The 126,416-nt window shown below is 39.5% G+C and overlaps 3 protein-coding genes across 7 annotated transcripts; 1 reads left to right on the forward strand and 2 right to left on the reverse strand.

Annotated features, from left to right (window-relative positions):
* Nucleotides 1–20,026: 20,026 nt before the first annotated feature.
* LOC311301897 (uncharacterized protein) lies at nt 20,027–49,877 on the reverse strand. The gene is made up of 3 exons (XM_084427299.1): nt 49,594–49,877; nt 25,508–27,443; nt 20,027–22,051 (listed from the first exon to the last, which is right to left on the reverse strand). Exons 2-3 carry the CDS (start codon nt 27,436–27,438, stop codon nt 21,961–21,963), a joined length of 2,022 nt encoding a protein of 673 aa, XP_084283425.1. The 5' UTR covers nt 27,439–27,443; nt 49,594–49,877; the 3' UTR covers nt 20,027–21,960.
* Nucleotides 49,878–57,363: 7,486 nt separating this feature from the next.
* LOC311301940 (uncharacterized protein) lies at nt 57,364–81,343 on the forward strand. 5 transcript variants are annotated; one of them, XM_084427370.1, is made up of 4 exons: nt 57,364–57,437; nt 65,574–65,623; nt 67,786–68,025; nt 79,485–81,343. In XM_084427370.1, exons 3-4 carry the CDS (start codon nt 67,968–67,970, stop codon nt 80,984–80,986), a joined length of 1,560 nt encoding a protein of 519 aa, XP_084283496.1. In that variant the 5' UTR covers nt 57,364–57,437; nt 65,574–65,623; nt 67,786–67,967; the 3' UTR covers nt 80,987–81,343. The 5 variants fall into 5 exon arrangements, with proteins under 5 accessions (XP_084283496.1, XP_084283493.1, XP_084283494.1 ...); XM_084427367.1 differs by lacking the exon at nt 65,574–65,623 and having other exon boundaries at nt 57,387–57,437; nt 79,215–81,343; XM_084427368.1 differs by lacking the exons at nt 57,364–57,437; nt 65,574–65,623 and adding an exon at nt 67,486–67,644 and having other exon boundaries at nt 79,215–81,343.
* Nucleotides 81,344–110,713: 29,370 nt separating this feature from the next.
* On the reverse strand, nt 110,714–124,244 carry LOC311301869 (uncharacterized protein). The gene is made up of 3 exons (XM_084427241.1): nt 123,821–124,244; nt 111,556–113,713; nt 110,714–111,470 (listed from the first exon to the last, which is right to left on the reverse strand). The coding sequence occupies exons 1-3, from the start codon at nt 123,876–123,878 to the stop codon at nt 111,428–111,430; spliced, it is 2,259 nt and encodes a 752-aa protein (XP_084283367.1). The 5' UTR covers nt 123,879–124,244; the 3' UTR covers nt 110,714–111,427.
* Nucleotides 124,245–126,416: the final 2,172 nt, after the last annotated feature.

Below are 126,416 nucleotides of genomic sequence, written 5' to 3' on the forward strand. Positions count from 1 at the left end.
ATAGGTAAGGTTAGCCTTTAACCTTGGATTTTTTTGTAGACAAGCCATTGAAAAAATTTGATTAAAATTGGCTGACATTAAAGCAGACCAATTAAATACATTAAGTGTGTTAATATCAAAGAATGTCATCATTAATTATTTAATGCCGGAGTAATTATTTTACTTTATATAATTTATGTAGACTACTTAAATCAGTTCTTATGAAACGTAAGTATTAAAATGAATCAATATTAATTTAACTGTGATATGAAGATGTTGCCAGCCATTTACAACTCATACAATTGCCTAATAATCAAATTTACTATGCCTTCATGTATTAACCAGTCTATGTGCGATGCAGGCATTATCCTGGTACGAGGCTGAGGAGGTGTTCCTCCGTGGCCCTTCTTATCACCCTAGGTATGCTTGTAATTTGCATTTGCAAAAATATATATATATATATATATATATATATATTATTTATTATTACACAATATTTTTAACAATGGCATTCATCTTTTATTTTAGTGAAGTCGAGGAATTTGACAGAGCGATTGCAAAAAGAATGAAAAAAGCAACATTCGCCTACCAGAAAGTAATTATTTTACCTTATGCATTTACATTACATTTATTCATTTAGCAGACGCACTTATCCAAAGCGACTTATAAATGAGGAGTTTTTTTTAATGCAACTGAAGACGAAAAGTAAAGTCACTAACACAATTCTTTCTTTGCTTTGTCCTGTTTACAGCAAGATGATGTTTAGGTGATTGTTAAATAAAGTACAGAATTGTTTATTATTGGTGTTTTGTCTATTCTTATTTGGGTTTTGCTTTGCATTCAAAATATAAAAAAAAAAACAGGTTTTGTAATGTTAGCATGGTATAATGTTAATTAGACCATTATAGGTTGAACTGAAAGAAAAATTGGAATTTGAATAAAAAAAAAAAACATTGTAGCAATATAATATCACATGATATTTTTCAGAAGATAGTTCAATCTGTAATTGTATCCCTTCTATCAGTAATTTTCTTTCAATTACACCCATGCTCAAAAAATAACTACTGGGTAATTTGTTAGTCAGAGAACAGAATGAGTTTTTTTGACACATGCATTAAGCAGGGAACGCAAATATTTATTTGGATAACTTTGAATAAAACGAGACCGTAATATTGCATCCTATTGTTTTCAATGGCATTTGGATATGGGTGTTATACGATCTTCTGAACAGCAGGAGGCGCTGTCTCGAAAAACGAGGGGTCTGAGAATGCAGGACTCTGGGTGCGGGACTGTAGCTGCAGGCTCCGAGTCTGCAGGTGGCGTCCAACGCAGGAGCGTACGGGACACCCCCGCAGCCAATCAGGGCCACGCAGATTCAGCTTCACTAGCCTTCCATTATTATTATTTTAGAACTGAAGTGACTCCAGTTACTCCAGTTGATTATGGGGTTAGAATTTTTGCATTATTCCAGATAAATAGATTAATACTCACAAATAAATGTAAAGAGATTAACAAAAATGTATCAAATTCACAAATAAATAGATTAAGATCTGCAAATAAATGTAAGGAGATTCACAAAAAAATATCAAATTCACAAAAATGAGATTTGCAAATAAAAAAATATTTACAAATGTTTTATTATTGTATAAACACAACTCTGGCTGGCATTTATTTGTGAACCGCGTTCTGCGCATTTGTGAATCCCCTCACGCATTTGTGGATTTTGAAAGGCTATATATACAGGCTGTCGGTTGTTAATTTATCATAGTTAGATCTCATGATAGACAGGTTATGTCATTTTTCAGGATTATTATCAATACTTATTTTAATTTCAGCTTTTTTTATTTGATCCTCTAGTTTTTGTAATTCCTTATTATGTTGTTTATATAACTAGTAATGTCTCCTCTTACGTACACTTCCCATCTAATACTTGCCGTAGTTTCATTCGTATTTAGTTTCCACAAATTTAATAAACACTGGGTCTTGTAACAAATAAGTTTGCAACCTCCATCTAGAACAATGCTGAAATCTACCCAAATGTATCTCCATAGATACTTACTGACAGAAAGTTATAAGGCTTACCTATAGGCCTACTTTTAAATTTGCTTACATTATATTTTCATAGTTAAGTTATAGTATAGCAGTGGTCTCCAACCTGGTGCCAACATTATTACACAGAGCTGCACGATCCACTGAGAAGCAGTTCAATTCAGCGCAGAATTCTCTATCTCTATTATAAACCCACAGATGACTATGTGATTTAAGCTTGTTAAAAGCCAGATGAAACAACGCTGATATTCTCAACATATTGACGCAAAAAAACAGTCGAAACATTGTTCCAAGAACAAACCAGTCAGAAGACATTTCACTCCACAAACTTTTTGGCAGAAATGTGCCTGTATATATTCATATTAAAAATGCTGTTATATTAATATAGTCATGTATAAATGTAATGCAGTAATGTTTTTGTTTAGAAGTTATGGCAGTTTATTTATTTATTTTTTGCATTTATATTTATACTAAATGTTTGGGCTACTGTTTTCGATAACACATACAATAGGTTTATAGAAAATCAACAAAACAAATAAAAAAAATTTTTTTTACAAACGCTTGTAAGTCTGAACCAGAATATCAAGATATTTTATTATTTCGCATAATAATGGTGAAAAGTAAAAAAGTACCACCATGTTATATGTATAATAAATAATTGAGTATGACAAACAAAAATCCCTTCTAGATTATTTTATCCCTGGAGGTAGCCCTCGCACACAAAAAGGTTGGAGACCCCTGGTATATAGTAACTATATGTTTTATAATTACAAGTTTGTGTAATTTGGGGTTTCTGTAGCCAGTGACACTTCATCATTTGTGTTTTATGGCATTGTAAGTTTTTTTATTGAGTTTTTTAATGAGGCTGAGGCTTCATTAACAAACACAACCCCAATTATCATCATTGTTAATGATGATACGCCGCACTCCCGCAAATTAAATATGAGTGTAAAGTAAAATATATAAATGATTAAAGTAGCGTACATAATTTGTAGTAGTGAGGGAGATTCAGTTTGGCAGCAATAAAAACGTTTTAAGCAGTCTAAACTTGTGGATGTTGTCGTTTGGGGCAGGGCGGAGCCTAATCTCACGCACACTTGTTTAGAGACAATTCCTTCCCGTTGCTCCGTGTTCGAATTCGAAAGCTTCAAGTTCAAAATAGACAGCATGGACGAGGAGCAGAGCACCTCTAGTGCTTCAGATATAGGCCTAAGCGCTTCAGACAAAAACTGCGACCCACTTCTCACTGGATAATTTTGTGGTATTCTGTGTGGCTTTATTTATTTCTTCCTTGCTAGCACAAAACTCTTCATAGAGTTGGTCCATACTCACTGTCTCTGTCATTTTGAGGGCAACCAGCACCTGCTCCAGGTCAGTAAAGGAGAGCTCCTCATGCAGGCCCACTGGCTTCAGCTTCATCATCACATTTTCTGATGAGAAATCAAACCATTTGTCAATGTATGCAATGACAGAGTCATAGAACTTCAGAAAGTCATTTTTCTGCTTTGATCTCTGTGCTGACAATTGTTTGTCCATCAGCTGCTTGGGTCTGGTATCCAAAAAAACTGTCTTCTTTCCGCTGAAGCATCTTCAATTTGAGTTTTCCCACCTCGTAAACATCTGTGATGCAGAGCTTTGTTTCCTCCAGCTTTCTAACGACGAGTGTGTCAAACCCAAGGGACATGAAGCAGGGGAGCGCGGGGCACAACGTAACGCGGGGTTAGTTGTAATACGCTTGTTTTAAATACTTCCGCACATGCTTGGATGACGAAACTTTGTGTATTTACTAGTTGCCATATCAACACTATATATATAAAAAAAAAAAATCCGCCAAAATTATTTATTTTTTTGAAGATATCCATAGACATTTATTAAACCATAGCAAAAGTAAATTTCTTACTTAAGTTAATTTTTCATCTCTATTTTTTGTGTTTATTTAAAATAAGACAAATCTGATATTATTGTAATCTCCAAGATGTTATTTAACAGTTGAGATAGTTATTTAATGCCTCGCTAACTAGCAGAAGACACTAGCTGGGTTTAAATCCCAGTTGTGCAGGCGGGGGCATGTTGTAACACTGCGTTACAATGTGCCCCTATTAGAAATATGCTATTATATTCTATACTTGTATTAATTTTATTGAGAAAACGTGAGAAAAAGGTGAATAAAGACTGAGAGTCAATGTTCAGAAATGACTAATTATTTATTTGTTTTGAACTATGTTGTATATCTGCGTTTTCATGCGTTCGTAATCAAAACTCAAAAATTAGTTTATATTTAATTATTACAAATTGCCATTATTTTATATGAAAAAGTTTTTTAATTGTATTTTATTTAGAAAATATTTTAGTTTGTTTTGTATTTTTTTTTTATTAGATCAGATAACATTTTAAGCTGCCATATGTTATGTTACAATGTGCCCCTCACATGTTACAATGTACCCCACCTATGGGGCATGTTGTCACATTTCACTTCCATTCTTTCGGGGTATATCAAGAAAAAAGTATATACTGTATTAATAAAACAAAAACACATAATTGTAGTAGACATGTGGGAAATTAATGTGGGGGAAAAAAAATACTCTGAACCATAAGTAGATTTACACAAACTGAGAAAGTCAAAAAGCGTTACTTTGTGCCCCGCGCTCCCCTATGAGGTGAGAGATCAACAGCTGGATGAAGAGACAACCATCACGTGCAAACATGACGCAGAATTTCTGTGTGTGATTGGATGATGACAGGTGTCGGTGATCATTCTCAAGTGTCGTGATCAGCACTGCTGCTGTTGTATCAGCCAGTGGTTAGATCAGCGTATAGTCAAAAAACGGGACAAGGGACGTCCCGGCTAATTCGGGACAGTTGGCAACCCTAGTATAAAGACAGTAGAGCTGCACGATTAATCTTTAAAGGATCTCGATCTCGATTCAAACACCCACGCGATCTTATTCCTAAATGACAAAAACTTCACATCCGAACATTCAAATCTGTTTGCGCTGTCGTTGAGAGAGCAGTTGTCAATACAAATGAAACGTCTTTACTTTTCAACCACACAGTATCGATATTTCTGTATTACAAATATTCAAATGATCACAGAAGTACTGAAATAAAAGTTTATAGGCTGAGAATAAACACTGATGTCTACGATAGCACCCAAAACAGAGTAAATCACCTTTTGAAAGTCGCTGCCTTCAAATAACGAGTGTATCGATGACATCTCTGATGCTTCAAAACATTCATAAAGACGATGTTAAAGCTGCAGTCTGTAACTACGCAGACTACTTTACACCGGTCGGGTCGGCACCGCTGCGGAGTAGGCCAGTGCCTGCGTGACTCACCCGATAAACCAGTAAACAGAGAGAAGTAGCTCAAGACGCATGCAGTTCTGTTCATTAACCGCTAGAGCGCCGATTCATCCAGTAATGAAACAAGTGAAGTCTTTATCAATCAATCATTCAAACCGACTTTAAAAATATTATATTTCGCCTGTCTGGATCTTACATGTGTGTTCAAGCATATTCTACCCTTTTTGAGAGGGTATTCTCCACTGCTGGAGATACAATAAGGTATAAGAGAGGTCCCAAATTATCCTAGAGAATGCAGAAATGTTTATTTTTCTTCAGAAAAATTAATTATTTTTGCAAAAAATTGCTAAAATGTTGAATTTGTTGACATTACCAGTCTGTTAAACTCATTTGACAAGTATAAGAAATATATAAACACAAAGAGAATTGTGCATTTTCCCCTTACTACTATTTTTATTAGTTGTTTTAATCATTTTTATTGAACGAAAAACGAAACCGGAATCATTTGGCGGAACCGGAATCAGAGCCGGAACCAGAACATTTCTTACGATTCCCAACCCTAGTGCCAACTAATGAGTCTACTTATAAGCAAAAAATGTTAATCTTAAAGTCAATCCTACAGAGGATTCAGTTTGTTACTTTTTAACAAAGTAAAAAAACAAAAGCAATGTTGAACAAAAGCAATAATATAACAGATAACAATAAGCCAATTTGCATTGCATGGATGTTTTGTATTCATTTCACTCTCCTGCCTTAACACACACACAAAGAAAAACAACAACAATTCAAACAACCATTTGATAAGAAAATATTTCACAATCAGAAAGAGAAAAAAAAAGAAGAGTATGTGTGTATATATATTGTATATACAGTGCAATGCATAAGTGAATACACCCATGCTAAAGTTGACTAAAAAGAGGAATAAAAAATCATATTTTGGAAATTGAACTTAATGCCTTAATTTAAAAAATTAGGAAAAATTCAACCTTTAAGGACACCAATTTTCTTTGTGAATGAATAATGTATCGTAAATAAATAAATGTTCTTCCTTAAAATACAGGGTGCATAAGTCTGGACACCCCTATGTTAAATTCCCATAGAGGCAGGCAGATTTTAATTTTCAAGTATTTAAAAAAAAAAAATGTAGGATACTATGCATCCTGATAAAGTTCCCTTGGCCTTTGGAATTAAAATAGCCCCACATCATCACATAGCCTTCACCATACCTAGAGATTGGCATGGTTTTATTTCAGTTAGCCTAAAAGCTAGTTTGATTTGCATTGAGAGATGATCTTATGGAAAGTACCCCATGCCAATCTCTAGGTATGGTGAAGGCTATGTGATGATGTGAGGCTATTTTAATTCCAAAGGCCAAGGGAACTTTATCAGGATGCATAGTATCCTACATTTTTTTTTTTTAAATACTTAAAAATAAAAATCTGCCTGCCTCTATGGGAATTTAACATAGGGGTGTACTCACTTATGCACCCTGTATTTTAAGGAAGAACATTTATTTATTTACAATACATTATTCATTCACAAAGAAAATTGGTGTCCTTAAAGGTTGGATTTTTCCTAATTTTTTAAATTAAGGCATTAAGTTCAATTTCCAAAATATGATTTTTTATTCCTCTTTTTAGTCAACTTTAGCATGGGTGTATTAACTTATGCATTGCACTGTATATACAATATATATACAGTATATATATATAGTAGTTCTGGGCAACGATTACAATTTTTACAATACCATCGGAGAACTTCACGCCTACTCTTTTATGAATGCTGATGTTTCGAACTTTCTACTCCTTTCACGTAATGTTTTCTCCTACTATATAGTAGATAAGTAGGCATATTCGAACGCACTATTAGTATACACACGTCCGAATCTCGCGAGAATCAGTGCGTCACCCAGCTAATTCTCGCCTACTCTTTTAAGATTCGTACGTACTTTTTCGCTCGCCTACTGTTTTTCCCGACTATATAGTAGGGAAGTATGCGGTTTCGATTGCAGCCTGAGACTCAAATGTGAAAAGGAAGGATAGAGTTCCTTACGCAGAAGCAGTTAAAAGAGTGGAGGAAACAAAGAGGATTAATGAAGGAAGTGTTAGAGGGGAAATTGAAACAGAGAATGTATGGACACAGAGACAGAGAGGAGGAGAAAAAGGAGTGGGGAGAAAAGAGGGGCTTGGTTATCTTTATTGCAGCGGTAATTAATGCAGCAGCTGAGGTTAAATCTAAAACTGAAATGATTCAAATGATTACAAAGGCAGCAATTCAGCATTTGGGCATGCTAGACTTAAAATGGGAAGAAATAAGGGAATGTCTTGCTGTACACTCAAGTCAGGAAGTAGGTAAAGGATGATCTTATTTATTATGTTCATTTTACAACGGAATGCAATGAGTCTTGTTGTGAACTTATTCCTTCATCGAAGCAAAAACCAGGAGACGGATCTTATAAGCAGAAGAGATTTATTCTTCCAAGTAGTCTGTAGTTCATCATCATCAAGACTAACTCAATACAGTTGCCTTGCAAATTTATAGACATTTAGGGGGAGGGATTTACATTGAGGTTGAACAAAGCATGCAAATTAGGTATACAGGTTAAGGAACCTGCCCCAGACCCCAGCTTGTTACCAATCCTAATTCAATCAGCATAACAGTCTATTGCATTGCAAATTGCATAGACGAATCATTCGTGTGCTAATCCCATCAGTCTGAGTGATACTGGGACTCAAAGAGCCATTAAAGACAATAAGGAGAAAGTCAATCAACCTAACTATTCAACGTCTGGGCTCCAAAAGGTGAGAATCTCAGTGATCTGATTCATTTAAAACACAATAGAGAAAACAGGTCTGGCAGGAAAGGAGACTCTTGATACCATTATCCTAAACTAACCTTAACATGCTAACATAAATATACTCAACTTTTACTGTTGCAAACTAAATTAAACATTTAATAAATTTGTAATCCCACAGTCTGTTGGCAAATGGTCAAGATTTTAAACAGTTTATAGATAGGAGTGTAAAGCCAGATATAATGTGTATTCAGGAAACATGGTTAAAACCTAGATTTGATTTTGTTTTAACTAATTATATTGTCATCAGACGAGACAGAGAGCAAGGAAGGTTCAAGGTTCAAGTTCAAGGTCTTTTATTGTCATTCTGTACATGTTGCCTCATAAGAACGAAATACGTACTCAGGACTAGCAGCGTAAAAAAAGATAATTAACATACAGTACTGTATACATAGAATAATTAAAACATAGTTTAATAGACTAAAAAATTTAGTGGTGAGGAAGTGGTGGGGGTTGTGCTACCTTTATAAGGAATGGTGTACCTTGTAGGGTACAGGGAAGGAACAAGAATATGTGGTAGTGGAAGTATGGGCAGATGAAAGAAAAATAGTAATAATAAATTATTATAACCCTTGTAAACAGTTAGAATTAAAGAAACTAGAGGAAATAGAAGGTGAGGATAGAGATAATAAATATTGTATGGTGTGGAGATTTTAATGCTCACAATACACTGTGGGTTGGCGAAAAGACAGACAACAATGGACAGGTGATTGAGGAGGTAATGAATGATAGGAACTTAGTTTCTTTGAATGATGGTTGAAGGATTAGGTGATTTTCACATATTTAGTTTTTTTGACTGTAAAATTCTAAAACAATGTGCTATCTTCATGTGCAAGATGTCATCTTTTCAGAAAAAAAAAATTGGCTTTCAACTAGTTATTGGCCATTACTGTGTGTGGTGTGTGTTTGCTGGTATGTATCGGCGACGACACAGCCGAGTTAAAAGGGTTAATAATAACATCAAATGCATTAATACAATGATAATTCACTACATTCAAATGCTGATATTTGTTTTGTTATATCAATTACTGTATGTAAATGGAAGAATCAGTATTAGTTTGCTGCAGCAGGTGCACAACAAATGTTCATACGACATGAAAATACTGTATTACGACATTTCATCCTGCTGGTGGGAGGGGCCCCGTCTCGTGCTTTGCGGCTCATGTGCATCAACGGTAGATTAATTTTTCTTACTAAGTATACTGTTCACAACGACAAAACATCTATAAACATCAATATAATCACACACACACAAAAAAACAAGGATTACACGCCGCTTCTGTGTATTCCAGCTGCTCTCTTTCTGCCGGTTGTGTAAAGCTGTGCTGAGATAGAGACCGAAATCATTTCAGTTTGTTTTGTAAAAACTGTGTTGTTTAAAGTTCATAGTGATTGTTCTGACTTCATGAAGCCTCATGGTGTGAATGAACTTCAAACTGACTAGAACAAACTCTTTGAAATGTATATATGATACTGGATATTAAACCTTTAACAATGCAGACAGACAGCAATCTCATTCAATGTCAGTCATGTGTGCAGTGAAATATCATTTATTAGTGTAGTGAGATAAGGAAGTGTCAACGTTTCCGTTTCCGTACGTAATCTACATTCTTAAAAGCGCTATATAAATGAAGATAACTTGACTCGACTTGATTTATGGTCATAAATATTAATATTAATAATGAGTTTTTGGTCACATCCTTCCTATATTACGGGGAACCAGCCAAGGAATTTCACCTTGGCAATAAAGAACAATCATGGAAGATTGTTGAAAGAATTAGAATTATATAAATTATAGGAAGTTCATCATCTGATCAATCTGAAGGATCTAGTGAGATTCTGGCGAGCTTGTAGAGCCTCTGATTATCAACACAAGAATGACACAGTTTGCAATAAAGATGAATTTATTAACAAAGAGACATACAAGAGTAAAATATCACACTCACTAAATACTACAAAGGAAAATGACTAAACTACTAAGAAAATGTAATCAATAATCAAACAGATACTACAAACAATTACACAAATGGATGTGCACAACTAATGTTAGGTAGATGAGCAATGGATTGGATGAAGAAATTTAAGTCAATTGTGGTCTTTCTAGATCATGGGTTCCCAAAGTGCGGCCCGCAGAAACATTTTTGGCGGCCCACGATAACATCTGTAAAACTGTTAGAACTGTAGGCTACATTGCTTTGAAAAAATTCATCTCCATTTAGTGGTGTTTAGCGGCATCTATAGGCATAAGCGGTAATTACAGGTGTGGTCCGACCGATTGCAAGTGACAAGTGACTTAATGACAAGCTTATTATAGCCGCGTTTCCATTACCTTTCAAATTTTTCACGGCGCGAACACTTGCATTTTCCTATCAACAGTGGAAACAACTTAAAATACTCAATAATTTCTGGTCATACAGAAAATAATAATACATTATTCGCAACTACTTTTATTTGTGCAAAAAATGTTGTGCTTTTGTAAAATAAAACAAAACAATCAGTAGCCTACGCACTTTCATGATCTCCATGAACTGGAGCGCGAGAACTGAAACAAAATATAGCCTAAAGCTTGAAATGTCCACTTTTAAACAAACAAACTCGAATCGAAAGCTAATACCTTCTGATGTTATCTGTATGAAAGGTGCATTTCTCTCTAAAAGCGCATCTGCTTAACAGCAGAGATGGAGATACGTTTTTAGCCGACACTTAGAAAACAATAGTTTATTAATAAACAATTAAAATGCCTCGCTGTTTTTTCAGACACATTTATTATCATTATTCTATAACTCACCTTTCTGTGGGCTGTGGTTCCAGAGACACAGGCTATATTCAGGACTGGGAAAAATATCAATTCCAGGTTCTAATTTGGCCTTAGAAAACCAGTAAAATCGACATGTTTTCCATATTAATTTGTGAATATTTTAAATGTTTAATAAAGGGGCAAAAAGTCATAAACAAAAATCTGAAAATTCGTCGATATTTACTTTTTTGCGCAGCAGTTGGTGTAGCCAGTTCAAATTAAAATTTTGGTGTTCAACTTTGCGTTTTAAAAAGACAACAACGTTCATTTTTCGTTTTTCAATTACGGGTTAAAAAGATAGATAAAAATAGCGCAAAACATTTGCGCAAATCTGTAATAATGGAAACGCGACTGACAGGCAATTATAGATATGAATGATGATGATGACTTGTTTGGTAAGCTTCTATTTTAAAAGTTTCTCTCTCTCTCTCTCTCTCTCTCTCTCTCTCTGTGGTGCTTTGGTAGCTGGAATTGCCCCTGAATAAGGCCTATGCTGATAAGAAGCAAGGCACACTGAGGCTGTTTGTTCTAAATAAGTTTGTTCTTGAAATGGACTGCACACAGGACTGTTATATCCCAAATTTGTCTGTTGAGGGTAGAGAACCCCAGGGATTTTGTTTGCATCGCAATTTTTCTCAAGATTTGCCAGGTTTAGCCTCAGTTATATAATAATAGCCTCAATAAATGTAATCTGTAGAGATGCAACCTGGTCATTAAAATTATTTCAAATGGGATTTTCTTTTCAGTATTTTTTTTTCTTTTTCTCCCCCGCCCCTCAGTTCAAAGTTGGGTTCCTAAATTGGCCCTCACCTATCAAAACTTTGAGAACCCCTGTTCTAGATGCTGGTATGAAATAGTAAATAAGCATTTACTATGAATACAGATAATGTGTCTTATGTATCTATCTGTATATGCAGACCCTAGATACAGTCTCTACTGTTTGAGCTACAGGATAGCTTGTTGCCATATTAGATCGTTTTTTTTTTTTTTGTAGAGCGTTGGCGCTTGCAACGCCAAGGTCATGGGTTTGATTTCCCATGTATGTAAATGTAAATGTGTGCCTTGAAATCCAATGTATGGATAAAAGCGTCTGCCAAATGTGTAAATGTAAATGTAGGCACAACCTAATGCCCAGGCCTTTGGGAAGAGGTTTGGTTAGCTTATATTTATTTTCCACGTGGTCGGGTGATCAGTCCAGCAATGGGCTCCGTCTTCCACTGGTTTCTTTCCATTCGCAGTGGGGGTAAACTGGATCCCTTTCCACCAGTTGCAGAGCCGCACTGAGTGCTGGAGGTTCGCTGCTGGTCCTTGTGTAAACTGGAGAACTGTAGGTCAGGCGGTGGTTGATCCGCAGGATCCTTTACAGGCTAGAGGTTACAAAGGCAAGAGTCGTGCAGCTCAGGTGTTGAATGCTGGAGTCCTCAACAGAAGCAGTTGAGCTGCTCTAAGGTCCATGTGGGTGAAGGTTTACTTGCAAGAGAATAACCTTGGTTGTGCTGTTGTTCCTTCCCTCTTTAGGTCAGAAACTCTACTACTGTAGTGGTGTGATTGGGTCGTTGCATTCCAAGTGTTCCAATCCCAAAATACACAGTTAAATGAACGAGTGTTTTTAGAACCTTGGAAATTTTCTTTCCAAACCTTTCTCAAAGTTCTTGGGGCAGCATTCCGAACTTGTAGAGTCCAAACTTGATGTAAATTGGTTGAGGTATCATCCAGATGTCCAGTACCGTGGGTGAGATTACATTGGCTGTTATTCCAGGTGCAGTTTCCACTGTGAGCGCACAGTTCCCTAGATGAATAAGGAGATATGTAGGACATGTTCCTTACAGTTTCCTGTCCCTTTTTGTGGTTCTAAACCAATGTGTAAAAAGATTTGTCTTTTTCTCAGGGTTCTTTGTTCCTACCGTGTTCTAGCCAGTTTGGGGGCCCTGGGCAGTCCATGGTCGTTCATATCTCAAGAATGGAGTTGAGCTGAAAACCCATGAACAATGGGCAACCGGTGATTAGATTAGCGATCAATGGCAGTCCTGATTACCATTGTCCTTTAGTTGTCTTTGAGAGTCCTATCACATCCTTCTGTCTTCTTAATCACAGTAAGACAAAGAGACTCCTGTTGTGAAGTATGGACCTCTGGTGCCATCGTGTCTGCTGTTCACTACATTAGGCATTTAAAAGCTCTATTGACAAAGTTAAAACATGGAAAGCTCAAAAAGCAAACAATATTTCATGGCTTTCAGAACTAAAATTCATCCTGATTCAAGCAGAATGAGCATAAAATAAAATGATTGACAAAATGAGTAATGAGTTTAATCGATCATTACTTGAAGCAAATGCAAAAATTAAGTAAAAGTGAAAGCGAATGAGACAGATCTCTCTCTTTACTGACTTCTAAGAGCCAAATCATCTCAAGAGAACAAAAGTGTCCAGTTTCAGAGCTACTGGACATACAATTTTATGTTGTATTTGCATGGAAGAGTAGAAGTGGAAGATAAACTAGAAGTTCTGATGAAAAACAATCAAGAATGAGTTAAAAATTAATATCAGATTAATTTCTCTCTCAAAAGTGTTATGTCCTTTTCTGGTGGTCTTTCAGTTCATCATCTCTAGTTACGGTCTTCCAGCACTGAAACACACACTGCCGTGTCTTTTCTGCTGTAATATTACGAATGAATCTTCTTCTTTGTGTGGATTGTCATTGTCAAGTCAAACTGAAAGAAATATAAATTAATTATGAAAAAAAAAAAGAAAAGGAAAAAACTATAGTAGTCTCTCAGCCAATCGGGGCGAAGGGCGGAAAACCGGAAAAAGAGTGTGTGTATGAGACGAGTCGGAGACGAGCTCTGCCGAAAACTGAACAGCTGGACACGGAGAAAGTGCACAAAGATTGAATACATCATCAAATCCCGAAGTGGCAGCCGGTGAGAACTTTAATAATTTGTTTGTTTAAGTGATTGGGAGAATATGACGCTAGTGTAGCGCCAGATGCCGAATTAGTTTGTGACGCAGCATATATCTATCTGTCTGTGCTCGGCACGGAAAGATTCCGTGACCTACTTTCTGTAACTGCCCAGTGCGTGACTATTTTAAGCTAAATTTAGTTCTGTGTAGCAAATATTAATGTTATTAAGTTACTGGTGTATTGATTTGTTTACCTTCGTTTGTATTTTGATTTAATCGCGGGAGAGATCGAGCGACGATAAAATATTATTTCTGAAGTTCACGTGTGATTAAGCAGATCGTTAAAATAACGTGATCTGATTTCATATACACATTGTGATAAAGTGTTAATGTTAATTTTCTGAATTGTGTATGTTGCAGGTTATACTTAAAAGTGTATTAAGCATGTTAATAATATTATTTGAGAATTATTTGAGAGATACAGACTTAAATGACAACAATGGATGTTTAATAAGCTTTTATTTGCAATTCATTTACATATTTTGTATTTTTATTTCTGTTAAAGGTTTTTCACCTTTCTTCTGTCTACCTATTTGAACATTCATCATAATTGATGCAATAAAAAGAAGAGTGGAATCCAGTTAAGGCCTTCGTTGATGATGTGTCTGTTCCTTTCAAGCGGGGAAATTGTGCACAAAATGCCAGAGCTTGACAGTGAAAAACCGGGAAACCAGTAGGAACTGGAAACCTGTGAAACCCAAAGAGACATCATTAGAAGAATTATACATTCCTTCCCAACCACAAGATAATTCAAAATGGCCGAGCAGGCGATCGGGAAGTCACTCGAGCAGCTCAAAGCAGAAAGAACAGTGGAGAAAAGAGGATTCACACGACTAGTCAACACCATAGCCAGAGCCTATAAAGAGATGACAAAAGAGGATCTTCAGAGCAGTTTAAATAAACTCACGATGCAAGCAGAGAAAGTCATGGAAGCAAATGACGATCTTGAATCAGGCATCATCGCAGAATTAGAGGAGGAGCTGGACACAGACGAGTCAGCTGTGCTAACAGGACAGCAAAGAGCCGACCTTGAAAAAACTGCGAGCGAATGTGAGTTAAAACTAAAGGAGGTTAAAGGTCTTCTTCAAGAAACTCTCTGGGCTAAGTATGGAGATGTTGAACTGTCCACAGCACTGCAGGTTGCCGAAGCTGAGAGTGAACGTGTCGCAGCAGTAGTTCCAGATGGCAATCACGAAGCATACGACTTCATGCTCAGTCACCTTCAAAATTTAGCAAAGACTGCAAAAGACCTGTACAGCCATTGGCAGCGGTGTATCCCACCAGGTGATCAGAATAACTTCCGCCAAGGCCTGAGGAGTCTCGAACTCAACGTTACCAGATTAGTTTCGAGAAAAGCTGATTTCATTCGGGCGAGGCGAGAGGAGGAAAAAGAGAGGACAACACCTCCACCAATGATCTCCAACTACCCCGTGGCTACAATTAAGTTAAAGCCCACAGCCCTCCCAAAGTTCACTGGTAACAAACGTGACTTTCATAGGTGGAAGAGAGACTGGGAAGCACTTCAGAAGCAGGGTGAGCCTACCGGTTCCAAGGAAGTTAAGAAGATTCAGGTATTAGACAGTCTCGATGAGAGGATTGTAAGAGATCTCCGCCTAACCGCTTATAACACAGCAGATGACATTTTCCGCGTCTTGGAAAACCGCTATGGAAATGTGACAGCAATTGCAATTGAAATAGTGGAAGACTTGCAAAAAATGCCTGCTATCAGAAGTCACCAGCCACGGAAAATAGTTGATTTAATTCAGGCAGTAGAAAAGGCACTTGGAGATTTGAGTGACCTTGGAAATACTGGCGCTATTAAAAATCCGCTAGTGACAAAGTCAATTGAAGGAAAACTTCCTGAGTCTCTCAAGAAGGAATGGCTTATCCACATCTCTGACCAGCAGAGCTCTGTCACACCAGACAACCGGTTTGACAATCTGTTAGCATTCCTCAAAAAGCAAGAGAGCATTTACGAGCAGCTTGAACAACTAAGGGATGAGGAACCAAACAAAAGGGAGTTAAGAACTGAGCCAAGATGGGCAAGAACAAAATCCACAAAATCAAGCAACGACCAATCAGGGTGTGTAGTCTGTGGTGACGTTAAGCACAAAAGGAAGCTCTACTTCTGCAAACAGTTCCGGTCATTAAAGCTGGCAGACAGGAAGGCTGCAGTAAGGAAACTGGGAGCTTGTAATAGGTGCCTCGAAGTCCACGAGGACCATTCATTCTGCAAACCCAGCTATCTATGCAAAAACCAAGACTGCGAAGAAGAGAGTGTTCCTGAGCATCACTTTTATTTATGCCCAAATGCTGAAAGAAAGGAAAGAGGCGCTAATGAGAGAAAGAGCAAGCTTTGTTCCGACAGAGACAAGAGCAGGAAGAGCTATACTAAAGATCAGGAGGACTTCCTCTGTAGACTTCCACCAGACTTAGCACAGCAATGCCGAAGTGTGTTCTCAAACACTGCAGCAAGAGCATTCAACGTCACAAAAGAACAGATAAGTTTGCAGGCAGAAGATGGGTTGCTGGAACTTCCCGTAATCATGATGCTTCTCAATGTGACAGCTAATGCTGGACAGAGAATTGGGACATTAATTGACTTAGCATCAGACACAAATTACATAACACACAGTGCTGCAAACCGTCTAAACCTAAGCGGTGAAAGAATTACTCTTGTCATCCATGGAGTCGGAGGGATGAAAGTTCGCGTAAAAACCAAACGATATCTGCTAAAAATCAGAGTAAAAACTCCTCAGGGCACTTTCAAGTCACATCAGTTGGCCTGCTATGGACTAGAAAGCATTGCTGAAATTCACAAAACAGTGCCACCTGAACGACTGCAGAATTTATTTCCAGACGTTCCTCTCATCGAACTTGCGAGGCCTAAAGTGGTCGAACTGCTTATAAGCCATCGAGAGGGGCAACTAGCCCCGCAGAGGGTCCGAGTGGTCGGAGACCTTGTGCTGTGGGACGGCCCGCTAGGAAAGACGGTTGGAGGAACGCACCCCGAGCTCTTCGAAGAGGTAGCTGTATCGGCCCACAAATCCAAAACGCACTTTGCGAGGTCGATGAGAATGGCAGCTGTGAAATATGAGGAAATAACGGAGTACTATCCACCAAACCAGCCATTAGCTAGGTTTCATGAATCAAGCACTCTGACCAGCAGCCGAGACTTTCTGGAGTGGTGGAAGTGGGATTCCATTGGTGCGGCGTGTGAGCCTAAATGTGGTGGTTGCCGCTGTGGAAATTGCCAACCAGGTGGGAAAGAGATGACTCTTGCTGAGGAGAGGGAACTCGGAATAGTAAGAGAGGGCCTCACTTACGTCACGGAGGACGACCACAGCAAAGAGCCGCATTGGCACACAAAATATCCTTGGTTGGAGGACCCAGCTTCCTTGCCAAACAACAGGGGTGCGGTTGAGGCTACGTTCTTGAGGATGGAGAAACAACTAGCCAAAGAACCTGAATGGAAGGTTGCCTATAGCGCTCAAGTGAAGGACATGCTTGATAGAGGGGCTGCAGTCAAGTTATCCGAAGAAACGATAGCTAACTGGAGTGGGCCTGTGTGGTACGTAAGCCATCTTATTGCTCCTAACCCTCACTCAGTCACGACGCCAGTGAGGCTTGTTTGGAACAGCAGCCAAAAATTCAGAGGTGTCAGTATGAACGATTTGTTAGTGAAGGGCCCAGACTTTCTTAATCAGATACGTGCTGTCCTGCTGAGATTCAGGAGTGGAGTGTACGCCGCATTAGGAGACATCAAGAAGATGTATAATTCCGTTTGGTTGGAGGACCGTGAAATGCATATGCACAGGTTCCTTTGGCGAGACTTTGAAGATGAGGAACTGGAGGAATACGCGGTCACAAGAGTCAACATTGGCGACAAACCAGCAGGCTGCATCGCACAGCTGGCAATGCGTGAGACTGCCAATTTACCATCCTTTGCTCACCTTGAGGAAGAACGGAGAGTGCTCCATCAAGACAGCTATGTTGACGACATTCTTACGTCCCATAATGATCTTCATCAACTGAGGTCCATTGTAGCAAATGTGGAACGGATCTTAACAGCGGGAGGATTTTTTCTCAAGCCATGGGTCTTCTCAGGTCAAAGTGGGAGCAGCGAGTCAGAGAATGAGCCCCTGGGAACCAAAGATAAGATCATGGTTTTACCAAACCAAATGCACAATGATGACAACAAAGCACTTGGTTTGGGATATGATGTGAAAGAAGACAAGCTCCGTGTCATGACATCCATCAATTTCTCTAAGAGAAAGAAGAAAATGAGACTTGGTCAGAATCTCTTGCAAGAGCAAGTCAGAGTCCAAACACCAAATCCACTGACACGAAGGGAGTTGTTGAGTCAGGTGTCGGGGGTGTATGATCCTGTAGGTCTAGTGACTCCAGCCAAGCAGAAAGGAGCGATTCTAGTCCGCAGAGCTTTTCAAGAGGCAAAGGCTGGAAGAGTTCCAGTCAGTGAAACTTGGGATTCCTCCCTCTCGGATGGTCTCAGAGAAGATGCGGTTAAACTCTTTGAGGAGTACGTCCAGCTTGGCCAGATTAAATTCACTAGAGCTATAACCCCCCAAAATTTCAGTGATGAACCCTGGGCGATAACCTTTTCAGATGGAAGCGAGAATGCTTATGGTGCGGTAATGTACCTCAGGTGGAACTCTGATAACGGCTCAATCACCAGGCTAGTGGAGTCCAAAGCCAAACTAACTCCATTAGACCACAAAGGAGATGCTGTCAAAGCGGAGATGTGCGGAGCAGTGTTTGCCTCCCGGCTGCGGAAGTACTTTGAGCAGCATAGCCGAATTCGAGTTGGGAAATGGTTTCACTTGGTTGATAGCCAAACAGTTCTTGGTGCTATACAGCGAGAAAGCTATGGTTATAAGACATTTTTCGCTAATAGAATTGGAGAGATCCAAGGAATTACCAAGCCGCAAGAATGGTGGTGGATACCAGGTCCACAAAACATAGCCGATGTAATCACTAGGGGGGCTAATCCTCAAGATCTTGATGAAAATTCGGAGTGGCAAAATGGGCCAAAGTTCCTGAGCTTACCAGTAGATGAATGGCCAATCAAGTCAGCTAAGGATCTAGCATCTGACGCCCGAGAAAGCATCAGTAAGCTTCAAAAGAAGGCGTTTGCAGCTGCACTGACGAGATCTAAAGCAAAACAGCAGGAACCAGCTGAAGTATCAAGACAAAATGAAGATGTCATCCAAGTTCAAATTGAACCCAAGAGACCACCTGCAGGATCAGCTGTCCAAAACTTAATTGATATGAAGCAGTTCAGTGATCTAACCAGATTAGTTAAGACAGTAGCGTGGGTTTGGAGAGCAGTAAAAAAGTTCCTTGGCAGGAATCGAACCCTAAACAACCCAAAGTGGGAGGCGGTCTCTTCAGCAGGAACCATATCGGTGAGAGAAAGAGTAGATGCCCTGCGAGACATTTTCCTTTCTATGCAAGAAGGCATGACCTTTCCAAACACCACCAGAGACAGACTGGTGGTCTATAAAGATCCAGACTCTGGGCTATTGGTTTGTGGTGGGAGAGTGCAGGCCTTTAAAGAAGATCAACTTAGCATTCCGATCCTTCCCTATAATGCCTGGGTGTCTACACTGCTAGCCCGAGAATCTCACAGAGAAAGCCACGGAGGATTGGCCGAAACTTTACTTAGGATGAGGAAGAAGGCTTGGGTCATCAGGGGTAGAAGAATAGCCCAAAAGGTTGTCGACAGCTGTGTTCAGTGTAGGAGGACCAAAGCAAAGAAATGTCGGCAAGTGATGGGTGATTTACCACCAGAGAGATCGCAGCCTGCAGCTCCCTTCGAGTTCACAGCAGTAGATCTCTTCGGGCCCTACTCTGTGAAGGATGACGTTAAGAAAAGAACTTTGATGAAGGTCTGGGGAATTGTCTTTTGCTGTATGTCGAGCAGAGCAATCCACACAGAACTGGCTAACACCCAATCTACCGAAAGTTTCTTAATGGCCTTTCAAAGATTCACTGCAGTTAGGGGCTATCCTAAGAAGATCTATTCAGATCCAGGCACCAATTTCATTGGAGCAAGACCGATTTTGCAGGAGTTGTACAAATTCCTGGAGGGCATCGACAAGGCTGCTCTAGAGGAAATAGCAGCACAAAATGGGACAGAGTGGATGTGGAAAATCCATCCAGCCGATTCTCCACACAGGAATGGAGCTGCGGAGGCTGCAGTGCGCATTGTCAAGAGGGCGCTCCAAAGCTGTGGAGGCGAGTCTACCCTGACTTACAGTGAATTCCAAACAGCCCTTCAAATGGCAGCTAATCTCGCTAACGAACGGCCTATCGATGCTAGAGCGCAAACCCAGGAAGACTGCATCCAGTATGTTACTCCGAATGCACTACTGCTGGGGAGAGCATCTCAAAGTGGTGATGTCAAAACATTCGACTTTTCCAGTTACCCATTCAAACGCCTCCAAGCAATGCAGTCAGTGGTGGATAAGTTCTGGAGACACTGGAGTCAACTTGCGGGTCCTAATTTATTCTTGAGGACCAAGTGGCATACCATGCATAGGAACGTTGCAATTGGGGACATTGTTTGGATAGCGGATCAGAATGCACTCAGAGGGCAGTTTAAACTTGGCAGAGTAATTCGTGTCAATCAAGACAGCAAGGGTGTTGTAAGGGATGTCAATGTCCGAACCTTCCCAAGTTACCCTGTTCCTGTGGCAAAGCCCTTAAAAGCTAAAGCAAAAGACTATCCAGTGTCTAAAGGGCGCAAGGTGAAGATCCCAAGTACTGTTCTTCACAGAGACGTCAGACGACTAGTGGTTCTCCTTCCAATTGAGGAGCAAATGAGCAAGTAATTTAGGTGACATTGTAACTGCTCTACAGTTAATAGTGTCAGGCAGTTTGCCTTCAAAGCATTGCGATTTCTTCTTGTATCCAAGGAAAATCGAGTGGGAGGTGTCAAGTCAAACTGAAAGAAATATAAATTAATTATGAAAAAAAAAAAGAAAAGGAAAAAACTATAGTAGTCTCTCAGCCAATCGGGGCGAAGGGCGGAAAACCGGAAAAAGAGTGTGTGTATGAGACGAGTCGGAGACGAGCTCTGCCGAAAACTGAACAGCTGGACACGGAGAAAGTGCACAAAGATTGAATACATCATCAAATCCCGAAGTGGCAGCCGGTGAGAACTTTAATAATTTGTTTGTTTAAGTGATTGGGAGAATATGACGCTAGTGTAGCGCCAGATGCCGAATTAGTTTGTGACGCAGCATATATCTATCTGTCTGTGCTCGGCACGGAAAGATTCCGTGACCTACTTTCTGTAACTGCCCAGTGCGTGACTATTTTAAGCTAAATTTAGTTCTGTGTAGCAAATATTAATGTTATTAAGTTACTGGTGTATTGATTTGTTTACCTTCGTTTGTATTTTGATTTAATCGCGGGAGAGATCGAGCGACGATAAAATATTATTTCTGAAGTTCACGTGTGATTAAGCAGATCGTTAAAATAACGTGATCTGATTTCATATACACATTGTGATAAAGTGTTAATGTTAATTTTCTGAATTGTGTATGTTGCAGGTTATACTTAAAAGTGTATTAAGCATGTTAATAATATTATTTGAGAATTATTTGAGAGATACAGACTTAAATGACAACAATGGATGTTTAATAAGCTTTTATTTGCAATTCATTTACATATTTTGTATTTTTATTTCTGTTAAAGGTTTTTCACCTTTCTTCTGTCTACCTATTTGAACATTCATCATAATTGATGCAATAAAAAGAAGAGTGGAATCCAGTTAAGGCCTTCGTTGATGATGTGTCTGTTCCTTTCAAGCGGGGAAATTGTGCACAAAATGCCAGAGCTTGACAGTCATGTTGGTATTTCTTCAGGACTAATGCCCAATGAAACAGTTTACCGCACTGATCACAGTTAAATGGTCTTTCTTCAGAATGAGAAGATGTGATTTCAGAGCGTAAGCCTGAGCCGCTTCTTCCCAGTGTGAACTCTCACGTGAATCTTCAGACTTGATTTACATGTGAAGCGTTTTTTACACTGAGGGCAGGAGATTTATTGGCTTCCGTTTTCCTTTCTTGTTCACGTCCATCACGTCTAAAAGAAACATTAAATCATGTGAGATTTCAAATGAGAGACAACATGAAATGAAAAGTGAAGCTCAAAGTCAAGATCACTGAGTATAATAGTCATTTTAATTCCATCAAATCTGGTCATCAACTGCTGAGCACGATTATGATCTATTTTAATGTCATGAAGATTTGTGTTATAAATCACTAGTTTAGTCATGAAACTCTAGATGACGCAGGCTTGACATATGATCTGTAAGAAATCACATAGTTTCCTACACGACACAAGCTGATTGGCCTCTAAGCTTATTTGTTTGATGTTTGCTGTGAAAGGGCCGCCTGTCAACAAATTCTCATATTTTTGAATAGTGTTGGACTGAAAGAAAAGCAAATTCACGCCTGTATAATAGAGAGCGTAAAAGCATCTGCCAGGGGCATACATGTAAATGTCTCACATGGCAAAAGTTACTTTCAGTGGACTATTTTACACAATTATATTGCTAATCATGACTCAAGTAATTCAAAGTGTTCATGAAATGCTAATGTTTTATTTAAAGTAATTCCAATCTTTAATGCTGGTTTCACTAGTGCCACCAAATGCTCTCAATTGTGTGTCTGCAGCAGCTCTGGGCATTTGACAAAGTTTATATCTTACTGGTTTGCACATTTATTTGAAGGGCAAAGAAACTAGTTGAAATATTCTTCAACCTAAACACCAAACTTTTTGTTCTTCAGTATAATGTTGTTTCTTTTTTTAAAAATAGTATTAAACCCCCTGAGGTCGACAATCGCGCCGGCGCGATAGACTCGCTTTTTTTATCAGTTCAAACGAGATTACTTTTGCTCTGTTGACTTTGATATTACAAACAAGTTTCATACATCAATCGATTCTGTTCATTTTTGAGTATACTCACAATAAAAACAAAGTGTTGTGCTTTTTGCCAAATAAAGAAAAATAAACATGATGTGAGTTCTGCTTTCTCTCCGTCAGTGTAGTCCATTCTGAAACGCGTCCGAAAATGAACAATAACTCAGAGAATACTCAGTCAAACAGACATACAGACACACAGGCATGGAGCTTGAATTATCTTCTTTTAAATGAAGTAATTTATATAAAAAACAAATATTCTCAGTTCATGTAATCTGTAAGAAAAGAGCGAGATGTCAGTCGTTCTCATCTAATTATTTTTAATGTGACAAGTTTAATCATATCATTGTAGCCTACTTGTTTACACCATCTCGCAGCGCTGTGAGGAATAATAATAATGGAAAATCTACCTCCGAAGTGCGGGTATTTCGAGGAGCAAGGATCCGACTGAGCGGAGGAATGCTGTAGTAAGTTTTTTTCCTTCTCAAGTGAATCGCGTTTCTGTGAATGAATGAACGGCAGCCGCAGAGATGCGCGCTGTTTACCACAGCTCGCAAAAAGACCGTTTAAATTTAAATCGCTTTCTGTGTGTGAATGAATGATGATGTTTTCGCAAACTGTATTGCTATACTGAGATGAGTAAAAATCTACTGAAATATGTTGAAATAAAATGTAGGCTATTTGTATAAGCAACGTATTAAACTGCAAATTAACATTTATATGCCCTAATATTTCATAAAAACAACATTACAGTCAGGCGAAATATGAAAGACAACATTTTGTTGACTAGATTTGGGTACAGTTTTTGGCCCAGGGCCCAGAAAACCCCTCAGACCCCAGAGGGTTAATGATCAAAACAAACAAACCAACCAGGGCTGAAACAACTAATTGTACGTACATCGTACAACTGATCTTACATTACACTGAACACAATTATAAACGCAACACTTTTGTTTTTGCCACCCATTTTTCATGAGCTGAACTCAAAGATCTTTTTCTATACACAAACGGCATATTTCTCAAATATTGTTCACAAATCTGTGTTAGTGAGCACTTCTCCTTTGCTGAGATAATCCATCCACCTCACGGGTGTGACATATCAAGATGCTGATTAGACGGCATGATTATTGCACAGGTGTGCCTTAGGCTGGCCAAAATAAAAGGCCACTCTAAAATGTGCAGTTTTATCACACAGCACAATGCCACGGATGTCGCAAGTTTTGTGGGAGCATGCAATTGCCATGCTGACTGCAGGAATGTCCACCAGAGCTGTTGACCGTGAATTGAATATTCATTTCTCTACCATAAGCCATCTCCAAAGGCGTTTCAGAGAATTTGGTAGTACATCCAACCGGCCTCACAACCGCAGACCATGTGTAACATTGTTTTCACTGTACAGGGCAGATGGCAGATAGCGTGTATGGCGTCGTGTGGGTGAGCAGTTTGCTGATGTCAATGTTGTGGATCGAGTGGCCCATGGTGGCGATGGGGTTATGGTATGGGCAGGGGTATGTTATGGACAAGTGCACAGGTGCATTTTATTGATGCACAGAGATACCGTGATGAGATCCTGAGGCCCATTGTTGTGCCATTCATCCACGACCATCACCTCAAGTTGCAGCATGATAATGCACAGCCCCATTCTGCAAAGATCTGCACACAATTCCTGGAAGCTGACAACATCCCAGTTCTTGCATGGCCAGCATACTCACCAGACACGTCACCCATTGAGCATGTTTGGGATGCTCTGGATCGGCGTATATGACAGCATGTTCCAGGTCCTGCCAATATCCAGCAACTTCACACAGCCATTGAAGAGGAGGCGGACCAACATTCTACAGGCCACTATCAACAACCTGATCAACTCTATGCGAAGGAGATGTGTTGCACTTTGAGAGGCAAATGGTGCTTACACCAGATACTGACTGGTTTTCGGACCCCCCGGACTAAAACTGCACATTTTAGAGTGGCCTTTTAAAACGTAAGTCTTAGATCTTTTTTGATAGATCTTTCAGCTCATGAAAAATGGGGGCAAAAACAAAAAGTGTTGCATTTATAATTTTGTTCAGTGTAAATCTCATGCCTGGTGTTCTCATAACGATAACACAATCTCAGACCTGATGTGAGATTTAAACATAGCCACTGCTCACGTCCATATTGATAAATAAATGCCAATTTAAACCGTGAGCCCAATTTTCTGTAGTACGCTTGTTTTGTAAATGAGGGTCACTGTGTGAAAACATCTACCAAACGTTTCAATTTATAGTAGTAAATAAAATTTCTATGGACTAAATGCACATGAAAAATAAAGTCTAACCCTTAAAGTACCACTAAGGAACTTTTCCCCTGCGGTCGCCCTACAGGTTGGAAGCGGAATTGTCTCATTAGAACCTCAGAAACGTGACCCGATCTGGCAATCTTACATAGCGTGATTATAGCAGAAAAAGGACAACAAAGCGGAGGCATAAGTGCCTTTCACCCTGTTACGACTTGATGAACCACTGAAACGATTTTGGAAACCTTTAATGGTGAAGCTGCTGCAGGAAAAGCACACAAGCCAAACTAACTTCAAGATTCCAGGTTTTGTTTCTCAGCACATAAAGATAAACTACTCACCGTGATCTCACACTGTGTTGATGTGGTTTCTCCACTGCATGGATCTTCATGTGTCGCTTCAGGTGAGTTTTAATAGAGAAACTCTTTCCGCACTGATCACACGTGTGCAAATTCTCTCTGCTGTGGATCCTCTCGTGTTTTTTCAGATTTGATGACAGACTAAATCTCTTAGCACAGTGTGAACACTTGTAAGGTTTTTCTCCAGTGTGGATCCTCTCATGTGATCTCAGATGTTCTGACCGACTGAATCTCTTGTCACAGTGTGAACACTTGTGAGGTTTTTCTCCAGTGTGGATCATCTCATGTGTTTTCAAAGATGATGACACACTAAATCTCTTGTCACAGTGTGAACACTTGTAAGGTTTTTCTCCAGTGTGGTTCATCTCATGTGTTTTCAGATTTGCTGACCGACTGAATCTCTTGTCACAGTGTGAACACTTGTAAGGTTTTTCTCCAGTGTGGATCATCTCATGTGTTTTCAGAGATGATGACTGACTGAATCTCTTGTCACAGTGTGAACACTTGTAAGGTGTTTCTCCAGTGTGGATCATCTCATGTGTTTTCAGAGATGATGACACACTGAATCTCTTGTCACAGTGTGAACACTTGTAAGGTTTTTCTCCAGTGTGGTTCATCTCATGTGTTTTCAGATTTGCTGACCGACTGAATCTCTTGTCACAGTGTGAACACTTGTAAGGTTTTTCTCCAGTGTGGTTCATCTCATGTGTTTTCAGATCTGCTGACCGACTGAATCTCTTGTCACAGTGTGAACACATGTAAGGTTTTTCTCCAGTGTGAATCCTCTCATGTGTTTTCAGATCTGCTGACCGACTGAATCTCTTGTCACAGTGTGAACACTTGTAAGGTTTTTCTCCAGTGTGGATCCTCTCATGTGTTTTCAGATCTGCTGACTGACTGAATCTCTTGTCACAGTGTGAACACTTGTAAGGTTTTTCTCCAGTGTGAATTCTCTGGTGCAGTTTTAAATTGCTCGCTGTAGTAAAAGTCTTCTCACACTCAAAGCACATGTACTCTCTCACACCAGTGTGTGTTTTCTCATGTGTATGTAAAGATTGCAGCAGTGAAAAACTCTTTCCACACACAGAACATGAATACGGCTTCTCCTTCGTATGAACTCTCAGGTGTCCCTTCAGGGCTGATGCATGACGAAAAGTGTTGCCGCATTGATCACATGAGAACGTCTTCTCTCCAGTGTGGATCCTCATGTGAACATTAAGATTATGTTTTCGTGGGAAACTCTTTCCGCATTGATCACATGTGAATGGCTTTTCTCCTGTGTGGATTTTTATGTGTTCTTTAAGGTGTGAAGATCGAATGAAACTCTTCCCGCATTGATCACATGTGAACGGCTTCACTCCGGTGTGGATCATCATGTGAACATTAAGGTGTGATGATTGACTAAAACTATTCCCACATTGATTGCATACATGTGACTTCTCTCCTGTATGAACTCTCATGTGAATCTTAAGATATGTTTTGTCTGAGAATCTCTTTTCACACTGTTCACACATGAACGGCTTCTCTCCGGTGTGGATCCTCATGTGAATCTCAAGACGTTTTTTGGTTGTGAAACTCTTCCCACACTGAGCGCAGGTGAAAGATTTCTTGGCTCGTCTTTTCTTTAAACATTTATTTTTAGTCTTTGAGCGACTATAAGGTTTTTCTCCAGGTTTGACATGATGTTCCTCCTTCATTTCACTCAGTTCTTCACTCTCCTCCTCCACTTCACTCAGTTCTTCACTCTCCTCCTCCACTTCACTCAGTTCTTCACTCTCCTCCTCCACTTCACTCACTTCTTCACTCTCCTCCGCCACTTCACTCACTTCTTCACTCTCCTCCGCCACTTCACTCAGTTCTTCTTTCTCCTCCTCCACTTCACTCAGTTCTTCACTCTCCTCGATCTCTTCCATCGGGTCTAATATCAAAGAGAAAAAAATATTTCATTTTCAGTACATCAAAACAATTCCAAGAGATATATATGAGTATATAAGTGAAAGGACATAACAGTGAACCATGATGTACCAAAGTAAACAACTTCTATAAATATTTAAATCATTTTTATGCATTTTTATAAATTATACGTCCCTGAAAATTTACATGAATGAGGTACATTGATCTTCAATTATTATTTTTAAAACATTATATACAAATACCATATTTCAGTAGTGAGATATATTAAATATATTTGATCAACGACAATTATCTAATGTAATATTAATACATTAAAAAAATATACAACAGTGTAATCATTTTGACACCAACATTTAGATTGATATTTAATTCATTAAACTAAAAACGTAATTATTATGGGCCGGTTACAATAAACGTTTCCTTCCACTGACGTCCATTCATACGCATGTGAATGTGGGACACCGGAAACACAAGATCAAGTGAATTTCGCTGTGAGAAAAAAAAAAAAAATTTTGCTGTAAAGTGCAGTAGATTGTATATTTTTGGAATAATTATTTTTTGTCATATATGTTTTTAATAAAAGACACCGCAGAGTGTGACCTCATTTCACGACCGTTGCAGTGTGTGCAACATGCTCAAAGTGTAGACTGACCGCGGCTTTAACTGGTTTTAAACTAACAGTTCTCTTACGAGAGGTTCTCTCGTACTGCGTAATAGCTTACGCTAGGGGAAAACTCCTTTTCCACGAGATATTGAAGCCAATAAATTATCCTTAATTTTGTATTAATGTAAAACGCGTTGCAGCAGCATACAGACATGGGCGAGACGGCTCGCGCGCCCATTGGCTGCCCTGCGGCAACTGCAGCAGCCTATCGAGAGAGCCCTCTCATGACGTCAGACCAATGGTGGGCCCTTGGGCTATAAATATTGGCTCGAAAGGCTGGTTTAGCTGATTTTTCATCTCTTCAAGTGAAGCTCACGCATCGCTGGATCCCGAGAGCTTCACTGCCGCGCCGTCTGATAAGCCTTCTGCGGGACGAGCCTTTGCACCTGAAGCCGCTTCAGTCACCGTTCCTGCTAACGCTCTCCAGCGTTATATCCTTTTCTCTGCTACTGTGTTTTGTGTGTGTGTGTGTGTGTGTGTGTATGTTCGCCACCGCGACACACTCTCATTGCACTAAAAGAGCCGGGCGTCTTTTTCAAGACGCCCCTTTTCCTGGTGAGGATCACGCAGCTCTCGCGCTAATGCCTATGGTGACTCTGAGGACTCGCCTGGCATCCTTTCTCCGAGACTGCACCTCCGCCCGCCGCGGTACTGCGCCATAAAAAGCGCCGTGCTTTGTACAACCCGCTCGCCTGCACCCAAACACCGTTTCTATGGTTCGCGTGCGTCGCTGGCGAAAGGAGAAAAGAGTGTTTTTAGTCCCGCTGAGGCCAGACCAACCTCCATTTCTCACACATTTCTCATTCCCCTCTGAAGTTCAGGCGACTGGAAATGTCAATATTGCAGTAAACGAGCCTGTTGTAATACACGCACGTCTGCAAACAAACGCTGGCACAAGACATGTTGACGCTCTCTTATATGCTCGCGCTAACTGAGAGTTTATGTGTTCCCCCCTGTGGCTCAGTGGCGGAATCTTAGGCTTTCGCATGAGAGACCCGTGTTCGAATCCCGGGTCTGCCAGCAGATAAAATTATGCCGTCAATGCTTTCGTTCTGTCAGTTCCCTTAAAAGGCGACTGCAGATGTGCATTTTGCAGCCAACGAGCGCGTTGTACAACCCGCTCGCATGCACCCAAACACCGTTTCTATGGCAACTCAAAGTCTTCCTAGCCAGTCTAGGAAAACGATGGTGTTCAAGCCCCGCTGCGGCCGGACTTTCACCAATACTTCTCGCTTGTTCAGTTCCGGTTAATGCGACTGTTCCAGTGTATTTTGCAGTAAACAAGTCGGTAACACAGCCCGCTTGCCTGCACACAAACGCTGTTGTCATGGCGACCCAGATAAATCCAACAAAGAGTGTATTTTCTGGTATTTCGGCCACGCCCGATGTTATGAGTGTAGTAAAAATGCCCACTGCCCAGTGCTCATTCCTACACACAAGCACACACGGCCCGCACAAATAAAATCGACTCACGTCGATTGTGCAATAGATGTAGTGAACGTGCCCACGACCCAGTGCCCACAAACACTACATGCTACATGTCTCCCGGTGTCTGTAAAAACGAAACCAACGCACATACCGTCTGCTCATGCAGACGGCGTTTTCAGCGTGATGAATGGGCCCACTGTCCCAAGCCCTCATTCGCTCACAGACATGATAAACCCTGCAAGGTTCACCCCGCTCGCTCTCTCTCCGGGGCTCCCCGCTCGCCACTAGGTTGCGACCAGAGCCCAGATATCATTCTACCCCTAGCTACCCACGCGAATGCTTGGGCAAAGCTTCCCGGGATATCAGAATGAGTGCTGAACATTATAAAGAGAGGCTACTCGCTACAATTCGTTCGACGCCCGCCACGTCACGCGGCGCGAATCGAAACTACGGTGAAAAAAGTAGCACATCTACTTCGAGCCGAAATAGCGAAACTACTGAACAAAGGGGCTATAGAACCCGTTTCACAGGCTCAGAGCGAAGGGGGCATGTACAGCAGGTATTTCCTGGTACCCAAAAAAGACGGGGGTCTCAGACCCATTTTAGATCTAAGACAGTTGAACAAAGCACTTCTGAAACGACGGTTCAGAATGCTCGCAACCAAGAAAATCCTCTCGCAAATTCGCCAAGCGGACTGGTTTATGTCAATAGATCTGAAAGACGCTTATTTCCAAATACAAATAGCGTCACGTCACAGGCAATTTTTTAAATTCGTCTCAGTCAATTGGGCGAAGAGTTCACTGTCTCCCAGTCAGACGATATCTTTTCTGGGTAGAAAACTGGACTTGTTGTTGCCACAGCTGTTGCCACAGCGCAGACTGAGTATTCAGCGCATGACGAAAATTGTTCGCCATGGCGCTTTAGTCCCGCTCAAAAAGTTTCAAAAGATGCTGGGTCTCATGGCATCAGCATCTCCAGTGCTTCAGATGATGCTATTCTAGCCCCTCTTCCCGGATTCTCTGTGAGTCCCTCATGATTATGCACTATATGAGCCCCGGGCACCTGCCCTGGGGACGTTAGTGTTGAATCTCAGCACGCACGGCGTTTTACACTGTGTTCCCCTAGAGTAAGCTGTTACGCAGTATGAGAGAACCTCTCGTAAGTTCTCTAGTGAGGGAACGAGAACTGCGTAACTTGCCGTGCATGCATCACGCTCTGGTTCGCTTCGGCGATGAAAAACCAGCTAAACCAGCCTTTCGAGCCTATATTTATAGCCCAAGGGCCCACCAATTCGGCGGGACATGACGCAGTGGGCGCGAAGCGCCCTCATTGGTCTGACATCATGAGAGGGCTCTCTCGATAGGCTGCTGCAGTTGCCGCAGGGCAGCCAATGGGCGCGCGAGCCGTCTCGCCCATGTCTGTATGCTGCTGCAACGCGTTTTACATTAATACAAAATTAAGGATAATTTTTTGGCTTCAATATCTCGTGGAAAAGGAGTTTTCCCCCAGCGTAAGCTATTATGCAGTACTCGTTCCCTCTCTAGAGAGAACCGAGGTTACGTTAGTAACTGAGTACGTTTTTTTTGTTGTTTTTTTTTTGTGGTTTTAGGCATTACAGGGATTTTCAAAACACATAAATAGGAAAGAACAAATGGAGGAACACATCACAAGTCTAACATGCAAGCAAAACATGAAACCTCCATCTAAATCCCTTATTTGTTTTCCTTGGAAGTCTGTTCATATGCATATAAAAAAAAAAAAAAAATAATAATAATAATAATGAATTAGTAATAGAATAGCAGCCACCCCAAAATTACCTCTACTCCTTCCAAGCTAGTGAAGCTACATTTTGAATTCCCAAGGACAGCATGTGTTCCGCATCTACACCCAAGTATTTTAGAAAGGGGCCCCAGGTCCTGTAGAATTTAAAGGGTTTGCCTCTTAGTGCAGTGGAAAAGGCTTCATTAGGAATAAAGCCCTTAACAATATTTATCCACTGAACCACTGATGGGGTTATTTCAGTTATCCATTGAAACAAAATACTTTTGCGGGCACAAAATAATAATATTTGCAAGAGATGATCACCCTTAAAACCATGAGGGAGTTCCTCTGTAAGTCCCAGTAAACAGATCTTAGGCCCTAATTGTAAACAGATCTTAGGCCCTAATTATAAAGAACAGGAAAAGATTTTACCCACTTTTAAACAAACCCCCGCCCAGAAATACTGAACCTAAAAACAGCCCCAGAAGCAGTGCATAAGTGTTCCCTCTGCGATCTTGCATTTATTGCATAGGCTGGATAAATTGGGGTTCATTTTGTGTCTGCGAACCGAAGTGATATGTAATCTGTGCAGTATTTTAAACTGCATTTCCCAGGATGCATTGTCTGCCAAGTAATGTGTTACACATACCATTCCCCCGTCCGCTTTGTTTATTTCTACCCCAAGATCAGTTTCCCATAGTCTCCTGACTTTATCTGAATTATCTTTGTTCGAACTTGAGAGAATATTATAAAAACGGCTAAGTATTGATCGAGAAGATGAGTTTATTAAGCTGTTCTTCTATTGTAGACAGACCAAGGCCGCCTGGATGGTCCTTTAGCTTTTTTGATACAAAGCTATGTATTTGGTTATATGTAAAGAAGTGCTTCCTATCAATATTATACTTTAAAACAATCTGATCAAAGGTCATCAACTTATTGTTTTCCACTACATCACCTATAACACAAATCCCTTGATTTTTCCAGAGTGCTAGCCCATCACTCAACCCAGGTGGGAAATCTGGATTATTGTGTATAGGTGTGTATGGCGAGAGGTGTGTAGCATATCCCTCTGTTTTGCGAGCCATCCGCCATACTTTAATCATGTTATTAAGAATTATGTTGCCTTTGATTAGAATAGACAACTTTGTAGATGACATGTATAATAAATTGCGAAGAGGGATATAACCAATACATGCTGCTTCTGCACTGACCAAGGACCATATATATTTCGAGTGCTATGTCCACTCCTGCGAGTACTTCCGAAGTGATACGCTTAGCTAGCGCGTCACATTTCGCCAACATTTAGTGATACGTCCACCATTTCAGGTGTATGCGCGGGAGTCGGTATTTTCAATTGTTTTTGTCTTCTGAGCGTATAATTTAGATTCAATCTTTTCTCTGACATACCTTGCGTCAGCAACGCCCAGAATTCCACCAAGTGAGGAAGGCTTATAAGGCTGAAAAGCTTACAATTAAAGGGCCTTCACAGCAGCTCGGCAGAAACACAACTACTCCACCATCTTGCGTCAGGTGACTCAACTAACAGTTTTTATTAGCATTATCTGTGTCCAACATTCTTCACTCAACCCTGTTAACTTCTGGACTGATTTTCCTCTAAACAATTTATTAATTGTGACACCCAGGAAGTGACATCATCTGGGCCAGTGTTGCCAGATTGGGCCGTTTTGGACAAACATTCAAGGGGGTAATCCAGCACCCGAAAAGTGTACCTTCAATGCGGGCATCCATTGCTAACCAAGCCTTCACCTGCTGTTAGCATTCCATCGCCATTCATTTTGGCGTCACTTTGACAGCGAATAACTTTACATCTGAGGCGTTTAAAGACTCCATTTGTCCATTGTTTATTTCTAAAGAAACATGACCATGTATAAAAGGCTCCATTACCTTGTATCTTACATTATGGCCCTGTAGAAGCAGTTTTTGTAAAAGTAGGCTAACGATTGCATCATAACCACGCGACTCTCTGTCGCACAGTAGAGAAATTACTGTATAGACAGGAGGAGAAGCTTGCAGGCAATCGGATGGGACGTGGAGGCAAGAATGACAAAATAATTAATCAGAATACTTGCTCTTAGCTCATGGACAGCTCCTACTCAGCTCCACTCTGTCTCTGCAAGATCCGGAAGGGAATGATTCAGATTTCTCTCGGCACAGCTAATAGAAGACAGACAGGTTTGCTCACGTCACATCTACGTCATCAAGCTTAGTTTGAGGCTGCGCAGTACACTCAACCATCAGGAAGTGAGTGCTTCTAATTTAGGGATGGGGCGATTACCGGTTTCACTATAAACCACGATAAAATGTACTGACGGTTAGTAATATCGTTTAAAATTTAATTATCATTAAAACCGTGTTTGATTATCAAGTTAACTTTGACCTCAATACCAAAACTACGTATTGAGTATTGAACTGGGTTGTTTTAAGTTGAACTATTATAGAACTCACTTGAAATAAACGTGAAGCTTCCGCAAAGAAAAGTTCGCAGCAAGTGGCTTTGAGCCAAAGATGAACGAACAAGTTCAAACAAGACTATAAAGAGTGACATTTAATGGATAATAATGTATATTCATTATACACTTATTACACCGAATTTTTTTTTTTACCACATAATTACGGGGACATTGAATTGAGATTAATGTTTTAAATCTTAACTTACCTGTTTATAAATCCATGTACAGCGTACAAAACAATCGTCCAGACAAGATGATCACAACAATATTATCAAACTTTTAAACAATAAATCAACTCTGATTTAATTTTCAATACAATTGAAAATGGAAATGCTAGACGGCAAGTTGTATTTGAATGAAACGAGAGAGCGCGTCCGTTGTGATACATGGATGTGCACAGTGTTATAATGCGTTGCTATTGACGACGGTCATTATAAGGACGGAAATGCCACAGAATAGAATCTTTCTTTAAAAAGTGCATAGAGCTGCTTGTTGTATTTGTTGATTTTCAAATATAAAACTTGTGGAAATGTTTTCAGTGTGATCAACTCTTTTTGAACACTTTCATCTCGTTTTAACAAAACCGTGATAATATTGATAATCACGATAATTTTGGTCACTATAATCGTGATATAAAATTTTCATACCGTCCCATCCCTATTCTAATTGACTTCACTTTTCTCCGTTGAAGTCTATGGGGTTGATGTGTCCATTTCTGTTACCGTCCATGCAAAAATTGGGCGGGTGGACAAAATTTGGGCTGGATTTGGGAAATCGACTGTCGAGGCCCATGTGTCGACTTTTTGTCGGATTGTCAGCCTTTTTTTTCTTTTTTTTTTAAAGAGCAGCAGCAATGCGGAGGGTGGAAAATATTCTACATCAGGGTCCGAAATTAACACCCGCCAAGCGCCAAATGCGGGTAGATTTTCTGTTTGGCGAGTAAATCTCAAAAGGCTATCCGCCACACTGGCGGGTGAATGTTCATAACAATATGAAATTTTAAGCGCGCACGCACGAGCAGAGAGAGAGAGCGAGTCCCGGCCGCGCGCGCGTGCACTCACCATTCAGAGTGGTCAAGCTTCCCCGTACTTTTTGACAAGCGTCCTTGACAGGGCGGCCAGAGCTTCTTTGCAGCTCAAGTCGGCGGCGGTGTGTACGTACCTACAGTTAACGCTCTTTCTGTTGACGGCGCTGAGGAAAAAGCTCCCGCCACTGTAAGAAGCTGTCGCCGCCCATTTGTGTCCTCCTGCGCACCCATCAAAGCCGTGCAGAACGTCTTCAGCACTCGCGGATCGTGCATATTTCCGCTGCTGCTTCTGTTTACACACCATGGTCGTTCTTTTCTCGAGAAAAGGAGTTTTCTCATAGCGTTTGCAACGCAATACTCGTTCCCTTATCTCTCAGGGAACCGAGGTTAAAGTAACCGAGGAAATGTAATAAATTAAAAGCCAAAAAAAAAAAAAAAAAAAAAATGCAATTTGGAAATCCCACAAGCCCCGCCCCCTCGACATGTCGACACTATTTTTTTTGTCGAGTGGAGCATGTGTCGAATGTCGGTCGTTCTGTCGAGAAAAAGTCCCATCCCTAGTTTGGGCTCAGTTCGGCAGTTTTCAAACATCTAAATGTCATAGTCTAATTGTTTAATAAACAAAACTCTAGCGTGCATGTATTCCATAAAATCAGTAAACACGACACTGTACTGGACTCAATGAAATCACATTAAATTATCCAGCAAGTTAAACTTTATTTAAAAAAAAAATGTTTTACTGTATTAATGGCGTGAAACTGAATATTCTGTTAAATGTATGTATTGTTTATTATAATTCACACAAAATGTTTTATTTTCAAATGCTTGATATACCTGCCTGAAAAATGTGTGATTTCCCCTTTAATTGATGTGATGTCATGATCCATCTTTCCTGTTTTGTCTCCTCTTCTTCCCTTTTTGCAAGGTTAATGCACTGGAGAGGTAAGGTTAGCCTATTTTGGGCTCCTGATAATCTTTTTTAATCTTAATTTTAATTGTTGCTTCTATGTCTATATTTTCACTCTAATTTATGTATATAATATTATTTTACCTATCTGTGTGGTTATTTTTGTCATTTCATCCCGTTTAAGGTATATTTTGCATCTGGGCCTAAATGTGGAAATGAGAGCACATGTGATTAAATGTACATCACATTTGTTTTATAGAGAGATCGTTAAGGGCGATTCACTCAGAGGCTGCTTTTATTTGTTTTAAATAACAGATCAAATCCAGTGAAACTGCCGCCTGTTGTCCCGTGTCTGTCTCCACAACGCTACACAGCGCAGACAAGTTTTCTAACTGGTGTTGCTGACCGCGCATCACGCAGGGAATCATATACACATGTAAACACAATTGCTTTAACAAGAAATAACATTATCAAGAACAATATCACGTGCAAACATAAAAAAGCATGCTGTACCAAACAACATCAAACATCAATTATCAATATACAAAAATACATTTGACTCAGTGATAATGCAAAACCAGAAAACTCATAAAGAATGGCCCCATCAACAACTCCAAACTAAGATGTCCTCGAATTAATAAGCCAACAACATGTGCAACCTCATGGTGTCTCTGACTCACAGGCTGATTCAGTCTGAATATAATGACATCACTGTCACACTCTCCAATCTTCCTGCTATACCCTAAAACTGGCAGAATCACATTCACAAAGTAGTATATAGGGAGTCTTAGCCTCAGACGGGACCGTTGGCCATTAGTCTGAATGTCTTAGCACACGAAACTAATATACATATATATATATATATTAGACATTTAGTAGTGACATTAATCTAACTTTATTGTATCCTTCTCTTTAGGTTGAGCCAGATAGTTTTTATTTAGAGGACGAAATAACAAGATAAACATTTTTTCCAGATCAATCTGGACATTTTCAGACCACCCTGATGAGAGACAGAGGATAATTTGCTGTGTCAGTGTAACACCCGCGTTGATTGACAGGCACTGACAATATACTAATATTTATCTATAGGCCAGTAGGTTCGGCTTGGAAGGCATAAATTAAACAGCTTAAATTTGTGAGTAAATAAATCTGTATTGGAAATAAATTGATTCTTTGTAAAGAATAAAATGAAAGTAAAAAAAAATGAAATTTAACAATATGCACAGTGTCAGTTGATTAATAGATTGTAGTGACAAAGAAACTCAATCAAAATGCAATACATGAATTATGCATACTAATCTGGGTGCACCCGATAACTATAGAATTCAGTTAGACTGCAATCGTATAACAAGTTCGCAATTTTAACTTTTGACAACCTCAGTTAACTCAAATAGGAAAAAAATAAAAAAATAAAATACCTCCTTGAAATTCAAGAATTTTTGATTCAATAGATTCTGTTCAACAACTCTGTTCAGCACATTCAATTTGGTAAATAAAACTCAAAAGGTTTGGTTCAATACATTCAATCCAAAACACTTCAGTGCAAAGATTCAGTTCAGACAAATTCAGTTCGATTCAGTAATCTCAGTTCAGTTCGATTCAGTTCAAGTGACTCGGTTCAAATTAGTTCAGTTCAATAGATTCACCGGGAAAATGATTTGATTCCACAGTTCTGCAAAACTCCGTGTGGAACAAAAAAAAAAACAATAAGGAAAAACAAGAAAATACCCCCGTCTCCGCAAAGATATTCCTTAGAGCGGTCTCTCGAATGAAAATTAAAGAAAATGTGGCTCCGTTTGGGTGAACTAGCAGGTAATTGGAATTTTCCTACCCGATTCCTGGGTTAGATTCAACTGTTCGTTTCAGTCAGCGTTGACTCGCCATCTTACATCGTCCTCTAACTCAGTGATTCCCAACCCCCGGTCCCCGGACCGGTGCCGGTCCGTGGACTCGTTAGTACCGGGCCTTGAAATATTCCCAGAATAATGTTTCTTTTTTTTCTTTTTTCTTTTTTTTAATAATAATAATAATTGTCTTTTTTAAATGCTTTTTAAGTGCTATGACGTCATGTTATTTAATCCAAAAACTAAACAATAAATAGATTAAAATGTGTTTATTTGAGCGCCTTGCGATTGCTTAGCAACGCGTCATATCTGAACGGACTGCAAAAAAGCGAGCTGCACCTGAAGTGACAGGGAAGTGGAGAGATGAGCGGGCCGCGATATTTTTTTTTTTTCAATGGCTAATTTCATTGCGGACCGTTCTGGTAAAAGAAAAGGCGATGACCAACTTGAAAAAAGAAAAAAAGTCAAGCTTCATATATACGATACCTCGTACCTGTACATTGGATTTACGACAACAGGCGATTCCGTGGCGCCAAATCCGTTGTGTTATTTGTGGTGAAAAACTGTAAGCTGGTTTTCGTTTCATATTTGTGAAGCAGACCTTTTTAAATTTCGTTTTATTGTATCCTGGAATTTGTGTGCATTGTTTTGGATGCATATGTTTTTTTATGGATGCTCAGGAAGAACAGCTTGTCTTGTGCACAGCTATGTAGTAATATCAATAAGCAGTTCATGCTCACATTAAAATAGTTTTGTTCTCATTGGTCTGATCTGGTATTTTTTGTTAAAGGTTAAAGCTTGATCTCTAATTTTATACTTTTAAAAATGATTGGCTGAAATCACTAAGTTATGTGTTTGCTATTGTATTCTGAAACTGTCTGACTGTTGAAACTGGCTCTTATTTTCATACAATTAGCCTTTGTTGTCACCTGTTGGTGAGTGAAAACACTAAGTTGCTGTTGAAGTGATTGTCTTTAGTGGTTCTGGAGAGATTTGACAGGTGAAATGGACTGGTATTTTCATACAATTTGCCATTACTGCCACCTGCTAGTGAGTGAGTGCTGTGTGAGTTGCTTATGAAGTAGACCTAGCCTAATTGTATGGCAGAAAAGGGAAACATTTTGTGAACCGGTCTGAAAGTTTAAAAAGATTGGTATATTCATACAAGTAGCCTTTGTTGCCACCTAGTTCATTATATGCAAATAAATGATAGGCTATTACTGTTTTACACAGTGATATGTTCCAAACGATGCATCTTAAAATTGACAACTGGTCCCTGGAATTTTTTTTATGAATATGCTGGTCCCTGGCACAAAAAAGGTTGGGAACCCCTGCTCTAACTGACTTACAGCATGGAAAAAAAACCTGAACAAACTTCAAAGAAATAAATGCATATATGTATTTTTACTCCTCTTTTCAGCTCGTGCTCAAGTTATGCTGCTGCTTATCTCAGTCAAATATTTTCTCAGAAAAAAAAAATGGTTTCCCCCATACAGCAACTAACGTGGTGGGGCGGGACTTCAATCTATACTTAATGTGATTGGATGATTACTGCAATGTCAATCATCACACTAACATACATTTTACTTTGATTTTATAATTTCTTACACTTTTATTATCAGTCTTATTTCTGGTTAGTTTATTATTTTTATTATTATTATTTGTCTTTAATTTATTCCTTTTCATAATACATTTTAATTATACAGGGTTACATTAGGGACAAGCAAAGAACAAGTTTTGACACCAGTTGCAGGCCCCTGTCGCCCAAAAGGGAGCCCTGCCTTTACACACCCATCTAATACATTTCAAAACCCTCTCCGAAGGGCCAAATCAGCAAGAAAACAATTTTTAAAAAAAAAATAATATATACCGATAGTATATATTTACCGATAGTAATTTTCAAACATTACAGAGGCACTTGTTTGGGAAAGACCTACATCGACGGATGCAGGCATTTTGAAAGTCCTATATTGACGAATATAGGCAGGTGCGTAGTGGCCACGCGGGGAAAGAATTAACACAGTGAATATAGTGCGTGGTGACCACGCGAGGGAAAGAATTTAAATACGCAAATATAAATACTGTTGAGTAAAATTAGTGCAAAAATGGGTAATGTTAATGATAAAGAGTTGGAGACAGTGGATTTCTCAAAAGGGAATTATTGTTCCATGACCAAGAAAAATGGAACGGCGTGGCATCATAGGATACCATAGTTAATTAAATTGTCCGGATTTAATGTGTGTTTAATGTCTGAGTGTAAGCCACCTGCAAAAGACAAAGGAAAATTGGACAAAAACAAGTCCAAAAAGAAAGGAAAAAGAGAATTATGACCTTGATGGTTGAATTATAGATGTATGGTTAAATGAGGCAATTACCAGACAAAGAAGACAGATAAATGCAGCATTAGCACCATTAGAGAGTGCGAATAGTAAGAAAATATGCTTGCTGTTTCTCGCAATGAAGAAAGTTCGCTTGCTGACACTGAACGAACGTATAAAGCATTTGCAAAATTACCAATGATTGACATTAGTGTCGAGGGAAAGAAAATTAAGTTCTAAATTGACAGTGGAGTGACGAACTCAGTAATTAAAAATGAACAATTGCCTGATTTAACTGTATTATCTGGAAAATGGGCAACCTCCAGAAGTGCCAGAGGGCATCTGGTAAAGGAACCATATACAGCAGATTTGTCTTGTCAGATTGGTGATCGCTCATTTTCTCATGCTTTTCTGGTGACTACTACCTGTCCTTGTAATCTTCTGGGAAGAGATTTGATGTGTAAACTGAAGCTGAATTTGTATTGTGATGACAGTGGCCTCACTGCTGATATGAGCATGGTGCGAATGCCAACTGAAACAATATATGTTTTTGAATGGAGCACTCCTCAGTGTGGTCTGCAAAACAAAGACACAAATAGGATGCCTCCTGACCATGATTTCATGGAAGAAAGTGATTTGCATTGCACATGTCATGTTAGCAGGGAGCCAGATGAAATTTTTGCTGAAAAATGGTCTGAATTAGAGAGTGAGGAACTGAAAACCTCAGAGTTAGTTTGGTCAGATAAATGGTGTGCTGTGAAGGTTGAATTGACTGATAGCCAAGCATCACTGTATGATGTGGAGGGGGCCGTCCCTCACATCTCTTTAGCTAAACCACAGACTGCAGAGTGGAGAGGCATTGGGCTTTTTGTGAAACAATGTGACTCACTAAAAGATTGGTGGCCAACCACTGACAAAAATGTGTGGCAATCTGAGAGCACAGGGTTTTACAAACAGACACTAAGAAAAGATATTAAGGGAATCAGAACTGTTAAAGTGATGAATAAATAGTACTATATGAATTGCACGGGTTTAAATATTATACTTTCTATATGAAGGCGTCTAGAATTTGTATCCTGTTATCCCTGGGAGACAGTGTGGAAAAATGGTTTTGATCTATGAGATTCTAAGAGTCAATGGTTTACTGTATGTTTAACTAAGATAATTTTTGTGCATTGTGCATATGAGAATGAGATTGGGTGACCAACTTTAAATATAAATTGTGATTTGAACAAGCACATAACAGACATCTTAGTCATTTTATTTTGGTTTCTTGTAAAAAGAAAGAAGACAAAGAATTATTTTGTTTACATTATACTCTGTATTATAATTAGAGGAGTTTTCCTGCTTTTTCCTGTGTCTTTGCAAAGAAGAAGTGCTTGCTTTTGATTTTTGCGGTTCTCTAAATGTTCAAGATTTCAGACAGCTGCCTTGAAAAGTGGGATGACTGCAGAAAAATAAAAGAGGAAGTGGGGCCTGCAGCCGCCCTCCTGAAAGAGGAAGTTGACACTTCTGAGAGGGGTCACATGGGGAGACTGAGACAGTGCAAAGGTGACAATTCACTTGAGACTTTTCCTAAAGACAATTTTGCTATGCATTATGAAGTTTTGTGGCAGGATGGATCAAAAGCCAGACCGAGGAGAGTGCCATCACAGCCTGACGATCCAATGTATCAGCCTGAAGTTCAACTGAATGACAATCCACACAGAAAGACACGATCACTACAGAGACCGTTTCAAATTTAGTTATTATTAACTTGATTGTTTTTGATTATCCACTGGTTTCAGCAATTCTTCATATTCTTCTTTGTTTAAACTAACTCTTTGAATCTGCTTTCAATAGATACCAGTCAGTAACAGCCCTTCTGTAGGAAGTTCAATAGCGGAAGTTAACATTCAGTTAAAACTGAGGCTGGATATGGCAGGGAGAGTTATGTAAAAGCATTAATAGGTTATTGACATTGCAGAATTCTTTGGAAAAGAAAATACAATATAGGCCACAAGGCGTCTAAAGAGAAATTATGACTAGAAAAGCAAAAATATTGATCACTCCATTTCATTTAAAGGTAATTTTCTAGATTCAATAGAAACAATGTTTTCTAATTCTAAACTTTTGAAATCACATGCTGTCATCACCAGGGGTACGAGATAGAAATGTTTTTTTTTTCCTTTTTGTCCATGAATCAAAGATTGTGTGAAGATTTCTAAATCTTCTTTTAAATAGCTTATGAGCAACAACAAAAAGTTGGAAAATTGAAATTGTGCGATGAATGACAAATTGCATTTGAGAAGTTAAAACTGACTCTCTCAACTGCAACTGTAGGTCTATACAATTATTATAATAAAAGTGTTTAATCTATTTGATTTTTGAAAAGTTAGGTTAACGTCCACTGTGTAAACTCAATCACATGGCGACTGCATCGGACAATTTATATCCTAACGTTCAGACACTGTCTCAAGGGGAATGTCACAGTGTGTCTACGTTCAGTAGTTTCTGTCATCATCGAAGTTGTTACCGTTCAGATTTGGTGGTATTCCACTCCTAATAAATATATGTTCCCCATTCAGTTCATAAACTGCTAAGGCAGACAAGAATGAATGAATGAAGGAATGAATGAATCTCTGGCCAGAGAGGGGTGTGTGAAAATGAGTGTGTGAAAGATTGTGTTCTGAGAAACACAGAGATAAATAAATTGTCAATCAAAACAGCTGTATCTAAAAAATTATAAAGTGGGCCCACCGGTTTAAATGACCCCACAGGTTAAAATATGACACACATGGTAAAATATGCCCAGAGGTTAAAATATACCCAGTAAAATAGCGACCATGGATGATTTTGGCTAACTATCCTGGGCTGAATTATTGTTGTGGCAGAAATAAACAATGCCACACACAAATGCGCAGCGTATAACTTTGGGAAGGCAGAGAGCAAGCAAGCTTGCACTGTCCACCCCATACTTAACTTTTTCCTTTTACAGGATGTCATGATGGATCTCATCGAACAGAACTGAATCTGTTCCAAATGTATAAAATATTGTCATGTTACTGTTTAACATGAAATTTTACAGGTCTCATCAAAAAAGGACGACCGGCCAGACAAGCAGATGAGTCTGGCGACATGATACATGTTGTAATTAACAAAAATACTTAAGGTCTCCATTCACAGGTTGTTCTTATGGTTCACTCCACAAACAAGGTCCAGTGGACTGCGGTTGTGTTCTGAGGAAAAATCTTGCAACTATCAGCAAGGTTGCAATGTGTGACACCTCCGTCCAAGCTTCTCACCTTAAATTACACCAACCAGCCTGAGCCAAACGCCAACCCCACACACCAACGCCAACGACAACACACAGCGTCAAGTGGGGGATCAAGGGCGTGCTAGTAACGTACCTCCCTTGCCATCGAGGGAAAGCCCATTGCAACGGTTCGCAAAGAATCACCCTGGTGAAGATGGAACTGATGTTGTTGTTTTTGGCCCTTTTGGCTTTTCACCACTTATCTCTACTTATTTGGGCCCACTATCTAGAAATGTTCACCCATGTGCAAAAAATCTGGGTGTATTTTTCGATTCTGAACTAAATTTTACAAAACAAGTGAGCGCTGTGGTTAAAAGTAGCTTCTACTACTTAAGATTAATAGCGAAAATGAAACCTATGCTCTCATCGAGGGATTTGGAGACGCTCATCCATGCTTTTATACTATCTAGATTGGACTATTGTAATGTGATATATTTGGGACTCTCTCAGTCATTGCTGAACCGATTGCAGCTGGTTCAAAATGCCGCTGCCAGACTATTGACCAATACGAGAAAGAGTGATAGAATTACCCCAATTCTAACATCCCTTCAATGGCTACCTATCAGATTCCGGATCGATTTCAAGACTTTAATATTCATTTTTAAAATTTTAAATGATCTCGCACCCTCCTATCTATCTGATCTTATTATTTTGCACCAGCCAGTAAAGAATCTGAGATCGGCGGATAAATTATTGCTCCGGGTACCGCGGTCCCGACTCAAGCGGAAAGGTGATCGAGCCTTTTCGATAGCCGGTCCTAGGTTATGGAATTCCTTACCTCTTGCCATCCGCTCCATCCCCACGTTGAATTCTTTTAAAACGGCTTTAAAGAAGCACTTTTATAGCTTGGCATTTAATTCCGACCCAGGAGAGACCTAAATATATTAATTTTATGTTGTTGTGTTTTGTATTCTCTTTGTTTGGTTTTATTGATGGAATTGTACAGCACTTTGGGCTGCACTTGAGGCAGTAGAAATGTGCTATATAAAAAATAAACTAAACTAAACTAAACTAAACTAAACGTCCATGGAGCAATGAGATGATCAACACAACTGGGAGGAATATGTGGACCAACTAATGGTTTAGTCTTAGCAAAATAATTAATTATGTGTGATGTATATTGATGTTTTATTTGGTTCAATCAAACTATACTGTAGGACTGAGTATTTAGATCTCATGATTTGAACAATTACTGATTCATTTGAAAATATTTCAGGTACTCGTAAATTAAGAAGAGGAAAATCTCCTAATTCTATAGAGTATAGGGACTCTAAATACATTACTGTAAAAATAATAAATAATCTAGGGACTATTCTTGAAGAAACGTGAGGGTTTTAGAACCCTAATTCAGATATTATAGATGCTAAAAAAATATAAAAATTAATAGTGGTAATAGTTGTTCTCTGATAAGAGAGAATGGATGATAAGTTACTTTGCTGGACTAGGTCCGAATAGATAATTGGGTAAACTTATATGGCGATGAATGAATGACTAAATTAAATATTTTTTAGGTGTTTCCATTTGTTAAAATAGCAAAAGAAAAACTTTCAAAAGGAGATTGATTTTGGGAAACAGATTTGAATTTCTGAATTATTATTAGTTAAATAAGTTACCAGTGTGATTATTGAAATGTTCCTTTCATGTATTGTCTAATGTCTGTATTTGATATCTGAGAGGTGACTGCGGGTCTAGTCTATCTAGGAATACAGTAACAATGCTTGCTTATTTAGCCCGGCTTCCAGAAATGAAATCTGGACTCGTTTTGTTATGAAAAGTCTTCAACGCATTAAAACAAATTATGTAGGGTGCACAAAGTTAGAACCTAGACCAAGAACAATGTAACCCAAACATGTTAAATTTAAACTAAAAATGAATCTAAACAGTTAAGACATTTCAGTGAAATAGAATATTTGCTCATAAAGCAAAATTCTAAAAAGCTTTTTTAATTCTGAAGTTATAGATTTAATGATCTGGATCAATGGATTCATTATGAACTATTCGCATTGCCAACAAATAGAGGCAGAACATGTTATGTCCATCAGTTAATTCTGGAAAAATAGGACTGCAGGAAGATATGTAATTAAAGATTAAATGACAAGAGCTGGTTTGAGCTGAGTTAATTTTAAAATTAATGACATTGTTTGAAACAAGATAATACAATTATTGATATTTGTGTTAAGGATAAAAATGAAAATTATAGAACTTTTTTGGTTATATTTTATTACACAGATCCTTAAATAGATCTGACTAAGTAAAACAATCGCCTACTTGAATTAAAAGCTAGCAAAATAAGGTTAAGAAAAATGATTAATCAGCAGTATCAGCCTGTTAAAGGCCTAATAGATCAATGTGATTAGAAATTTAGCAAAGGATAATGAAACTTGATTCAAAGTTAAAAGGCAATGTACTATGGTATGTTTAGTTTTTTACTGAAAATAGAATTAGATTGCTTGAAGATAGAATGTTGGGAAGAAGATGGAGAAGATGGTATGTGTATGTGGTAACATTGGAAACAGGTGGTATTTTAATTACAACTTAGGATGCTAATTAAAGGAATATTTGACAGGTATTATAAAGTAGAAGATGGAACATGGTATGATTAGAGATATTAGGTGGTATTAAAGTCACTGACTTATAATTGTTATAGGAAAGGCCAAACTAGGCAACTATGATGATGGATGATTTTCAAATGAAAGAGTGTTTCATTTATTTCTGTTTTATTTCTTAAAAATGTATTTCTGTTTATTTTGTTTTCAAGATATGAAAAAGGGGTGGAATGTAATGGAAATTTTTATTCTAGCCAGCTTATACCATACATGGTGTTGAAGAAACTGCAAGTTGCATATCATCTTCTTCCTTACTGCTGAAGAATGAGGTCAAAATGTAATTTGCAGAAAGGACAGTTTGTTCTTTCTAAAAACAGATAAGCTCGCTTGCACTAAGAGCAAAGGTGTTGCATTGGAAAATCTATATTCAATAGTTTTTAATGACATATGTGTGTAAGTGTGTGCGTATAGCAGCGGGGTGTTAGAATGAGTGTGATAAGTTTTCTGTATATAAGCTGGGCAAAAAGGAGAAGTCAGCGTGCTTCTCATATCAGACTCTGACTGATGTGTGAACAGCCTTTCTTGCAAGAAATAAAGATCTTTATAACTTTTGACATTTCCATCTGTCTTCCAATTACTATTTAAAGTTGAGAAAGAATTTCCACGACAAGGGCTTCATGGTTGCATAGCAACGACAGACGCCACGGGAGCGCAAACGCTTGTAGAAAGGAGAACGCGGCGCGGCCGTGCTTTCGACATGTTTTTAGATGCGATATGTGAACAGTCCCTAATTCATAATAAACTGAGAATCTATTTGGTTTAAAATCGTTTTTGTTTTGTTTAAAATGGAGGAAAAGCCATTTTCTTAGGAAAGCCATTTGCTCTACAAGAGATTAAGTTAAGTGCACTAAAATTTAGGCCTAAGCATTAAATGACTAGGTTGTAAATAGTTGGTTACTTTTAAAATTAAGTATTGTACAGTTTGCACTTGTGTAATTATTTTATTTATGCTTAAATATTTATTTTTGGTATTTGAATTATGCTTAAATATTTATTTTCAGTATTTTCAGCACTGACATTTTTTTTTTACTTGTTCTACCTCACGTTTTTAATATTTGTCAAATATTGTTTTTTTAAGTTAAATAAATGTTCCTTTTTTAAATTGAGACTTGTAACATTTGTTATCATCATTGTGTCATTTTTATGATGTAAATTGAGTGAGCAAAAGCAGTATCGGCTCCAAATATCGGCCCAAGAAAATCGGCAGCCCGTATCGGTCATCGGCTAAGGCTGATGAAAAAAAAATCGGTATCGGCACTAAAAAATCCATATCCATATCGTCCTAATACTACACACACACACACACACAATTTACATATGTTAAAGGGGTCATATAATGCCATTTTTGTACAAGCTAATATGATTCTTTAGGGTCTAAATTAAAAGTTTGTTATATACTTTAATAAAAAATTCTCATTAGTATTGTAAGAAAACACATTTTACCTGATCAAAAACAGCTCTGTTTTCAGCACGCCGTTTCAGTGCATGTGTCTTTAAATGATAATGAGCTTTGCTCACCCCGCCCCTCTTTTCTGTGCGTACACCGTTTGTAACACAATAACACAATAACCATAACGCGTTGTTCATTATAAACGTGGGATTATGAATTATATTGAGAACGTCGTAAATAGAAAACATGCTGTAATGTACCCTGAGTGTAAACAGCCACATTCATCGTGAAGCGTGCAAGCAAGCGATTTGCAAAGATTAATATAAATATTAATATTAATATAAAGGTTAATAAAACGTTACACACACTTCTTCTTCTGGAGGTGCAGCAGGAACACGAATAGTTTGTACGGATCCTTTTTTCAGGAGCAGCTTCTTAGCAAAACCAGCTTTATATTGACCTTGTTTGTAAAGCAGTCTGGTGTGTGAAATGATTCGCGCAAACATGACAGCATTGACGTTGATCGTGGGGAATATTCCCTTCGAAAACAAACTCAGCCACTGCGTCTTCAGCGGTTCAGATTTAGGAACATCAAAATGATGCTGTGTTCGTTATTACACCCAAGAACAGAACACCACAATCGCTTAGACGCCATTCTGCTCATAGACAGTGCTCCAGCGTATCAACAATGATGCACGGACTATGATTGACAGCTCGCTCATGAGCGAGGGTGGGTCTGTGTTGAAACGCTGCTGTCAATCAACAATCGTGGGAGGGGGGCGTCGATTTTGTGACGTCACAAAATTAGGGATGCACCGATTGGGAAATTCTGGGCCGATACCGATACCGATGTTTAACATAACAACTTGGCCGATGCCGATGTTTTTTCTTTTTGTTATTTATTCCTTCCTTTGTGCAACGGAAACATACAAGTCTTTCGGCTCTTGATCACAATATCCTAGAATGAGCACAAATTCAATCAGACCAATTTATGAAACAAAAAAAACCTTTAATGTCACTTTCTGGTTGAACCTTATTTATAAGTTCTTTTTCAGTTGTTATGAGGAGCAATATGAGAGAGAAATTTGGTAATCATTGTCTGAGCCAACAAAAAAAACATTATAATATTCATTTTATTTTTCGTGTTCGCATTTATGAGGGAAAAAACACGGGTGAATGTTCATACTAAAATATAAAATTTTAAGCGCGCACGCGCTCTTCTGCGAGAGAGAGAGAGAGAGAGAGAAAGAGAGAGCCCCGACCGCGCGCGCGCTCTCACTCACTATTCAGAGCGGTCAAGCTTCCCCGTACTTTTTGACAAGCGTCCTTGACAGGGAGGCCAGAGCTTCTTTGCAGCTCAAGTCGGCGGCGGTGTGTACAGTTAACTGTATCTGCTCTATTAACGCTCTATCTGTTGACGGCGCTGAGGGAAAAGCTCCCGCCACTGGAAGAAGCGGTCGCCGCCCATTTGTGCCCTCCTGCGCACCCATCAAAGCCGTGCAGAACGTCTTCAGCACTCGCGGATCGTGCATACTCCGCCGCTTCTTCTGCTACACACCATGGTCGTTCTTTTCTCGAGAAAAGGAGTTTTCTCATAGAAAATAAATAAATAAATGCGTCATTGTACCCAGCACTTCTGAAAATGCACTTCCGAATGCGTCTCTGTCCCCAGCATATCAAACCAAACTGACGCCCATGTGACATCGGCGAATGTCATTTTTATTTCCCGATGGCCGATGGCAGTTAACGAGGCAAATATCGGCCGTTACCGATGTTCAGCCGATGCATCGGTGCATCCCTACACAAAATCGAACAGCTTGATTTGAGATGGGGAAAACATATAAGAAGATTTAAAAAAAAAAACACTGGATGGATTTTTATCATTTTATGATGGTTGTGTACAGGCACTGCCAACACACATTTCAGTACAATCAGCTTGTAAAAAAGCATGTAGCCTACCATTATATGACCCCTTTAAGAGAATAGCTGGCCTGGGGAAGTTTAGCTTCAGTGCCACTCACCATACACCCCCTCCCCCCATCATACATTATCAGTGCCACTCACACACACATACTATACAAACTGTATTTGTTTTTGGTTTGGTTAATCATTTGGTTAAAAATGGGCAGAAATTCTGTTGAATCTTTTTCTGCTTCAGTTTTGAATTAATTGCTCAAGTTCTTTATATTTGTCACCTTATTCTTTGTAACTATAGTATCTGTGTATCTGTTGTTTAGCTGAGATCTTAACCTTTCAGTTGTTACTGGTTAGACTATTTTAACATATAGCATATGAAATATGACAGAGAGTGAAAAGTGTGCCAACCTGTCCCTGCTCTCCCCTAACTGATGATGTTAGTCAAACAAATATTACATCTTAGACTGCTATTCAATCACATTGAAACTTAAAACTAAAACAAATTATATTAAGATTGCAAACATACCTTAAAGAAGAGTAGTAAGAGGCGAAATGAGCAAAACACACCGGAAGTCCTGCTCTCTCACTCCTGCATGGACAAACACACGCGCGAATGAAGAGACAGACGTATCACGATTAAAAGCGCCAGTTTCAGAGTTAGCTAATTACACGGATACACGTCATGAAGTATTTATCAACAACGTTTTAACACGATTTACACTGTGGTAATGCCACAAAGAGACAGAAAATAGCACGTGTATGAGAGAGCGAAAGATACTGTGCTTCCCGTCTGCTTCCACAGTGAGACTAAGCGCGAATGCTTAAAGGGGAAGAGAAAGCACTTCCTAACGGCAGTTTCACACCGCCAGCTTGAGCTCCGCGTCAGCCTCGCGAGAGTCTTCACACTGGAAGCGGTTGCCTAACAGCAGCAATAAGCGAGCATGTCTTTACAAAGACACCTAGCAATTTGTTTTTAGAAGTTGGTCATTTATAAACTTGATAGTCTTGAAAGTTTGTTGAGATGGGGATGTGTACAACATTCAACAAAAAAGCTCCGATCTTGTCATTTCACCCTTATGGAACAAACATATGGGAATATATTGCACTGTAGGCTACATAATACATTTCCATATATGGGAAACTAGTGCTTATATTTTTCAATATAGCCTACTGCAATATGCATTACCATGCATGGCTATATGGGCGTTTCTTCAACTAGGGGCTTTTTTAGCCTTGTGAAGAAACGTCTTCAAAAGTCATGTAACAGTCTCATAAGTTTAAATAATTTGTCTAGTTTTAAGGTCTGTAAGAGGACAAACTTAGATTACAAGAGTTGTTGTTGTAAATTGTTAATATTTACATTTTTTTCCCCGACCTGCAATGAACAAATGTCGTTTCACCACATCTCAATATACAGCTGTTATTTAAAAATAGAATAACTTTTGCCACTCAAGAATTGTCTAAGATCATTTTTGTAACTAGTTTTATCAGGTTTTCCACAATGTACAATAATGATACATTTGTCAATGAGATAAATGAACTGCCCTAAGGACCAAATGCTGAACTGTACCTGTCACACTCTGAAATTTAATATTGGTTTGGGTAAGAGCTTATTAGAAAATAAATAACTCGAATTTCTATATGCAGTAGAGCATGATCTATGCTCTTGATACATTTTGTCTATCTTTTGGATTCATTTTTAATGTGTGATGAGAACTTTTAAAATATATTTTTTAAAATGTGTGTGGTGAAGACACAGAGAAACAGTACAGATTAGAGAAACAGTAGAGATATTTATTAGAATACTTAAACTCATCACACTCATTAAACTCAATTCACAAAGACATTAAACATAAGCACACCTGTTTTTAGTGTAGTGCTGAGTTTGATGTAAACTGATTTGTCTCACAGATGAACGGTTACAGTGCATACTGTAAATAACTGACACAACTGATGGCAAGGCAAAAATATAAGCAATAAATGATGCAACAAAATTTCACCATTGTGAGTAATTATGAGGCTATATAATTGTGAGAGTTTGAATATATGCATGTTTGAATATATATGTGCGCAGGCGTGTAGTCCTTCACAAATCAACTCTCAACAAACTACTTGTTAGGCCTAATTTTTTTTATAATTTAGAAATTTTTGTTGCGTCTGCAAAGCCACGTGAACCGGAATGATCCTGACAACGTTTTATCTGTATAGAGGTAAAGGGAAGGAGGTCTTCACAGGGGAGAGACTAGTTGACACTTCAGGACTGGACAAAGAGACTAATATTAGCGTAGACGCCATCCTTCCTATGATGTAGTGAGTACATCAGGATTTATGGGAAGTGTTCCCGGTTCCGGCTGATCTAATCTATGCAGCCTAACATTGAATTATAGAAGTCTATAATGTGTTATGTTTATGCTAGGTCAAAGAGATGTGTTTTTAGTCTAGCTTTGAACTGACAGAGTGTGTCTGCTTCCCGGACAATGTTAGGAAGACTGTTCCAGAGTTTCGGTGCTAAATAGGAGAAGGATCTACCGCCAGCAGTCGACTTTGATATTCTAGGTATTATCAACTGGCCGTTTTGGACCAGCTGTAATTTGTTTATTAAGCGTGCAGGGCAGCCACCCATAATAGCATTACAATAATCTAGCCTTGATGTCATGAACTAATTGTTCCGTATTTGTCAATGAGAGCATATGGCGTAATTTAGATATTTTTTTAGATGGGAAAATGCGGTTTTACAGACACGTGACTTTCAAATGAAAGACTGATATCAAAGAGCACACCCAGGCTCCTAACCGACGACGAAGACTTGACAGAGCAGCCATCAAGTGTTAGACAGTATTCTAGATTATTACGTGAGGAAGTTTTTGGTCCAATAATTAGAATCTCTGTTTTTTCAGAATTTAGAAGTAGGAAATTACGAGTCATCCAATTTTTTATATCAGCTATGCATTCCATTAACTTTGTGAATTGGTAAGTTTCGTCTGGGCGTGAAGAAATATAGAGCGGAGTATCATCATAAACCACCGCACCTCACTGAAGTCGACTGAAGCCACAACCGCGAAAGAGCCTTTTGAGCGACTTCCAAATCTGACGACGGCCACGCAAACTTTACCCTCCAGTGAATTTTATAACTTAGTGAATGTGCAGTTAATAGCAGTTGGACCATGGCTCACGGGTGCAGATCTGGCGGTCCGCGGCGTTCTGCTCATCAGTTTCAGCGGCCCACGGGCAGGTTGCTGACAAATGCCTCAACAATTTCATGGACTTGTGGTCCATGCTCATTTTATTCATGAATATACATATAGTTCATCCTTAATTTTAATAACATTTAATGTCATTTCTTAATATCCACAACAAGTGAAAATTAAAAAGTGATGGTCAGCAAACCAAAAAGTGCACCACGCCACCGGTCTGATGCATGAGCAAACACTCTTAAAAAGTGTTCCAGATGTAAACACGCACATCAAATAGTCGGTGCTATCTGGGTAATAGCATTGTAGATATCTCGAATGTATAGCCTATATTATGTCTAGTCAAAATAGCATTGTAGATGTATATTGATATATTGGTATATTGTGTATATATATATATATATATATACTGTATATATATATATATATATTGGTAACCATGGGAGTATTAGGCCTACTTTCTGCCCTTGGTATGTGTATTGTGCTTTGATGTTTATTTTGTTCTATTCCTTAACCCAGTCCCAGTGGTTCTCAAACTTTTTACAGTTGTACCCCAAGAGGCTTTAATATCCTTCTGCGTACCCCCACTCTTCAGTCACACCTTTTTCAGTAAGGGACTATATTTGCCCCCTTAAATCGATTTTTTTCAAATTTTTTCGATTTTTACCTTTACAAATACCTTTATAAAATAAATAATGCTTTGAATTAAAAAAAAAATGTGAAATAGATAAATATGCAATGATGGTAAAAACGAAGTGATGCTTTTAAATATTAAATTTAAAACCGCCAGTAGGTGATGAGTCATCGAGTCATTCAGTCATCAAGTGGCTGTATTTATGAATTAATCATTGAATCATTGACTCTAAAGATTCGTTCACAATCATTGCTGTGTGCTGCAGTTCTGCTGTGGCTTTCATTGGAGCTATTAATTTATTGTAAAAATACTGACAACTGTGTTAAAAAAGAACATCACGTAATATTAATATTTCGTTTGTTGAACTGTTGTATAAAAGCAATGTCACATTCGCAATTGTGTGGATCTTCATATAATGTGATCAACATTAAACACAGGAACTCAAACACAGTCTGTGTTTGTATCGAAGAGAGTTTGAATCTTATATCGATCTCCATGCTCAGCCTGTGTCTATATTTGTTCTTCATGCTAGTAAGTGCTAGGGTAAGTGTACCCATTAAGCCCATGTACCATTTAAGCCCACTTTCAACTCTCAAGTCAAATTAAAAAAAGAGAAAATAATATTTTATGCTGCTTATTATTTTAACCAATCCAGTGATTTGTTACTTCACTGACATTTTTTATTGCATACCAATCACATTTGGCAATGTTGAGTTAGCCCCACCCATGTGCATGCTGTCTCAGGGGACCTCACACAAAGTCACCCCAAAACTTTGGTGTTTTTAGACCCTTCAGAAATCAACACATTTCTGCAATTTTCAGCCATTTCTTTGGAAATTACATTGATATTATGTAAAATAAGAGATAAATGTATTGTTTTTTGTGTATGAACAAATAGTACTTCATCATTTTATATCATTTTCTTTTAAATTGAAAGATGAGTTTTATTAGCTTGCGTTCAAAGCTAATCTCTAGGTCAAACCATTAGCCTTAGCACTGCCAAAGAATTAAGCATGTGAACTGCAAACAATAAATGTTTTGTGATTCATTTTACATTAATTTACTAATAAATACATCATAAATAGTTTTGTAGAGAAGATTTCTTTTATAAATTAACTTTTTTTTAAAGATGGGCTTAAATGGTACAGTGCCACAAAACGCATGCAAACTAGAGCCAACACAAGCTAACCTTGAATGAAAAAAACTGAACATTTCTCAATGTGGGCACAATGAAAATTACTATGATACTTAGTCCACAGTATATTTAAGCTCCATGCATGTATTTGTAAACATATCTTACATTTTTAAAGGAAAACATTGCCTTTTTTCACCATTACTCACTGTGGAACCATTTAAGCCCACCTGATGTGTTTCAATGAGGAATCCCTCTAATTGCAAACTGATTCATTTTCTGAAAGTGTTTAATGATAACATGTCTTTGTGTGCTTTTACCTTACTAACCTTTTAACCTTACCCTACTTACACACAAATTACACACATTCATTCAAATGAGATAGAGCCCGTTTTGTCCTAAAGTCCTTTATGTATAACCGGGCATAATTCGGGAGCCAAGCTGACTTAAGGCTTGATATTCCGGGCATGGAGAGCTCCCAGAGGGACCCTATATTCCCCACAGTCCTCGGAGTCAAGCCGACCTAAGGCTGCATACTCCCGGTGTGGGGGGCCCACTAGGAGACCCTCTGAAACCCCCGAGTCTGGAGCCCCAACTCAGCTTCCTTCCCGAGATACACCCAGTTTAACTTCCACCTTTGACCAGGCATAACTCGGGAGCCAAGCTGGCTTAAGGCTCCAGACTCCCTGTGTGGGGTGCCCACTAGGAGGTCCCCCTAAGCCCAGAGTATGGAGCCCTAACTCGGCTTGGCTCCCGAGATACACCCGGTCAAACTTCCAGCTTGACTCCAGCTACAACTCCAGTCAAGCCGACTTAAAGCTCCAGACCACCGGCCACTAACACCAACCCATCATACCCAGGGCTCTAATCAAACATTAGCAAAATTATTGTTTTTTAATACTTCCCTGTCACTAAATAAATATATTGATGTTTTACTTCTTTAAAATCATTTACATTTTTTATATTTTGTGAATCAAAGATGATGTGGGCTTATTTGGAACACATGCGGGCTTAAATGGTGCCAAAAGTACCAATTAAGCCCATGCCAGACTTCTGACTTTATTCCTAAATTATCTTAATTTTATATTCTAAAATGTACATCAACTAATTAATACAATTTCAAATGAGAGATTGATCTTGCATTTTAACAAATAATTTTTCTTATAAACTATGTCAATATCTATGAAAAAAACCTAGACTTAGATTTTGGTGGGCTTAATGGGTACACTTACCCCTAACTTAAATCCCTACTTTTACAAAGGTAACGTACATTGTCGAGAACGGCAGTATAGCGCGATTTGCTGAGGCAGCAATCTGTACGAGACCTGTCATATGGCCTATACACGCTGCTTAAATGCAGAAAGTTTTGACCGCAAAAGATGAGGTAATTTGATCGTATGTCATGTATTTACAGCATTTAACCTGAGAGAAATGCATGCTCAGTTTAAATCATATTTTAAGATGAGGTAGTATTAACGTTAAAGGAACGGCAAAATTCAGCATTTTGTTCCCGCACCCCCTTCTGTCACCTCACGGTTTGAGAACCACCACAAACCCAGTTTGAGAACCACTGCCTTTACATATCTTTGTAAAACGAATAATAATAATAATAATATTACAAATAATTATTAGTATTACACAATTTAACACAAACTGCATGATACCAGTGCTCTGTGAAAAAGTCAGTAATTATTTAATGCCATATTACAAGACTGAAGCATTCTTACACAAAAACAAATTGCACAAACTTTCCATTTGCATTTGAAATTTAACTCAAAAAGTTTAGTTACTTTCTCAGACAGGTCCCTCACTTCGGTAACTGTCCATGTTGGATCTGTCCCTGTTGTTTTAAAAAGTAATCACGGAAAGCAAAACAAGGCATTAGCATCCAGCTAGCCAGGCCGATAGACGCTGTCTGATGGAGTCATGGAGATAGGTGCGCATGAGCGCGGGCGCAGGCGGGCAGCTTGGCCAGCCGCCCCTGATATTGACTAGTCTTAATCACAATGTAGATAATCCAATTATAGGGTGAGTAGTGGTAAAGTGGGACAATGGGTAAAGTGGGACAGTTAAGCTTTTTAATTTCTATCTTTACATGTAAATCATTCCATTGCTAAAAATCAACACTGAGCTTATCATAAGCAAGTATGTGATAAAAAAATATAGATTCTGTGGCTATGACATCACTTCCGGGGGTGTGGCACACCATATTCAACAACCTTACAGTGAATCATGATGGTAAAGTAAAATGACATAGCATTCTGAGGTGAATATTGTTAAGCTTATAAAAATTAAAACACTCATGGATCATTTGTAATTGTTATATATTTTGTTATAGGATGTAATGGTGAATCAGAATTTGTAAAAATCACATTCATATGAATCTTTTTTTGTTGTTTTTTATGTGATTTTGACACTGTCCCAGTTTGCCAATAGCGTATTGTTAAACTGGGACAGGGTATTACTGGCAAACTGGGACAGCCATTTAAGTCATTCTAATGGGGAATTGAGTTCCCTTTTTGTATGCCCCTCATAAATTTAGTTAGCTAGCTACATATTTCAACAAAGATTGTAAACTGATTTAAAAAAAACAATGCCAATTCCCCCCCCCCCCCCCCCCCCAAAAAGAAAGATACTAGCTTGTATGGCAAACATTTACAATATTTGCAAAAAACTTTTCAACAAAAAGAAATGAAACTTAGCCTGTGTGGAACAAAATTAGCCTACAAGAAGAAATGTTTATGAAGATTTCTATTTTTTAAATTTATATGAAATAAACTAAACCCAATACAAAATATTGTGGACAGGTGAGGGAGGGAGGGGTGGAAATAATCTGCTGTACTTGCATCCCTCCTTAAAAAATTTGATTTTTATTATTTTCTTGTTGTTGTTTATATTTTTATTGTGTATTTAATTCATTGGGCCTACATTTGAGTAACAATTTAATGTGTTTGAAGTGTCCCAGTTTGCCAATAAAGGTGTCCCAGTTTGACAGTAGCGCCTGGAAAAATGTGGTTTGGGGTCAGTGTGTGTTTGAGGAAGAGTCATCCATCCTGTGTTTAATGTTTCTTTCTTTTTTATTCTGTATAGTAGAGTAGAACTCTTAAGCTATTTAGAATAGTATCATATGAGGGGCATTTGGATCATAATAAAACATTATGCAGAAGGTAAATTATCAGAAAGTGTCCCACTTTACCACTCTTCACCCTACATTATAATTTTAATTAAGATATTTGGAATTAGATTTTTTACTAGTCAAAACTAAATTACACTAGTACAGCCAGGGGTATTTAATGCTAAAACGGCTTGCCATTGGCGCGTCTCCGATCATCTACAGTTGACGGCTGATGACGTCATCGCTCGCTCGCGCAGTCTCTTCCCCCATTGAGAGTTTCACCGTCGAGTCTTCTGAGGTGAGGAGAGCAGTTCACTGTATTTCTCATATTTACACACACTTTACACAGTTTGATTAAGCGACAGGCTCATTTCTGTATTGTTTTCATCGATCACAGCGATACTTGTGCGTCTTTGCTGGCGTCTTCCTTCTGAAATAAACATTTAGTGCAGCAGCAGCGAGCATGAGGAGAATATGTTGAGTTCATTCAGACCTGAGCGATGTTGTGTTCGTTTGTGTGATTGTCTCGTCAAGTCAAAAGTCAAAGTTTAAGATCTGTGAAGGGAATTAATGTGAATCGATCTCAAGTGTCATACTGGAACAGAGACTGCTAAATGCTATTGAGCCGATAGCAATTAATATGAATCGCGTTTTACTCTTGGAAGAATAGTGGGGGAGAGCTGGGACAGTTGAAACACTTTTCAGATAAACGTCGTTTTCTAAGAAGGTTACACTATAGATTATTATAGATTATTGGTGTTTTTATTTATTTTATTTTATTTTTATCAACAACCTGAACTCACATATGTGTTCTCTTAGTATCATGTGTTATTCGGTACAAATATAAAATTAAGTAAAAATGTACTTTGAACGGATGATACATAACAATTGAAACGGCAACTATTCACCTAATGCTTGTTTTGAACAATACCTGACAAGTAACTTGTACATATTGTTACAATTTAAATTTAAAGGTTCATCATATTAACATTTTTGTTTTGTCACCGAATAAACAATAGGCCTATGAGCTAGACTCACTGCAGAACGTTGATTGGTTGGCAGAGTATCGTCTGACAACATTAGAAGTGCCATATTAGGGCCATTCTACAGAATTGGTGCAAACTGCTGTCCCTCATCCAAAAAACACATTTGAAAAGCATTTAATTATTAAAATCTTAGATGTTTACTAAGATCCTTCAATTATCTATTGAAACCCACAATAATATTTAAGATATCAGTAAGCTTTACATATATAAAATCATTATTTATGGGCTACTTTCAATTAGGAGGTGGCTGTCCCAAACCCTAACCCCTAAATTTCAACTTGTGAAAATTATATTGAAAAAAATTTTGCAAATTTTTCCATTCTTGTTTTAAAAAATATATTTTTGTTTTCTTTTAAAAAATGAAGTAAAAAAAAAAAAATTATTTTATTTTTTATTTTTAAATCATGAAACTTTATCTAAAAAAACTTGTCCCGCATTTTCATGTCACTACCAAAACAGTGAATGTTGTAGTCCATTGGCTGAGACTGATTTTAACCACAGCCCTACATTTTTGATCAGGAAATATTCCTGTGTCCCTCTCTCTCATGTGCTATATGGTGAGTAGATTGATCCCCACATTTTGAAGTAAATGTGTTCTAAAGTCTAAAAATCTGTGTTGTAACTTTAAGGAATGTCACTACCAAACTCATTTTTTCTGCTATTGAGAAAACTTTTTTGGATGTTATTCCATAAAATTTAGTTGTTATATGTGTTCAACTGTTCTGACCAGTGATTGCTAACCATGTGCTGATTAGCATCTTCGAGCTAGGCTCAAAAGTATCTAAAATTGTCACTACCAAAACAGTCACAACCGTAACATGTCTTGAAGTTTCGGTTGTGACATTATTGTTTTGGTAGTGACAAAAGGGAACACATAATCCTTTATTTGGAGGAATAAACTACATTTTAGTACAGTTATGCAAATAATTACTACTGTAGTATGTTTTAGTAGTGTTTTAGTATGCAAGATTCTGTTAAAATTCTGTAATGTGATGAGGTTACAATTACTTAAGGTTGCAGTCCATGATACTAGCTTAGGTGTAAGGTTGTTGTCAGTAATGTTAATTTCTATGATTAACTTGACAGGGAGAATGACAGAAAACACCAACATGACAAAAAAAAAAAAAAAAAAAAACTACAACAGAGAGACAGAGAGAATACAAATAAAGGTTGAGGGAAGACCCAGTGAAGTACGAGGAATACTTAAAGGATTAGTTCACTTTAAAAAAAACTTTTGCTGATAATTTACTCACCCCCATGTCATCCAAGATGTCCATGTCTTTCTTTCTTCAGTCGAAAAGAAATTAAAGTTTTTGATGAAAACATTCCATGATTTTTGTCAATATTATGGACTTCAATGGGCCCCAAACGGTTCAAGGTCCAAATGACAGTTTCAGTGCAGCTTCAAAGGGCTTTAAACGATACCAGACGATGAATAAGGTTCTTATCTAGCGAAACGATCAGTCATTTCAAAAATAAATAAAAAAGTTTAAGTTTTATAAGCACAAATGCTCGCCTTGCTCTGTTCTTCTTGCTTCTGTTTTCATCAAAAACCTTAATTTCTTTTTGACTGAAGAAAGAAAGACATGGACATCTTGGATGACATGGGGGTGAGTAAATTATCAGCAGAAGTTTTTTTAAAAGTGAACTAATCCTTTAAGGAAAGAAAGAGAAAGAAATAAGAAACAAAGGGAAGGGAAGAAGGAAAGTTGAAGAGTATCAGTGAATTATCTGACAGGGAGCAAAGACAGGTCAGAAAAGCATGGAGGAAAAGACAGAAAAGACACAGGATGATGGTGAAAAGACAAAAAGAGGTGGAGACATTTTGCAGGGCTTCCACACCACCTAGCACTTCCAGTGAGGGTGATCAGACACCAGTACACACACACACACACACACACACTTCAGTGGTTCTGGAGATTTATCTGAATGAGGAAAATTATTCTGAAATTAATGTTTTATGTAAACACACACACACACAGTTCAGTGGTTCTGGAGATTTATCTGAATGACTCAAACAAAATGTTGAAAATGTGAAAATAAAACAAAGTGGTTCTGAAACAGTCTACATTGTAAGTTGTTGTTGTTTTTTAGGAAGAAAAATCTATGAGCATACCTCTTCTCACTTGCACCTCAAGACCCAAAGTATAGAATAGCTCTAGGTGTGCTTATAAGATCTTTACTGTCAGATGTGTGTCTGCTATATGTACTGACTGCATATGTGCATCATAGTTATTTATTTATATTAACATAAAATGTGGACAGTCTGATTCAGCCATGGCAAACTAAGTATTGTGGTCACTACCAAAACATTACTGTCACTACCAAAAATGTGAAGTCACTACCGTAACATGGGATGTTTTGTCAAAAATAAAGTATATTGAATTATCAACTAAGATGTTATGATAGTGTTTGGTTCAATGCATATTCAAACTAATGAATCCTTAACTTTGAAATCAGTATGATAAATTTTATGCCTTCTACAAAGAAAGATTGGGTTCAAAATACAACAAATCTCATAAATTACATTTAAAATATTATTAAAATTATAACCTTTATTGATTTAACCTGTAAAAATATTTTTTTAAAATAGAAAAAATATATATTTATAAGGTAGATGTAAACAAAATCTTAATAGGTCATTATAAGCCTTCTTAATAAATTATTTAATATTGTGTTTCGGTAGTGACAAATTTGGGGAGAAGGAAAATATTCCAGGATTTTCTAAAAATACAATATGAGAATTAACTGCACAAATACTAGAAAAGCATACCTTGGATATTATACAATTTACATACATGCAAAATTTGTGTAAAAAAACAAAAAAAATTCAAGATGTTTCCAACTCTGACTTTGCACCAATTCTGTAGAATGGCCCATTAATATACAGTGGAAATGTAATACTACTGTTCAGGGAAGGACTGGGGCTAAAAAACAGCCCTGGACTTTCTCCCAAATAGGCCCATCATCCGGCCATTCGCCTCTAGCCGTGTGGGACAGACACTAGCCAGGATGTCCTGATACTATGCCACAATACTGTAGCCTATCAGACAGGTATTCACAGCAAGTAACATCTCAAAACCAATGATGATAATTGGGGTTGTGTTTATTAATGAAGCCTCAGCCTTCAAATAAAAACAAAAAATGTACAATGCCATAAAATACAAATAATGAAATGTCACTGGCTACAGTAACCCAAATTACACAAACTTGTAATTATAAAACATATAGTTAGGCTACTGTATACCAGGGATCTCCAACCTTTTTGTGTGCAAGGGCTACATCTAGAAGGAATTTTTATTTGTTATACTCCAATATTTATTATACATAACATGGTGAAGCTTTTTTACTTTTCACCATCATATGGGAAATAATAAAATATCTTGATATTCTGGTTCAGACTTAAAAGCGTTTAAAAAAAATCCTGAAAACTTATGAAAATTTATTTTTTTGTTTAGTTTTTTTAGTTTTTTTTTGTTGATTTTCTATAAACCTATTGTACGTGTTATCAAAAACAGTAGCCCAAACATTTAGTATAAATATAAATGAAAAAAAATAAAAAAATAATAAACTGCCATAACTTCTAAACAAAAACATTACTGCATTACATATACATTTATACATAACTGTATTAATATAACATCATTTTTAATAGTTAATTCATAGGTTTTGGTGTGTAATGTCTTCTAACTGGTTTGTTCTCGGAACAATGTTTCGCCTGTTTTTTTTTTGTTTTGTTTTGTTTTTTGCGTCAATATGTTGAGAATATCAGCGCTGTTTCATCTGGCTTTTTACAAGCTTAAATCACATAGTCATTTGTGGTTTATAATAGAGATAGAGAATTCTGCGCTGAATTGAAATGCTTCTCAGTGGATCGCGCAGCTCTGTGTAATAATGTTCGCGTGATCGAGATCAGCTTTGTCCGCGATCGCTGTTTTTTGGGCCGAGCTGATAATGCGCTGCTCAGATCAAACAAGTTTTGTTCCGCTTTTTAAGCGTTTGTCATTTGATGTTTCTCATACGCAACGCAAATGACAGCGTACAATCAAAGAGAGTTGGGTAATTTTGTAGGGATGCACCGATGTGAAAATTGTGGCCGATACCGATAACCGATATTAATATTGCTGTTATGGCCGATACCGATATTTACCGATGTCGATATCTCTGTATAGAAAACAAATTTTAATGATTATCAAATAAAGAGCTATTTTCCAAAACACATTTTTTTTACTTTAGAAATGACTGATATTGGGCACCTTTACCTGTGTGCAAAATATGTCACACATACACACATTGCATTGCATATAATGTGTGCTGGTCAACTTGTCTAAAATTAAGAAACCCTTAGAAAACAGTAAAAAAAAACAAAAAAAACAGGAACATGTGTACAATTAAGATAGGCTACTTCATTTATTATTCCAATATCCAAATATTATTCTAAAAAATACCACAGGGAAAAGGGCTTCTTGTGACTGTCTTTGCGTTTGAACATTGCACATTTTAAACAGGACACGCAGCTGAATAAATGTTAGCCAATACAAACATATTTATAGAAAACAGTTGACAATGAATAGACAGGAGTCCAATAATAGCATAACGAATCACTTATTCTAAAAATAATAACAAGTAGGCTATAACAAGACGAATCCGACATATGGGCTGTGTTAACAGTAAAACGTCCGTCATTTAACGAATTTTAAAAACACGGATGGATAATACAAAATGCTTTCTGACATTTTGACAGAAAAAAAACAAACAAGCAAGAACAAAATTTAAACTTAGCCCGTTTTCATTTTACAATTATCTTCTCTCTCTATGTGCGCGCGTCCGTGTTTGTGAGAGAGAGCTCGCGCAGCACCGGTAGCCTACTTTTTTAATCCATAAGTAACGAACGCGATAGTTTTCATACAAAATAAATATGTAACATAATTAGGTAGGCTACTTTAGTTATTATTAACACAATAACACATGAAGGCTACGTTTCTCAACACTGAGAATGAATAAATAAACGCCTGTTTCTCCACTCGCGCTTATCAGAATCCACAAATCACACGCGCTGTCACTTTTGAGAAAAATCAAATTCGAATGGGTATCATATATCAAGCAATATATTCAAATATCTACGAGTCAAAAAACGATCAGTCAAAAATGTGTCATGAGGAGGAAAAAAACATAAGTCGCACTGGACTGCATTAACAATGTTACGGACGTGAGCGCTCTCGGCACTTAAAAACTGCTTTAAAACTTTCACAGAGACCTCAAGCAGAAAGCACAAAGCCTGTCTTTAAATTTAATTTCGTTTTGTATTAATTGTATCTTAATTTTGATCAATGTTTCATCAACGAATTGCATTGGATTTAATAAATAAAAAGTAAATATACTAGAAAATATTTAATCAGGACAGAGGCGACGGCGCGTGAACCTGGAGCGCGTCTCATAAATGAACCGAAACCTAATTGTATCTTAATTTTGATCAATGTTTCATCAACGAATTGAATTGGATTTAATAAATAAAAAGTAAATATACTAGAAAATATTTAATCAGAACAGAGGCGACGGCGCGTGAACCTGGAGCGCGTCTCATAAATGAACCGAAACCTACCTGCCTCACAGACCTGAGACATATATAGAAAGCTTGAAACTTCTATTTTTAAACAGAACAATTCAAAATGAAAGAAAACAGACTGTTCTCTGCTTATGTCATCTGTATGAAATGTGTATTTCTCTCACATCAACCTCTCTTCAGCTTCACACGTTAAATATCGGCCTGTTCACATCGGCCATATTTTGACATCGGAACGATACCGATGTGTAAAAAAATGACCATATCGGCCGATATTATATCGGCGGCCGATATATCGTGCACCACTATAATTTTGTAGAGGCAAAAGTTCAAATTGAAACGTTTAGTTGAAAAGGTCGCAAAATTATACCATTTATTCGAAGTCTGGAACCCCGACGGCAAGTTGGGGCTATTTATAGAATGTGTTTAGCGGGCAACTCACAGGCACCACGTTGGAGACCACAGCTATTCAAATATAATGTAAGCAAATTTAAAAGTGCAGCCTTATAAAATGTCAGTGGCTATAGGCCGACTCTTCTTCCTCAGTTGTTGTTTTTTACACGTAGCATAAGTGATCATATTAGTGCCCCTGCTGTTGGCTGTTAATACTGCTTTATTAGACTTTTTTTTTTTTTTGCCGACGGCCCTCGGTTGGTCCCCATCCCCATCTGCTGAGTAAGAGCATCTAAAACAGAAAATAAAATCACAATGCAAAAAAGTTTAAGTTAAACAGAACACATTTTTGAACACTTGGAACAAATTCAGTAGGCTATATGCCTATGATTTTTCAGTGATGGATATTTGTTCATGTGTTGTAGGCTAGCCTATCTTGTTTCCCCTACATTCAAAGCACTTTACAAAACTGCCCAATATGTTCATGGATGTATTCGAATTAAAGGGAGGCAAAAAGGATTAGCTTGCAGTGACATCTTTCTTAAGGACAATTTATGAAGCCATGTGACTCTAAAAAATCTCTAAAAAATTCATGTTTATTATTTTATTAGTTCAGAACTAATTGTTAACTCAACAAATTTAATATAAATAACTGGATACTTATAACTAATTAAATAGTAAATGTATTGCTTAGAGTTACCATAGACAAAAGATTTTTCTGGTCGACTAACGTTAATCGCACATTTATATTAATTTCTGCTTAAATACTGGGTGCATGGAGCTCGAGCGCATGCATAAATCTCACCGCAAAAACAGGCTAATAATAATAAATAGGGTATGTCTTTAAAATTAACGAAGCATTTTAATTGTTTCTATATGAAGTATGTGGGGCTAAGCATCCCCACGCTACCTCTTGACGCCAGGCCTGGTTGTCAGGCGCTGTAACAGTGCGCGCGCTTCCCCGCGCTCAATAAAAGGTGCATGTCAGAACAACGCCAATGAAATGTTTTCCTCAAAAGCAGATCTTGGAGAAGATCATCAAAAATCGTGATATCGCATAAGCACTAGTATAACACGACTGTTATCATTTCTGAAAACAAACACTGGAGTTACAAAACTGTAACCGCCCAATTGGGCTGTTTTGAATTTGATTGTGCGGGTAAAAAAGGGTTTGGGCGGGTGGACAAAATTTGGGCTGGTTTAGGGTCAGTTTGGCAGTTTTCAAACATCTACATTTTAATGTCTAATTGGTTAAAAACTAAACTAAAGTGTGCATGTACTCCATAAAATCAGTCATCATGACATTACTGTACACGCATGCAGAGTCAGCTGGCGTTGGTGTTGACATCATTGGTGTTGACATCGTGTTGACCATCGTTGGTGTTGACAATAGTTCCTGTTTTCACCTAATTTATTATGCTGATGTCTTCAGATCTCCTGTAAATGGACACCTAAAGCTCATTTCATTGGTGTCAACTAGGGGTGGGCGATATGACCTAAAATTAATATCACGGTATTTTTCATCTTTTGAACGGTGACGGTATAATATCACGGTATAACTTTTTTTTGGTACATTTTGGGAGGAGTAGCTTGTCCTGTAGGGCTGTCAACTTTAGTCGTTTAGTCGACTAATCGGTCGATGCCGTCTTGGTCGACTGACATTCTCATTGGTCGACCAGTCGCATAATTATTTATTTTTTTTTTCACCAATAAAGAAATTTTAATTGATTTACTCCTTGATATTTATTCCTTTATAAGCAGTTATATATTACTGTATTCTAAATATAATTAGCCTATGTTTTATCCACAACTTTAAATGCTTGAATTTAGGCTATTTTGTAACAGCGCCACAGTTTAGCGCACCACGTAGAACACTCGGGAACCGCACCTGTGGCTGGCTGCACTGCTGCTTCGTGCTCAGTAAGGAATATAGGTAGTAATCTCTATGTGTCTGTCTGTCCGTTTGCATTTTGATTATTTCGAGAACCGTTCATCCAATCGACTTCACAAGGGAGTGCAGTGTCGCATTTGGTGCAATATAGACAGACACGCGAGACGCGACACGTTCAGAATTAATAGTAAACTACAGAACAGCGCGAGCGGGAAGCGGCGCACCTCACGCGAGCAGGGCGGATATTCTCCGAGAACGGACACTGCACTAGTGATATAAAACGCACACAGTCTGTTAATTAAGCAATACTTTTTAAGGTAGTCTAATATTTTTCTGACTAACAAATTACTGACACAGTAAAGGGTAGATTTAAATAAAGAAAAACGAAATTTAAATAAAGAAAAACGAAATTTAAATAAAGAAAAAAACGAAATTTAAATACAGAAAAAATGAAATTTAAATAAAGAAAAACGAAATTTAAATAGGCCTAAAGAAAAACTAAATTTAAATAAAGAAAAAACGAAATTTAAATAAAGAAAAACGAAATTTAAATAAAGAAAAAAACGAAATTTAAATACAGAAAAAATGAAATTTAAATAAAAAAAAACGGAATTTAAATAAAGAAAAACGAAATTTAAATAAAGAAAAAACAAAATTTAAATAAAGAAAAACGAAATTTAAATAAAGAAAAAACGGAATTTAAATAAAGAAAAACGAAATTAAGTTTGCCTAAATTAAAAACGAGATTAATTTAGATTGATAATAATGGGTAAAAAGCCTAATACATTTTGTTTATTCTATTTTCCACAATGTCAAAGCAACAGCAGCAATACAAGCTCAGGCATGCACTTCGGTTCATACAAACTCCGCTGTTCTGCGCTCTAGCCAGAGAACACTCTTGTTGCAGGAACACTCAGGCGTCGGTTCTATTTCTAGCATGCACGCGTTTTCCGCGTGGCTCGAGCCGCGCCTGAGACGCGTGTCTCACGCAGGCAGTGTGCAAACTCCAACCTTTTAACATGGGAGCCGAAATAAAAACAGACACCCAACGCAGCTGAGACTCTCACGCCAGCAGCCAGTGTGTCGCCGGCCTTATTCAAGCACGAATGAGAACCGTTTCGCGGGGGATCCCAGGTGTCAATAAAACAAAAACAAAAACGTTTTTTCGTTGTTGTTTTATAAATGCTCTGACAATTGTTTAATAAATGTTCAATCAAAATGCAAAACATCGCGTCTTTTTTTTTTTATTATTTTTTTTTTTTTGTCGACTAATCGTTGTGCAGGACAGGACTTTGGTCGACTAAGCATTTCTTTGGTTGACTACAGCCCTAATGTAAATGCAGCCGTTCAAGGAACATAATTGATTTATTACGGTATTGACGGTATTAGAAAATCCATGTCGTGGCGCAATGTCACACCGGTGATGACTATGACACCGGTGTACCGCCCACCCCTAGTGTCAACAGACTGAAGGTATTTGTTGGCTGCTATACGTTTATTTCTCTTTATGCTTTTAACTGTTTCCTTACCATTATATTTGGAAGAATTTAAATTATTTATATTCTTTTCTATATTTCTAGATACCTGTATTTTAATGAAGAAGCAGAATAATGTTAGGATTAGTAATAAAAATAATGAAAAATAATGAATTGGCATCAGTTACTGTACGATAAATAGATAGACAGGCATAAATGCTTAGTGTCATTTATTATAAAAAACAAACTCTGTAATTTATATTTTTTAATTTTGGCAGATCAGCTCCTCCCACTGTAACTCACCTCCCACAGCAGTCACATCATCAGTGAAGCTCCGCCCACAGTAATTCAGCAATAAATGCTGTAAATTCCCATCAGCTACAAGTGAAGACGAGCATCAGAGCATCAGGAAGAGCTGAAATCTACAAAGACTGAGTTTATTAAAGAGGACAGTGAGAACATGAGTGATCCAGAACCCTGCAGAATGAAACACACTGAAGATCCTGAAGAACAAAGAGGTTGGTGTTTATTCTTCATTCATTCATGATGCTAAAAAACATTCATGTTAGAAACCAGTGTTTCCCACAGAATTATATTTGCGGCGGTGGGGTGGGGTGGGGGGTGATTAAGGCACAACAAAAGGGTTAAATATATCATATATTTTTATTGACACGTATACACATTTCCATTGTCAACACTTAGTGTTAGATAACTTAAAGGAACACGCCCACTTCTTGGGACTTTAGCTTATTCACCGTATCCCCCAGAGTTGGATAAGTCCATACATACCTTTTTCATCTCCGTGCGTGCTGTAAGTCTGTCTGACGGACCCACCGCTAGCCTAGCTTAGCACAAAGACTGGATGTAAATGGCTACAGCTAGCATACTAATCCCAATAAGTGACAACATAAAGCCAACATTTTCCAACATGTTGTGATTTGTATAGTCACAGTGTGTACAAATAACAAGGTCACATGAGACACAGCCATTTTTTAAACGTTTAAATACTGGGAACTATTTTCTCAGAAGACGAAGCACTGCTACTTGGGCGGAGTGATTAGCGCAGCACCCGAGAAGCCATTGTCCCTGGAAACCTGTAAAAAGTGTTGTGAGAAACAAAGTTTCTGAGTGGGTAGGACATAACTACAGACATTGCATATTTTTCCAATTTACCTGGATTTTCCTGAAGATAAGAATTCAGTTTTTTTCTACTTCATGGACTGAACTGTTTCCTTTTTGATGAACATTCTTATTTCTTATTTTTGCAATTGAGACAACAACTGTTGAATCTGAAATTGAAATATTGAGGTTGAGATTTAGAAATTTTGATTGTGTTTTCCTGGTATATGTCATTTAATTGAAATACTGTATATTTCTGTCATTTAATTGTTTTATTTAATTTAATTTCTATAATTATTCCAACAAAGAGCAAAAATATACTTACCTTTTATTTAATTAATTGCAGTCCAGTAGTCTGAGTGATTTATTCATTTGAATTTATTATTAATATAAATTTTGCTAGTTTTACTTTTTTCTGAGTCTGGTCCATAATCTGAAATTTATAAGATCTAGAAAACGAGCCACGCTACATACAAAACTTGAATTGAAAATACACTCAGGGGAAACATGTCAATTTCACAAAAACTCCCATTTATCGCAAAAAAGGTTTTACGCTCACGTGAGGGGGTTTTTCAGGCAATTTGAAAAAAAAAAAAATCTGCAAAACTGCAATGGACACAGAGTTCTGTATTAAATTTATAAAAGACAAAATAATAACACGAATACTGGATTCTAAACCTCAAAGAAATGCCACAATCAAGACCTCAGAGCAGAAATGAGTGAGAAAACACCTCATATGTGCCGCTGACAGTATAAGGGTCTTTCCTTGCCATTAATGCTTGGATAACACGCTAATGGTGCGTTCACACCGGACGCGAATAGCGCGTCAGGCGCGAGTGATTTCAATGTTAAGTCAATGCAAAGACGCGTTACGCGCGTAAATGAGGCGTTTAGCGCGGTAGACGCGAATTCGCCTCATTTGCCCGTCAAGTTCACGCGAATTGAGTGTCTGGCGCGTTAAGCGCAAATGATTTTATTAGTGCTATTTGTGCATTCACGCGTTTGACGCAAATTCGCGCCTGCCGCCCGAGTTGAAAAATCTGAACTTCTGCGTCAATTCGCGCCGCGTTAACCAATCAGGAGCCTACTTGCATGCTGCTGTCACGTGGTGAAGTGACAGTATATAATGTTATTTTATGTTTGGCCTCAATAAATTATTTTGTAATATGACTAAAATGCACTAGCCTGGCTAACGTCAGACCAAGTCTCATTGAGACTTGGTCTGGGAACTACGTGCGCATTTTCTCGTATTTGAGGCGTGGTTTACGAATGCCCAGAGCCGTTTATTGGGCGCTATGAATGTCTATCAAATGCGCCTGTATGTAGCTCATAGCCAATCGCTTCAATTATACCAGATGACGTATGTAGAGTGAGAGAAATTCGACGAGGAAAAAGACGATGGGTCAAAGATTTATTTGTACACGATGGCGTTTAGCGAATATTACCGTTTGTGCAAGATAAACATGAGGGTAGAAGGTAACGTCGAGTCTGATATAAACAAACTGCTTCGGTGTCGTCATCATCTTGCTGCTCCCTCCCCGTTCTGTGATTGGTTCCCTTTTTCAGGGGAAAAATTGTCCCATGGTGTCCAGACTGCCATAGCAGTGTGAATAGAATCGCGCTGCGAGCAAGGCAGTATGGGGAAACCCAGGCTAAAAATGCACAATAAAGCAAATAAAAACATAAAACTCGATTTCAATATATGAGAGATACTCATTTTGTATTGAATGCTATTTATTCCATATCTATTCTAGATTATATGAAACATTATTAATCTAATGTAAAGACAACAAACACAATTTAGTGTATAAAAACAAAAAATCACAGGACAGGTTTCACTTTTGAAGGCTTTGTGACTTTCCCGATTAATGCTAATGCTTGATAAACATCTAAAAAAGATGGCCGCCACGGGTTTCGAAACTTTCGCCTCCGGATTTCGCCTCTGACACGCGTAAATTTCGCTTCAAACTTTTGTTTTTACGCGCGTAAATTTTGCCCTTCGACACGCGAATTAACACAAAGTGGTCAAGCGTCAAACTAGACGCGGCAGGCGCGAATTTGGCGCGCTATTCGCGTCCGGTGTGAACGCACAGTTAGGCCTACGTCTCTTTACATTAAAGGTCCCATGACATGCTACTTTTTGTAGGCTTTAATATAGGCCTTAGTGGTCCCTAGTACTGTATCTGAAATCTCTTTCCAAAAATTTAGCCTCGGTGCAGAATTATAGCCACTACAAGCCAGTCCCAGAATGAGCTTCCTTCAGACGGGCCGTTTCGGTGTCTGTAGCTTTAAATACTAATAAGGAGGAGAAAGGCGGCGCAAGGTGGAGGGTGGGTGTGGCCTTGACCATCTTGCGCAACGGTACCGTGGCGTGCATGTTTACGTTGGATATATTGCAATGGCACGAAGACACGCAGTCTTTTAAGCATTTCAGTTTGACCCAGAATCTGATCCGGATGGAGAAGCAACAGATGAAGAAGTTGCAACTCAGCGGCTCCAGCAGGACGTTTCCGAATGGTTAGTTTAAAATATTATGTCTGGATACGGTACTTTATTCGGATGGTTTACAGTTATTATCATGTAGCTCACGCTAACCTACTGTTGCCTTTTCATGAGAGATCTGTAACGTCTGTATTTATCTTATTACAATTACATCAAGCTCTGCGATCTTGAAATGCGGAAATCGCGCGCGCCATATAACCAACAGGAAAACAGTTATCCAAATAACAAAGAAGTGTACAACACTCGCGTTACAGTGTGTGTATTCACACACATAAACTGCATAGCTGCATAGCTAATGTTACAGCCACATTCTACGTGTAACAATCTAGGTAACCATAAACAGTAAAGCAACACACTTATATATCATTAGTTGACTTACACTTGTCCGAGGTGTGTAGCTGAGCCAAAGAGAGTGATCCAGACTTTAGTTTCAGACGTTCAGCAAGCCCAGCTCTGTATTGACCCTTCGGTGTTCATTTGTACATCCAATTATTGAGCAATTGTTATGCTTCGCTCGCTCAAAAGCCATGATATCTCTCGTGGACAAACTAAAATCGCGCGCGCCCGTTCCTACTTCCTATCGCATTTTCTCATGGGCGGAAAATATTCTCTGGGCGGGCAAAGCAGAGACAGGGGAGGTAACATTTCCTCCTTATGACGTCATAAAGAGGAGATTCAAGATCAGCGCGTATGAGCCTCCATTTTCTCAAAGGCAGAGAAAGATAGCAAAAGCTCGATTTACACCGATTGAAATTTCTAGAAACTTGGGGACCATATGCAGGCTAGTGGAACTTATATTAATGTTAAAAAACCTCAGAAAGTGAAATTTTCATGTCATGGGACCTTTAATAATCATAATAATGTCTCGTGTTTATCAATCATTTTACTTTAATTACAGACATGTTTTATATACACTCACCTAAAGGATTATTAGGAACACCATACTAATACTGTGTTTGACCCCCTTTCACCTTCAGAACTGCCTTAATTCTACGTGGCATTGATTCAACAAGGTGCTGAAAGCATTCTTTAGAAATGTTGGCCCATATTGATAGGATAGCATCTTGCAGTTGATGGAGATTTGTGGGATGCACATCCAGGGCACGAAGCTCCCGTTCCACCACATCCCAAAGATGCTCTATTGGGTTGAGATCTGGTGACTGTGGGGGCCATTTTAGTACAGTGAACTCATTGTCATGTTCAAGAAACCAATTTGAAATGATTCGAGCTTTGTGACATGGTGCATTATCCTGCTGGAAGTAGCCATCAGAGGATGGGTACATGGTGGTCATAAAGGGATGGACATGGTCAGAAACAATGCTCAGGTAGGCCGTGGCATTTAAACGATGCCTAATTGGCACTAAGGGGCCTAAAGTGTGCCAAGAAAACATCCCCCACACCATTACACCACCACCACCAGCCTGCAGAGTGGTAACAAGGCATGATGGATCCATGTTCTCATTCTGTTTACGCCAAATTGTGACTCTACCATCTGAATGTCTCAACAGAAATCGAGACTCAATCAAGGACTCTGATGAAGATGTAACTTCACATCGAAACGTTAGTCATTCATTGTTATGCACCTTAATAAATATTTTAATCAGTAGACATCTGTGCTGCACCGGCGATTCCTTTTGTCCAGAAATCGAGACTCATCAGACCAGGCAACATTTTTCCAGTCTTCAACTGTCCAATTTTGGTGAGCTTGTGTAAATTGTAGCCTCTTTTTCCTATTTGTAGTGGAGATGAGTGGTACCTGGTGGGGTCTTCTGCTGTTGTAGCCCATCCGCCTCAAGGTTGTGCGTGTTGTGGCTTCACAAATGCTTTGCTGCATACCTCGGTTGTAAGGAGTGGTTATTTCAAAGTTCTCCAAAGTTCTCCATTCTCCTCTGACCTGTAGCATCAACAAGGCATTTTCGCCCACAGGACTGCCGCATACTGGATGTTTTTCCCTTTTCACACCATTCTTTGTAAACCCTAGAAATGGTTGTGCGTGAAAATCCCAGTAACTGAGCAGATTGTGAAATACTCAGACCGGCCCGTCTGGCACCAACAACCATGCCACGCTCAAAATTGCTTAAATCACCTTTCTTTCCCATTCTGACATTCAGTTTGGAGTTCAGGAGATTGTCTTGACCAGGACCACACCCCTAAATGCATTGAAGCAACTGCCATGTGATTGGTTGATTATATAATTTCATTAATGAGAAATTGAACAGGTGTTCCTAATAATCCTTTAGGTGAGTGTGTGTGTGTATATATATATATATATATATATATATATATATATATATATATATATATATATATATATATATTATGAATATGACAACAATCCCATAAATAGATCACACTGTCAGAGAGTTTGGGAATACTAACACATAATTTATACTAGGGCTGTCAGTTAAACATGTTATTAACGGCGTTAACGCAAACCCATTTTAACGGCGAACATTTTTTATTGCGCGATTAACGCCTAGCAAACTTTGTAGTTTTTTTTTTCACATTCTTTTGCAACAACTAGTAAAGTTAGTAAAACTACAACACCACACTGGATCTAGCTAGACCGGAAACAAAACAACAGGCGCCGCACACACTTGTTTGAGTTTGCGAGCCGGCCAAAGAGTGGACGAGAAGCCGCGTCTAGGACAACTTGTATCGCACATCGGACTTTCTCAGTTTATGGCCAGCAATAAAAACGCTGAATGGCGCTGCCAGTGTGTGTACACTCATAGAGAATAATGTGTTCGAATTTTTAATACGAGGCGCTGCGCTTCCCGTCCAGTGGCGACCCCCTTTTAACGTTACGTTTTGAGTGGATGAATGATGAGCGCGAGACGCCAAAATGGATGCCAATAAAATTATGAAACAAAAAGTTTAATTTTAAAAAAGTGGCCAAATAGTTCAATTGATAAGACCAAAGTGATCTTTGTGTTTTGTCATTGTGAACTGAGCTACCATCGCAGCACGTCCAGTCTGAAATTCCTAGATCTTGAGAAAACAAGAACTTTTGTTTTACGACCCATCCGAGGTAATTCACAGCGGGAGGTGCTGCTCGGTCTGTAGTCTCCCATGGAGTTATGACTTTATGGCACCTTAGAGACACGTGCGTGAAGCATAAAAAAGGAAAAAGAAAACACCCGTCGCACCCCGGGAGGGGAAGCGCAGCACAGCGTGACACTCCACACCAACACACGGGCATTTCATGCCAACCAGGGACCTTTTAGATAAAATTACCTTTAAATGCATTAAATGTATCTCTCTTTATTCTTAGATGTCTTCACATGTCATATTGGAGTAGCTATAATGTTTATTGTGTGTAAATCAAACTTTATATGCTCGTAATTATGAACAATCCTGTATCTCTGTATTCCTGACTTGCAAAATTATAGTTTAACCTGTTAACCTTTGCCAGTGCGCGGGCGCACTGAAGCGTTTTTTTTTTTTACATATAGTTCAAAGTTACTATCAGATTTAATGTTATACCTTGACAAACTATACATCATTAAAAAGATATAAGACTGAAGTTTCAGTATTTGACCACTATTGTATTCTGAGAAACGTATAGCGACAGTTATTTCTTAATTTGTGTCAGGAGTTATGAAATGAAAAAATTAGTCGATACCTTTAATATGAATTATGCGTGTCAGCCGCTTTCATTCATAAAAAAACTCCCGTGCTGTCGTCATGACAGCGATTCACAAAACAACGTCCTTCAGGGCTTTTAGCTAAAAAATTTGCAGATTTGGAGAAATATTGATATAGGTTTACATCAGATTTCTATAGACAGGAATAATATTTATTGAATTTATACCCAAATGCGTCGATGTAATCATTATGAGCACTTGGATACTCTGATACTGTGTTTTCAATTCATACCAATAGCCTGAGGGCGCCCTATGCACAATAATAGTCCATATATGGAACATGAAGAAGAGCCATGATCATGTGACATTCCAGGACGTCACGAACACACACAAAGCTATCAGAGATCGCAGTAATATGCAGATAAAGATGTCTTGAAGACAATAAACATGATTGCAATGATATTTGAGTTACCTGTGTTTTTCAAGCCATGCCAGGTATTTTCATAATAATAGATTATATTTATAATGTAATGCTAATCTATATAGACTATCATTGTGCAGAATACTATACCATAGTATATTTTCTGTCTGATTTTTTTTATCTGAAGCCAAATTAGATCACAGAAGATTATTTAAAATACTCGACTTGTGTTATAAAGTAAGTTTGGAGCACAAACATGGTTTTAATCTCATAAATTGTCGTGTATTGATGGTGTGCTAAGCTAACATGCTAGCTAGCCCTAGGTGCACCTGCCACTAGCAGTTATACTTTTATGATTTTTTCTAAAAAGGAAGCTTACTGAAATGTTTCTTTATTCAAGAAATGCATTTGATACAGTTTAAAATGTGAGGTGAACTTTGAGAAAAGAAATTAGGGACTGAAACCCGATGAATAGCCTGTGAATAGCCAGTCGTTAGTAACTATAATGCAGACAAAAGAAATGCATATTTAGAGCCATAACCAGGCTGGAGAAGTGTGAATGTGTGCAGGGGGAGACTGAGACTGAATGGGGATCGTTTGCACCACAAAACAATAGAGACAATATACTGGATAGATGGTTAGAAGATGACAATAAACATCAGTTGCATTTTAGAGTCAAATCAAAATAAAGTCATTTGACATGGTCTTGGAAAAAACATTTAACTAAATACAGAGTTTTGGACTTATTATCTTCAGATTTTAAACATAAAATGTTTAGACATGTGGCTTTAGCTGTAGTGCATTTCTAGATTGCTACAGTGCCAACTTCAATTTTATTTTCATGAGGATGTTTCATAAAAATTAATTTCTAATAACTTCACAAAACTTTGAAGCTATTTATACAAATTTTTTTCATTATGACAATAATTCTACATTTACAATAAACTGCCAGGTGCCAGCTTTCAAATGAGATCATACCTGTGCTTTTAGTACAAAGGGTTCATGAACTGTATCTTTTTCAGTTTGGGTATGTCATTTCTGGGTATTTTTCAAAAGTGGGGTTGCAGCTTAACAGGTTAAGATGTCCTGCGAATCGTAAAAACCCGACCGTGTCGAATCTCGACGACAAATTACAAAAAGAGGCATTTCAGAAGTACCATCTTTCTGAGTATAAATGTTAAATTTTGTCACCCCCGTAAATCAGACTGGGGGGGGCTGTACTGATCAGACAAAGAAAGTTTTTCCTGCCTGAGTTTCTCACAAGTGATTGGTTCATTCGCGTGAGATAGGTGCGACCCACCTTGCCCATAAAGACAAGACAAGACCCTTTGCTCTTCGCATTCCGCCAGAGAGAGAAAGGGACCCTCCCATCTTTACTACAAGACTCCGCAAGACTCTCCGTTTTGTTTTCTCTAATTTCTTTTTCATCTTAGTCTTTTCTTTAGTACCGTCTGCTTTTTGACTTCGTTCAGTGTCTTTACGAGCTAAACGAACTTAAGTCTAATCATCTTTTGGCAAAGTTTACATTCTTGTTAACCGTCGAGTTTTCGCATCACCTACACCTACCGTCCTTCGGATGAGACGTTAAACCGAGGTCCTGACTCTCTCTGGTCATTAAAAATCCCAGGATGCCCTTTGAAAAAGAGTAGGGGTGTAACCCCGGCATCCTGGCCAAATTTGCCCCTTGGCCTCTGTCCATCATGGCCTCCTAATCATCCCCATATACTGATTGGCTTCATCACTGTCTCCTCTCCACCAGTAACCTGGTGTGTGGTGGGCGTTCTGGCGCAATATGGCTGCCGTCGCATCATCCAGGTGGATGCTGCACATTGGTGGTGGTTGAGGAGATTCCCCCCTTCTATGTAAAGCGCTTTGAGGTCTCAGATAAAGTATTGTAGTTATGTATTCCTTAGTTTGTTTTTATTAAATCTCATAATCTCCTTGAATCTGCTCTATTGCTCATCAACTGGAAGTCACTGAGAACGCATGATCTAAGCTACGAAGCTTTACTTTTCTGTTACTATTTCAGTAACCTTAAATTGTATAAACACAGGAAAGATCGATCTTCAAGGCCAGAGGATTGATCCTCCTGTATGTTTATAACCAGGGTGAGTTTTGTTGAGTTTGATAAGAAATCTTGCATACAGTTCAAGGGACGAACAGATTGTTTAGATAACTGAGATTAATTCTTACAAAGGTTACCCTGACAATTAATCAAATTTTCCCTCTTTGGGTAATTTAATTTAGGTAGACTATAAACAAATAATATTAATAAACTCATGAATATCCCTTTCATATGAGTTAATTATTTCCCCAAAGTGATTTTTGCTACTAGTGAATCATAAATCAAAGAAGAAATTTCTGAGAAATATGTTACCTAGGTGACAAAGATCACTCGTTGCTTTGTGTAAGTTTCAGTACGAAACAGTGCGGGGGAGCTGCACCTGTTATGATTTTCCGATGGTAAAAACAAATTATATGTTGTTGTATTACTTAGCAATATATAGTTTTTGACCAGCGAATATGCGCAAATGTGCATTGTTTTGTCCGTCATTAAAACGGCGTCGGCGCCTGCCGGCATCACATTACATTTTCATCAACAGGTTACAAACTAGTTTGTTATAGCTATATAGGCGTGGCGCTCAGTTTTTCCTGTTGTAAAATACATTTGGCCAAAATCGCATTTTATAAAAGATGAAATGCTACTGTATGCACAGGCTATTTAAGTGTATGCTATGTATTGGCTATGACTAACTTAGATGGCATATGCTAGCCTAGATCTCTCTCTGAGGCGAAGTCGTTCAGCTGCTGTCTACTGTGCGGCTGCTGTGGAACTTCAGTTGATTCAGTGAATATAGAGGAGGTGGCGTTATCATATAGAGGGGGCGGAGTTATCATATAGAGGAGGTGGCGTTATCATATAGAGGGGGCGGAGTTATCAGCTTACTGACAGCTTGAGGATCCAATAAGATTTACACAAGCTCGTTTTAAGAACTTTCATTGGCTAAATATTTGTAAAACGGACGTAAAGGGTGACCAATAGCATTGATTAAAAAAAAGGGCACTTCAGAGTGTAAGGGCAAAAAGGGCATGTGCTCTGCACAGGTTGAGCCCTACCTGTGCACGTGCCTGGTTTAAACCAATGAGCATTAAGCTGTGTCATCAGCAAGTCGTTTCCCATCATGCTTTTGATCATCAGTCGGTGGAGAGCAACTGCAGAATCCGTCCGCACGGACCGCACTTGGACACATTTATAACCAGCATGCATCTCGCGCTCATCACCGGTGATCAGTTCTGCGCAGATTTTGCTCATTAAGCCTATTTTTTTCTTGTTTTCCCATCATGTCAGGAGTAACAGGGTTGAGTGGAATATGTAGGACACAGATAATGCTAATAAAATTGTTAATTTAAAGCCAGTTAAAGTTATGGCCACTCTACACTTTGAGCTTGTGAAGTTTCTACAGACGCTGCAACGGCCGTGAAATGACGTCACATTCTTCGGCAGCTTTTTTACAAACACAAGTTCAACATATAACAAATAATAATAATTCAAAATGTAAAAATAAACAATCCACTCCACTTGAATGCTAAACGCTTGTGTTATTTCTCACAGGGTAATTCACTTGAGCTTGTGTTTCTGGTGTCCCACTTTCACATGCACATGAATGGAAGTCTAGTGTGAACGGCCATTAATTATTAAAATGTTTAGTCAAATAAATATCAATCTCAAAGTTGGTATCGAAACATGGCAGTATTGTATATTTTAATGTTAATATCATGTTAGATAATTGTGTCATTGATCAAATATATTCAATAGTTCTTGCTAAAGAAACATGGGATTCGTGCCTATAATGTTTCAAAGATAATAATTGAAAGATAAATTTACCTTGTTCATGGAAAGTTTCAAGGACATATAATCAATTATAAAAAGGCATCAAATGATCATATTTTATAACAGTTGTCTAATTTCTACTATTACATCAGGGCTCACTTTCATGTCTGTCATTTTATATTTCTCTCTTTGAATTATTTTGATGTACTGAAAATTAAATGTGATAATTTCTTTCTTTCCTGTCAGACCCGATGAAAGTGAAGGAGGAGAGTGAAGAACTGAGTGAAGTGAAGGAGGAGAGTGAAGAACTGATAGAAGTGAAGGAGGAGAGTGAAGAACTGAGTGAAGTGAAGGAGGAGAGTGAAGAACTGAGTGAAGTGAAGGAGGAGAGTGAAGAACTGAGTGAAGTGAAGAAGGAGAGTGAAGAACTGATAGAAGTGAAGGAGGAGAGTGAAGAACTGAGTGAAGTGAAGGAGGAGAGTGAAGAACTGAGTGAAGTGAAGGAGGAGAGTGAAGAACTGAGTGAAGTGAAGAAGGAGAGTGAAGAACTGATAGAAGTGAAGGAGGAGAGTGAAGAACTGAGTGAAGTGAAGGAGGAGAGTGAAGAACTGAGTGAAGTGAAGGAGGAGAGTGAAGAACTGAGTGAAGTGAAGGAGGAGAGTGAAGAACTGAGTGAAGTGAAGGAGGAGAGTGAAGAACTGAGTGAAGTGAAGGAGGAGAGTGAAGAACTGAGTGAAGTGAAGGAGGAGAGTGAAGAACTGAGTGAAGTGAAGGAGGAGAGTGAAGAACTGAGTGTAGTGAAGGAGGAGAGTGAAGAACTGATAGAAGTGAAGGAGGAGAGTGAAGAACTGAGTGAAGTGAAGGAGGAGAGTGAAGAACTGAGTGAAGTGAAGGTGGAGAGTGAAGAACTGAGTGAAGTGAAGGAGGAGAGTGAAGAACTGAGTGAAGTGACGGAGGAGAGTGAAGAACTGAGTGAAGTGGAGGAGGAACATCATGTCAAACCTGGGGGAAAAGCTTTGAGTCGCTCAAAGACTAAAAATACATTTTTAAAGAAAAGAAGAGCCCAGAAATCTTTCACCTGCACTCAGTGTGGAAAGAGTTTCACAACCAAACAACGTCTTGATGTTCACATGAGGATCCACACTGGAGAAAAGCCGTTCACATGTGACCAATGCGGCAAAACATTTCTCTGTGTATCAAACCTGAAGAGACACCTGACAGTTCATACGAAGGAGAAGCCACATTCATGTTCTGTGTGTGGAAAGAGTTTTTCACGGCTGCAATATTTACACACACATGAGAAAATTCACACTGGTGTGAGAGAGTACATGTGCTTTGAGTGTGAGAAGACTTTCACTACAGCGAGCAATTTAAAACTGCACCAGAGAATTCACACTGGAGAAAAACCTTACATGTGTTTACACTGTGACAAGAGATTCAGTCTTTCATTATCTCTGAAAACACATGAGAGAATTCACACTGGAGAAAAACCTTACAAGTGTTCACACTGTGACAAGAGATTCAATCAATCAACACATCTGGAAACACATGAGAGAATTCACACTGGAGAAAAACCTTACAAGTGTTCCCACTGTGACAACAGATTCAAACACTTAGCAGGTCTGAAAACACATGAGAGGAACCACACAGGGGAGAAGCCTTACAAGTGTTCACACTGTGACAAGAGATTCAGTCAGTCAACATCTCTGAGATCACATGAGATGATCCACACTGGAGAAAAACCTTACAAGTGTTCACACTGTGACAAGAGATTCAATCAGCCGGCAAATCTGAAAACACATGAAAAGACACACACTGGAGAAAAACCTTACAAGTGTTCACACTGTGACAAGAGATTCAGTCAGTCAGCAAATCTGAAAGCACATGAGATGATCCACACTAGAGAGAAGCCACACACGTGTGATCAGTGCGGGAAGAGTTTCTCTATTAAAAATAAGCTGAAGCGACACATGAATATCCATGCAGTGGAGAAACCACATCACCACATGCATCGTTAAAATAGTCCAACAGACTACAGTGGCTCAACCTTAAGTTTATCAAGCGACGAGAATACTAGCTATTTGTGTTTATCAAGCGATGAGAATACCCTGACGTAATATTTACATATGATTTGACAGTTTACTTGAATGAATACCTAAAATATAAAATGAGTGCAATATGCCTGACCCCTACATGAACACTTTTGGTTTTGTGACTAAGTCATTCTCTTCAAATGTTATTGAAGTTATAAACGTGTATGCCAATAATCTTATGTAACTGTATAGACGGTCCCTAAATTTGCGAACGTCCCTAAAAATATTGTGCAATGCCACGTGCTCTAATATAGATGGTATTACATTTTTGTATTTTGCATGGATTAGACAACACAGTTATGTTCCAATAAATAAAAAATAAAAATCACACAGACATTATTTAGTAATTAAACATTATTTTATTTACTTTTTACATTACTTTATTTTCAACACAAAATTCTAATTAAATGTGTGTGTAAACCTTCTTAGCATGAAATGTGTCTGTTCCTGTGGGTTAACTGCACCATCACATGTGTTACGCTCTGCTCTGCCTCAGAACAGCTGTATTCTTATATTGGGTCCCTTAGAAGCTGGATTGGGTCCCTAAGTCCTACAATCTAAGAAAGAAGTAAAGAGCCTAGGTGTCATTTTGGACTGACCTGAATTTTAAGTCTCATATTAATCAAGTGACAAAAACTTGTTTTTATCATCTGAGAAATATTGCCAAGATTCGTCCTTTTTTAATCGTTGGATGATGCTAAGAAACCCATTCATGCTTTTATCTTTTCTCATCTTGATTATTGTAATGCTATGTACACTGGCCTACCTAAGGGCTCTATAGCAAAGGTACAATTGATACAAAATGCAGCAGCCAGAGTACTAATGAAATTAAAAAAGAGAGAACATATTACACCGGTTTTAATGGAAATACATTGGTTACGAGTTCATCAAAGGATAGATTTTAAGGTTCTTTTATTTGTTTATAAATCTCAGCACAATCTGGCACCTTTATACATTTCAGACTGTCTGTCAAGATATGTCCCAAATCGTAGATTAAGATCCTCTAATGCTAATCTTCCGGCACATTATACAGTTATTCATAAAAGATCAGGTGGTGCTTTTTTTTAGCCACTATGCTCCAAAAATGTGGAATTCTTACCAAGTGAAGTGAAAGAGTTTACTAGCATTCATATTTTTAAAAGGCAGGTTAAGAGAGACAAGTAAGAGTGTTTAGAGAGGTACTGGCATGGCTTTGAGTGTTTGCTCAACTGAGCCGGACGCAAGAAACCCTATTACGAGGAACCTTTTTGGTTCTACAGCTCAATGTAAGTTGTATATATTTTGTAATTCTATGTTTATTAGTAATTTAGTAAGTCATTTTAATTTATAAAGCACATTTACACACAGTGCCAAAGTGACCAAAATGCTGACCAAAGTGCTATACAATGAACAACTAAAAAGACAAGTAAAAAATTAAACACACAGAATCAATAATCATAATTTTATAAAATATAAAAAAAAATAAAAAAACCTTCAATACCAGGGCACATAACACAGAAATACAAAAAACAAACAGGAGTGCCAGGTTAGGGAACAAGAAAGGCCAAAGATTAAAAATGAGTTTTTAACCTAGATTTGAATGCAGCAATGGAGGGGGCAGATCTAATATCCTGGGGGAGCTGGTTCCACAATCGTAAGGCAGCAACTGCAAAAGCTTTATCACCCCTCTGTTTAAGCCGTGAGCGCGGCACAAGCAGGAGCCCTTTGTTTGAGGATCTCAGTGACCTTGAAACTGAGTATGTCTGTACAAGGTCGGTGATATAAGTTGGGGCGAGCCCATTAAGTGCCTTAAAAACAAACAATAAAACTTTAAACTGAATCCTAAAAGGAACTGGGAGCCAATGCAGGGAGGCCAGAATGGGGGTGATGTGCTCGCCTCCTAGTGCCAGTTAAAACGCTGCTGCGTTTTGTACTAATTGCAAACGTCTCAGTGATGATTGTGGCAGGCCAAGGTAGAGGGAATTACAATAATCCAGCCGTGATGTAAGAAAGGCATGGATAACTTTCTCAAGATCATTAAAAGATAGGAATGACTTTAGGCTGGAAATCATTCTGAGCTGGTAGAAACTATTTTTGACAACAGAACGTCTCGGTTACGTATGTAACCCTCGTTCCCTGAGTGGGGAACGGAGATGTTACGTCGGATGACGACGAATGGGGTTTCGCTTAGAAAGCCTATCGTCTTCGAGTATATAAAACGAGCCAATGGCAATGAAATGCCATGGGACTGCGGAATTTGCATAGCGTATCTCCGCCCCACGCCGGGGGTATATAAGGAAATACGCTGGCAACATGCAGATATGACTTCGCTGAGGAGCCGAGACTGAACTCAGGCGTTCCCAGCGGTACAGCTGAAGTGGCAGGGAGACGTAATGTCTCCGTTCCCCACTCAGGGAATGAGGGATACATACGTAATCGAGACGTTCCCTTTCGTGGTCACTCCGAGTTACGTCGGATGACGACGAATGGGGTCCCCTGTCTAATCACGCCACCTCGGCTGTCTTCCAGTGCCCCGCGTAAGTCTGAGCTCCCTGTCGTGAGACTAGCACGGACGAAGGAGTCCTACTCAACACAGGAATACCAAGGTAAACTGGGAAGCATATCTCAGAGGAAATATGCAATTATGCCCAACCCAGAAGGGGGGGGACTTGGAAACACAAATGACCCAGAGGGCTGCATATGGAGTATCACTGGGGTGTCCAGCCGCAGGTGGAATATTTCAACCCCAGGGGTGGCAAGATGGCTTGCCAAAGGAAAGACACATACTCAGAGAGGCTTACAGTGGAATACACATGTGGGGGTCGCCCAGAGGGGGAACCATGCACATGGAGGCACCTAGTCAAGCGCGAAAGCTGCCGGTGGCATAACTCTGGCATTGACGTTGACAGTGCTGGAGGAACTCAGGGCTTATGAGGCTCACCTGAGGAAAATATCGCACGTATCCCGTCCGTGGAGAGGAATGGCGAGCAAGCGAAGACACCTGAGCAGAATCTAGTACCGGCTAGTTGAAGCGAGTACATGAGAAGAAACTGGCTCCACTCGGAGATTATAGAATCTCGCGAATGTATTCGGTGTCGCCCAGCCTGTAGCTCTACCAACTGTCTGTTAGCGAGGCGCCATGCGCTAGAGCCTAAGAGGACGCCACACTCCTAGTGGAGTGGGCCGTCACACCAAGGGGGCATGGTCGACTTTGCTGCTGGTATGCCAAAGCAATGGCGTCCACTATCCAGTGAGACAACCTTTGCTTGGAGAGAGCCTTTCCCTTCAGCTTCCCACCATAACAGACAAAGAGCTGGTCTGAGGTCCTGAAACACCGCGTTCTGTCTACGTAAGCACGGAGGGTGCGTACTGGACAGAGCAGTGCCAAGGCTGGGTCTGCCTCCTCCAAGGGCAGCGCTTGCAGGTTCACCACCTGGTCTCGAAAGGGTGTGGTGGGAACCTTGGGCACATATCCAGGCCGGGGTCTCAGGATCACGTGAGAGTTTGCCGGCCCGAATTCCAGGCACGCTTCGTCAACCGAAAATGCCTGCAGGTCCCCTACCCTCTTGATGGAGGCCAGTGCAACCAGGAGCGCTGTCTTCATTGACAGGAACTTAAGCTCCACTGATTGCAGAGGCTCAAAGGGAGCACTCTGCAGGGCAGTTAAAACCACTGAGAGGTCCCAAGAGGGTACGAGGGGAGGACGAGGAGGATTCAGTCTCCTCGCTCCCCTCAGGAACCTGATGATCAGGTCGTGCCTTCCCAGGGACTTACCATCAACTGCATCATGATGTGCGGCAATGGCGGCAACATACACTTTCAGGGTGGAGGGAGACAGCCTTCGTCCAGCCCTTCTTGCAGGAAGGAAAGCACGACACTGATCGGGCATTTCGTGGTTTCTTGATGTTTAGAAGAACACCAGTTGACGAAGAGGTTCCACTTCAACGCGTAAGCATGTCTCGTGGACGATGCTCTAGCGGAAGTGATGGTAGCCACCACCGCTGGTGGTAGGGTACTCAAACCTGCCTCGTCCCGTCCAGGAGCCACACGTGGAGGCTCCAAAGATCGGGACGAGGGTGCCATTAGGTGCCCCGTCTCTGAGAAAGCAGGTCCTTCCTCAGAGGAATTGGCCAGGGAGGTGCTGTCGCGAGGAGTACTAGTTCTGAGAACCAGGTCCGGTTGTGCCAATACGGGGCAACCAAAATGACCTGCTCCTCGTCCTCCCTAATCTTGCGCAAAGTCTGCACAAGAAGGCTCACTGGGGGAAACGCATACTTGCGTAGGCCCCGCGGCCAGCTGTGCGCCAGTGCATCCGTGCCGAGCGTGCCCTCGGTCAGGGAATAGTACAGGGCGCAGTGGAACAGTCGTGGGAGGCGTCGTGGGAGGCAAAGAGGTCTACCTGCGCGTCCCCGAACTGATCCCAAATCAGCTGGACCGACTGGGGATGGAGTCTCTATTCTCCAGCGAGAGGCCGGAGCCGAGACAGCTCGTCGGCCGCTTGGTTCAGGTCTCCTGGGATATAAAAATGGCTCAAAGCGACCTCAGATGCTTCTGACTTCATATGAGGAGGTGGCGAGCGAGTTGCGACATACGGCGGGAGCGTAGACCACCTTGATGGTTGATGTATGCTACTGTCGCGGTATTGTCTGATCGGACTAGTACGTGCTGACCCTTGAGCACCGCACGGAAGCGGTGCAGGGCGAGACGTACAGCCAGCAACTCGAGGCAATTGACATGCCAAAGGCGCTGGGGTCCTGTCCAGGAGCCCGCGGCAGAATGTCCATTGCACATGCCCGTGGTGGAGGCATCTGTTGAGACAACAACATGCCGGGAAACTCGTTCTAGGGGCACTCCGACCCGTAGAAAACTGAGGTTTGTCCACGGGGTGAAGGTCTGACGGCAGGCAGGAGTCACTTTGACTTGGAGCGTGCCGTGTTGCCATGCCCACCTTGGGACTCGATCGCGAAGCCAAAGCTGAAGCGGTCTCATATGAAGCAATCCGAGCGGCATTACTGCGGTTGTGGATGCCATATGCCCCAGGAGCCTCTGAAATAGTTTCAGTGGAACCGCACTCTTGTCCTCGAACTGACGAAGACAAGTCAGCAGTGACTGCGCGCGCTCGCTCGTAAGCTGCGCGCACATGGCGACTGAGTCGATCTCCATACCGAGAAAAGAGATCCTCTGCACGGGGTAGAGTTTGCTCTTCTCCCAGTTGACCCGAAGGCCCAGACGAGCTAGGTGCCGAAGCACTAGGTCCCTGTGTTCGCAAACCTGGTCTCGAGAGTGAGCTAGGATTAGCCAGTCGTCGAGATAATTCAGGATGCGAGCCCCGTGCTCCCGGAGGGGAACAAGGGCTGCCTCGACGACCTTCGTGAAGACGCGAGGAGACAGGGCTAGCCCGAATGGGAGAACCGGTGGGATGCCTGCCCCTCGAAAGCAAACCGTAGAAACGGTCTGTGTCGAGGTAAAATGGAGACATGGAAGTAGGCGTCCTTCAGGTCGATCGCTGCAAACCAATCCTGCGGCCGCACACACTGGAGGATGTGTTTGGCCGTAAGCATCTTGAACGGCAGCCTGTGAAGGGAGCGGTTCAAGACGCGCAGGTCAAGGATTGGCCGTAACTCGCCTGATTTCTTCGGTACAATGAAGTAAGGGCTGTAGAAGCCGGACTTCATTTCGGCTGGAGGGACAGTCTCGATCGCACCCTTCACCAGTAGTGCAGCGAGGCGGAATGACTGGCCCAGGCGAGGGTGGCATAGATGGCATCGATGTTGAAGCGACCTGCGCGTCTCGACCTGCGGCCCTGTGCAGGGGCACGGTCATTAACCGCGCCCTGCCAGAGGAGGCCAGGGGAAGACCAGCGTCCCACGGGGGTGTGCTCTGGCAGGGGTCTGGCGACAGAGGGGGATGAGAGGAGCGTGGCCCGTGGGCGGCGCGTGCTGTCATCCGAGAACTCTGTAACAGAGGGGGACGATAGTGGCGGGACCCGTAGGCGGCGCGCTCTATGGTCCGAGAACTATATTCTCAAAAGAAGAAAAAGATTCTCCCCCGGCCCTCCTCCGGGGGAAGGAGTGGCCCTGCTACCTTTCTCCTGGAAAGAACTGGGCACCAATCCTGAGCAGCCCGTCTCAGGGGCGCCGCTTAGCCTGGCGTTTAGCGGGGCGTGGGGCCGGAGAGGGCTGTGGCGCCTTCCTGCGACTTCCTCCACGACGCGGCCCGGGGGGAGGCTGCTGCTTGGGCCGTGCGGGAGGGGCGGCAGCCGCAGGAGGGCGGGCTGAGGAGTCTGTCGGGGCAGAATGTGTTTAATCGCCTCAGTCTGCTTCTGTGCGGTCGAGAACTGTTGGGCGAAGTCCTCGACCGCGCCGCCGAAGAGGCTGGCCTGGGATATGGGGGTGTCGAGGAGACGAGTCCGCTCGGCCTCCCGCATATCAGCCAGGTTCAGCCAGAGATGTCTCTCCTGGACCACAGCTGTGGACATCACCTGACCCAGGGAGCGTGCGGTCACCTTCGTCGCTCGGAGAGCAAGGTCGGTGGCGGCACGCAGCTCATCAAAGAGCCCTGGGTCAGTCCTGCCCTCGTGCATGTCCCTGAGCATCTGGGCCTGGTAGACCTGCAAGATGGCCATGGCATGCAAGAAGGCTGCCTGTCCCGCCACTCTGTAAGACTTCGCCACCAGAGTAGACGAAAATCTACAGGCTTTGGATAGGTGCTTAGGGTCACCACGGGAGGAGACGCTTGCCGGACACAGCTGCATCGCGACAGAACGCTCCACCGGGGGAACCCCAGTGTACCCACAAGCAGCGGCCTGATCGAGGGGAGGAAAGGTGGAGAAGGTCGACGAACGATCACGGGAAGACAATGGTGTCTTCCAGGACCGCGTGACCTCCTCATGCACGTCCGGGAAGAAAGGTAATGGGGTTGGACGCCACACCCGAAAACCAATCGTCCAACCGCAAATGCACTGGCTCGGGCGGCGGAGACCATTCGAGTCCAATGGTCGCGGCTGCCCGGGAAAGCATGGCCGTCATCTCGGGATCAGACTCGGGCAATGCTGGCACACCCGAAGGCGGCAGCACAGCCGAATCCTCACTTCCCGAGGACTCCTGCCCACCTTGTGATGCAGCGATCGACATTGCATCCTCCTCTGGAGCGCCAAACGAGATTCGCGGGGCCTCCGTAGAGGGACCAGCGATCTCAGTCTGGATGCTCGCGGGTGCCAACGCTGGAGAGGGGGGTGTGGACCGTGGACGAATCGGCGGTTTGTTCCACACCGTCACCCTGGCCACCAGCCGAAGTACGGCCTCTCGGGGAGACCGTAGATCGGGGTGTGGTTGGGGGGACTCTCACTCGAGTGAGCCCATCGAGTCTCGACCGTAGCATGGAGATGGTCATGTTCCCGCAGTGAGAACATGAGTCATCCACAAGGGCTGCTTTAGCGTGATCAATGCCCAAACACACCAAGCAGCTCTTGTGCCCATCAGAGGACGACACATTGCGACCGCAACCAGAAGTGCACGGGCGAGGCATCTTTAAAAAGACGTGCCGCGTGCAATGCTCTTTTGTGAGAGGAAAATTCCGCGATGTTGAAGCGACCAGGGAGAAACACACTATCTGTCAGATCACTGACCAGATCAGCAGGGTAATGTGCACTCACTGGAAATCGCCGTCCCACCAACACCGGAGAGATCGCTCGTCTTGAAGGATGTAGAGAAGAGTAACTCAGGATTTTGGCTTCTGTGGAGTGAAGAAAAAGCTCTCGGCTCCGAAGCGAAAACATATCTGCATGTTGCCAGCGTATTTCCTTATATACCCCCGGCGTGGGGCGGAGATACGCTATGCAAATTCCGCAGACCCATGGCATTTCATTGCCATTGGCTCGTTTTATATACTCGAAGATGATAGGCTTTCTAAGCGAAACCCCATTCGTCGTCATCCGACGTAACTCGGAGTGACCACGAAAGGGAACTAATCTGTTTGTCAAGGCAGAGTTCTGATTCAAGAATGACACCCAAATTTCTGGCATAAGGTTTGATAAATGGGGTGAAGTGACCTGAATTTTGTTCCACAGTGCATCTTGCCTTGGGAGAACCAAAAATAATTATTTCTGTCTTGTCACTTTTTAACTGGAGAAAGTTGTTAACCATCCAAGTTTTGAAGTCTTCGAGACAGGCCAGAAGAGATTGTATGTAATCCCTAGATTTTAGAGGCAAGTACAACTGTGAGTCGTCCGCATAGAGATGAAAAGAGAGTTATGCTTCCTTATGATGTCACCCAGTGGGAGCATATACAGGCTAAAAAGCATAGGACCCAAAATGGACCCCTGAAGGGACCCCATCTGAAACGGAAGGAGAAGAGGAGGAGAACTTGCCAATAGATACTGAGAAAGTCCTATCATTGAGATAGGAACGGAACCAAAGTAATGCGGTCTCCCTAATGCCCACCTGCTGATCAAGGCGAGTAAGGAGGATGTTATGATCAACGGTGTCGAAGGCGGCACTAAGATCCAATAATATCAGGATGGCATTATCACCTGAATCTAGTGTAAGAAGAAGATCATTGGTTACTTTGAGCAGGGCTGTTTCATTTCTATGAAGTGATGTAAAACCTGACTGAAAAGGTTCTAGTTTATTTTGGGTGGTCAAAAAAGGGGAGCAGCTGTGACAGAACAGTTTTTTTCCAGAACTTTAGAAATAAAAGGAAGCTTAGAAATGGGACGGATGTTATTTAGGCATTTAACATCGAGATCATGTTTTTTGAGCAGGGGTTGGACAACCAAATGCTTAAAACATGTAGGGACAGTGCCGGATGCAAGACATGAATTTAAGATGACCTGAATGGAGGCTACATGTAGCTCCCACTGTACCGGTTTTACCTCTGTACCAAGTACCACAGCCTATAGGCTCTATGCACGAACGCTGCTGACGTATTTCCGGTAGGATCTCAGCCAGCGTCTTTACTTCCGCATAGCGCGTTCTATAGGACAATTCACTTCAATAAAAATCATTTTCTCAGAAACGGAGACAACGATTTTAGAAACTGATTCGCTAGTCGGATTTCGCGCGATATGAGAGAATACTCACCCTCAAAGTTGTTGATGTAGCTCGTAATTTATAATTTAAAGAACTTCTCTTTTTTACTCATATGTGTGACAGTTTAACTGCCTCACAATATTGTTAACTTCATTCACGTTAACCGCTGGAAGTTTTTGTAAACAGCGAGTGTAATTTGCCATTATCTCCACCTAATGCAAAAACTGCTTCTGACGCAGCACCGGATGTAACTGGGCGGGCTGAGACAAAACGCGGAAGCGATCGTGCATAGAGCCTATTACAACGTAAGTGTTACACTGCATTCATACAATACTCAATATTGATATTGTAATTCTCTCCACTAGATACACCGGCTTAGCTTATTGAATCAATGACCAATGAATATGATCGATGGGTTGCCACTGCTCTGTTAGTCTGTGCTGGAAAAATGCATGGCATGACTACCATGAGAGCGAGACAACTCTTGCAAGATCTCGAGGAACGAGTGGACAAGTGGGAGCCAGCAAATCAGCAGCAGAGTTCTTTGTCTCCCAGAGGCTTGATCACTGCATAGAGAACCTGGAGGCCAGGGTTAAAGTTTTGTCGGAGCAGATACAAGTAGCTTCCATGAGATGGACTCCAGAAAGGGTTGGTGATCAAGAGAATGAGAGGAGCTTTCTGCAGGAGTCATTAGATAATGTGAAAAAACTCAAAGTGAGTAGCCTACGTCTTCGGAGACATTTAAAGTGGAATAATCAGCACTATTTCATAATGATACCTATTGAGTGTAATGTGTTTCCATTCACTACAGCTTAAAGTTGATGCAATATAATACCTGTTGTGGTATTAAGCATGTGTGCTATTTTTCAATATACAGGCAGCTGAGACACCGTACACCAGACAGTGTTTCAAACAGTGGCGGAACTAGAGTTTTATACATGGGGTGGCCAGGGGGTGGCCACTGCTACTTTCGGGGGTACACACACACACACACACACACAGTGGAAGGAATTGGGTCACTCTGTTTGTGTCTATAAGTGTTGAACATCCAAAATATTTGCAGAAAACAAAGCTGAAGCACCAAGGAGATAAGATACAGTAGCATGTGTCTGTTATGAACTGCTATGTTTATTTACAAAAAAACCTCACATTTACAAACTTTTTTTTTTAATTAGATATAGCAGGCATCAAGCAGACATGTACTTGAAAAATGTAAACAATTTTAGTGCCCATCAATATACAATCTTATCCTAGGAAGATTTAATACAACATAATTCTGCGGTTCTGATGAGAACTGGCAAAATGTTTCACGAACTCATCCATGTTGAGGGAGCGTGCTCTCCTTGACTCAACACTGAGAATTCCGATGTGACTTAACCTGTCATCAGCCATGGTTGTCCTAAGGTGGGTTTTAATCAGTTTTAAAGCTGAGAAGCTTCTCTCACAAGAAGCAGTGCTGACTGGTGTAACAACCGAAATCTTACAAAGTCGAAATAGCTCATGAAAGACCTCTTTATAAGGTTCTAGAAACACAACAAAGTCAAGGAGAGTTGACGGTCTGTCACTTCCACTTTTCTCTCTCCTATCAAGAAGCCGCTTGGTTTGATGAACCTCATGTTTGAGGTCCTCTAAATCTGACTCGTATATCTGAGCAAAGGCAAACAGAGGCTCCTCATTCAAGAATGTTGTACTTTTTGGGTTGAGAGACTGGACCCCTTGCATTATCTCACAATTCTTCTTTGAAAAACGCCTCTGCAGTTCAGCTGTGAGACTGTCAAGTACCTGATAAAATATAGCTCTTTGGAAGCTCTCGCCATCACTTTGGTCACTATTTTTATGTCCTACAGTGCTCATCATCAGTGAGTCACAAAATCTTAAGCTTGTTTTAGGTTGTCTTTTACACACTGTTTGTACAGTTATTTTGCAGTGCTGGACAATCTCTTCAACCTCTTTCCATAGTTTTCCAAATACATCTTCACTTCTGTAGTTCTGTAATGTGTCTGTAAGGGCACCTACTAGATCCACAGCCCTTGCTAGGTCAAGAGAGCTTGATTGGAGTATGTCAGAAAGACATTTAGCATCACCTAGCACTTTACAGAAGGTAACCAAAAGCCCAATGAAATGTACGTCTATCTGAGAAAGAATTCCCCTTGCCTCCACTGATCTATCACCACTCTTTTCTTCTGCTATTTCCTGTAGCACTTTCAGAACTGCTGGAAGCCTTTCCCTCAGATTACGGCATGCCATGTATCTGCATGCCCACCTTACATCTGTAAGTCTCTGTAATTCCCTGGGCTGCTGCTGTGGATACAGCTCTTTCTGAACTGCAAGCCACTTGAGATGAACGTACGAGCCTGATACAAAGTTATAAACCTTCTGCAGGAGAGCAAAAAAGTTAACTGCCTCAGGCACAGATTTAACAGAATCAACAAGAACCAAGTTTAAACAATGTGCATTACAGTGCACATACAATGCGAATCTTGCACTGTTTTTAATTCACGTAGACACACCAGAATGTTTTCCGCTCATCACGGCTGCACCGTCATAGCCTTGCCCCACAAGATTATTTCTGTAGTCCAGGCCATGTTTTTCAAGGCAATCAATTATCATTTTTGTAAGACCTGCCGCGTCTAAGCTTTCAGCTGACTGAAAGTGTAAAAAACTTTTGTGGATGGCCCCGTTGTAATAGTACCTCACAACTAAAGAGATCTGTTCTTTTTTCTTTAAATCTTTGGTTTCATCTACAATTACATGAAAAACTTCACTTTCTTTTACTTCACTGATTATTTCACTTTGTACCATCTCAGCTAACCCCTCAAGAACTTCGTTCTGGATTTGGTGGCTTGTGTACTTAGCATTGCCAAATGCATTAAGCCTTTTCTTAATGAGAGGGTCATGCTTTGCTATTTCGTCCAAGATTGTCAAAAAATTGCCTTTGTTGTCAGAGTCATAAGACTCATGATGACCTCTCTGTGCTATATTTTGAGTGGCAGTTAATAGTAGCACATCGGCAATTGTTTTAATATAGGTACGGTTTTCCTCCACTTTCTTTTTCCTGTCCTCATTTATGAGATCTAACATTGATGAGTTGCTGTTAACAGCCCTTTTATGCTGATTCCAGGCATACATAGCATTTATATGATGCTCTGTCTTTGAATGGAGCTTAAACCCAGAATCTTTAAACAGCGCTTTTTTCCAGTTACAAAATCCTGACTGGGAAGTGAAGGCAGATTCAGGTGTATTGGGCAGAGAAAAATGCCTACAGGCAAAACAATAAGCTGAATCTTGATTCACAGAATATTCAAGCCATGAATTGTCCTTATACCAGGACCCTTTTCCTAGTACCACGCTGAGTTCTGGGAAATGTTTTCAAACATGGCTGTACTGGGCCCTCTTCTCTGGATCTAGAGATGTCTAAAATGCAAATTAAATAATATTATAATAATATAATGTTAAATAATGTGCCAAATCTCTATGGAAATGTATAATCCACAAGATTCACAAGATTAGATACTAACACCTGCTAACTAAACTGTGTAGTTTAAAGTAAAGGTCTGGCTTACTTACCACTGGGTCCTTTTGGAACAGCAAATCTGGTGCTAGATGCAGTTGGGAGGGGCTCCATGACATCTCCTGGCAGCTCTGGTTCACTGTCTTGCTCAGAACCAGAGGTATCTGTGTCCTCCCTTGATGCATCTATTTATAACACAAGAACCATTAGTGTATAATCACAATATAAATGCCACAGCCATCAACAACAAGAACACACATGAACCAGCATTTTAAAGGTCCACATCTGTATGACCTTACCCCCATCTAGCGGTGAAATTGTATATGACTACCCAGTGAATATTAGTTTCTGTTCCTCTCAATTCCGAGGGCGTTTTAACTCCTGCGGTGGCCGTATTATTCCAAGATTAACATGGCTTCCAGTTATCGACTTCGTCCATGACAATAATAAACAATACGTCTAAAATGAATAAAACTACAGGACAGATGTCAGGAGGTAAACGTCACCCTTGGAATCGGCTATCCCAGCATAATCAGATTAGGCTAACGTTACAATGTGTACAAAGTAAAAGCAATTAAAAATAACTAAAATTTACAGTGTCCTTTTTTAATATAGCTTAAAAAATTGCGCCTTTAAAACTATTCATCACCTGAGATCCGTCGCAGCACAGATTTATGTTACAAGGTTGGTTTGGGGAAAATTGACACAGACGCTATCTATCTATCTCTATCTATCTATCTCTATCTATCTATCTATCTATCTATCTATCTATCTGTCACATAAATTGGTTGTCTGGGAGGGTAATGGTTTGTAAAAGTTAAAAAATGTTAACATAAGATATCTCTTTAAAAAAATAAATAAACATATTTAAATCTTTTTAAAATTGACTTTTGCAAATAACCTTTGTTAAATTTATAGAAGTATTTGTTAATATTAATGGACCAGAGCTTAAATAGTTTTATTTTTTAACTAACAACTAAAAAAAGATTTATAAATACTAACCAATATATATATAAATTTTAAATGGGCTTTTTTTATGAGAAGTTTTTATTTCTATGATGCATTTATTGGAGAGAATAATCCTGTCAGACGCACCACTGCTGTGAACGCGCGTTCACGTAAACACAATTTAAACAATGTATTATTCAATACATTACTTCTATATAATTATATATTAAGTTGCTCAAGCAAGTGGTAAAATATTTAACCATGTACTTATATTAAAATCTTTTGTATTTAAATTTTAATACAATAAATCTTGCATGTCACAAAGAACTTGTTTTTCCACCTCTACGAATAAGACGAGTGTTGTTCATTATGTCGCCTTGTTGAGGTAAATTGTAGTTTTCCTTGCTTTAACTCAGTCTTAAAGTGAAAAAAGTAGTAATTAATTAAATAAATTTATGGTGAGATTACTACATTTTATTTAATTAATCGCACTTATGGTGAAATTACTACATTTTCAGGTCAATCGGTGTTCATTTTGACCACGAAACATGCGCTGTCACTTTAATTCAGCGTTTGCAGCACAGCAGAAATAGACTCGGTGCAGAAACGATCTCTGCACTGCTGTATACGCACCGCAACTGGAACAGATCGATCATCGACGGACTGCATCCTCGTGCAGTGTGAAAGCTCTGTTAACATGGGTACGGAAAAAAAATACTCACCGCAAACGAAATATATGTGAAACGGGCGTTAGACTTGGAGCAGGAGAGCTACTCCGGCTGCTACTCGCAGTAGAGCGAGTGTTGCCATCTTCAGTTCAGCGACACATTTCCAGCCGCGCGCTCTCTGTCCGCTAGTGCTCAACTGTATGTGACGCAAGTGTTTGTTTGTGTGTGAGTGTGCGCACTCATTGGGATAATTGTAAATACAGACAGAAAAGACATGCCATCGTGGAAATAAGATAAATAACATATTACTTAAGGGCCATTTAGGTTGTTTTTTTTATAAAATAACAAATTGTAATCTGTCGCTATAAAGAAAATCAAATCAAATTTACTTGACCTCCAAGGGGGGCAGGGGGAGCCGTTAGGAGGGCGGGGCGCCCCACTTATATAATGGTAGGGGAAACACTGCTCCCCCTCGCATTCGTCTCTGTGTCACTGAGTGTAAAGCGCGAAAGGCAAAGATTGAATTTACAGGTATGACCCTCTTTGGCTAATGTAGTTTCAAGATGGAGGGGCAACATGGCGACCGGCATTCGAACCCCTCACCCGTATGTACTTTCAAAGGCAGATTATAAACTTAAGAGAATACTTTATTACTTGAAAGAAGTAAATATATATTAATGAGCAAATATATTTTTGAAAGAACTAAGTGTTTTTTGCTAAGAATCAACTAAAAAAGTTACACAGTGTAGCTTTAAAAATATCTTTTTGTATTCATTTTTTGGTGAACTATCCTTTTAATCTGACAAAATCATCTCAACTTAAATTCCTGAATTCGGTATGTGATTAACTGCCTGTGTCTAGATGCTCTGACCTGTTGCTGGTCCTGAAGTCTGACCACACTGACTCTGACTAGCCTCAGCTAGGGAGCTGCTCTGGGTTCCAGTGGTGATGCAAGGGCTGGGGTCTGTTTGCACCCGATCTGCCTGTTTTTGCTTCCTTAAAAAGAACTCTGATATCCCTCCCTTTCTTTTCATGTTTAATTGACCCTGTTCAAAATATGACAAAATGAAAATATGATTCCAATCATATTCATATTTTAATCATCATCCAATTACCAACATTTTTATCTTAACTCTCTCGCCAGCATTAAAAAAAAAAAAAAAAATATTTTAACATGTCAAAAGAAAGAACAGACCCTGTGCTTTAAAAAAAAAAAAAAAAAAAAAAAACTGTTTTATTCTAGCTTCGTGCATCATTTTTTATCAACACTTGAATGTTGGTATAAGTTTCATAAAAAGCAACATGAGCAAAAAGCTGAGAAAATCACATTTTTATCAAAGACTACATGAAGACTTCAGATGCAAAAGCCTCTAAGCGCCATCTGGAATTTTCTTCTAGAATGATCATTTTTATCAAGCTCGTATATATTTAAGTTCAGTAATTTCACATAAATTACAATTAATAGATAATTTTCATTGGCATTTGAGTGAAATTACTGAACTTAAATGCACAAGCTTGATAAAAATTATCATTTTAGAAGAAAATTTCAGATGGCACTTAGAGGCGTTTGCATCTGAACTCTTCACATCTAGATCAGATTCAGAATGATGATCAAAACACAGTAGATCTTAGCTTCACAGTCCTATAGTGATTGCATTATGATATCGCTTGTTTCTGCTCTTCTTTGCCTGCGTTTATACTGTAACGTACACACGGCATGGTACTATATGCGTGTATTAATGTATTCGGAGCAAACAACCCTGATGCTAAAACTTAAAAACTTACTTCAAATATGATGTTTCTTCGGTGAAGTTGAAGTATCTTGACTTGCAACCATCTCTCGTCCTCTGCTCGTCTGTTTGAAAAATGCGCGCGCGCTGCCGGCGAACGTAATTTTTTTTTAAATCAGCATCAGCGACTGCCAGTAGCAAATAAAATTTTGGGACCCCCCTCTGGCTCCGCCACTGGTTTCAAACAAGCTGTGAAAAGGAAGGCAGACCAGATTGCGGAAGACGAACACATTAAGAAGAGGGCACGAGGTGCGGGTCACAAAAGCATGATGGATGAGGAGGATGAGAAGTGGTTGGCTAAGTGTATAGGTAAGTAAATAACATGCATACTTGTTTTTTTTTCCTAAGAAATGTAAACATTTATCATTATACTGTTTTTATAGTGAACTATGGCTATTGAAAACTATTAATGGAAGACTTGGCAACCAGGATTTTTGTATTCTCTGCTATTTTCAGAGGTCAAAACTACCGTTCATGGTCGTCGGCATGAAAGCGCACTCTACACCCATCATAGAGTGAAGTCCCAGGATCTGCTGAAACTGGTAAACTACAGAAGGCTGAGACTAGGTCTGCCGTTGATTCGTGCTGTGTCCACAGTGCATAGCAGATCAAGATTAAGACGTCTGAAATCCCTTCAGAGCAGGAGACATGTAGGTCTCAATATACATTTCTAGGGCTTTATTGTGTGCACATGTGACTGCAGTTTCATGTGAGTCAGTGTGTATGTGCGACTGACTGTATGTGTGTTAGTGCATGTGTTATTTAAGAATGTGTATTCATTTAAATTGTTGGTGTATGCCACTATTTTTCAATAAAGGTGCTCTAAGCGATCCCGGGAGACGTTACTTCTTGTTGACATTCGAATTGTTGTCAAAAAAAACTAGGCTAGCTAGACCCTCCCTCCTCCTCATCCAGTCTCCTCCCTCCTCCCCTTCCTTCCGGTATAAAGGAAAGTCAAAGTAGTCACTACAAACAAAGTTAAGTTTTACTGATACTTCATTCAATGTGTAATGTCGCCAAGTTAGATAAAGGGTTTTATATATTGCAGAACAGAATGCAGAAAAAAAAAGAAAGATTATCTTAAAATCGTTTCGCCACCTGAGGTTATAACTATAACGTTAGTTCCCATACAAGGACGCAATAATAGCATGATAAAGTTAGCTTCGCGTTTCCCAGTGAGCATAAACAACGGCGGCGTCGTAAACAAATTTAGTCAAAGTTGTCAATAGCATATTATTACGGCTGGCTCATATACCGCAACATAAAAGAGGCAAACAACAAATGCTTTAACAATAAGCCAATTTATTGTCAAACCAAGCAAAACAAGTACAAAACCAATTCCAAAAAAGTTGGGACACTGTAGAAATTGTGAATCAAAACAGAATGCGAGGATGTGGAAGTTTCAAATTTCAATATTTTATTCAGAATACAACATAGATGACATATCAAATGTTTAAACTGAGTAAATGTATCATTTTAAGGGAAAAATAAGTTGATTTTAAATTTCATGGCATCTACACATCTCAAAAAAGTTGGGACAAGGCCATGTTTACCAATGTGTGGCATCCCCTCTTCTTTTTATAACAGTCTGCAAACGTCTGGGGACTCTTTATGATGTACCGAATGTATTCTATGGATGAAAGATCTGGACTGCAGGCTGGCCATTTCAGAATATTCAATTCAAAACGAACATTTATCTTCCCTTTACATTTTCTTAGCATTTCTAAGTCAATTTACCAAACACATAATTTAGCTTTGTATATAAAGATTCAAGTTATTTGCATTTATAATAGGGCTGGGCAATATATCGGATGACATTGTTAAGAAAATTAGCATTAATTATCGCAGGCAATACATCCACGATAACTAATGCAATATGGCTCAGCTTGTCAGTGAACTACGGCATGTGTAGTAAATGCCGCTAGATCTGAAAGCAGGTCATGGCGATTTACTACTAATCAAGGAAATGCGCATTAACAATGTCATCTGATATATCGCCCAGCGCTATTTATAACTAAATCTTTAAAAACCTTATGAACCTTAAGCGTTGAGACCTCTTTATTATAGCCCTTATAAATGCAACAGGCAGTGCTGTTATGACAAAATGAGTGTATTTATTTATCAGGCATGCCTCCATCTTTCTGCAAAATGCTGACTGTTAAAATAAAGTTTAAAAAGGTGGGTCTTTGATACCTCTTTTGAAAGCATGAAATATGAGGTGAGCAGACATGTGTTGCTCACCTAATAGCCGGTGGATAAAAAAGACACTTTTTTAAAAAATTTCATTAAAACACATTAATACAGTATATTACAGACCTAAATGGATAACTTGAAAAGGGTTTTGTTCTTTTGGTAAAAACTTTATTTTTTCATGGTAAGGAATTGCCCTCTGTCGTCCCTCCACAAACATAGACAGAGGGCAACCTGACTGTTTACTTGATTTAACTTTACACTACTCTTTACCTGCTTATGATTTATTTGTTTGTTTTAGACTTGTTTTAGACTGTGTGGCAGCAGCATGATCCTTGGCAAGACTCAATGAACTTGTATTTTATTATTTTTATGGTTGAACGTCACTTTGGAATAACCATACCTATATTTTTCCAAACATATTTCAAGATACATTTGGATTTGTGGATTACGAAAGGTGGATGGTTGACAACTAAAGTGATATTTGACAGATTGTATACAAGGCCTACTCAAGCTGGTCCAGCCTGGTTTTACAAATCAAGCTCTGAAAACATCAAAATGCCAAGAAAATGTGAGGACGACTCTGTGTCATTGCCTATGGTCCAGGAGATGCTTGAACAACTAAAGACTTATTTTAAAGAACTTCTTGATCAACAAGAGAAGAGTTTTAAATCATGTGTTCAAGTGATTGTGGACTCTATGTGTGTTCGCATGGACAATCTTTTCAAAGATGTCCAAAGTGTGACTAAAGACATTCAGGACCTAAAAACAAGTCTCCAGTTTTCTCAGGCTGAAGTAGATGAGATAAAAGTTAAATCAAGCAAGATGGCAGAAAAACATCAAGCCATTGCAGAAAGTTTTGGTGAATACCAAGCTTCTTTAAACAGCTTAACGGGTAAACTGGATTACATGGATAACATATCAAGAAAAAAGAACATTGTGATCGATGGAGTTCCTGATGTAAAGTCTGAAACATGGATTGAAGCTGAAGCAAAAGTAAAGAAACTTTTTCTGGAGCATCTTAAAATAGAACCCAAGCATATTGAATTTGAAAGAGGACATCGAATTGGGAAATATGATTCTACTGGACGACCAAGATCTATTCTGATTGAACTTCTTCGGTACAAGGACAAACAAGAAATACTGAAGAGAGCAAAGTCCCTAAAAGGCACAAACATCTATATCAATGAGGACTACTCTGACAAGGTCCGCATGAAGCGAAAGGAACTGCTTCCTAAACTTAGAGAAGAGAGGAAAAAGGGGAACATCGCCTTCCTAAAGTATGACCAACTGATTGTACATCCTCCTCGATCCAGTTAAAATGCCTTACATGTAAAGGTATTTAACTGTTGCCTTTTGTTTGGTTTTTAACTCTTTATGTCATTTTCACACAGTTTCTCTGCAAGTAATTTGGTCTTTAATCCAGATGATATTGATGAGGATAGATCATATAATGACCTGGTTGACCCAGATAAAAATAGTTTAAATTTAAGGTCAAGTGATACATGTCATTATTATAATGAAGTTGAATTTAATGCATTGTCCAAAAGTAAATCAAATTATAATCAGGACATGTTTTCCGCTTTTCATTTGAATATCCGTAGTCTACCTAAGAATTTTGACTTATTCATACAGTTTCTATCAACTTTAGAACATCAGTTTTCTGTGCTTGCTCTGACTGAAACGTGGCTGAATGAGGACATCAGACAATTTTACTCCTTACCTCAATACAATGCAGTACATTGTTGTAGAACTAATAGAAAAGGTGGTGGAGTTTCTCTTTTTATTCATGACGATTTTGAATTCTTTGAAAGGAAAGATCTGAGTATTCATTTTTCTGAAACTGATGCAGAAGCAGTTTTTATAGAAATTCCAAAATGTGGCTGTTTTGGGGGTCAAACTGTAATTATTGGTTGCATTTATCGACCACCTGATAATGATATTGACATTTTTAATGAGGCTTTGTCCTCTATGCTGGAGATTATAAGTGTTAAGAATAGGACTTGTATTCTTCTTGGAGATTTTAACATTGATCTTTTGAAACATGAATCTAATTCCTCCATTGAGTTCTTAAATACAATTTATTCTTATTATTTCTATCCACTTATTGATAAACCAACAAGGATAACATGTTCATCGGCAACCTTAATTGACAATATACTAACTAATCATTTTGTAAATTCAATTACATCAGGTGTAATGCTCACTGATATTTCAGATCATCTCCCTGTATTTCTGCTTTTTACAAATTCTCAGCAAAAAAAGCCAACCTATAGTATGAAACATCGTAGACTTACTTCTAAATATGTTGAGTCTTTTAAAAGGTCACTGGCTGAGATATCATGGAATCATGTCTTCGGACATCAGGATGCCGAAACAGCTTATCAGACATTTATGAATATATTTTCTTCTTTGTTTAATAAATGTTTTCCATTGGTACAAAGTAGAAGTAAAAACAGGAATATTTCTAAGCCATGGTTTACACCTGCATTAAGAAAATCTTCCATTACTAAAAATAAGTTGTATAAAAAATCTCTCATTAGCCCCACACCATTAAATACTGCGTACTATAAAAAATATAAAAACAAATTCAGCAAAGCTCTAAAAGATGCCAAGAAAAAATATTTTTCTGAAAAGTTGGGAAATTCATGTGAAAATATAAAAAAGACCTGGAATGTTATAAATGAATTATTAAATAAAAAACAAACAACTCGAGGAATTCCATCTCAGTTATCCGATGGTATCGAGAATTATCAAAACTCCATCGATATAGCAAACGGTTTCAATGATTTCTTTGTGAATGTTGGTCCTTCACTGGCAAAAAACATTGTGAATACAGGAAAATTTACTTCACAAATTTTTTATTTGCCTCATCCTTGCTTAAATGAATTTGATCCTCCAACTCCTAATGAAGTGCTTGAAATCATATTAAAGATGAAGGACACAGCTCCAGGACATGATGAAATTAGAGCTAGTCTCATAAAGAAAGTAGCTTCCTCTATTATTGAGCCTGTAACTTATGTTCTGTCTTTGTCACTCAAAACAGGCGTTGTACCAAGAGATCTCAAATTAGCTAAAGTAACTCCCTTGTTTAAGTCTGGGAATTCACATTTATTTAACAATTATCGACCTATTTCAGTTCTACCTTTGTTTTCTAAAATACTGGAAAAATTAGTTTATAAAAGGATATTAAAACACTTGACAGAAAATTTGATCTTATATGATCACCAGTATGGTTTCAGAGAGAACATGTCTACAGAAATGGCTCTTTTACAGTTTGTCGATAAAATCACAAAAAATCTGCATGAGAAAAATAACACTATTGGTATATTTTTAGACTTGTCGAAAGCATTCGACACAGTAAATCATAATATTCTTTTAGCAAAATTTGAAAATTATGGTATTAAACATATAGCCTTAAATTGGGTACAAAACTATTTGGAAGAGAGAGAGCAATTTGTTTATGTTAACAATCTGAGCTCAAGTAGGGGAAAACTTTTATGTGGGGTACCGCAGGGGTCCATTTTGGGACCTCTATTATTTCTAATTTATATCAATGATTTAAGAGTTGTTTGTAAAAATGTTATGCCACTCATGTTTGCAGACGATACATGTCTTCTATTATCTCATTCTAACATTGACACATTGATAAGAGAAGCAAATGAAGAATTACAAAATATTTCTAAATGGTTTAAAGTAAATCAACTCTCTCTTAATATAGAAAAAACTAACTTTATGATTTTTAGCACAAAAAACAAAGGAGACTGTCAGGACATAGAGGTATCAATTGATGGTTTAAAAATTAGCCAAGTGAACCAAATAAAATTTTTAGGTGTTATTGTCGACCAAAAATTAACCTGGAAATATCATATTCAACATGTTTGTAGAAAAATAATGAAATCTGTTGGTATACTGAGTAGAGTTCGCTCTTTAATTGATATTTCATGTATGAAAACATTGTATTACAGTTTAATCTATCCCCACATTTTGTACTGTAATATTGTTTGGGGTGCAACATGCCAAACATATCTAAATAAGATTTTATTAATACAAAAGAAATTCTTAAGAATTATGAGTAATTCAAATAGATTGTCATCATCTGCTCCGCTTTTCATAAAATATAACATTTTGACAATATTTAATGTTAACATCTATTGCATAAATATCTTTATGTACAAGTATGTGAATATGATAAATATTATGCCCAGAGCTTTTAATAATTTTTTCATGTATTCTTCGGATGTTCATGCCTACTCCACAAGGCGCTGTAAAGACTTTTATCTTCCTTTTTGTAGAACTACAGCCAATCAATCTACACTGAAATACAGAGGGCCTTCCCTCTGGAATCATTTAGACCCTATTTTAAAGGCTAAAACCACTCTAAACTCTTTCAAAAGAGAGCTGAAAATAATGTTAACATGTAAATAAGTTTATCTTGTTAATTTGTTATATTGAAATGATTGATGTATTGATTGTTTTGTCTTGTTTGATCATGTAATTTTATGTCCATTTAATGTGATTTTGGGGAGGTGGTTTTATAAGACCTCATGGTCTTCTCACTCTCTCCCGCACAGTATTTCCTTTTTCTTCTTTTATGGATTTGTAAAGTTGTATTTTAAATGTTATATGTGCAAATAAACTTTCAACTTTCAACTTTCAACTTAGTTTTGTGGTATTTCGCACTTTGAACAATTTACTTGAATGCTGTACAGTACTGTAAGCAGAGCCGAACAGCCCTATACGCACACTACGCAAGTTGCGTAGGGCCCCGCAAATTACTCAAGGCCCCGCCTCCCCCTCGTCTCAAAGCTTGTCCAAATTTTCAACATCGATGAGAAAATAAATCAGTATCCTTATGTACACGAAAAGAGAGAAAAAAAAACCACCATGAGAGTGAATTGCGGAAACAGCAATCAGGCAGACTTGTGTTCTCTCCTCTTGAAGTTTGATGTCAGCAAAGAACTGTAAAGTTAAGTTGATGTTGATCTCTCTCTCTAGTCTGTCTGTCTAACCCAACTGGGCAGTGTATCTTCTCGTCTTTCTGTGTCTTGCTTACTAATGCCAGCCACTTCCAGGAGTGTGTTCTGTGACTTTGTACCTGACGAAAAAAAGTCAAGTCAAGAGCCCGAAGGAGCAACGTGGGGCCACCCTCCTGTGGGCTCACCACCTACAGGAGGGACCGTAAGGGGCCGGTTCGTAGTGGATCGGGCAGCAGTCGACGGCGGGGGCCTCGACAACCCAATCCCTGGACACGAGAACTAGCTATAGGGTTGTGGAACGTCACCTCTCTGGTGGGGAAGGAGCCTGAGATTGTGCGTGAGGTTCAGAGGTTCCGACTAGAGATAGCCGGGATCACCTCCACGCACGGCTTGGCCTCTTGGAACCACACTCCTTGAGAGAGGATGGACTCTTTCCCACACAGTTGCCCATGGTGAGAGGTGGCGGGCTGATGTGGGTTTGCTTATAGACCCCCAGCTCAGCCGCCATGTGTTGGAGTTTACCCCGGTGAACGAGAGGGTTGCTTCCCTGCGCATTCGGGTCGAGGATTGGTCTCTCACTGTCGTGTGCGCCTATGGGTTCCCGGCCTTCTTGGGGTCTCTGGGAGGGGTGCTCGAATGTGGTCTGACTGGGGACTCCGTCGTTTTACTGGGGGACTTCAACAGCCACGTGGGCAGTGACAGTGACACCTGGAGGGGCGTGATTGGTAGGAACGGCCCCCCTGATCTGAACCCGAGTGGTGTTCTGTTATTGGACTTCTGTGCTAGTTACAGCTTGTCCATAATGAACAAGCATAAGTTTGTCCATCAGTGCACATGGCACCAGGACAGCCTAGGCTGGAGGTCAATGTTCGACTTTGTGGTCGTTTCATCTGACCTCCGGCCGCATGTCTTGGACACTCTGGTAAAGAGAGGGGCAGAGCTGTCAACTGATCATGACCTGATGGTGTGTTAGATCCAATGGCGGGGGAGGAAGCTGGACAGACTCGGCAGAACCAAACGTACTGTGAGGGTCTGTTGGGAATGTTTGGCCGAATCCCCTATCAGAGAGATCTTCAACTTCCACCTCTGGCAGAGATTCAACCGGATCCCGAGGGAGTCTGGAGATATTGAGTCCGAGTGGACCATGTTCTACACCTACATTGTGGCCACTCAGAGCTGTGGCCGTAAGGTCTCCGGTGCCTGTCGAGGTGGCAATCCCCGAACCCGGTGGTGGACACCTGAAGTAAGGAATGCCGTATAGCTGAAGAAGGATTCCTATCGGGCCTGGCTGGCGTGTGGGACTCCTGAGGCAGCTGACGGGTACCGACAGGCCAAGCGGACTGCAGCCCAGGTGGTTGTGGAGGCAAAATTGTGGAGGATCATTTGCCCAGGTTGCCTTTTCAGTAAAAGGAGCAAAATGATGGAATTCTCTGCCAGACCACTTAAAATGTATCCGACATAAGCCACCTTTAAAAAAATAAAAAATAAAAAACGTGGTTAATTTAGGAACAATACTGTTCTCATATTTAGTCTTTACACTTTGCACTCTCTGTATATTTTTTGTCCTTTTTTATTTCCTTAGTTTGGATTAAATTTTTTTTCCTTCTTATTTTTAATATTGTTAAACTATATTTTTTTATCAAAAAGCCCTACTAGGGACAAGTGTCGTGAATTAGCTTTAGCTAAAAACACTATGATACATACATCGGATGACTGTTAAGCTTATCTATGTTATTTGTATCTGTCCCCATCTAAATAAACTGAATAATAATAAATAAAAATAAACAAAATCGGGCTTGGGAGTCACCAGTTCTGTTCATAATTTTTATGGACAGAATTTCTAGGCGCAGCCAGTGGCCGGAGGGTGTCAGGTTTGGGGACTACACGATTTCATCTCTGCTCTTTACGGATGATGTTGTTATGCTGGCCCCATCAGACCAGGACCTTCAGCATGCACTGGGACGGTTCGCAGCCGAGTGTGAAGCGGCTGGGATGAGAATAGGCGCCTCCAAATCCGAGGCCATGGTTCTCAGTCGGAGAAGGGTGGCTTGCTCACTTCAGGTTGGTGGAGAGTTTCTGCCACAAGGGGAGGAGTTTAAGTATCTTGGGGTCTTGGGGAGTGAGGGAAGGATGGAACGGGAGATTGACAGACGGATCGGTGCAGTAATGCAGTTGATGTACCGGTCGGTCGTGAAGAAAGAGCTGAGCCACAAGGCGAAGCTCTCGATTTACCAATCAATCTACCTTCCTACTCTCACCTATGGTCATGAGCTGTGGGTCATGACCGAAAAGACAAGATCCCTGACACAGGCGGCCGAAATTAGCTTTTTCCGCAGGGTGGCTGGGTGATCCCTTAGAGATAGGGTGAGAAGCTCGGTCACTCGGGAGGAGCTCAGGGTAGAGCCGCTGTTCCTCCACATCGAGAGGGGTCAGCTGAGGTGGCTCGGGCATCTTTTCCGGATGCCTTCTGGAAGCCTTCCCGGGAAGGTGTTCCGGGCATGTCCCACCTAGAAGAGGCCCCAGGGAAGACCTAGGACACGCTGGAGGGACTATTGTCTCCCGGCTGGCCTGGGAACGCCCTTGGTGCCCCCCCGGAAGAGCTGGAGGAAGTGTCTAGGGAGAGGGAAGTCTGGGCTTCCCTGCTTAGACTGCTGCCCCCGTGACCCGTCCCCGGATAAGCGGAAGAAGATGGATAGATAATAACATTTGTACTATTTAAAAGTACAAATGTACAGCTAGCATGTCCTGAGTAAAAGTGATAAAAAAAAATGTAATTGCCTCTTGTGGCCAGCGTATTCACGACGAGTACAAATAGCAATGCAGATTAAGACTAAACAATTTCCTAGACTTATATATGGACTATATTGGGGCGAGGCACTGCTACTTGGGCAGAGATATTTCCACCTAGAATCCCCATAGGGGAATCCCCCAACTGTCTCAACATACCAGCATGACCTGCACCGAGTATACAGTATATACAAGAAATATAGCTAGCCCTCAGTCATTTCATTTCACAGGTAACGATAACAGCGTTTTTTTCAGTTTGGTTGTTCACGCTAAACAGGTTGAACTCAACATGAGGTTATAGAGGAGGCAATTTGAACTATAGTCTATACACAGCTTCTCAGCATCTATCATACAACCGAATAAAGACACAGATTCACGTAAGGAAGAGTGATAAAAGACAACTTACATGTGCACTTTGTTCTGCCTGTGCTTTGAAAATGGATGGGACATTCATATCCTTCAGACGTAGTACCGTCTTTCTGTGTCCATATAGCATTTTTTCAAAGTATTCCTCCAGTGCAAAATGCTCTTCGCAAACACGATACTGTTTCCTTTTGTAGAGAGGTGTTGAAGTACAGATATCCAGAGCTGCTAGCCATTGATTTCTCAGTTACACATTCAATGGAATTCTGTGAAACATTAAATTCGTATATGACCTTTTACTATTATACCATGTTTGCTGTAGCTGTTACTTCTCAAACTAAACACAATCCAAAAGCGAAGATACTTGGTGCAGGTCAGGCTGGTATGTTGAGGAAAGTTGGGGGATTCCCCTATGGGGATTCCAGGTAGAGTGTGATATCTCTGTGCCCAAGTAGCAGTGCTTATGCCCGTTTCACACATACTCCGTGTGCAGTGCGTATGCGGTGCGTGTTGCAGTGCAGGAGCAGCACACGCAATAGTGCTTTCACATATGCTGCGTTTGCAGTGCGTAAATGATCCGCTGCTGTAGGATATACCACAAATACATACTCACTATTTGTATTTCAAATCCAGAAGTTATCAACAACTTTTATTTAAAAAAAAAGTGTGAAAATATGAAAATAGTCTTGCTTTATCGTTCACATAAAACAATACATTGATTTAAATTGTGTAAGACAGGTTTTGCTTGGCCAATATGCGAGGGGGCGTGAACGAGGAGTGGTTTACACCTGAGAATACAATGTCCCACCCATTATGTCTTGCATAATGAGCCATTCATTCAGGTGTGATACTGACTGAGCCACAAGAATAAATGCAAGGACAAAAGATATATTTAGAAGAAGATTTATATTGACCATTTAAGATTTTGCTTACATCTATCTTGTAAATATGTTTTGCTATTTTATTAAAAAGGTTACAATTACAACAATAATTACAATTTCGACAATATTTCAAGTGTACTCTTTCTTTGTAAAAAAAATGATTATAGGCCTACATTTTATCATATGTATTCATTAGTTTGAATAGGCCTATAGCCAACATTGGAACATCTAACATCTTAGTTTATAACTTTATTTTTGACAAAAATAGTATTATATATACAGTGAGGAAAATAAGTACTTGAACACCCTGCTATTTTGCAAGTTCTCCCATTTAGAAATCATGGCGGGGTCTGAAATTGTCATCGTAGGTGCATGTCACTGTGAGAGACATAATCTAAAAAAAAAATCCAGAAATCACAATGTATGATTTTTTAACTATTTATTTGTATGATACAGCTGCAAATACGTATTTGAACACCTGAGAAAATCAATGTTAATATTTGGTACAGTAGCCTTTGTTTGCAATTACAGAGGTCAAACGTTTCCTGTAGTTTTTCACCAGGTTTGCACACACTGCAGGAGGGATTTTGGCCCACTCCTCCACACAGATCTTCTCTAGATCAGTCAGGTTTCTGGGCTGTCACTGAGAAACACGGAGTTTGAGCTCCCTCCAAAGATTCTCCATTGGGTTTAGGTCTGGAGACTGGCTAGGCCACACCAGAACCTTGATATGCTTCTTACAGAGCCACTCCTTGGTTATCCTGGCTGTGTGCTTTGGGTCATTGTCATGTTGGAAGACCCAGCCTCGACCCATCTTCAATGCTCTAACTGAGGGAAGGAGGTTGTTCCCCAAAATCTCGCAATACATGGCCCCGGTCATCCTCTCCTTAATACAGTGCAGTCGCCCTGTCCCATGTGCAGAAAAACACCCCCAAAGCATGATGCTACCACCCCCATGCTTCACAGTAGGGATGGTGTTCTTGGGATGGTACTCATCATTCTTCTTCCTCCAAACACGTTTAGTGGAATTATGACCAAAAAGTTCTATTTTGGTCTCATCTGACCACATGACTTTCTCCCATGACTCCCCTGGATCATCCAAATGGTCATTGGCAAACTTAAGACGGGCCTTTGCATGTGCTGGTTTAAGCAGGGGAACCTTCCGTGCCATGCATGATTTCAAACCATGACGTCTTAGTGTATTACCAACAGTAACCTTGGAAACGGTGGTCCCAGCTCTTTTCAGGTCATTGACCAGCTCCTCCCGTGTAGTTCTGGGCTGATTTCTCACCTATCTTAGGATCATTGAGACCCCACGAGGTGAGATCTTGCATGGAGCCCCAGTCCGATGGAGATTGACAGTCATGTTTAGCTTCTTCCATTTTCTAATGATTGCTCCAACAGTGGACCTTTTTCACCAAGCTGCTTGGCAATTTCCTCATAGCCCTTTCCAGCCTTGTGGAGGTGTACAATTTTGTCTCTAGTGTCTTTGGACAGCTCTTTGGTCTTGGCCATGTTAGTAGTTGGATTCTTACTGATTGTATGGGGTGGACAGGTGTCTTTATGCAGCTAACGACCTCAAACAGGTGCATCTAATTTAGGATAATAAATGGAGTGGAGGTGGACATTTTAAAGGCAGACTAACAGGTCTTTGAGGGTCAGAATTCTAGCTGATAGACAGGTGTTCAAATACTTATTTGCAGCTGTATCATACAAATAAATAGTTAAAAAATCATATATTGTGATTTCTGGATTTTTTTTTTTTTTTGATTATGTCTCTCACAGTGGACATGCACCTACGATGACAATTTCAGACCCCTCCATGATTTCCAAGTGGGAGAACTTGCAAAATAGCAGGGTTTTTCAAATACTTATTTTCCTCACTGTATATATACACTCACCTGAAGTGGAAGTCCACAGTAGTCGATTGTCGAGTTCCCACGCGTGATCATAGTTAACTAAACCTATGCGCGTGAACTCGACAATCGACTACTGTGGACTTCCTCTGAAAATAGGATGTAAATACAGGTTTGTGCGCTCTCTGAATTAACATCATTTTTATTCATATTTTTCACATCTACTGCAGTCAGATTCACCCGTGTTCACTCATAAAGAATCACTCACATGGCTGGTGCACTTGTAATGACACATCAAGGATGTTAAGATACTAAAAGCAGGTTTAGTACTTGCCCCATTGAAGTCAATAGGGTGCAAATTTTAAAAAGAGAATAACACTGTGTAGGCGACATCGATTTTTGTCGTTGTTCTCTGTACTGACAGCACTCCAAATTTACAAAAAACTGAGCTCAATGTTAAAATTGACCAGAGTTCTCCTTTAAGATAGACAAGATTTCTCAACAAAAACATTTATTGAACACTTGACCAATCTGCACTTGTACAAAAGACAAAAAGACCTTGAGATATGTTTGGTAATTGTACCTGAATGAATTGAATGAATTGATTAATCGGCTGACCGATTAATCGGTAGACCTCTAGTCTGTATGCCTGTTTGACTGAGTATTCGCTGAGTTACAGTTCATTTTCGGACGCGTTTCAGAATGGACTTAACTGACAGAGAGAAGGCAGAACTCGCATCACGTTTATTTTTCTTTATTTGGCAAAAAGCACAACACTTTGTTTTTATTGTGAGTATACACAAAAATAATACACACTTAACAGGATAGATTGATGTATGAAACTTGTTTGTAATATCAAAGTCAACAGAGCAAAATGAATCTCATTTGAACTGATAAGAAAAAAAGCGAGCTGGTATCACCGCCGATATGGCCGACCCCAGGGGGTTAACGAATCTCCGGAAAGAATCCAAATTTCCACCACTACACATTCAACCATCACGATTCGGCACGGTTAGCCAAGTGTGCTGAGAGTTCAAGGCCGAGAACGGTTTGTAATTGTGCCGTGCCAGACCAGGCTCAAGTGGAAACACAACTTGAACCTTTTCCGAAAGTGGAAAAGCAGCTTTTGTTTCTCAGCACATAAAGATGATCTACTTACCGTGAACTCAGACTGAGGTGATGGGGTTTCTCCACTGCATGGATCTTCAGGTGTCGCTTCAGGTCACTTTTAAAAGAGAAACTGTTTCCACACTGATCACACGTGTGCGGCTTCTCTCTGCTGTGGATCCTCTCATGTTGTATCAGATTTGCTGACACACTGAATCTCTTGTCACAATGTGAACACTTGTAAGGTTTTTCTCCAGTGTGGATCCTCTCATGTCTTTTCAGATGTCCTGACAAACTGAATCTCTTGTCACAGTGTGAACACTTGTAAGGTTTTTCTCCAGTGTGGATCATCTCATGTGTTTTCAGATGTGCTGACTGATTGAATCTCTTGTCACAGTGTGAACACTTGTAAGGTTTTTCTCCAGTGTGAATTCTCTTGTGCAATTTTAAACCGTCCGCTGTAATAAAAGTCTTCTCACACTCAAAGCACATGTACTCTCTCACACCAGTGTGAGTTTTCTCATGTCCATGTAAATATTGCAGCCGTGAAAAACTCATTCCACACACAGAACATGAATGCGGCTTCTCCTTTGTATGAACTCTCAGGTGTCTCTTCAGGTCTGATGACCCAAGAAATGTTTTGCCGCATTGATCACATGAGAACGGCTTTTCTCCAGTGTGGATTTTCATGTGTTCTTTAAGGTTTGAAGAATGCCTGAAACTCTTCCCGCACTGATCACAGGTGTGTGGCTTCTCACTGCTGTGGGTCCTCTCATGTTTTTTCAGATTTGCTGAGTGACTGAATCTCTTGTCACAGTGTGAACACTTGTAAGGTTTTTCTCCAGTGTGGATCCTCTCATGTGTTTTCAGATGCGATGAATCACTGAATCTCTTGTCACAGTGTGAACACTTGTAAGGTTGATCTCCAGTGTGAATTCTCTGGTGCAGTTTTAAACAGTTTGCTGTAATAAAAGTCTTCTCACACTCAAAGCACATGTACTCTCTCACACCAGTGTGTATTTTCTCATGTCTATGTAAATATTGCCGCAGTGAAAAACTCTTTCCACACACAGAACATGAATGCGGCTTCTCCTTCATATGAACTGTCAGGTGTCTCTTCAGGTGTGATGACCTAAGAAATGTTTTACCACATTGATCACATGAGAACGGCTTTTCTCCAGTGTGGATTTTCATGTGTTCTTTAAGGTTTGAAGATTGACTGAAACTCTTCCCGCACTGATCACATGAGAACGGCTTCACTCCTGTGTGGATCATCATGTGAACATTAAGGGATGATAATTGACTGAAACTACTCCCACATTGATTGCATACATGTGGCTTCACTCCTGTATGAACTCTCATGTGAATCTTAAGAGATTGTTTGTCTGAGAATCTCTTTTCACTCTGTTCACACATGAACGGCTTCTCTCTGGTGTGGATCCTCATGTGAAGCTCAAGTCTTTGTTTGGTTGTGAGACTCTTTCCACACTGAGTGCAGGTGAAAGATTTCTTGGCTCCTCTTTTCTTTAAAAATGTCTTTTTAGTCTTTGAGCGACTCAAAGGTTTTTCTCCAGATTTTACATGATGTTCCTCCTTCACTTCACTCAGTTCTTCACTCTCCTCCTTCACTTCATTTGGTTCTTCACTCTCCTTCTTCACTTCAGTCAGTTCTTCACTCTCCTCCTTCACTTCAGTCAGTTCTTTACTTTCCACCTTCACTTCACTCAGTTCTTCACTCTCCTCCTTCACTTCATTCAGTTCTTCACTCTCCTTCTCCACTTCACTCGGTTCTTCACTCTCCTCCTTCACTTCAGTCAGTTCTTTACTCTCCACCTCCACTTCATTCAGTTCTTCACTCTCCTTCTCCACTTCACTCAGTTCTTCACTCTCCTCCTTCACTTCACTCAGTTCTTCACTCTCCTCCTTCACTTCCATCAGTTCTTCACTCTCCTTCACTTCACTCAGTTCTTCACTCTCCTCCTCCACTTCACTCAGTTCTTCACTCTCCTCCTTCACTTCACTCAGTTCTTCACTCTCCTCTTTCACTTCACTCAGTTCTTCACTCTCCTCCTTCACTTCACTCAGTTCTTCACTCTCCTCCTCCACTTCACTCAGTTCTTCACTCTCCTCCTCCACTTCACTCAGTTCTTCACTCTCCTCCTTCACTTCACTCAGTTCTTCACTCTCCTCCTTCACTTCACTCAGTTCTTCACTCTCCTCCTTCACTTCACTCAGTTCTTCACTCTCCTCCTCCACTTCACTCAGTTCTTCACTCTCCTCTTTCACTTCACTCAGTTCTTCACTCTCCTCCTTCACTTCACTCAGTTCTTCACTCTCCTTCACTTCACTCAGTTCTTCACTCTCCTCTTTCACTTCACTCAGTTCTTCACTCTCCTCCTTCACTTCACTCAGTTCTTCACTCTCCTCCTCCACTTCACTCAGTTCTTCACTCTCCTCTTTCACTTCACTCAGTTCTTCACTCTCCTCCTTCACTTCACTCAGTTCTTCACTCTCCTCCTTCACTTCACTCAGTTCTTCACTCTCCTCGCTCTCTTCCATCGGGTCTGAAATGAAAGAAAAACTCTCATTTTCAAATTTTCTAAATAATCAAAATAATTCAAAGAGAGAAATATGGAGTGAATGAACATTAAAATGATCCCAAATGTAACAGACAACTGCTATAAAATATTACAATAATTTATGTCTTTTTATAAAATGTATTATACGTCCCTGAACCCTTCCCTGAATGAGGTACACTTATCTTCCAGTTATTATCTTTAAAACATTATAGGCACAAATCCCATGTTTCTGTAGTAAGAACTAGGGCTATCAAATTTGCTCAAAAATGAAATTCGAATATTCCCTCTAAAAAAACACATAATTCGAACTATTTGAACATCTGGTTGCGCACTTTGTCAATGACGCGCATTAAGTCAATAACAGGACAAATTAATACAAAGAGACATAACTACTTGTATAGGTAGTTTATTTAAGTTTAAACATATTTGACAACGTACCTAGACAAAAACAAGTAAATCAACTAATGGCCAAGTCCGCAGACCTCACTCTCGCTTTGCTCGCTCACTCGGAGGCACTCTTTTTCTCTCTCCTCCCCTGCTGCGTTCACACCAAACGCGAATAGAGCGTCTGGCGCAAGTGATTTCAATGTTCAGTCAATGTAAAGATGCGTCTGGAGGCCTTGCGGCACGAATGAAGCCTTGTTTATACTTTCGCCTGACTCCGCAGCGTGAGTCTTCGCAGACTGCGCATGCACCTCCCCAAATGGACAAGGCGTTTACACTTGACGCGCTCGCCGTTGTACTATTCTTTGAAACGATAGGGGGCGACTCAAGAAATTATCCTCTAAACCATCAGGAATCAGCGGTTAGAAGAAGATACACACGTGACAATGTTTATTTTAGTACATCACCACCAATACTACACTACTAAAAGAATTGTGTAAAACCCAGTAAACCCTGAGATTAATACTAGTGACAATAAAACAAAATATATGGATATGAGAATGTGTATACAAAATAAATTAACAATTTCTTACATATTTTCTAATTTCACTAAACATTTCATCAAGTTTCGTGAACATTTTTATAAAACATGGATCTTTATAGGGGTGGGGAAAAAATCGATTCTTAGATGAATCGCGATGCGGGACGTGGACGATTCTGAATCGATTCACAAATGTCAAAAATCGATTTTCAAAAAAAAAAAAAAATAATTATAAAAAAAATAATTATAATAACGTAACATTGACGGAACGCAAAAGGTGGAACTCTGAAGCGGACGTGCAGTGCGCGGACAGTCTGTGGCGTGTACATAACAGAGACGCGCACATAACAGACGCATGATGGCTGAGCGCCAAATCCGAACGGCACCTTCTTCGTTAAAAGCTAACGTATGGAAAATTGGCAATTTCATTGTGATCTATTTAGTATTTTTTTGTATGAGAGCTAATTTCTGTATTGTTTAGTTTTCACATCAATATGCTGTAAACCGATCTGTATGCAATATGTGCAATGCCAGTCACAAAAAGTTACATTTTGACTGTAAGTTACTCTCTGCAGATGTTCATTCACTTTTTTTGTATAAGCTGTTTTTGATTGTGGTATACAGCAAACATTTCAAGTCATAACTCTTTATTATTTAGTTGTGTATAAGAGCGACTTTGTATGCGACTAATTATTCATAATATGCATAAGTCCACAAGCATTATATGATAGCTTAAGTTCTGGTACATAATTCTATATTTTTGAACGAAAACTGTTTGTGAATATGCTACAGCAAAATGTTTTTTGTCTGAAGGATTATATTGCTCATTGGAAATAACAAGAGGATGTTGGTTAGAAGTCTATTATTAAATGCTAGAGATTCAGAATATGCTGAAGTTTGTATTAATTTACTACAAGTATGCTGCTGGTACAGGCACACATTTATTTTCCTGTTGGTTCTCAGCAATGTTGGGAAATATGCTGGCAAATGTAACCTTACAGTTGACTTGCCAAATCACTTCCATTTGTTTTATTAATAAAATTAATATAGGAAGTATTGGAAGTAAGTTCGTTATGGGTCATCATAAATACTTTGCTTTAAAAGTACCAAGTAGTAATTTTTTTTAATAATCGTTAATAATCGATAATCGTTACCCTCTGAATAATAATCGAATCGAATCGTGAGGTGCCTAGATATTCCCACCCCTAATTATGACCTACGCTAGCGTAGCTAGCGAAAGCGGTCATATAGGGATTGTCAACGTTTTTTTTTTTTTTTTTTTTTGTCAATCTACTTAATTTTCCGTCAACGATACCAGGGACACCGAAACACCGGGGAACATGAAATTTGGTGGGCATGTAGCCCCACTAGACTTTTACGGAAAAATTTCGTTTGGTCCCCGGGGGCCACTCCCCCCCCGCGCTGGGCCCGATTATTAATAATCGTTAATAATCGATAATCGTTACCCTCTGAATAATAATCGAATCGAATCGTGAGGTGCCTAGATATTCCCACCCCTAATTATGACCTACGCTAGCGTAGCTAGCGAAAGCGGTCATATAGGGATTGTCAACGTTTTTTTTTTTTTTTTTTTTTGTCAATCTACTTAATTTTCCGTCAATGATACCAGGGACACCGAAACACCGGGGAACATGAAATTTGGTGGGCATGTAGCCCCACTAGACTTTTACGGAAAAATTTCGTTTGGTCCCCGGGGGCCACTCCCCCCCCGCGCTGGGCCCCCCCAAACCCAAAAAATGCAGTTTTTCCTAAATAACTACCTGAACCGTGGCACCGAGGATGAAGAAATTTTTATGGTATGTTGGTCTTAAGGGCCCACATCAACCTAGCCCATAATGACTCATTTGTGATTTGCGCCCCTCCCATAAAAAATGAAAATGCAATATTATTCTGCTTTAATCGCCCTATCTTCAGTGGAGATGTTCAGAACTGCACCATATTTCATGTGTATGATTAAATTGACATCCTCTGGGGGTATCCTCTGCTAAGTTTCGTAGAATTTCATCCATGGGGGGTATAAAATAAATTCATTTATGTGCACATTTAGTGACTGTACACTCATCGGCCTGTAGATGGTGCTGTTGAGCGAAGGGTTGCTGGTTTAGGATGATACTGTCACACACACACATGCAGGAATACAAACAAACGCAAGCATGCAAATCCACATGCACAGACACACACACACAAACACACATGCGCACACACAAACACACACACATACACACACACACAGACAGACATGCACATACTACTACTTTTTTTAGGTATATACATAAACACGCAATACAGCCAAATTGCTCCACGTCATTTAATTTTGTGGAAAGCCAGTGCAGGCCTGAGCGGCGGTCATATTTTGTACCGCCATGCGGTACATCTAGTTTTCAACCATTTTGCATTATGAAGAAGCACTTTATTTTTGTTCCAACTTATTTTATAGCTAGCTACTAATGAGTAGCAATTGAGAACCAGACAATGTTTTTGATAAAAGGCACTTCCCTGAGAATTTAACTTAATAAATGTGAAAGACACTTTAATGTCTCCGTTTGTCATTCTGTATAGCAAAGCAGATGAGAGCAGATCATGATCAGAAACCTGATTAGAAATCATTATGAATAAAATCGAATTGTTTTGAATCGAAAATCTTTTTGAATCGAAAATCGATTTTGAATCGAATCGTGGCCTCAAGAATCGGAATCGAATTGAATCGTGAGATGGTAAAAGATTCCCACCCCTAGATCTTTATGGTCATTAAAAATACTTGTTATGCTATTAAGTAATTTGTATAAAACCAACAAGATGTCCAGCTTCTCAAACGGTTCCTAATTATTTTTTAATTTACCACGCCCACTCGCGCAAAAGAGATTCACATGCAAATCTCCACATGGAACGCGAACGCGCTCATTAGGCCTACCTCAAAAACAAAACACCAAAACACTTCACAAGTCTCTGCTTTTAGACGCGCCTGAGCTTATATTGGATTTACATCAGAAGAAGAAGAACGCGATTTGAAGACAAGAAAGATGTAAGGTAAGAAATTCTTACATATTAGTTTGCTGTTGTTGCAGAAATTTCACATTGCAGTTGAACTGTTGCTAGATATATGGTGAATATTATAATATTTAGACCCGTGTTTACTGTTACTGGCATGTAGCCCCACTAGACTTTTACGGAAAAATTTCGTTTGGTCCCCGGGGGCCACTCCCCCCCCGCGCTGGGCCCCCCCAAACCCAAAAAATGCAGTTTTTCCTAAATAACTACCTGAACCGTGGCACCGAGGATGAAGAAATTTTTATGGTATGTTGGTCTTAAGGGCCCACATCAACCTAGCCCATAATGACTCATTTGTGATTTGCGCCCCTCCCATAAAAAATGAAAATGCAATATTATTCTGCTTTAATCGCCCTATCTTCAGTGGAGATGTTCAGAACTGCACCATATTTCATGTGTATGATTAAATTGACATCCTCTGGGGGTATCCTCTGCTAAGTTTCGTAGAATTTCATCCATGGGGGGTATAAAATAAATTCATTTATGTGCACATTTAGTGACTGTACACTCATCGGCCTGTAGATGGTGCTGTTGAGCGAAGGGTTGCTGGTTTAGGATGATACTGTCACACACACACATGCAGGAATACAAACAAACGCAAGCATGCAAATCCACATGCACAGACACACACACACAAACACACATGCGCACACACAAACACACACACATACACACACACACAGACAGACATGCACATACTACTACTTTTTTTAGGTATATACATAAACACGCAATACAGCCAAATTGCTCCACGTCATTTAATTTTGTGGAAAGCCAGTGCAGGCCTGAGCGGCGGTCATATTTTGTACCGCCATGCGGTACATCTAGTTTTCAACCATTTTGCATTATGAAGAAGCACTTTATTTTTGTTCCAACTTATTTTATAGCTAGCTACTAATGAGTAGCAATTGAGAACCAGACAATGTTTTTGATAAAAGGCACTTCCCTGAGAATTTAACTTAATAAATGTGAAAGACACTTTAATGTCTCCGTTTGTCATTCTGTATAGCAAAGCAGATGAGAGCAGATCATGATCAGAAACCTGATTAGAAATCATTATGAATAAAATCGAATTGTTTTGAATCGAAAATCTTTTTGAATCGAAAATCGATTTTGAATCGAATCGTGGCCTCAAGAATCGGAATCGAATTGAATCGTGAGATGGTAAAAGATTCCCACCCCTAGATCTTTATGGTCATTAAAAATACTTGTTATGCTATTGTATGCTAATTTTTTTGTAATTTTTTCAATGCATTTTCAATGTAAGCAACTAATTTAGACGTGCAAACTTGGTGACCATGTGGTGAGAAGTTCGAGCTCGGCCTGATTCGGCTCGAAGTTGATCATCTTCGGATGCGGTGCCGCGCGCGTTGTTACAAAAATTGTCGCGTGCACACAGCCAGGCGAAATTGGGTCTTGCGAACCCAACGCGCACGACCGCCCACACCGCAATGACGTCATTTTTGCCGCACGCACCTTCGCGCTTGTGCAGACGCGTCGAGTATAAGTCAAGTCAAGTCAAGTCATCTTCATTTATATAGCTCTTTTAACAATGTAGATTGTTTCAAAGCAGCTTTACAGAGATAAACGTATAATTTATGGTAACAGAGATTGTTTTGGCTTTATAGCGGTTCTTCAATAAAGTTATTTTCCAGCTAAGGTTAGTTATGATTGATTCGCTTCCGTCGCAACAATCATTTGTTATTAAGTTAGGGGCCGCTAAGACGACACAATACTCTCTACATAGACTTTAAACGCGAACCTGTGAGAAACGCCGATGGTGTTCACATGCGCATTAAGAATTGGTTCTATAGTTATGTGCGTTTGAATATATGTGCGCAGGTTTGTAATTCCCTACAAACCAAGCCTAAACAAAGTACTGGTGTTTCCTTATAATTTTTTATACAGAATTTTATTTTATTTTATCAATTCGGGGTAGATACGCAAATTGAGTTTCCCGACAATGCTTTATCTGTAGAGTGGTAAAGAGATCCTTCACAGGGAGAGACTAGTTGGCACTTCAGCACTGCGTTAAATAGGAAAAGGATCTACCACCAGCAGTAGATTTTGATATTCTAGGTATTATCAACTGGCCGGAATTTTGAGATCGCAATAGACGTGAAGGACTATAATGCGTTAAGAGCTCGCTCAAGTACTGCGGAGCTAAACCATTTAGTGCTTTGTACGTGATCAGCAATATTTTAAAATTGATGCAATGTTTAATAGGGAGCCAGTGCAGTGTTGACAGAACCAGGCTAATATGGTCATACTTCCTGGTTCTGGTAAGAACTCGAGCTGCTGCGTTTTGAACTAGCTGTAGTTTGTTTATTAAGCGTGCAGGGCAACCACCCAGTAGAGCATTACAATAATCTAGCCTTGAGGTCATGAACGCATGAACTAATTGTTCCGCATTTGTCAATGAGAGCATATGGCGTAATTTACATATATTTTTAAGATGGAAAAATGCAGTTTTACAGATACTAGACACGTGACTTTCAAATGAAAGATTGGTATTAAAGAGCACACCCAGATTCCTAACCGACGCCGAAGACTTAACAGAGCAGCCATCAAGTGTTAGACAGTATTCTAGATTATTACGTGAGGAAGTTTTTTGTCCAATAATTAGAAACTCTGTTTTTTCAGAATTTAGAAGTAGGAAATTACGAGTCATCCAATTTTTTATATCCGCTATGCATTCCGTTAATTTTGTGAATTGGTAAGTTTCATTAGGTTTTGAAGAAATATAGAGCTGAGTATCGTCGGCTAATCGAAAGCTAATGCCATGTTTCCTAATGATATCTCCTAAGGGTAGCATGTACAGAGTGAACAGCAACGGTCCTAGTACTGAGCCTTGTGGTACGCCATACTGAACTTGTGATCGATGAGACATCTCTTCATTTACTGCTACAAACTGATAACGGTCAGATAAGTATGATTTAAACCATGCTAGTGCAATTCCACTAATGCCAGCATAATTTTCGAGTCTATTTAAAAGAATGTTGTGGTCGATAGTATCAAATGCAGCACTAAGATCGAGTAACACTAATAGAGAGATACAACCACGATCGGATGATAAGAGCAAATCATTTGTGACTCTAACGAGAGCAGTCTCAGTACTATGGTATGGTCTAAATCCAGACTGAAAATCCTCGCAGATATCATTTCTTTCAAGAAAGGAACACAGTTGTGAAGATACTGCTTTTTCTAATATCTTTGACAGAAAAGGTAGATTCGAGATCGGCCTGTAATTGACAAATTCTGTAGGATCAAGTTGCGTTTTTTTAACAAGCGGTTTAATCATAGCCAGCTTAACCCTCTGAGGTCGGCAAATGCGCGGGCACGTTTTGGTGGATTTTCTCCACATTGTAGCATTATAAACTTAAATTACTCCGTCATTTATGGCCATACAGAAAAAAGAAATATAAAAAAAGAATCTGTGATATTTCTACTTTTGTATGTGTCCACTTACAATCAAATCAAAACATTGTGCTTTTGTAAAATAAAGAAAATAAACAGGGTGTGCGTTCTGCCTCTCCGTCGCGGTGAACTTTTTTTTCTTGAGCACGTCTATAAACTGAAACAAAACTCAGCGAATACTTGTCACCCATTTATGAGCCATATACCTTTATAAACATTTAAGTGTGTACTTTTAAATGATCGGATTCAAACTGAAAACAAATATTCTCTGTTTAAGTAATTTGTATAAAACCAACAAGATGTCCAGCTTCTCAAACGGTTCCTAATTATTTTTTAATTTACCACGCCCACTCGCGCAAAAGAGATTCACATGCAAATCTCCACATGGAACGCGAACGCGCTCATTAGGCCTACCTCAAAAACAAAACACCAAAACACTTCACAAGTCTCTGCTTTTAGACGCGCCTGAGCTTATATTGGATTTACATCAGAAGAAGAAGAACGCGATTTGAAGACAAGAAAGATGTAAGGTAAGAAATTCTTACATATTAGTTTGCTGTTGTTGCAGAAATTTCACATTGCAGTTGAACTGTTGCTAGATATATGGTGAATATTATAATATTTAGACCCGTGTTTACTGTTACTGTGTTTGTGGATATCTGCTCAAACGTAGATATGTATATGGTAACCATAATGTTTTATATTTGAGCGCGATCGCGTTTGAATGTATCATATTTTGGATCGTGATCGCGTTTGAATGCATCATATTTTGCAGCGCGATCGCGTTTAAATGTATCATATTTTTTTTGAAAAGCAAACGGCTTCATGTTTTTACTATTATCTTAACACACATGATAAACTGTAGTTTGGCGTCTGGCATTGTTCCAGCAGAATTAAAAATGGCTGCGGTGACCCCCATTCTTAAAAAACCAGGCCTAGACCACCTAAATATGGACAATTACAGACCAATATCCAACTTAACATTTTTAAGCAAAGTCCTTGAAAGGGTTGTTGCTTCACAATTGCGATCACATTTGGATGGTAATGGTCTTTTTGAACCTTTTCAGTCTGGTTTTCGCCCATCACATAGCACTGAAACTGCCCTTCTTCGGGTGGTTAATGACATTATTTTGTCCATGGATTCAGGGCTGATAAGCATCTTGATGCTCCTTGATTTAAGCGCTGCTTTTGACACAGTCAACCATGAAATAATGATCTCTAGGCTTTCTGATATTGGCATCACTGGCTCTGCTCTTTCCTGGCTCATTTCCTACATTAGCGACAGAAAGTATTACATCACTATACAAGGGTTCAGATCTGCCCCTGCTTCACTTACACAGGGTGTTCCTCAAGGTTCTGTTCTTGGCCCGCTATTGTTCATCATCTACATATATCCACTTGGTGACATCATACGCAGGCATGGACTTAAATTCCATTGCTACGCTGATGACATTCAAATCTATCTTACCACCAGTTCCAATAGGCCATTTCTGCCTGACCCATTCACTGCATGTATCAGGGACATCAAGCATTGGATGTCCTTGAATTTCCTCAAATTAAACGATAAGAAAACCGAGATATTAGTGATTGGTTCAACTGCCTCAGTCAAAAGGATGGACCAGTCCTTTGATATTGATGGAATTCACGTTAAGCCTTCTTCATCAATTCGTAACCTTGGTGTCTTATTCGATCCAACTTTATCTTTTGGCTCCCATATTTCTTCTCTTGTTAAAAACTCTTTTTTCCATCTTCGTAATATTGCTCGTCTACGATCTTCTCTCACTTTAGCCGATGCTGAAACATTAATTCATGCATTAATCACATCACGCCTGGACTATTGCAATGCCTTATTTCTTGGTCTTCCCAAAAAACTTATTTCAAGATTACAGTATGTTCAAAACTCTGCAGCAAGAGTTCTCACATCCACTAGGCGTTCTGCTCACATTACTCCTCTGCTTCATGACCTTCACTGGCTACCTGTGGCATCACGTATCCACTTTAAGGTATTGCTCTTAACGTTCAAAGCATTAAATGGTCTTGCTCCCCAATACCTGTCTAACCTACTCTACCCTTACCACCCTGCCCGGTCCCTTAGATCAGCTGAACTGGGTTTATTGTCCATCCCTCGTTTCCGGCTGTCTACTGCAGGTGGAAGGTCATTTAGTGTTAATGCTCCTAAATTGTGGAATTCGCTACCTCTTACCTTCTGTGTTTGACAGAAACCTGGCTAAAACCAAACGATTACATTACTTTAAATGAGTCCACCCGCAAAATTACTGTTATAAACATGAGCCTCGTCTGAAAGGCAAAGAGGGAGGTGTCGCTGTAATTTATAGTAATATTTTTAAAACCACTAAGAAATCTAGTTTTAAATATACTTCTTTTGAAGTGTTGGTGCTTAATGTAAAAATATATAGTGTTAAGGGCCGTTCACACTAAACTTCTCCTTCCATTGACTTTACACACAAATATTTGCAGTAAAGCAGAGTAGATTGTAAAATGTACATTTTGGAATGATTATTATTTGTTATACAAACCTCCCTTTACCGACCATTTGTTAAAAAATAAACTTTTGCAGCCATGTCATAGTTGAACTGTTTATGTAAATGTGATGAAGTGCTTGAATGTTTCTAACATGAATGTCCTTCAGCATCATGAATGAATGAAGAATAAACACCAACCTCTTTGTTCTTCAGGATCTTCAGTGTGTTTCATTCTGCAGGGTTCTGGATCACTCATGTTCTCTCTGTCCTCTTTAATAAACTCAGTCTTTGCAGATTTCAGCTCTTCCTGATGCTCTGATGCTCGTCTTCACTTGTAGCTGATAGGAATTTACAGCATTTATTGCTGAATTACTGTGGGAGGAGCTTCACTGATGATGTGATTGCAGTGGGAGGAGCTTCACTGATGATGTGATTACTGTGGGAGGAGCTTCACTGATGATGAATTACTGTGGGAGGAGCTTCACTGATTTGATCTGCCAAAATCAAACATAGAAGTTACTGAGTTGGTTTAGTTAAACCCTTCCAAATATAAATAATGGTAGGAAAAAACAGTTGAAAGCTAGGCTACTGTTAGATTGAATGAACAATATCAAACCCAGCGCTGAGGGAGAAAATGTATCTCTCAAGTTTATTAGCATCTTTGTCTCAGAAGATATATCAAGAATATGAGGGGAGTTACAGCGAGTTAACCAATAAGATAGTGGATACTTTACATCATATATGAATATGATACATTGAATAACAAGGTCATATATGGTCAGTTTCTGGCTATCCTACCACATGTATAAATGTAGCCTGGAGGACCCTTATACTGTGTTCATAATAGAGAGAATAGGAGACAGTTCCTTCTTACAGAACAAAGAAATATGCTTTTACTGAGACTACCATACTAATATTTCTTAAAGCTACATATAGTAGCCAACAAATCCCCTCAGTCTTATCAATGAAATGAGCATTAAGTGACAATTTACAGGAGATTTGAAGCCATCAGCATAATAAATGAGGTGAAAACAGGAACTATTGTCATGAAATAAAGATTGTTTTCAGCAGATCTGTTAATTGATGAGCCTCAGACTATCAACACTCATTCAACAAGCCATTCAGGACCATCAGCAGATCATCTCACTTTATTCTGAGTGTTTGCTGTTAGAAACACATTATTTGAGTCAGGATACATGATAAAAGCCTGTAAAACTGCTATATTGAAAGATGTCTCACAGTGTAACATAAACATAACTACAACACCATAATATGTGAATCTAAATATAGGTCGACTTTATAATAAACTATATTTAGATTCACATATTATGGTGTTGTAGTTATTTGCCTGAAGAGGTTCATAAAGAGAGGTTATTTAATTAGTTTGTTTTATTAGTAGGCCTATATTATTATAAATAATTATAAATATTATTATTATTATTATTATTATTATTATAAAGTTTGACTTTATAATAACTATTTATTGCAATAAAGTAATTCCATCATTAACATGTTACATATTCGTACAGAAACTGACAATAATCATAAAACACTAAAAAATAAAGAAAATGTAACGTTTCCTGTGACAAACTTCATTAATATTTATCTATATTCCAATGTATATATTTTATATTTCACACATTCATTACTCATTCAGGGGCAATTTAAAGTGTCCACATTCATTTTAATAAGTAAATGTAATCTGCCAAAGACAAATGTCGACAAAGAAATAAAGTAAACATGAAAACGGCAACAGCAACACTTGAGATCGATTCCCATCAATTCCCCTCACAGATCTCAAACTTTAACTCGACATTCAGTAACAGTTCTCACTCCAAACATCGAGTCAATCACAAACGAACACAACATCGCTCAGGTCTGAATGAACTCAACATATTCTCCTCATGCTCGCTGCTGCTGCACTAAATGTTTATTTCAGAAGGAAGACGCCAGAAAAGACGCACAAGTATCGCTGTGATCGATGAAAACAATACAGAAATGAGCCTGTCGCTAGTGATGGGCCATTTGAACCGAGGCGTCGGAGCGTGTGTCGAGAGAAAGTGGGCGTGCCAGATGAAGCCGCGATTCGAGGCTTGTGTTGTTAACGTGAAAATCACGTGACTAATGACAAACGAGGCCTCGGTTTGTGTGGATACGTCATCGGTTCGGTCTGAGTGTCGCTTCCGGATAAAAGGCGGTTCGAAACTCGCGCCTCCTTGTGGGTGTTGTCAGAAGTAGTAGAAGAAGTTGTAGTAGTGTCAGAGAGTCAGAGAGTTAGATGATAACTGTTGTGTCATATGTGAGGGCTGTATATTATTACATTATCAGGTTAGAATAGTTATAGTATATTATTATTATAGTAGGCCTAGCTATATTATAGTCTTGTTATATTAATTAGATAAGATTATTTGGATTGCTCTGGATTTTTGCATCTGGACTGGACTGCTTTTTGATTTGGATTGCCTTTTTGGATGTGTTTGCTTTTTGTGACTCTTCTTTTTCCTGGTAATGGAGCCAGCAAGAAAGAGGGAATCCTCCCCTGTCTGGGCTCAACAGAAGCATCAGTGTCCTCATTTGTACCACTGCCATTTTTACGTTCCCCTGCATCCCCTGTTCCTTGTGAAAGGATATTTTCCAAGGCTAGAGAGATTTTGTCCAAGAAGAGGAATCGTCTAAACCCCAACACACTTGAAATAATTCTGTTTCTCAATAAAAAATCTATTGTAATCCTTCCTTCCGGTCTATTCTGTTGCAGTTTACTTTAATCTGTTATCTATAATCTGCTAAATGAATA

Source organism: Rutilus rutilus (assembly GCF_951802725.1).
Source record: "Rutilus rutilus genome assembly, chromosome: 1".
Lineage (NCBI taxonomy): Eukaryota > Metazoa > Chordata > Actinopteri > Cypriniformes > Leuciscidae > Rutilus > Rutilus rutilus.

Excerpts from the sequence above, each read along its gene's own strand:
- LOC311301897 (XM_084427299.1), bottom strand. The coding sequence starts at position 27,438 with ATGGAAGAGATCGAGGAGAGTGAAGAACTGAGTGAAGTGGAGGAGGAG. Across the intron at positions 22,052-25,507 it reads CAACACAGTGTGAGATCACG|ACGTGATGGACGTGAACAAG; the intron begins GTGAGTAGTTTA and ends TGTTTCTTTTAG.
- LOC311301940 (XM_084427367.1), top strand. The coding sequence starts at position 67,968 with ATGAGTGATCCAGAACCCTGCAGAATGAAACACACTGAAGATCCTGAA. Across the intron at positions 68,026-79,214 it reads AGATCCTGAAGAACAAAGAG|ACCCGATGAAAGTGAAGGAG; the intron begins GTTGGTGTTTAT and ends CTTTCCTGTCAG.
- LOC311301869 (XM_084427241.1), bottom strand. The coding sequence starts at position 123,878 with ATGAGTGATCCAGAACCCTGCAGAATGAAACACACTGAAGATCCTGAA. Across the intron at positions 113,714-123,820 it reads AGATCCTGAAGAACAAAGAG|ACCCGATGGAAGAGAGCGAG; the intron begins GTTGGTGTTTAT and ends CTTTCATTTCAG. Across the intron at positions 111,471-111,555 it reads ACTGGAGAAAAACCTTACAA|TGTTCACACTGTGACAAGAG; the intron begins GTGTTCACACTG and ends AAACCTTACAAG.